At 38.7% G+C, this 144,179-nt stretch overlaps 1 pseudogene; it reads left to right on the forward strand.

Annotated features, from left to right (window-relative positions):
• Positions 1 to 18,130: 18,130 nt before the first annotated feature.
• LOC149258362 (peroxisomal membrane protein 13-like) lies at positions 18,131 to 107,207 on the forward strand (annotated as a pseudogene).
• Positions 107,208 to 144,179: the final 36,972 nt, after the last annotated feature.

Here is a 144,179-nt window from a genome sequence, read left to right on the forward strand (position 1 = left end):
ATATTCCTAAACACTATATTCTAATAGTCGATGCATAGCCATATATTGAGTTTCTTTTATTTGTTTTGCATTATCAAATTAGAAATGAAATAACCCAACAAATATTTAATTGTTGGATCCTATTGACGGTGTTGGATCTGCCAACATGTCAAGGAGATCTCCCTGGTAAGAAGTCCCAATTAGACCTCAAACCATTTGGTGTAGGAGTCACAGCATTGGGTCATAAGATAATTCCTTGACTGCGATGTCACATAGAGGCAAGTAAGATAACTCTGTCAGTAGCAAGGGTGTGACCATTGCAGTGAGTCAAGGAAGGTGAATGAGAGGGTCTAACACATCGGGGGTGAGATGAGTGTGCCCCTTCGCAACCTATAGAAGTTCTCAGCTGAGAAGCGAACATACAAGTGAAGATGCATCACAAGCTAGAAAGTAGATCAGTTAGCAACCCAAAGTGATGGTTAAACCAACAACACATCTGTAACAAGATTCATATAATCACATACGAGGCAGTTCATACACAACTATGTAAGTTAAACAACATACATTGCTAAGAAATTGGAACAATCCAACTACAATAAAAACATATGCATGAAAATGTGTTGGCTCTTAATATATAAAGAAGTGTAAGTCTCAATCATACAATACATCCATGTAAACCTGCTAGCCCTAATAGTGGAACGTTACAGCCACATCCTCCTGCTTCTCCAAAGAGATGAACTAGCTTCGTGCAATGGAGAAGCCAAGGCACGTTGTGGGCATGTTACAATACTATCAAAGCTTTCTCCAAGATAGTCTTATTGGCAGACCAAAAGCCTATAAAATGAGCTATGAGGAACTTTTTATAGCAAAGGGTGGGTTGACCCTTGACATTCCCCTTTGTGACAATTCAACTACCCTCATGGCTCTTCACCTACTCTATGACTATTACATCCAACCATTGACACTTGACTTACACTTGGCATGACAAAATTACAATGAACATGTACTAATATGAGACAACATGGCCTGAGAAAGTGATGCAAGACATCACTTGCACTCAGTCCACTGTGATGAGACCAACTCTTTGACATGCCTATGATGGTGAAGGTGGTGAGCTGATGCCAAGCTTGGTCATCCGTGATGGTGTGCATTCACCTCATGGTGAAATCTTATTGAAACGAACACTTGCCTCTATTGCAACTGGTGCATTAGTTGAGCCCCTTCATCCAACTCATCTTATAGCATGCACATGGTCTTCGTGGCTGTGGCTAAACTGACAACACACTGATGCATAGTGTCAGTGCTGATCTTCAAGTGTGATCCAGGTGGATGTTGGTGGCCACCCACCTATCCCATTTGTACCCCCACAACTGTCTCTTTCAATTTTTCCGTTTCCTTAATTATATCATAGTTTACTATTTTTAGTAGTTTTTCGGGTCCTAAACTTCCGGAGCCATTTTGAGGCCCTAAACGACGTTTTTTGGGAAATCTACAATTAGTGAGATTTCTATCTAAAAATCGTCTTTTCCATTGTAGTCCTCGAAGAGATATTTCCAATGGGCTATCATGCGCGTCAAACGAAGATAATACAACCAATTCACAACCCCAGGAAGTCGATGTACCAACTTACCCAAAAACAGGGCCCACAATTTGGCATTTCATCTTCTAGGGTTAGGTTTTGGAATGTGAAGGGTTTTCCATTGTTTCTCAACAATAAATAGGCGTTTGAGCCTCATTGTAACATAGTTCAGAGGCATGTAGCCACACATCTCTTCTCATAGATAAGATACCATCGCCCTCGCTGGTTTATTTCCATTTCTGGTTGTAAGCATATTTCAGTATTTTCCATTAATGAAATGGAGTATTATTTTCACTGCATCTTTGTGTATATGGTTATCTTTGTAATTTGTTGCGTTCCTGTTTAAATCCAGATCAGTGGTATCAGAGCGGTCTTTTTCTCTGTTTTTCTTTGCATGTCCGCAATGAGGTCGGGATATAAGGAGTTAGGGCTTGAACTGGTCGAACCTTTGCAAGACCAACCTCACAAATCTCGATGACCTCCCATGGCAGATGAGAAGAAAGACGAGGGGGCAGGATATCCTATCAAAATCTTGCTCGAAGAAGCCCTCGAGCGGCAAAGGAACGCGATGATGGATAGCTTTGCGCAGATCCTTCAGCGGCTACCCAAAGGTGACACAACGGCTTCCAATAGCTACTCTGGAAACACCACACCGTTTAGGGTACAAGTTAATTTTGAAATCCCCATCTTTGAGGGTCAAATAGATGTAGATGCTGTAGATAAATGGTTAAATCTGCTAGACGGGTATTTTTCTGTTCATGAATTTTCAAGTCGGGAAAAGATTGTTTTCACTCTTCTCAAAGAAGCCCCCCATGTCAAGGACTGGTGGGAAACCTACTGCGAGAAGAAGGATGAAAGTATAGGCTCACTATTTTCAGCCACACCCACTTGGAATGACTTCCAGGATGCCATCAAGGAGCAGTACTACCCTGTCAAAAGCTACGAGGACAAATACATCAAATGGACCACACTGTGGCAGGGACGAGACAAAGATGTGCCGGATTTCACAAACATTTTTCATACCCTTCGCACACAATTTGGTATCAAAGATTCTGAGCTGCATTTGGTACTCAAATACCACGACTGCCTACACAGATACATCCAGGAAGAGATGGAGTTCTTGAACATCTCCTCACTCGGAACAACATAGCGATACGCTGTCAAAATCGAGCAAAAGTTCAAACAGAAGAAGCGAGACTTTGGATCTGCAAATCCGAAGCCTAAAGGACAAAGCCAAGGCGGGGTGACCAAAGACAACCCCTCGAAGCCACAAGAAAAGAACACCACCACAAAGCCGAAGAAGGACACAGGAAAGTGGTGTGAGTTCCATAAGAGTCCCACTCATAACACAAGTGAGTGTCGGACCAAGCAGTCGCTGGTGGTCGAGTTGAAGGCTTCTGAATTAGATGCATGTTTCGACCCTGAGCCAGAACCTGACAAGGGGAATGGCAAAGGGAAGCAGATCATTGATGCGGAGCCCAGCGCCATTGTTGCCACTGCCAAGATCCAGAAAAATGAGCCAGAAGATCCAGAGGAGGGGGAATGTCTTTTCCACTCACAGATGTGGGTGAAGGGTTCGCTGCTGCAATTCATTGTCGACAGTGGCAGCCAAAAGAATGTTATTTTAGTAGAGGTCATGAAGCGGTTGGGCCTACCAACTACACCACACCCACAGCCGTACAGTATTGGGTGGCTTCACGAAGGACGAGGTCTCAAAGTTCGCCAGCAGTGCCACCTTCCCTACAACATCAAGCCCTTCACAAAGGAGGTATTGTGTGATGTTACACCTCTGGATGTTTGTGATGTACTATTAGGCTAGCCATACTTATGGAGGCGACATGCTGTGTATGAGTCAAGGCCTCGCGCTGTCATTATTTCTTTGGATAATTCATTATACAAGATACTGGAGGTAGCCCCACCTACTGCCACCTCTTTGATCATTGCTAAGAAAGGCAGCAAGCTCATCTCACAGACTAGGAAATTTATTTTCTGTCTAGTTCGCTCCCAAAGTAAGGGGAATATCGTTGCTACATCCATGACCCCCTCGAAGGGTTCCTCCACACAGCAACAACAACAGAGGGATACAGTCATGATAGAACACAGGAAAAACTTCTCCTTACCCAGAGGGGTACCACACAAGTTTCAGGTGGGCAACAAAGTTTAGTTACATTTACAGAGGGAGTGCCTTACCAAAACCCATCAGAAACTCAGACCACTTCGACATGGTCCTTACACCAGTAACAAGGCTACGGGAAACAATGCTTTGAAGCACAGCATTCCTCCATTCCTTCACTTGCACTGAGTGTTCAATGTGGACCGTCACCGACCATGCTCCCCACCATTTCTAGACACATCAGAGATTGCAAAATAGCTCACTAGAGACCCAGCTCAGCAGAAGCTTCCTCATCTCAGGGAGGAACTCAACGCAATGGGGACCATTGCTTCCTAAGGGGGGAGGAATGATCCAGGTGGATGTTGGTGGCCACCAAACTATCCCATTTGGACCCCCACAACTGTCTCTTTCAATTTTTTCGTTTCCTTAATTATAGCAAAGTTTACTATTTTTACCAGTTTTTCGGGCCCTAAACTTCCGGAGCCGTTTTGAGGCCCTAGAAGACGTTTTTTGGGAAATCTACTACTAGCAATTTTTTTGTCTAAAAATCACCTTTTTTGTCGCAGTCCTCGGAGAGATCTTTCCAATGGGCTATCATGCGCATCAAACGGAGATAATATGACCAATTCGTGACCCCGGGAAGTTGATGTACCAACTTGCCCAAAAATGGGGCCCACAATTTGGCGTTTCATCTTCTAGGGTTAGGTTTTGGAATGTGAAGGGTTTTCCATTGTTTCTCAACAATAAATAGGCCTTCGAGCCTCATTGTAACACAGTTAAGAGGCATGTAGCCACACATCTCTTCTCAGAGATAAGCTACCATCGCCCTAGCTAGTTTATTTCCATTTCTGGTTGTAAGCATATTTCAGTATTTTCCATTAATGAAATGAAGTATTATTTCCACTGCATCTTTGTGTATATGGTTATCTCTGTAATTTTTTGCATTCCTGTTTAAATCTGGATCAAAGTGTGTGCTAGTGGTCATGCGCATCAACTTTCCAAAGTACATGTTCGGCTCTAGTTAGACTTGCTTCTTGTCTTCGCCTTGGTGAGTGTGTTGAATGGATTGGATTGCATGCGTGCACACAATGACATGAATGCTGCTAAATCTCTTGCATGTGATCAACAACACTGATCACCAGGTCTACTCTGTGTCAGCTGTTGGGATGGATCTTTAACTTGTACAGGTGTAGTTTCATATGTGAGTGCACGTTGCGCCCACTGTTTTTCTTGTTCCTGCTGCAACTCATTCATCTGTTTGTGTAGCTTCATGTTCTTCCTGAGTTGTTGCTTCAACACATGCAACTCCTTCCTTGTTCCATTCTCTGTCTTTGCGTGATCTTCATGTCATGCCATCACCTCATAGCCCGAGTCTCCAACGATTCTTTCATTATCAGTGGATCTTCTTGATCTTGCAACTTTTTTCTTCCTCTGTGTTGTCAACAACCTTCCTCTTGTATTCATTTCATTCACTGCATTTTTTGCATTCGTTGCATTCACTACGTTCACTGTATTTGTTGTATTCATTGCATTTGTTGCATTCACTGCATTCGCTGTGTTCATTATATTCACTTCATTAACTGCATTCAGTATGTTGCCTTCAGATGTTGTTCATGATGCTTCGTGTTGTGATACCTTGATGTTCTTGTCTACAAACAACTTGATATCTTTGTGAGTAGGTAAGCTCATAGACATTTGATCGACTACATCTCCACATGTGCTCTGAACGTTGTCTTCGACTCTTCCCTTTTAGAAACCATTGTACCTACACTGGTGAGAGGCATATGAACACTTACAATACCTGGAGTCATGGAAACACTCATGGCATGTAATATGTTAGCTGAAAACCAGACTGAACTTGAGAACTGACTTGCAACATACCTGTGTGACTAATCATGAAGGTTGCGCAATTTTGGCTGGGAGGTTAGGAGACTGACTACCAAGACTGCACAAGGCATATTTTGGGATGCTGGGAGACTGACTAACTATTGCCTCTGTGCAATGAATATTCCATTCTAGCTACTGACTTCTAGAATTACGCAATTCAAAATCTCAGCTGGCAATGGTTGTAGGCTTAGTGATTGCATTGCGCAATTTTCTTGGCCAGTAGTCACCGTCCCTCAAGATTGCGCAAAACAGGCTTAGGGAATAATTTTTGGGTAGAAATGTGCATTTCTGGAGAGGAAGGCAAAGCCTTCCCTCTTAGGATTGCGCAATGTTGTCTTGGTGAGCCACCTGGTGAGGCAGAGTCTGGGCCAAGGCTGCCCAGACTCACCGACAAGAAAATGAGAGGAAATGTTAGTGCGAATGCATGGTGACACTGAGTGTAAGCATAAGGGAATGATAATGCATGCAAATGGTGAATGAAAGATTCAGAAAACAGAACACATGCATGTGGGTGAGGTGAGTCGCCAAATCGGCAACTATTCGTGAAAAACAATTCCATGCATGCGACTATAGTGAGATATCAATGAAAACTAAAACAATGCTAGGAAAAGCTAGTATACATGTAAACAACAACAATCATTCAAAGAAATCAAGAAAACAATGCTCACACAAGCGAAAACACAAAAAGTGACAGAAATGGAACACAAGGCATGGAAAGCGGTCTTAGCCCAAAACAACTGAGTTGAATGTGCCGACTGCTCCTAGATTTGATGTGGGATGTCAGAGATGCAAGGTTGATGTGAGGAATGATATCTAAAGTGTCTGGTTCATGAATTTTGATAACATTGAGGTTGTGACGTGCATGCCACAAATCTAGGGAAAGCGACACTTGGTGGGAAGTTTTTGAAACAATCCTTGCATGTAGCCTCCAACTGCTAACCATAGATCCCTGAAACAAGGGATACCTTTTCATGTTGCCTTGGGAGAAGAAACCCATGCATGAAAGTCTGCTTTGATCGCTCCTAGAGGAAAACGGTTAACTTAGCTGCACATGCAACAGGTTGTTCAATTGCTTGAAGGAAATGAACATTTCTGGCTGGGAGCTAGGTTGACTGCCTAGGAGATTTGCATAATTTATGGGTAGAGCAGCTAACTGATACCTAGATTTGAACAAATTCTGGGCTCAGTAGCCCTGGTGGGGAAAATTGTGCAATTCCTGCTCGAAGTGTTGACTCACAAAATTACAAAGTTCTGGAGCCTAGCAGGCTACCAGTTAGGATTGTGTAATTTCTGGAGGGAAGGTTGTTTGCCTTCTAGAATTATGCAATTTCTTGGGGGAGCTTTTCAACCTGCACTTGGACCAAGTCTGGGTGATCATCCTATGAGGAGAATGCATCAAGCTATGATCAACAGGTTGCCTTTGTGTAAGAAAAACATTGAAGCTTGTGTACTTGACGAAGAAATACAAGATGTTGTGAAAGGTTGGTAGGGAGGCTCCAAAACGGGCCAAGGAAAAATTTTGGAGGGTGGTTGTATCCGCTACAACACTTGGTGACACACTAGTAGAACGCCAACTCTTTGAATGGACCTTTTTCGTTAAAAGCAATTCTAACACCTCCGAAAGTATTGTTCAGTTCTCAGCTCATCTTGGCTTCACACTAGCTTGATTGTAAGATGTAGCATCTGCCAAGCCCTTGGTTGATTAAAACACATTCCAAGCCAAGGCAACACAGTTGTTTCGATTGGGGTTGAGGGGTATACAGGTGCATAAGAAGTATAGTCGTTGGCGTCTTAGTTTCATCTCTAGTGTTGCTCCACTACTAGCAGGCTTGGACAATACCCCGATGGAGTCACATAGGAACACAAGCATGGCTCCACTACCAACGAGCTTGGTTAGTAGCCAGTGGAGTTACTTGCATCATCTCCCTGCACAAGAATCCTTTATCCCCTTTCACCTTATTCATTTTTCATTTTGATTTTTTTGAATTTTGATTTTTTTCATTGTTTTTTAATCTATGCATAACACTTATTCATTTTAGAGGCGGAAGAGGGATCCCAACTTATTGAGAGCAGAAGAGGTTGTTCTAGCAGAGAAGTGGTTTATTATATCTCTGACGTGCATGTTTATGTTTTCCCCCTTACCTTACTTTACTTGACTAAGATGACAAGGGTTAACCCAAAAACAACTGACTAGAGAATGTGACACTAGTTGGCGTGCAAGCATCGTGTTTTCACCAAGGTTCGCTTCGAACAGTACGTATTTTCCTTCGACATATCATGGACTAAAAGTAACAAGCTCTTCATGCAAAGAAAAATGACAGATAACCAGGTAGTGATAGTTGTACAAGCCTTCTTGTACTTCACCCATCTCGTTTCAAGAGTCATACATAGTTTCATCCAAAACTAACCTAGGAATGAGACAAACGAACTAGAAAACATCAAAACAAAGCAAAAGTAGAAGCAAAAGTGAAAGAAACTCATGTAAGCAGACAAGAAAGCAGACAAACAAGCAAAGAAAGCGAATAAGCAAACAAGCATGCAAGCAAACTGACTGAAAGCAGACACTACTCCTACTCCTACACTAACAGTGCATGGGCCTGATCACATGAAGTGATACTTCCAATGAAGCCACCAGTGCCTTGGTTGACCCATGTTGGTGAAGGCTTGGTCCTCGAGAAACCCAGTTGTATGAACTAGTAAGCAATAAAGATATAGAAATGAAGACAACCACACTTCATGTTTGACAGTGCCCACAGGACACAAGTGAGTGGAAGTGCATGACAAGTAGTCTGTGGACTTATCATGGTGTTGTGTGCCACTGCATGCAACTTTGAAGCATAAGCACACTCTTGACCGAGACATGCAAGAAAACGAAAGAAACAAAGATAACTTGCGTTGTACATGTGTGCTTACAATGTAAGATTCTTCTAGTGCATGAGCGATAGGATCTTGCAGTTCGAGTGGAGGAAGTATGATCTGTGTGTGAGATGGATCTTCAATGCATACATATGAGTGATGAGGAGCCTTAAGTGATTGAATAGTTTCATGATCGGAAGTGAGACTAACCACAAGAGAGCGAGTATCTGACATAACAATCGGCTCAGGCTGAAGTGCCTCGACAGTCTTGGGTGTTTCAACTCCATCATCAAATAGATCATCATAAACTAGTGGCTTTGAAAGATCAACTGTGATAGAGTCATGACTGTGATCAAATATGGGAGTAAATGGATCACAACAGCCATGATTAGAAAAATCAATGAATTCATCAGCATCCTCATGATTAGATGAATCAAACAGAGGGGTAGATGAAAAGCAGACAAACTCATCCTCTTTGTTTTTACAGAAGACAGATGAAAGATAAAGTGGATTTTCAATGAATAACTTATCCTCTCTATTGTCAAAATATTGGCCAACATCTAATGAATCTTGCGAGTGATCAACAATGGGTGCATCCGTAGATGAAGACACACATGCGAAATCATGGATGGTAGGTTCACCAAAGATGTTAGGAAAGAATGGAGGGGGCTCAGACAGAAGGGAGTCCTCCTTCGCCAAGTGTTGATGCTCCAGCTCCCACTCATACTCTTCATGAATGATAGCACATGTTGGTTGTGCAATACCAACTCTGTCAATGGGTTGTTCCTCGTTCACAACAAGTGACGAGTCTAGAATGGATGAACACAAGACAACATCATCCAGAGGAACATCCAAGTGTGAAGACAGAGGTCATAGAATAGAATGCATATGAGAACTCGAAATACTTACAACCAAATCTGCACGAAAATTAAGTGAAGTGATGTTGGGAGAGTGTGAAATATGAACAGGTGTGTGAGCATGTTGGGAACGAGATCCCCCAAGGACAGTTTTGGGGCTAAAATTCCATGTTTTGGGTTAAGTTTTGTAATAAAGTGTAAATTCTCTGCATTTTGTGGTCTCATAGTGAGAAGCTATCACGAGTCATAAAGGGTTGTACGTCCTTATTTTTTAAAGAAAAGTTGGCTGTAAAGATATACCCATGGTCTGCAGACCATGGGATTGTATAAAAAGAGCCAAGTAAGTAATCTCTAAGGAGGATTTGAAGTCATGAGTTGCAGATGAAGCCTTGAGCGATAAGGAGAAAAGTCTATGTTTCGGGTCATAGTGTAGGTAGAGGCTTTGCAGGTGAGTGCGCAGGCCCCTGCAGCTGTGTGTGCAGGGCGAAGAGAGTCTGTAATCATCTGAAGGTATCAATAAAGAGAAGCATTCTAGAAATTTTATGTCTTTGTTTCTTGTTAATGCGTCTTGTCATATTATGTATGAATTTCATTTATAATTCTTATGTGATGTGTGAATGTATGTAATTACGTTGGATAATTGAACGCAAGTAAGGATATCTATTTACACGGTGCTAACTATGATTGTTTAATAAGAAAAGTAAGACACTTAAGTTAGTTGGGAATCTACATGATACACTACCCTAGGAGAGTGAAGTACCTAAAACATAGGTTAGGGCTACGTAAAGGTTAATTGTACCACTTTGCAAAGGTACCGAAAGGCTGAATAAAGGGCTAGAGAAACATAGCCCTAGAACTTAACAATATGTGAGAAAGCAGGAATAGAAGGAGTAAACCAACATCACGACCATCCCATGGTTCAGAAACTTGGTTCCAACATCCCTCCATACTGCTTCGAGTGAGACTACAGTCTGCACTATGCGGGCTGATGCCGAAAGGGTCAGTGGCGTAGCGATTTGTTTAGCTAACTAACACTGAACCTGGGTCAGGCCCCACACAGCCAACAAATGGTTTTGTTGCCGGGATCGAAATCTCGATAAGAGATGCGTGATGTCGTATCACTAGAATCCAACTAAGAAAGAGATCAAAGACTGGTTGGATAGGAAGATCCATGAATTCGTGGTGTAGGAAAATAGAAACCCGCGACTAGCAAAGGAATAGTTGTTGGATAAGTACCTATATATAGAAATCCATGAGATCTTTTTCTGTTCCGTTCCATTTGAGCTATACGAGTGCATCGCGAAGCTAGCGGATAGCCAAGAAAGGTGGAGACTTGATGGTCCTATTGTCTAGACCCTAGAGCTAGTACAAAGACTGGAAGCCTCTAAGAATAAGATCACATGCGTTGTTGATCATTGCCTCGATCACATCATAGGAGGATTTGTGACTATATTCGCAGTTGATACCTAAGTCTGGTACAGCGAGGCAGAGAAACACTTTTTCAAAGGTCTGCGAGGTAAGTACTTGAAGTCATTGAATACCTAGATTAAGATGTTATTGTGTGAAAAAAGGGTTATGCAGTGACCTTGATGTTCGGAGCTACGCAAAGTGGAAAGACTTACCAGAATGAAGGGAGAAAGGGTCTCAAATATAGTCCATTGCTTTCACCTCCATTGGGTGATGAAGGGGGAGTAACACAAGCTTATTCATGAAGTTCTATTTAGTTAATAACACAAGGATTCCTGTGACTACCACCTCCATCCACACCACCTCCAACTTCACCACCATCACCTGCAACTTCACCCATACCACCACCACCTCCACCGCAGTTTAGCATGGAAAATTTAGTGAAGCTGCCTTTGTTTAAAGGCTTGGGAAATGAGGACCCGAACCAATTTTGGTTCATCGTAAAAGCTGTATTGGAAGCTCAGGGCATTAGAGATGATCACACGAAGAAGGAAACACTGGTTAGTGTGTTGCAGGATCTCGCGCTAACTTGGTACATTAAATACTCTAATGATAAACCAAATGCTAGAGTACTAGACATCCAAACTATGCTGAATAAAGAATTCAGTAGGCCTTAATTTGAGGCACAGTCGATTGTGGGGTTCAAGGAAATCACGATGAAAATAGGTGAGACACCTTGGGAATTAGATCAGAGATTGAAGTGCAAAATCCATGAAGCTAATATGAACTTAACAGATGGAAAACACCGCGAATGGTTCATGGCTTCGCTCCTGCCACACTAGAAGATAACTACTTAGGCAGAGGCCTTGGAGATTTCAATGAGACTACATGAAACACCAATGCAAGATTGGAATCTGGGGGACCAGTAGATCCATGCACAGTTGCAAAACCTTTGCCTTGAAAGGCAAAGTGTAAAGTAGGACAGAACAGTTCGACACGGAGGTGTGCGAAGAGATATGATGCCTGAAATGCAAGGGTTAGGGGCATGCCAAAGACCATTGCTCGGTCTTTGCAAACTACATTGCAAGAGGGGGACCAATGCCCTTGAGGCCAGAAGCTCAAGCAGGACCAAATGCGGGGCCTACGTTGTGGTGTGCTATATGTCAGGTAGTAGGAAAACATATGATGGATAGCTGTGATTTGCTAGAGAAGTTTGTACAAACACCACAACAACTATTCTGAAAATTTTGTAGGTCGGTAGGGCATGATGAGAGAAACTGCAGAAGTTATGAATTGATGATGGATAAAACACCCACCTATAGGGTTCAAGTACAAATGCATCCCCATGACTAAAGCGCATGGATGGTGTGAATAGGTTTTTAGGGGTGCAGACGAGGCCGAGGCAGAGGAGGACCTGGCAGAGGTCGGCGACAACTAATCTACTACAATTGTGGAGCACCAGGACACTAAGCCCATGATTTCACTAATGCAACACATCCGTTGTGCAAATATTGCACTCTGTTTGATCATGAAACAGAGGGCTATCCTACGATTATAGCGACGATATGTGACAAAGGGGTGCTACCACCTCAATTGACTCAGAACTTGCAAATGATGAGGTTTGAGCCTCGTGAAGAGGATCTGAATGTGAATATAGTGCTCCAAAGTGGAATTACAATAGGGGATCATAAAGGGGAAACAACTTGAAGACAACGCATGAGTTCACAAAGCTCCGGTGAAGGAGGTTGAATTTGATTTGGAGTGCGCAAGCGAAACATTCATGGAAGCAAAGAAGAGCTTTACTGAGGCCTCCACCTCAGGGAGCGAGGATAATCCTGATCCAGAAATGGACCCTTCTATGCTTAAGGCCTTTCTAGAAACTTGCATGAAGTTTCTGCACAATAGCAAGGCTGTGAAGGGATTACTAGAACTTATAAATAGATGTGCCGAAAACACTCCAGGTGAACTCCGTGTAGTACGAGATATTGGTAAGCAAAGAATAAGGACAGAATGAGAAATGAGGCTGACCATGTAGATAGGAGAATACGAAATGGATTAGGTTATCTTGGATCTGGGGTCAGACGCGAACGTCCTACTAAAGCAGACATGGGAATGGATGGGAAGACTCATGTTGCAGTGGTCTCTGATTCAATTAAGGATGGAAAATCAGTAGAAGATCATCCCATGGGGTGGTTGCAAGGGGTAATTGTAGATAATGAAGGCAAGAGCCTGCTGGATGACAACAACCCCTACCTTGCGCTCCTTGGCATTGATTTGGCTATTGATATGAACGGGTAATCAACCTAAAGAAGCAAAAAATGATATTTGAGAAGAAATCACTTAGTGTAATAGTGCCCCTAGATCCTGCCGAAGGATCGTGATATACTGAGCTAGTCTGCAATTATGAGAGTGATGATGATTTGGACAATATCTATAAGATAATAACGTGAGACCAAGATTGGGTGAATACAATAGTGGATGGACAAATTACATGGGATTGGGAGAGTTCCTACACCTCAGAATCTCATGAAGAATTAGAGCACCGATAGAATCTATTACATGAAGTAACCACACTGAGCTGTAACATGATGACCCGGTCGCTACACTATGTGTTGTCAGAGATAAGAAATATTCCCACTTATGATGGCCTAAATGATGTCAATATTTTTTGGATGCATTTGAGAGGGAGGTACCAGAAAAATAGCGCTTCCAGGCTTTGGATTGGGCACTGCACGCTACGCCCACATGATGGTGGGGTACACACAAGGGTAGCCTTGATGATTGGTGCGAATGTAGAAGGATGATGAGAACACACTTTGGGAAGCCGAAGGTACTAATGAAAAACAAATATGATGGGAAGGATGATCTATGAGCACACTTGGCCAAATGGGCTTAGGCTTATCGAGGGAAGCCCCAGCCTGAATAGGTGCACTTGTTTTTTCACACCTTGGATGTCATCCCGATGAACTAGTACTTAGAAATGGAGCTCCGCCATGGTACAGGTGAATGTGGTATTCTGGGCAAAGGATTCATAATGACGTTCAATTTTGAAGATGGGTTTGACTATATTGACGAAGAGCTACAAGAAGTGAAAGCAGCAATATTTAGGATACCACAGGATCCTTTGGACTTGATTCAACCTGATTGGACTACTTAGCTGAGTCGCATGCTAGAATGCTATAACGTAACCACTGAAGAAGAAGATGAGGATCCATGAGAGATTAACATCCATGAAACAGAAGGTTACCGCGAGGTTGAAGAACTGCAGATTGAGAATCCTGATATAACCACGCCATTGAAAACGAAATAGGTAAACATTGGTATGGAGGCAGAGCCAAAATTCACAAAGATTGGAGATTACTAGGATGATGCGATGATGGATAAGGTCACTGAATTGCTTCACGACTAATAGGATTTATTCCTTACCAAGTTTACGGATCTAAAAGGGATAATCGGGGACCTAGGTGTTATGAAGATCACATTGAAGCCCGACGTGAAGATGGTTAATCAAAGAACTTACCATCTTAATCCGAAGTATAAGGAGAAGGTCTGCTTGGATCTAGACAAGATGCTCATGGTAGGCATCATTGAGCCCTGTGAAAGAATATGGTTGGGTAATCCCAATGGTTGTACAGGAAAGGAAGAAGAAGCATGAAATAAGGATATGCGTAGATCTCAGGAAGTTGTATGATGTTTGTGTACATGATCCTTTCCCGACTACATTCACTAAAGAAGTATTGGACAATGTAGGTGGCCAGGAAGCATATTCCTTCACTGATGTGTTCTCTAGCTACCATCAGATCAAAATCGCACCGGAGGATAGGAGCAAGACAACCTTCACAACTGAGTGGAGGTGTTTTCAATACACTGTAATGTCTTTCAGATTGAAGAATGCACCTGCGAATTTCTCGCACGTAGTCATTGCAGCGTTCGAGGAATTTATTCATAAATTCCTAGAAGTGTACTTTGATGACTGGACTGTGTTTGGGTTGGTGAAATTCCATGTGGCAAGTTTGTGCGTGATGCTAGATACCTGTCGAATATACCAGATCACGCTCAATCTAAAGAAATTCCAAGTTTTGTGTTCCTTTTGGGACCCTGCTGGGTCATGTAGTTTGTAGATAGGGAATGATGGTAGATCCCGCGAAGATCGCGATGATACTTAATTTAGAAGGATTGAGGAGTGTAAAATAGTTGTGCGCTACCCTAGGACATACAATATATTATAGAAATTTTATCAAAGGTTATGCCTAGATCACCACGCATATGAAGAATTTGTTGAAAAAGGATGTCACATTCTGTTGGAACGAGGACTGTAAGAAAATATTGGATGTATTGAAAGAAAATATGGTCACCGCACCGATTTTAGTCTTCCTGAATTGGAAGGAGTTTCATGTACATGTCGACGCATCATGTATAGCCCTAGGAGAAGTACTGACATAGATTAATGGAGGAGACTTGGACCATCCGATAACATTTGCAAGCAGAACATTATCCAAGGCAGAGAATAACTATTCCACCACCGAGCGCGAAGGGTTAGCCATGGTATACACACCCTAGAAGCTTAGACACTATTTACTAGGTGGCCATTTGAAGATGTATACAGATCATTCCGCGTTGAAATACCTGGTCAATAAGCCTTTGTTGGGGAGGAGAATCTATAGGTGGTTGTTATTGTTCAAGAGAATGATTTTGAAGTTATTGTGAAACCCGAATGACTGAACGCCGGACCAGACCATCTATTGCACATCAAAATAGAGGAAGAGCCCACTAATTTGGATGAGGGATTGCCTGACGTGCAGTTATTTGCAATGCGTGTCACAAACGGTCATTTTGAAGATATCTTACACTTCCTAATGATAGGAACTACCCCGAAAGGTTACACCATCCAGCAGAAGAAGGACTTAGTGGTGCACATGATAGAATTTTTTGTCATTGCCAGGCATCTGTAAAAAATGGGGTTCGATGAGATATTGCGATGATATGTACCAAAGTTTGAAAGGAGAAGTATCCTCATGGATGCTCATGGGGGCACCACAGGAGGGCATTATGCAGGAAGAGAAACCGCGCAGAAGATTCTACACGCACGGTTATGGTGGCCAACCCTCCATTAGGATTCAAAAGCTTACTGCAAAGTGTGTGATGTGCGTCAAAGAACTGGCAGGCCATTGTAGAGGGATGAGCTACCTCTGAATCCGCAGATGACGTTAGAACCCTTTGAAAAATGGGTGATAGATTTTGTAGGACCCATTCATCCCCAAGGAAAGAAGACAAGAGCAAGGTACATTATCACCGCAACGGAGTATTTGACTTGATGGGTGAAGGCACACTCTGTAAAGGATTGTATAGGCACGACTATTGCAAATTTCCTCTTTGAGTATGTACTAACACGACTTGGGTGTCCACATATTTTGATGAGTGATCGCGGTACACACTTTCTGAATGAAACGATCAATGAACTAATGGAGGAATTTCAGGTATATCACTAGAAGAGGATGCCTTATCACCCGCAGGTTAATGAGACGGTGGAAGCATTCAATAAAGTACTGGAGAACACACTAACGAAGGTTTTCAATGCTCATTGAAGTGATTGGGACCTCCGCATACACGCAGTACTATGGGCCTATCGGACGATATGCAAGAAGTTGACTAGACAAACACCCTTTAGGCTTGTCTATGGTGTTGAAGCAGTGGTGCCCATGGAATACATTGTGCCTAGTCTAGGCATAGCACCACTCATGGGTATGATAGATTGCGGAGACATGGAAAGGAGGCTCACACAGCTGGCTAATCTTAAGGAAGAGAGATTTCTAGCTGGATTTCACCAACAAGTCCAAAAGCAATAAGAAAAAGCATGGCATGATCGGCAAATTAAGCTACGCACCTTTAAGGTAAATGACCTGGTCTTGTTATATGATAGAAAGTTTGATAAATTTCCAAGGAAATTCAGAATTCACTGGTTAGGGCCTTATGTCATTAAGGTGATCACTGACGGAGGAGTGGTTTAGTTGGTCAAATTGAATGGAGATCCCTTCCCAGTAAAGGTGAATGGTAGTCGCTTGAAGCCATACATCGGTGGTCTAACCATGTGACTATATGAAGGTAGCATAGTATTAGTTCTCCAAGCAACTAAAAGGAGGTGCGAGACTATAAACTACATTGCCCGGGTTGTGGAGTTGCGCGATTGGAGGATTTTGCAAAGCAAGGAAGTGTCACAGGGTTCACGACAACATGGAGGGAGCTGCACTACATAGGGAGAAATTGGGTAGGTCAGCTGGAAAGTGACCGTTAATGTCACTGTTCATGATTTGACAATAGAAATGCGACCAAATGGAGTGCGCGGCCGACATTTAAGACAAAATTTATGGGTCATATCCTTGAAAATATGCCACCAATCCAACATTAATGAATTGAATTTGGGGGGAATGGTCGAATTTGAATTCAAAATGCCCTATAAATTACAAGTGGCTTCCGAGCAAAAAAAAAACTTCCCATTTTGAGAATTGAGTTGTTGAGCTCTCAAGTGCACATGAACCGAGACTTCTTTGAGGCTCTGATAGTGAGTTCAGCATTTGAGAACATACCAGAGACATCATGAGAATTGTTGATTAGCGTTATGTCAACAACTGCCATAGCTATAAATACCAAAGCAGAGGTGTCGATGCCAAAAATTGTTATGGAGGCTGAAGAAGCTGCTCCAGAGGTCGCTGAAGTATTAGCAGAAGTCCCAAAATCACCAAGGACACCGAGACCAAAGCCCACCCCAACAAAAGAGAGTGCAAAGGATAATAATGGAAAGCAGCCTGCAATACTGGTGCATGCATCGCCGAGAAGAAACCCACCAAAGGACAAGCCCACCACATAGGAAAAGGGCAAAGCCATCAATTTGGAGCTGAAGGAGGAAGAAATCGAAGACATCCTAATGGATGAGGAGGACGTGGGCATAGACATCGAGGAATTCGAAGCCTAGGGTGCTGACCCTATCACTCGGTTACCTGAGTACGTCCCTCCATGCAAAGGCAAGACCAAGGTTCCAAAAGATATCGATGAGAGCAAGGTCCCCTTGCAAACCCCTCTAATGCTAGATGAAATTGTTTTTAAGGACCGCACTTAGGGCGGGTTCCTCTATTAAAACTCGAAGACTGGGACTTGGCTGACCATGAAAAGTTCCCACACTCTGTGACCGAGGAACTAATGCATCGCATTATCGATAAAACCATCGGAATGACTGTATTGGAGCTGTGGAGGTGGCTTAGAGGAGTAGACAAGGCAGGTCTGCTGAACCTACTATGGGTGTTGCACTACAACTGCACCTCGATTATAGTCCTGGTCATCAAGAAGCTGCTATGCTTGGTGCATGATGGGTGTCTATGGCTGGAGGAGCCAATACCCATCATTGACAGATTGATCCACAGGATCACGTGATTACCCTACACAAGAGAAAATCTAGCCATGATGTGCGGCAGAAAAGGTGGTGAGAAGGCCCTCACAGAGGCCATGAAAGAGATGTTTAAGGTAGTAAAGAAACCGCATGGATATGCCATATCTAGAATCTGTGACCCTGCTGTAAAGGTGGCTATGCAAATTTTAGCAGGGACGGTGATGAGGAAGTGTCATGTCGATGAGGTGCCAGTGCCTGTCGTCGCTCGAGTAGCCCAGTGCGCCGAAGGAGTTCAGTTCAATTGGGCAGGCTATCTCCATGGTGAGTCCCTTTCGAATTGCAGTGAATCATAGGAGCTCAGCAAGACGTTCCACTACGCATGGCTTTTGTTGTCTATTGTGCTAATAGCATGGGAGCTACCAGAGGACAGTGAATTCCCTTCAGTCACGCTAGATCTACTAGAAGGAGAAAAGTACGATTTGCTATGGGTGACCAAGTATGTGCAGCGCATCAAGGACAACAAGACATTATGGATCTTGGTGGAGATGAACATCCACATGGCCATCAATCGCAAACCGAAGTTGTCGCCTATGGTGTTTTCCAACCTAGAGGGCTACGTAGAGTTTAAAGCAGATTTTCACCATGTGTCCATCAAGGTGTGGAAGGACCCTGCACATAAATGGTATGACTTGCCTTACTTGGCAATGGATGACACCATTGATGCAGTACTTAATTGATGGCCAGCAGAATGGTGCACCACAAAAAACTTGGCGGTGGGAGGGAGAACGTCTGCCACGCAGAGAAATAAGGAGGAGGCCAAGCGCAAGATGACATAGCTGGTTGAAAAGAGAAAGAAGGAGGCCATTGAAAAGGCCAAGGTGGAGCGTGATGTCACTCAATAGACAAATAAGCAAATAAGTGGAACAGAGTGGGGCTCTGACAAAGGCACGAGGTTGCCTTCACCTGAGACAGAGGAAGAGATGGACGAGAAGACAGAGCAGCATGATGAAAACCCATAGGAAATGTTCGCCTGCATCAAGCACTCAACGGAGCAAGAGAAAGGAGGGTCCAAGAAGAAATCCAAGACTACTAAGACATCACTGGACCCAATCACCCTCACAGAGGGCAATTTGCGTAACATCAGTGACATCGTGCGGGGTGTCACCATAGAGGCCCTACAACAGTTTGAGAAACAACAACAACTAATCTTGGTGGCTATCCAGACATGTCTGTAGGAACTATAGACCTACGCGTCAAATTCTGGCATGGTGTCCACCAACCTTGCTATCGGCACTTCAGAGGCTGCTGAGATGCTACGCGCAAAGGCCTCGAGCATGATAATGCTACCTGATGGAGTACTGAGCATGAAGAATGAAGCTAACAGGCCCACTGTCAGCACCCGCAAGGGAGTAGGGTTGAATCTGGTAGTGCTCCCTAGCCAGGTGGCCCACCTATTGCAGGATGGAGTGATCAGTGAGCAGTGGATTAACAATGAGCAGATGGCACTACAGTAAAACTCTGCCATTGTCGTCGTGACCGAGGTGACCAACCAAAAGAAGCATATAATGCAGGTCATCAAGGAGGCATACCGAATGGTCCTAGAGTTGGCCATTCCTAAGGAAGAACTATTCGAGGTGCTCATCCACAAGCTGGCCATAGGGGTGCGTGATGCTCGTACAGAAATGGTGAGGGTTTAGTTGGAGTTAAACCTACAAATAACTGAGTTACAGTTAAAGGACCAACCTTCAACACTGCTAGAAGTAAAGGAGTAGTGCGCAACCACTGTCACATAATCAATAACAGTGGTTGAGAGTGTAGTAGTAGATTGCATGCAACTTTTTGCACAATCATTTGAGGTCCTAACGAGCTTGCAAGAGGACCCTAATGTACAATGACTGGAGACAAAAGCACGCGAGCTATAGTAGTGCTATGATGAAGTCAAAGTCACAATATGAATCGCTGTGCTCACACAAAGACTAGCAAAGCTGCAGGAGGCCAAGCAGTTGAATGAATAGGTGGATGCAGCATTACACAAGGAAGCAGTGCTAATGGTGTGACTAAAGCCCTGGTTAGATGAGGCTTACATGATCACAGCCTCTATTGAAGGAGATCTTGCAACTTTGCAAGCAACTCAGCAAAAGCTTCAGGTCGACAGTTTAGGAGTAGTGACCAAGTAAACGGTTGAAGACGCGAAGCATGTGGTCGTATAATGCACTAATGAGGTTGTGGTCATACAAGTCAAGCTGGGAGGTCTTCGCGCTAAGATCTCTACACCTGCAGAGTGACTCGAGGGCGAGTCATGATGTTTGTGTTGGGGTCCTGTTGGGAATGGGATCCCACAAGGAAATTTTTGGGGCTAAAATCCCATGTTTTGGGCCAACTTTTGTAATAAAGTGTAAAGTCTCTGCATTTTGTGGTCACAGAACGTGAAGGTGTCATGAGTCATAAAGGGTAGTCCGCCCTTATTTTGTAAATAAAAGTTAGCTATAGAGATCTACCCATGGTTTGTGGACCATGGAATTGTATAAAAAGAGCAAAGTAAGTAAGCTCTAAGGAGCTTTTGAAGTCATGAGTTGTAGATGAAGTCTTGAGCGATAAGGAGAAAAATATAAGTTTCTGGTCGTAGTGTAGGTAGAGGCTTTGCAACTGAGTGCACAGAAGCCTAGTGTATAAGTCCGCAGCTGAGTAAATGCACCCCTGTAGCTGAGAGTGTAGATGTCTAGGGTAGAAGTTTGCAACTGAGTATGCAGACCCCTGCAGCTGTGTGCGTAGGTTGGAGAGAGTCTGTAACCATCTGAAGATATCAATAAAGAGAAGCATTCTACAAATTTTGTGTCTTTGTTTCCTGTTAATGCATCTTGTCATATTATGTATGAATTTCATTTGTAATGCTTATGTGATGCACGAATGTATGTAATTACGTTGGATAATTGAACACAAGTAAGGATATCGATTTACGCGGTGCTAATTTTGATCGTTTAATAAAATAAGTAAGACACTTAATCTAGTTGGGAATCTTCACGATACGCTGCCCTAACAATGAGAAAGTACCTGAACCGTAGGTTAGCGCTACACGAAGGTCAATTGTACCCCTTCATGGAGGTACCAAAGGGTGGAATAAAGGGCTAGACAGACATAGCCCTAGAACTTAACAACCTGCATGAGAGCAGGAACAGAAGGAATAAACCAATATCACAACCATCTCAGGGTGCAGAAACTTGGTTCCATCACCCCCCCATATTGCTTCAAGTGAGACTTAGTTCCATGCTACGCGGGATGATGTAAAAAGGGCCAGTGGTGTAGGGATTTGTTTGGCTAACTAACATTGAACCTGTGTCAGGCCCCATGTAGCCAACAGATCATAATCTTCAACATCACTAGGCATTGGTGGAGCTGTTGAATGAGAGGAAGACAGACAGTCAGTTGAGACAGTGAGCAGATTCACATGAGATTGAGCAACTCCATCAACGAAGAATATTGAGTGAGGCTTGATCTCAAGCTTCTTCTTGGGATGGGCAGATTTCTTAAGGAAATACTTGAACCAATCCTAAAGATAGGAAAATTTCATTTGGGTCCTCGAAACTTGAAATTGCAAGTCATAGAAGCACTGCCAAAAATCAATAACTGATTCATGCAGAGCCTTCCATTTCTGTAACAGTTTCTGGTCATGATGTTCTGGATCAAAATGATAGAAAGTGTCTTCAATAAGATCTTAAAGTGCTCAAGTGAGTGTACACTGTCACCTGGTAGGCTGAGTAGCCATCAACATGGAGATTTGTGAAGTGTGTGTGAAAGAAGCAAGTTGGCCTGTTCGTCAGAATGCCCATATTCCTCATGAAGCATGGAAAGAAAGGCATGTAAGTACTCATGCTAGGCCACTTCGCCTTCACCAACATACGTGAAAGTGGAAAAGAGATCGAAAAATTCCTCCATGATGGAGACATCTTCATGATTTGAAAAAAATCGCGGGGGAAGAAGAGTGCAAGAATCAATGAAAGGTATGAAAAGGTTCAAAACTGGATGAGATGACACAACTTGTCATCTGGCCCTCCTTCTAGCATTAGAAATGTTGACGTGCTAGACCCGCCAACATGTCAAGGGGATCACCACGGTAAGAAGTCCCAATTAGACCTCAAATTTCTTGGTGTAGGAGTCCCAGTAGTGGGTCATAAGGTAATGCCTTGACTGCGATGTCGCACAGAGGCAAGTAAGATAACTCTATTAGTAGCAAGGGTGTGACTACTACAGTTAGTCAAGGAAGGTGAATGAGAGGTTCTAAAACATGCGGGGTGAGATGAGTGCGCCCCTTGGCAACCTGTAGCAATACTCAGCTGAGAAGGAAACACACGAGCAAAGATGCATCACAATCTGGAAGGCAGATCAGTTGGCATTCCAAAGTGATGGTTAAAATAACAACACATCTGCAACAAGATTCATATAATTGCATACGAAGCAGTTCATACACAACTACGTAAGTTGAACAACATGCATTAATAAGAAACTGGAACAATCTAACAACAATAACAACATATGCATGAAAATATGTTGGCTCTTATTATATAAATAAGTGTATGTCTCAATCATAAAATACATCCATGTAAACCTGCTAGCCCCAACAGTGGAACGTTACAGCCACATCTTCCTGCTCCTCCAAAGAGATGAACTAAATCTATGCAGTGGAGAAGCCAAGGCACATTACAATACTATCCAAGCTTTCTCCAAGATAGTCTTATCAGAAACTTGGCTGACCAAAATCCTAGACAATGATTTATGAGGCACTATTTATAGCAAAGGATGGGGTGACTCTTGACATTCCCCTTTGTGACAGTTCAACTACCCTCATGACTCTTCACCTATTCTATCATTGTTACATCTAGCCATTGACACTTGACTTACACTTGACATGACTCAACATTAAAATTCACATGTACTCATATGAGACAACATGGCTTGAGCAACTGATGCAAGACATCGCTGACACTTGGTCCACTGTGATGAGACTAACTCTTTGAAATGCATTTGATGGTGAAGGTGGTGAGCTGATTCCAAGCTTTGTCATCTGTGATGGTGTGCATGCACCTCATGGTGACATCTTGCTGAAGTGAACTCTTGCCTCTGTTGCAACTGGTGCATAAGTTTAGCTCCTTCATCCAACTTGTCTGCTAGCATGTTCATGGTCTTCTTGGGTGCGTTGAACTGGAAGCACACTAATGCATAGTGTTCGCATTGATCTTCCAGTGTGTGTTGGTGGTCACACACATCAACTTGCCAAAGTACATGTTTAGCTCCAGTGGAACTTGCCTCTTGTCTTCGCCTTGGTGAGTGTGTTGAATCAGTTGGATTGCATGCATGCACACAATGACATGCATGTTGGTGAATCTATTGCATGCGATCAACAACACTACTCACCATGTCTGCTTCGTGTTAGCTACTAGGATGGATCTTTAACTTGTATGGGTGCAGTTTCATCCGTGAGTGCATGTTGTGCCCACTGCTGTTCTTGTTCCTGCTGCAACTCATTCATCTGTTTGTGCAGCTTCATGTTCTTCTCTAGTTGTTGCTTCAACACATGCAACTCCTTCCTTGTTCCATTCTCTGACTTCACCTAATCTTCATGTCGCGTTGTCACCACATAGCCTCTATCTGCAAGGTTGCTTTCATTATCAGTGAATTTTCTTGATCTTGCAACTTTGTTCCGCCTCTGTGTTATCGACAATGTTCCTCTTGCATTGATTGCATTCCCTACATTCACTGCGTTCGTTATATTCATTGCATTTGCTGCATTCGTTATATTCGTTGCATTCACTGCGTTTGATATGCTGCCTTCAGCTGTTGTTCATGATGCTACTTCCTGTAATATCTTGATGTTATTGTCTACAAACAACTTGATATCTTTGTGAGTAGGCAAGCTCATAGAAATTTGATCGACTGAATCTCTAGGTGTGCTCTAAACAATTTCTTCGACTCTTCCCTCTTCGAAACTATTGTACCTACACTTCTTAGAGGTAGATGAACACCTGCAATACCTAGAGACATGGCAACCAATTTGTCATTTGAAAACCAAACTAAACTTGAGAAATGACTTGCAACATACCTGTGTGACTGATCATGAAGGTTGCGCAATTTCGGCTGGGAGGTCAGGAGATTGACTTCCAAGAATACATGAGACACAGTCTGGGCTACTAGGAGACTGACTGACTGATGGAACTACACAATGCACATTCCAGTCTGGCTGTTGATTGCTAGAATTGCACAATGCTTATATGGCAATGGCTGCAGGCTCAGTGACTACATTACGCAATTTTCTTCGCTAGCAGTCACTATCCCTCAGGATTTCACAAAGTAGGCCTGGGGAACAACTTCTGGGAAGAAATGTGGATTTTTGGAGGGGAAGCTAGAGCTTTCCCTCTCAGGATTGTGCAATGATATCTTGGTGAGGCTCTTGGTGAGGCAGAGTCCAGGCCAATGCTGCCTAGACTCACTGAGGGGAAACTGAAAGGAAATGTGAGTGTGAATGCATGGTGATATTGAGTGTAAGCATAACTGAATGATCATGCATGCAAGCAGTGAATGATATATTTAGAAAATGGAACACATGCATAAGGGTGAGGCGAGTCGATGAATCAGTAACCATTCATGAAAAATAGTTTCATGCATGCGATAGCAGTGAGATAGCAACGAAAACTGAAACAGTGCTAGGAAAAGCTAGTATACATGCAAATCCAAGCGTTCAAATAATCAATAAAAAAGTACTCACACAAGAAAAAACACAAAAAGCGATAGAAATGCAACACAAGGCATGGAAATCGGGCTTATCCCAAAACAGCTGAGCTGATTGTGCCGACTACTCCTAGATGTGATGTGGGATGTTAGAGATACAAGGATGATGTGAGGAATGAGCTCTGCAAGATATGGTTAATGAGTTTTAATAACATCGAGGTTATGATGCACATGCCACAAATCTAGGGAAAGCAACACTTGGTGGGAGGTTTCTTAAATGATCCTTGGATGTAACCTCCAATTGCTAACCATATGTCCCTTAAACAAGGGATTCCTTTGCATGTTTCCTTGGGAGAAGTAGCCCATGCATACAAGTCTGTTTTGCTCGATCCTGAAGGGAACCGGTCAACTTAGCTACACATGCAAGAGGTTGTTCAACTGCTTGAAGGAAATGCACATTTTTGGCTGGGAACTGGACTGACTACCCAAGAGATTTGCGCAATTTCTCGGCAAAGCAGCTGACTATTGCCTAGATTTGTGTAATTTCTCGGTAGAGCAGCCCCACTAGGGAAATTTACGCAATTCCTACTAGGAGTGTTGACTAGAAGAATTATGCAATTTTGGAGCCCAACAAGCTACCAGTCAAGATTGCACAATTTCTGGAGAGAAGGCTGGTTTCAATCGATAATTATGCAATTTCTTGTGGGAGCTTCTCAGCTTGCAGCTGGACCAAGTCCAGGTGATCAGCCTATGAGGAGAATGCATCGAGCTATGATCGTCAGGTTGCCTTTGTGCAAGAAAAACACTAAAGCTTGTGTACTTGACGAAGCAAGACAAGATTTTGTACAAGGTTGGTGGGGAGGCTCCAAAATAGGCTAAGGCAAAATTTTGGAGGGTGGTTGTAGCCGCTATAATAGATCCATGAAATTAACGACTTGGTTAGTAGTAAATATAGGTTTAATTACTTCTTCCTCTAAATCTATTTCTTCGAGCCATGATAATTGTTTTAATTCATTAAATTATTTAGCAAGGGATATAATGCAATTTGTTTACCTTTTTTTTTCTATATAATACTACCTAAGCACCTAGGGGGATTTGAACCAATGACCTATTGCAAGGAGTGACTTAACAGTACACCCATTCACCATCAATCCAAAGCCCCATGGGCGCAATTTGTTTACTTTGAATTCCCTTTGAAATTTCAATTTTCCTGATCTATGACTATTAAATGCATCAGTTGTATCTAGCCACGATCTTTCGAGGATAAGGGGATGTCCACATAAATTAGTTTTAGGATGTAAAACTAAATATTCTAGTAGATATTCCAAGGAACCTAAGTAGACTATTACATCTTCAATTAAACCTTTTTGTTCTATGCATAATCTATTAGCTAATTCAATAATTGTAGGTGTTGGTTGAATATTTTGTAAATTTAAACATTACATTGTATCCCTTGTTATCACATTAATCATTGCACCTAATTCAATTAGTATATTAAAATTTGAAATATTTTTTAGAATAATTGTAACCATCAGTATTCTAGGATCAACATATTTTTTAGTTTCCATTGATTTGAACATATAGATAACTAAGTTTCGAATAACATGAATTGTAGTTGGATCCTTCTTTCTTATTTTATATTTCTTAAAATACAATTCCTTAATTTTTGTGATTAAATTTGAATTTCTTTAATAGTTTGCAATAAAGAAATTTTAATGAACAAATTATTTTATTGTTTTAAGAAATCATGATGAAGAGAGATCACTACCTTTATCAAAATAAATCACTTTGAGAAAAGGAATTAGTTTAGTTTCTAGTGATTGATCCTATTCAATTTTTGTGTTTTTGTGTGATTCATTTATACCAATTCTGTTATGAATTCCCTCCGTGACTTCTTCTTGTTCTTCTATGATTATAGAAAATTCCTTTTGTAAAATAGTACTTTCTCTTAAGTAGATATTTTAAATAAAGGCACTTGCATAAGTGGGGTCTCTTCCTTCCTCAGTTATGCATACAAGTTTTTCCACTTTGCTATTAGGATTTTCCATGAGGTGGGATGGTAGTTTTGTAGGTTTTGGTTGAGATTGATTAGATGTAATTTGAAGCTACCGAGTTTGAGTTATTTATGGTACATGAAATGGTTGCTAGGCCTAATTATTATATGGCTATTGGAATTGTTAAAAAGGAGGAGGTTGTTGAGGGTATGATGGTTGAAGAGGCTATTGAGTAGAAACGTTTGTTTCCATAGCCTTGTCCTCACCAACATTTTTGATAAGGTTGGTTTGGAAATTTCTAAGGAATCCAAGCCTACGATGGCATAGGAGTATTTCTTGTATACTACACATGATATTGAGGATATTGAATAAATTGTCGAGAGAACTATTGGGGGTCCTAAGACATACCTGTAGTTTGAGGCTTCCAAGGCTTTCTTATTTGTGCATCATAGTAAAGTAACTTTGTTGCTTCACTTCTATATTATAGGTTTTATTTTATTCCAATATTGTTGAAAATTATTTTTAGAATTTTTCTCCACAAAAATTCCACAAATTTCAATATTATCTAAAGAAAATTCATATAAATGGTGTTTCTGCCTATATTTAGGGGAAAATGTTGATACTAATTCATTGTGTTCTTCTTGCCTCTTTCTAGATTTTACTGCATCAATTTGGGATCCAAGAGTATTTAAGAGGCCAGTTTTGAAATTTTATAAAATATTTCCAAATTCCTCCCTTATAACTCCTCCTAAGGCTAATTCAGGTACCTTTCAAAGAGCATGTCATTGTCCCTTACTAAATTGAGCTCTTCCTCTGAAGTATTTCCTGCACAAATTAATAATTTGATCATAAGGTAGTCAATAAATATCACCTAACCCCATAATATTAAGGATGTCTACATAATCATCCATCAATCATTTTAAGAAAATTGTTTAGGAAAACTAAAGACTTAGAATACTTTTTTATTTATTTTTGTAGATTGCATGTGAATCTCTCTAATTAATCTTCTAAACTTCCATACTCTTATTGAATCATCCTAAAAAATTATTATTTATAACTTTGTATCTACAATAAGGTTTATATTTGCTCAAAATTTTCTTTCGCATATCATCCCAATTTAGTATAGTGGATTCTCATTAACCCATAAACTATTTTAATGTAAAAGATTTCAAAGTAGAAAGGAATAAATGAAATTTTTAGGATAACTTGTGAATCCATATGTATCACATAAAATATCAAATTCAAACAAGAAAGTATTAAGGTCTTATTTAGGAATATTGTAGGAGATCAGAAGAACCAAAGGAGGAATCTTCTTTGTTTTTACCTCAATTCCAAAGATTGCAAGTAGATCTAAAATGGACAATCCAAAAGAAGTATCACGAGCTTTCTCTTCTTATTCTTCATATCTAGCACTTCTTCATCCTACATTTGGTCCTATTTCACCATCGTATATCTTGGGTATTATTTCCCTCTTCCATCATTTTTTTCGAATTCTTCTTGTCCTTCTCCTTCTCTTTCAAGATTTCTCATTATCTTTCTCTTTCATGTCTTTTTTTACCTTCTCTTTCTCCACGTTAGTTTTATTTGTCTGTATCTTCCATTTCTCCTTCAAACAAATGTAAATCAATCCAATAAAAAACACCTTCTAATGTATTATCAAGCAAGTTAGGTTGTTTTCTCTTACATGTTTCTAATTCTTTAGGGACTAGTTGAGGAATTGATTTTCTTGTATTTTCTAATAAGGAGGTTTCTAGTTTCAGTTATTTCCTCTTTCCTTGTTAAGCCAATAATTTTTGTCTTTATACTAGTTTCATCATCTTCCTTGTATATTTTTTTGGTTCCAAACGTTCAATAGTTTTTATTCTAACAATGGGTGTATTTTTTCTTCTAATTATTGTTCAGTTTTTTATGTTCCTACTAATTGTGAAGGTTCATTACTAGTGGGGTGGTTTTTGTTTTATGTACCTTCATTTTTTTTTATCTCTAGGTATAGTGTAATAATGCATAAATAAATATAATTAAAAACTAAGGTCTAATTCAATATTACATAGATAAAAATGAATAGGACTTGTGAAAAATAAACTAAAGTGAATGTGTAGGTTATTACCTGATGCAGGGAAAACTACCTAAAGGTAGTTTAGCTTCCTCTTTATAAAATTAATACATGGACCTAGTTATGGCCCACGTTTACATCGGAAGCTCTATAATAGGCAGACTTCCCTTAAAAACCTTCCAATGAATGTCGGTCCCACTCTGAATGCTTTAGATCTAATCTCAAATAAAATTTCCAGTGTTGATAAACCCATCGGGTCCAAAAATGCCATTAACCTCTGCACATGTTCACGCACGATTACCGTCCAATCAGTCCCACAATGAACAGTCTAGATCACCAGATCTCAATGAGGGTTTAAGCCTGTTGAATAAATTCTCATCGTGTCTAATTTCCAAGTTATCGCTCGTGCATGTTTCGACACGATATCCATCCACTGATAAGTTCAACGGACAACTCGAACACCTCTAGACTTCAACTGAATTAAGGTATGGTTCATAACTTCATCGGGTCTATTTTTCAAATCCCGCTTATGGTTTTGAGGCCGCATGAGAATCCGCTTCCGCCTACAAAAACCACTCTTCTGCTGATTAACGCCCATGTTTCTGTGCCATGCGATGACCGCATATCTTTGCCCATCAGACAGCTGTGACGGCTCCTAAACGATACAACGGTTCTCATTCTTTTCTACCTATGTTGTTGATCTACTACATATTTGTGGAATTTTCTTTAAAACACAGTCTATCTCTACCATACTCATTAAAGCACTCACATACTCCATACAACACTCAATATATGATACCATATAAACATTGGATTGCCATCGATCCTTATAGTGATCAATGGTCGATCAAGAAACTCATAACACAGAATTTAACTCACAATAAAGGATATATCTGTAAACATAGACACACAAAATTCACACAATATATCCATTATATATATACATAACTAGATTACAATCTAATGAATTTCATCCTTAGTTACAAGTTCTCCTTTGACTACATTGTATCCAATCTCTCTTTTCTCACAACACAGACTCTTTTTATATAAGAAATTAGAAAAGTCGTGGATCATCTAAGATCCATGATTTCCTCCCACAATCGTTCAATCAAATCCCTAAACCTCTCTATACGCTTACATGGCAGGTAATTAAATTAAGATAATTCTTCTAGAGACTTATCAATTCCATCAAATTAGCTCTGTTTTAACAGAATTTTCCCTATTTTACAATGATGGTCCACATTTCCTCTTTCATAACTCAAAATTTGAATTTTGGTTAAAGGTCATAAGATGCTCCTGCATCAGACTCCTGAGGTACAAAACTTTATGACCTCTTGGTCATATGCTTCTCCTTCATCCCTTACCAATCCTACGCACCTTCTTAGTGTAACTGCCTTCATGATCTTTCTGTGAGCTGCAACAAAACCTTTGCAGTAACAATCTTCTCTTCTACATGATACCTCACCAAGCTTGTCACCTAGCTTAGTCTTTCGGCATCTCTTGTTTCTCTATTCTATGAACCATTAGAGCACTCCATGCTCTAGGTTTCTGCAACTTTCTCACCTTCTTCTAAAGACCACAAACTCACCAACATTCAACATAATTGTACCTCCTTCTTTCGCACACAAAATTGTCTTTCTTCTCATAGGAAACCTTTCCCTACTTTGATACCACTATGATGCGGGGAAAACTACGTAAAGGTAGTTTAGCTTCATCCTTATAAAATTAATACGTGGACCTGTGGGTTATGGCCCATTTTTACATTGGAAGCTCTATAATAGGCGGAATTCTCATAAAAATTAGAAATAAACAAACATCGGAAATCCAAAGAAAATCTGCCAATGAACATCAGTCCCACTCTGAATGCTTTAGATCGGATCTCAAATAAAATTAACCAGTGTTGATAAACCCATTAGGTTCCAAAATTCCATTAACCTCTTCACATGTTTGTGCATGATTACCATCTGATTAGTCCTGCAACGAATGATTTAGATCGTCGGATCTCAACAATGGCTTAAACCCATTGAATAAACACTCATCGCGTTCAATTTCCAAGTTATTGCTTGTGCATGTTTCTATGAAATATCTGTCTGATCACAGGTTCAACGGATGGATTGATCACCTTTGGACTTCAACTGAATTAATTTATGGTTCATAACTTAATTGGGTCCGCTTTTCAAATCCCGCTTACAGTTTTTAGGCCACGCGAGAATTCGCTTCCACCTACGAAAACCACACTTTTGCTGATTAATGCCCATGTTTCTATGCCACACGATGACCGTAGATCTCCACCCATTGGAAGACTGTGACGGCTCCTATGGATTCATCTTCGCCATTAATATCGATCGATCTAAATGATCTGACGGTTCTCATTATTTTCTACCTACGCCGTTGATCTACTGTGTATTTATGGAATTTTATTTAAAACAAAGTTTGTCTCTACCATACTCATTAAAGCACTCACATACACCATACAACACTCAATCTATGATTCCATATAAACATTGGATCACCATCGATCCTTATAATGATCAATGGTCGATAAACAAACTCGTAACATGGTATGTAACTCATAGTAAAGGATATATCTTTAAACATAGACACATGAAATTCATACAATATTTCCATTATATATATACAGAACTAGATTACAGTCTAAGGCATTTCAGCCTTAGGCACAAGTTCTCCTTCGACTACATTGTATCCAATCACGCTTTTCTCACAACACAGACTCTCTTTATATAAGAAATTACAAAAGTCATGGATCATCTAAGATCCACGATTTCCTCCCACAATCGCTCAATCAAATCCCTAAACCTCTCTATATGCTTACATGGCAAATAATCACATTAAGATAAGTCTTCTAGAGACTTATCAATTCCATCAAATTAGCTCTGTTTTAACAGGATTTTCCCTGTTTTATAATGATGGTCCACGTTTACTCTTTCATAGCTCAAAATTTGAATTTCGGTTAAAGGCGGTAAGATGATCCTGCATCATTACCTATCATTTTACCACTTTAACTCCTTCAATTCCTAAATGTTTATATTTTAAAAAATTTAATGAAAATTTCCAAGGAAACTTGTAAGTGTAGTTCTAAATCCAAATGTGATTCCTTGACATCAGCTTTAAAAATGCCAAGGTAATATATGGGCATTAATTAGGACATAATATGAGATCAATCTAGATGTTTGTAAAACTAAAAGCACATTACAATATGTACAAAATTAGGATAGATATGTTATCACCTTAGAAAATAGAAATTAAATTAGGAGTATGTGCTAAATTTATTTATAAGAGAGATTAGCTATTTAGAGTCTAAAAATATAAGTTAAAAAAATCAAGAAAGCAAATTAATGAACCATAAAATGAAACATTGAAACAAAACTAATATAATGACGTTTATTGAAAATAAAACAAACACATACTTAAAATGTTTTGAATGTTGAGACATGCACTAGTGTTCCAGATGTTGTAACTCCCTTGGTTCCAAAGCTACAATGTTGACTCCTAGTCCTTTACACTATCACGTACAATTGATTTCATGTTTTCAAACTAAAATGAAATGCTTGGAAATGGAGATGAAATCAATTGAAAATAATGTGCAAGTAGGTCTAGTTTGATAAAGTTTGCATGTACTAGGGCCTTTTCCAAAATATATGAACAATGGATGGATATTCCTAGTCTTTTCGCCAACCCGAAAATAAGCTTGTTTCTCAAGTCATTGGCTAATATATTAAAACAAGAACTATTCCATTGATCTTAAAAATGATTGCCCTCTAGCACTATGCAATTTTTGATAAATTTGGGTCTTCAAACAGTCACTTAGATCGTAACTTATTCCAAATTGAATAGTTAAGTTTTAATTGAAATTAAAGATGAAACATAATCATATAAAACCCAACATGATGAAAATGAAGAAGAGAACAACCAAGTGCTAATGGATCTTTTGCAGTGTGGATTATGTCTCCAGGCCCTCATCCAATGTTTAGGTCACTTTATTGATCTTAGAAACAAAAGTAGTATATTACAAATATTTAACTCATAGAGTAAACCTCCTTCTAAAGTGACATTGTTTTTCCTTCAAAGAAAAATTCAACTTCAGAGAAATCTCACTCACAATTTGACTCGCTTTAGAAAGGAAATGATGGTGCCAAAAGAAAAGGACTCTCTCAGATCCTCATACTCATTCTGAGATCATGAAGCACAAATCCAACTACTTCATAATGAAGTGTCAAAACAGTATTTTCCCACAATCATATTTAGAATAAACTAAAATTGGCTACTCTAATGAAGAAAAAAATGTTGCAGATGCGTCCGAGAGGCTCAAAAACCGTAGCTAGGATCTTTTCGTGCTAATTTTTTTTTTTTTTTCCATATGGCCTCCAAAAAATCGAAAAACAATCTTTGTTTGCAAGACAAAAGGACTTGACTTTGCTAATTTTTTGGCATACAATGCTCAAATCACAAAAATAATGATGCCATGTCTAGAACACTCAAAAACGCCTGTGTAGGCTCTTCTTGGGCTCAAAAAGGTTGAAAAATGGCCAATATAGGCCTCCTTGAACCTTTCTCTGCTATTTGTCCTACAAATCGACCAATCTAACTAATGAGGAAATGAAACTCACCTTTGGCAGGTCCGTTAGGTGATAAATCCTCGTGAGATCAATGTTGATTTCATCGTAATAAGTGTAAATTATCAGACAATTATTTGTGTGGCGTGGCCCTGTTATCAGGAAATCTAGTGTCTATGCAGAGCTACTACTCCCACTAAGACTGGTAGCTATCTTGGAAACATACAAACTAAAACTACTTTCGTTTTCCTTTATGAGAAGTAGATAAGAGGGGAACAAAGGAGACCAACCTCTGTCTTGTGCTTGGTTCCTTGCTTGATACCTCTCCCTTTTGATAGATCTTTTCCACTCGCTTCCTCATCTACCCAGCTTCAAAGAGCACCTGTGGAATCAAAGTAGCATAACACTATCCAAGAACAGAGATCTACTATCACAAACAATATAGGACCAGATATATATTGACCACACAAGTGCATATATAATCAATCATACAAGAATGTGGAGGAAAACTTGAATAGCTTTATTAATATCAAGAATAGCAAAGAGGATTACAACCAATTATTCTGACCCAGTGTCATCCTCTCAGCAAGAAAGCTCTTCTTCACCTCATGAAAAGCTTAGATCACCCAACACTATGATGTTGCACCAAGAAACCAGCAGCACTTCCTTACAAGATACAAAATTCCAGGCTCTGGATCTCTGGGATGAGGGATCCATATATAGATGATTGCAGGGAGGTGAGTCAGCTTCTGAGATTTGATTAGTGTCCTCTCTCTGATATTTCTTGATTCCACTTGTAGATTAATGATCTCTTACTCATCCCTGGGTGAATTCCGAGAGGCAAGTGTCATAGGAGAAGTTTTTGGAAGATTCCATGTCGAACCACCTTGGAAATTGTCTCTTCCATTTTTCCACTCTCGCTCATTTCACCCTTCAGAAGAGCTATCCAGTATGCATCACACCTTTTACTCTGGGTAGGTGGGATGTATCGCACCTTCTGCATTGGGCAGTCTATATGGTCTAGATTTTACCAGTTCTAAGCAGTTTTCTGTGGAGAACTTCTAGGAGATGATGTAATCAGCTGACCTTGTTCCTTTAGGGTGTGAAACAACACTTTTAGGGACTTAGGAGCCCTTGGTCTATGGACATATATGATTGGGGTTGTAGTGCCCAAAAATGTCTATAACAGGCCCCAACTACTACCCCTTTTAACGGTCATATTGATGCCATGTGGCTAGGGGCACGAGCTAGAGGCCATGCACCTGCTAAAACTCTGCCCTTGCTTGAGTTATTTTCCATCTAGCTGCGGGCTAAGGCCATGTGCTAGTCCCGACAGTGAGCCATATAGTTATAGTTAAGGTTGAGTGTATGGGACTAGGGATCAGGCTAACCACCCACCTCGCCACCTCGACACTTGGTCATATTTAGTGTCGTGTAACCAAGGGATGAGTTCATGTTCCCTGCCCCCTCCACCAATTCCAAAATACATCGTATTCAAATATAATTAGTGGTCTCACTATAATAAGGAGCTTCATGCAACCCGGTTGGTTGGTCCCTCGTTCTGTGTTTGGGAGTTCATGGGGTCAAAACCCACTTAGTTAGTTGGTCCATTGACCAAATTTTTGTGCCATCATCGATGCCACATGACATCCTTTCATTGGGCTACATGGCACCCTCTTATTAGCCCACATGGTGGCCCAGGATTGACCCAATTCAAATCACCTTAAACTAATCATGTCAAGCCATGTGTCAATCCTGGATTGGCTTGTTCAACCTTCATACCACCCAGTTAGACTACTGACATCAACATGACGTCATTGTATGGCCTACCTAGTCAGCAACCTAGTTAACCTTGCAAGTTGTCTTTTTAGTTGTTTTCCACAAACTTAAAAATGCAATAACTTTCACATAGGGTGCCCGATTGAGACGATTAAAGCATCATTGGAACCAAAACAATGAGATCTACAATTTGTCACTAGTTTTGAGTGATTTTGAGCACTTTGATTTTTGAGAATATTTTGATCCTCTTGGTCAGTCCTCCTTAATGGAAGCTTTTGGACCACCAAAAGATTGTTTTTACTCAGCAAGTAAGTGGGGGTACAACTCCTTTACTTTCATGATCTTATTCCACCTTCCTTGACTTATATTGGTACCTTTGGGTTCTGGTCAAAGATACTTCACATTGCCTATGTGTGAAGTCCTGATGCATCTCTCAAGAATTGAGTTTTCCTGCAACTCATCTAAATATTCAAGAGCAAAATATTCAATAGATGGAATCTGAACATTCTCTTCATAATCATGAACCATTGGTGGCTCATACAATCTCAAGTTTTCCACATTCACAATTGAATAAATTTGCATATAAATTGGAAAATCTAATAAGAAGTTTTATTATCAATCTTCTCCAAAATTTTGAAAGGACCATATCTGATTGCCTTGAGATTTTTACCTTCACCTTGAAGTATTTCCTTACTCGTATACAACAAAAATTGATCTCCCACTTGGAAATCAAGCTTAACTCAATGCTTGTCATGCCTTTATTTGTACTTGTCTTTTCTTTTATCAGGTTTCTCTTTTACTCCATGATGCAATGGTTGCATTTGTTCAATGAAATGATTGGATTTATCCACATCACTATGTCCATTTACTGCAATAACTTTACCAAAGATGAAATCTGAAGGATACTTTGGAAAATAACCCAAACAAGATTCAAATGGAGATACTTGTGTAGATGAATGCTTGGCATGATTGTAGGGATGTCAGATGTAATGCAAATTCTGATCCAAAAGTTTAGGATGCTTACTGCAATATCCATGAAGGGGATGCATTTTTCACAATATGTAATAAGTTTCACTCTTCAAATTCCAATACAAATTGACACATCAACAAGCCAGAATAGCATAAAATTCCAAATAAAACACTATTGCATATAAGTGATTTATGCATAGCCTCACTTTTACAAAAATACACAGGTGTGGTGATATGGAACATGTGGAATACAAAATAAAAGTGGTATTTAGCTAGGCAAATAGTCAAACAATTTCTTACCCAATGAGGCCAGGGAGTATTCCTACTTCATTTCACTTTCTTCAAGAGATAATTCAAGGATGGTTATGGTGTGCCTCGCATTTTATTCTTCCTTTTATTTCTTAAGTGATTCCATAACTGGTTTTTCCTTCTTTGGATGAGTATGTGGATGTAGCTTCAAACATTTCTCGATCCAATGCCCACTTATATTGGAATGAGTACAAAACATTTTTTGAGCATTTCTTGGAACATATGTCTTTGAACTTGGAAAAGTATCTTCCTTCCTGGTCTCACTTCTAATTGACATATTCATTTTCTGGACCAGTACTTTCATTTTTTGGAACTTAGCTACACAATGGTTGGGTGCATCAAAAAATGCGCAATGAAACACATTCCACAAAATTTTATTCAAATTATCATGTTGCTTGTAATCATAGAAGGCTTTGGAATAATTAATACATTTATACCTTTTATGATTTTTCTTGGATAATGAGTCTCAAAAGGAGAACTTGATTGAAAAGGAGAACTTGAGTTAGTTCTTTCTTTGAAGCTCTCATCTCACTTTGGAGATGTTTTCCCATCAACGTCATCATCATGATATTATACTCCTTCAACTTGCAAGAGTATTTTATTCACGAATTTCACACTTGAAGAATTTCTTGACTTTGCTATTTTGGAGCATGCTACAAATTCTTCTTGAACATCTCCCAATCCTCCATGTCGAGGTTGTGTTATCACCTCAATAGGATTAATGATAATGTGTCTATGAATTCCAAGAGCCTTACCATTGTATCCCATTTTTGTCAACAATTTCATACTAGTACCCTTGCTTTGTTTCTCAAATGATGGAATAGATGAATTATCATTGTTAAGAGAATGAATTGAACATCAAGTATCTTTCACTTCCTTTTTCTTCTTATGACTCTTGGTCCTCTTCTTGAATCTTAGCCATCCAATCCTTCTTCTCTTTTGTTGACGAAGTGGTAGATGATGATTCAAGAACACTACTCTTTTTATTTAACATATAAGTAGTTTTCTTCAACTGACAAAGGTACAAACATTAGTTATCCTATTACCACAAACTTGTCGAGCCTTGGGGGAAGCTTTAGTAGTTGAACATTACCCATTTTCCTCTTCAATGACATTCCTCAACATCAAGCACAACTTCTTCTTCTCATCCTCTATTGGTTCGAGCAATATTCTTAGTTGCATGTTCTCCACTTAAAGATAGGAATCCATATTTTCTAGTTCTAGGAGCCTTATATGCTACAAACTTTCACCCATGCTTGTTGTAACAGCCTTGGTGAACATTTCATGTCATAAAAGTTAATAAAGGTAAAATAAGACCACGGTTAAGGGACATTTATTCCAAGTTTAATTTTGGGCGAAGATATCCTAGTGGGAATCACTGGATGTCCTTATGGCTAAAGGAAATTGGCAAAGGAAAAGAAAAAGGCTTTGGAAAGGAAAAGAGGCATTTTGGCACATTTATTTATGAAAATAAGTGAAATTAGGAGAAAAGGGAGGTAAATGGTCAGAGGTTGCATGTAAGGAGGAAAATGAAGGAAAATAACATAAATTTAAGAAAATAGAGACCTCATTAATAAAAAGGCTTCTGAGGATCAGTGGACATGCTTGGTCAGTAAAGTCAGTGTAAGCTTGGCCTATTTAACCATTGGTCAGTTTAGTTTTGGAGTTCTCTCATTATTCTCTCTTTCTGTCTCTCACTCTTGGAAACTTAGAGTTTTGTTGGAGCACTATAGCTTTAGATAAATTAACGAAAATCAAGAAAAGGAAAGGAAAGAAAGAAAGGATCAAGCAAGGAAGATCAGGATCAAGCAGCTTCAGCAGGAATACTTGCAGGTAACATATTTCATGTGTGATTTCCTACTTAGTATTGAAATGCATGGATTTGCATGTTGGTGTATGTTTCTCTTACTGTCGATGGCATGGATTTGTTGGGTTATGACAGTGGTTTTCATCCTAGCCTTGCATTTTTTTGGATTCCATGGTGTGTTGGGATGTTGATCTTAGTCTTAAGCTTTGAAATTTCATGATGGATTTTGGAATCCAAGGTGGAGGTGGTCTCAAGGTTCAATCCCAAAGGCTTAGGAATCCCTTGACTGGTTTTGGTGGGATACACGATAAAGCCTGAGGAAGGTGTCCTACTTTAGGGCCTACTGATCTACAATTAGATTGCGGTAAAGGTTGAGATAAAGGGAGACAGAAAATTCCTCAAGGATAGTGATGGATTTCAGATGGCATTCCAAGTTCGGTTCAGTTTTGTGATCGAAGCATTGATTTTGGTGTGATCACATTTTAGTGAGGGTGGAGGTGGTCTATGTTATAGACATTTTTGTGCCTTACAGCTATAAGCATGAAATGTCCATAATTCAAGGGATCCAAAGTCCCTAGAGATGTTGTTACAACTCCTAAAGGAACAAGGTCAACCAATGACAGCTTCTCCCAGAAGTTCTCCACCAAAAAACCACTCAGAAACAGTCAATTCAGGATCAATTTAGAAGCTCTTCTAGCTACCTGCGTTGTAGTGCACCCCAGTACACTAGCTGGGTGCGTTGCAATGCACCTAAAAGCACTACCAGGGTGCGCTGAGCGGGAAATGACAAATGGTAAACTCATTGAACGAGGTGGAAAGACCCTGGAAGCTTCCAGAATATTCTCCAATGACACTTGCCTCAATGAATTCAACTAGTGATGAGTAAGAGGCTCTCAACCTCCAAGTGGAAACAGGAACTGACAGAGAGAAGCCACAAGTCAAAACATAAGCTGACTCATCCTCTCTGCTTACATCTATATATGGATCTCTCACCCAGAGGTTCAGGAGGCTGGAATTTTGTACTTTGCAGAGAATTGCTGTTGGTTTGAGATTGAGACTAGTACATTGGGTGATTTATGCTTTGTTGGAGGAGAGGAAAGGATTCCTTTGCTGGGAGGTAGATGCTGGATCAGAACTCACTTGTTGTATCTCCTCTTGGACTTTCTTATTCTATCAATAAACTGTTTGAGTTTCTCCTACATGCTGTGTACCAATGATGTTTTGTTATGCTTACATGTTTAGATTAATCTTGAGCTTTTTATGAATGTATATCTATATCTTCGTGTAGTTTCTCTCTCTTGTGATCTTGTAGGAATTCGGTGAAGCTGGGCCGGTGAAGGAGCAAGGAGCTGAGAGTCACTGAAGAGAGGAGTGATTGGATTGACAAACTAGTGGAAGACACAGGTTAGTTACATTTTTTCTCCTCAGTTACATTTCATAAAGAAGAAATACTCAATTAGTTTTTCTTGTTTGTTGGTAAGGCACTATCACACTTTAGAGTGGGATAGGGGCATTCCAAATTGGATACTTTTCCCAACAGAAAATTGGCGACTCCGCTGGGGATCGTATCTTGTTAGTTTATTTGTGTTTCTATTGTTGTTCTTCTCATAAACTCAGGAGTGCCGAATCGAAATGCATTTGCCATTTTCAAATGCAAAGTAGAGATCTGCCACTCTAGTCCACTCACTGGGCCTGTGTTTATGATCTGAACAACTGATCCACAAGTGCTCTAACAGCCCTTTGTGATAGATCTTAGTCCTCCTTTAAATCATCCTCCTAATTGTACCTAATTGATAGCTTTTATCCGGCCAAAAACTGTAGATTAAACTGCAAACCATAACCCAGAACCCAGAGACAATTTTCATTTCTGCTTCAGCACAGACTCTGTGAAGAGGTTCTGCATTTCAACGTAGGTCCCGTGAAGGATACCTGCGCTGAAGTTCAGTTTCTCTGTGCTGAGGGTGCGCTGATCAGCCTTTGCCTTGTGCAGCTGTGGTTCCCTGCTTCCTTTTGCTCAGTTTTATCTTTGTTTTTTGCAGCCTGTTATCAATTAGTGTACCTATCTGAAACCCCTTTTCTTTGCCTCAATTCTGCCTCAGTTGTATAAAGAAACTATATTTGTTCTTTGTGTATTTGTTACATCATTTGCAGTTTCCCATTACAAAAGTAAACTAGTCATACTGTCGCCCTTAGATCTAGACCTGTCGTAAGTGTCGTTTTGATCTTAGGAGTGAGTTTGTTTGCTGTTCACAGTTGATTAAGCTTTTAATTTTGTCATTTGGTTTGAATTTATGCATTTCTAGTGTCGAAACAAGTAAATCATAAAGTGTCGTAATCGTCTTTTTGATTTCGAAAAAGGAGCTTGTTTATGTTTTTCACTTGAAATCGAATTCAAATTTGTACAACAGCTTTCTTTTTAGGCATCAATATTAAGAAAGCGAAAACAAATACATGCATTTGTGCATTCGCATATTGACAGTTTGTATGTTGATTTAGGAAAAGTGCATTTACAGTGTGCTCTATGATCTTTGAGAAAAGATTGTGTCTTTCTTTTCCCCTTGTAGCTAGGATTTTCATTGTTGAAAAGATATAAAAGCTTGCTTATCATCTTTAGACTGCATTTAGGAATTGTATCATACATCTCGTGGTGATCCAAAAAGGCAAACTTCTAAGAAAGATCAACCTAAAATAAATTGAAGGAACTTAACAACGCTTTGTAACTTAACGCACAACATAGAGGTCTAGGCTAGAGACGTGTTCCGGCGTCGTAAAACCTGGTGACTGTCGATCTCGCTGATGGTTGGGTGGTTCCTCCTGAGAGATGATAGCGCCAGTGCGGATTGTGCTCCCACGTACTGTCGAGTATATATTGGGAGACCCCTATAGGAATAAAACCTTTATCCATAGGAAACCGTGTCGGCCGCCCTACTGATCACAATGCACTGAACACAACATTCGGGAAGATTGACTGCTCGTACCTTAAAAAGTATTATGCGGTTTTGCGAAAAGTTTGGCACACCCTCTACCTAGAACTCCAGAGCAGTTCCTTTTGGCCTTTTCAGACTCTATAACAGAAAAAGTCCATCCGAGCATTTGTCACTTCGGGCTCGTTAAAACATCGAAGGAGACTAGAGTCATCTTTTGCTTTTTCTCGACTCTTTAAAATTGAAAAAGCAAGTTGTGTCTAAAAGCGTCTAAAATTCATTTAATTCGGAAACACATTTCCCCTTTTGTATTTTAGTTGATCGAGTAATCCACAATCGTGGAAGAAAGTCAATTGAAACCCCATCGTTCGCGGAGGTTTATGAGTCAACCGTCTTTGTCTCCAGAATCGAAAATAGTACGGACAAAGCGAACTCGTTTAACCAGTTCAAAATCTCCTATTAAAGTTAGAACAAGTGTTCCAACAACATCCGAGATTCCGGTTACTGCAAACATTTCTGGAAATCCTACCTCTATAGAAGAAGTTCAATAGCCACAGAGGGACAGTGATACTGATCCTATTCTGAGAGCAAACACTTGTGTTACTGAACCAGTTCCATCTGCAACCGGTTCGGAGAGTCTTGCTCCTCAAACATCTGTCGCTATCGATTCAACCCCTTCTTCGGCACCAGAAATATTTTACGGACCTGACGGTCTTCCCCTTCCACCTGGTTTGATTGTGATAGAGGAAATTGTAGAAGATTCGCAAGCAAGTACTCCAACACATTTTGGAGTCGGGGTCACTCTATTTCCTTCGACATCAAAAGTTAGTCTACCACCAGTGGAAGTTCCTGTAGAATCACTAGGTAATCTTTTGGATAGACTCCAAATGTCTGAACAACCATCGACATCCAGGACTGTGTCGTCCGACATAGCAGTGGCACAGCCTCCTACTGCTACTCCAACGATGTTCAATGGTATACCATCTGTCCCGGCAAGTTATCAACAACAAGCCGGAGTCCCATCAGGGACTGCTTCGACGACATGGTTAGTTCCTATTCTTCATCCGGATTATCATCTGGTATTTCTTATGTTGAAACTCAACAAATTGATCCAATGTGTCTTCAAAGGCCAATCTACCCTTTAAGTACTGGATTGCCACCATATGGAGGGCAGTATGCCTTTTCATCGTTCCCTCCCAGAGAACAACCATATGGGAGTTTACAACAAAGTTCAGGTCAAACTGGAATTACATCCAGCGGTTGGGTACCAATACTGCCTCAACAACCAAGGGTTTCATATTCAATGCAGCCAGTTCACCCTGTGTCGAATATTCCCACTATACCTGGTATGGTGATTGCGTCGCAAGTACAAGCGCTACCTGTTGTATGTCAACCCCAAGTTTCTCAGGTTGCAATACAACAACCTCTTGTCTCGACAACTCAATCACAACCTCAGGTTAGTGCCTCCTTATCTAGAGCGACTCAGGCTCAAACAAGTACTATGACTCCTCATCTTGGTCAATCATCCAGTATTGGACAACAGCAAATGGTCCAACAACCAGGGCTGGTTCAATCTCAACAACCGCAATTCCAGCAATCATATCAAGGACCTGAGCAACAAGTCTTTGTAAGTAATGGGCAACTGCATTTCCAAAGCGGTTATCAACAACCATACTATAATGGTTATGCCCATCAACCTTGTCAAAGTTGCCAGCATCAAATACATTATGCTGGTATGCAAAGACCCACTGCTCAGGCGATTCCATCTTATCCTGGGTATGCTTCGCCTAACCTGAATCAACAGTTGCCCTTTGTAGCAACTCTAGAATTACCAGATCTAAACCAGCTGACGAATGATCCAATTGCTTATGCCCCTTGGTGGCCAGCGATTCCACATAAACTTCCATCAGATATTCCTAAATTTAATGGAAATCCGGGTGAAGATCTGTCGAATCATGTGATGACATTTCATTTGTGGTGTTCATCAAACACCCTGAATGATGATTTGATAAGACTTCGCCTTTTTCAGAGGACGTTAACTGGTCCGGCGGCAAAATGGTACATCGAATTGCCTAGAGCTTCATTCGACAACTTCAGTACCTTAGCCACGACTTTCTTAACCCATTTTCAATTACCGATAAGGTATGAAATGGGAACGGAACTCCTAACCAACTTCAAACAGACAACGACCACTCACATATCTGATCATATACATGAGTGGCGACGTCGTCGTAGGATGGTAAAAACGTATGTTCCCGATCAGCTATTAGCTGAATGGTTTATCAAGTCGTTACTTCCTGCCATAACGGAAGATGTGGCAAAGTGCGGAGTTGTAATGGAAGAGCAAGTTATCGCTCGTGCGCAATATCTAGACTTGGTATATACTCAGTCTGGCACACTCTACGACAAAATACCTGACGCCCCTAGACCGGAATTCTCAATTCCTCCTCCTCCTAAATCAAACAATGACTCTCATGCCGGCGATGGCGTGATTGGCACGACAAACGCGAAATCGACAAAGGCTACGTCCAAGAAAACCCGTAAGATTTCAGATCAAAATGCAAAAGACGAACTTCTCGCCTCGGAAGTAAATGCCGACAAGGGCAAACAACTGAAACAACCAGGGGGCAAGAAGAGAAAGAAAGGGAGAAACAAGAAGCACGATAAAGCTTCTACAAACCCTTCTAGGAAAAGGAAACCCCCTTTGGGGTGTCATATATGCGATGAGGATCATTGGACGAGAGATTGTCCACATAACGCTGAAGTTAAGAAACTCTTTAAGAGTTCAAAAACCTCAACAATATTAACTGATCCGTTTCCAAACCCGGGAACCAAACTAGTTGCTAGTCAAAATGCTTCTTGATCCCAAGTTCTTATGTTGTCTATCTCAGAGCAGCAAAATGATGCTTTGATAAGGAATAAAGATTACGGGAATCCACAGCTGTCGAATAACAAGGCTAATGAACAACCTGGTAGTTCGACAACAACTTTGACTGAAGTTGTGCCACCCATCATTCCTGAACCAATGATAAAGTCACCAAAGGGAGTAGTACACAAATCGACATTTAATCCTAGTGCAAAAGTAGCACAGAATTATAATATAGTAGAGGACTTGGCCCAATCGCCATCCGTATGTTGATACTTGAGGTACCGCAAAATTGCCCCTCCCAAAAGCAAACTTTATTATCAGCAATAGGTGGGATTGGCCCAATGGATTCCAATCTTTTGGCCTTTTATCATAAAGGATATGACCCTCAATTACCAGCTCAACTAGCTTTCCTTATTCAAGTGAAATCCCTCAACAAAACTGTTCATCGAACAATTATTGATGAGGGGGCATCCACATGTATTATGTCGATGAGTTGTTGGAAACATTTAGGCTCACCACCCTTGTCGCGATCTTCAACAATGATAAAAGCATTTGATGGACGATCATACACTCCATACGGGATTTTAAGTAACTTGAAACTTGAACTAGGGGGCAAAACAGTAGAAGTTGATGTTGAAGTAATCGACAGAAACCTCGATTACAACATCCTACTGGGAAGGCCCTAGATATATGCCATGGCCACAGTTGTGTTGACCTACTTCAGGAAGATTGCATTTCCCTTTCAAGGAAGAATTACAATCATCGACCAACAAACATTTCTCCCCAACAGTTCACAAGTTACGGGAATCATTCCAATGATCCATGGAAGCGATCATTCGCTTCAAAATATTGGAGTAGGCCTCCTAAAAGACCCTGCCTTAATGGGTACTTTTGCCCTACCGCCTCCAAGTAATCTGGCGGAAGTGGCCACAGTGGAAACCTACAATATGAAATCTTCTATATCTAATGGATTTGGAAGATTCCTAAACATTTTGTCAGCATGGATCATCGCCCTAATAGAAATATTGTAGCAATCAATTTTCTTGGCCTGGGGGGCAAACCAAAATCAACACTCATCGAGTGTTTGGATAGATAGGTCTAAGGAATATGGCACCTCTTCAAATCCTTCGTCACTTGTACATTCTACAAACGAAGGAATCATTCAATCAATGGTAATTGACGGGGCGCCATGGAATGATTCCCACCATCGTTCCCTTCTCCCGGATTGTGGAGAAGATACTAAAGATGACCTTTATCATCCTTCAGTTTTTGATTTTCTATCAAATACTGTAAATACAGTGGGCTCCGAGGACGGTTCTTATCTCATGTCAACCTCGTTAAAAAATGAAACAAGGAGTCATGAGGATAGTTCTTTTACTGTGTCAACCTCATTAAAAAATGAAACAATCCCCTTTCCAAATCTTAAAGGTAAACCTTCATTCCAACCACCAATTTGAATGCAATGAAGCTTGGGGGGCATGCACCTTGATTTGCATTATTATGCTGGGGGCATGCAAACTTATCACGAGCAGTGTTACTGTAGGGTTCAAGCTCGTTAAAAAATAAACCCGCCATGAGCAGTGTTACCGCAGGGTTCAAGCTCGTTAAAAAATAAACCCGCATCGAGCAGTTTTAGCGCATAGTTCATGCTCGTTAAAAAATAAACATAAGATCGAGCAGTTTTAGCACATTGTTCATGCTCGTTAAAAAATAAACATAAGATCGAGCAGTTTTAGCACATAGTTCATTCTCGTTAAAAAATAAACATAAGACCGAGCAGTGTTTTTCCGTGTTTAAGCTTGTTAAAAAATGAACTACCCTCCGGTAAATAACCACCGTGAATGTAACATTATCAGCCATTAAAGCCTTGGTCATGTTTGCACCCTCACCTCCACTTTTCCATTGGCCGATCATTCACCTCCATTTGATTGTTTACCCATTTTGAGGAACAGCTGCGAAGAGTGATTTCACTAGCCATCCTTGTGACACTGTCGTGCTTGGAAAATTCCAACCCGTACCTGGAATCAGCTGCTAGCCATTTTATCACTCGTTCCTCAAAAGACGAGTCTTCTTTAACCTCTTTTCATCTGACTCGTAAAATATGAAAAGAATGCTGAGTTTTGGCCTTCTAGCTCGTTAAAGCGACGGGAAGAGCTATCCCTCCTCTATATTTTAATCTTTTTGGATCTGAAGGATTATTGCACAAAAAGATCGAGCGCTTGTTTTGTTCGGCTCGTTAAAACTATCGAAAATTCATCCCTTCTGTATTGTTTTATACTTTTTCTGACTTAAGGGATTAGATGACGAAAAAGGACTTCCGAGTTAACTTTACGTACCTTTTCAGACTCTCTAAAAATGAAAAGGACCGAGTTATCTTTGTCGTTAGACTCGTTAAAAACATTAATAGCGACAAACTTGTCTTTAGATGAGAACGAGTTTCACTGTCGCTAGGCTCGTTAAAACATAGCGATGGGTTTTCCCGAAGGGCAAATTATAGAACAAGCATATGTTATCCTCCTCAAGCTTGACAAAAATAAAGAGGTACTGGTCAGCAATGACTGGGGAAAAATTGGGAAGAAACTCAAAAAACCTTTATTGGTAGCAAGTCGCTCTTGAACATGACGCTTCCAGTCCGTGCCTAAGTCGGGTTGGGTTGTTTCATTCACCGGTCACATCACCATGGTCTCGCCATACCATCCACCTTTGGGGTAAATGCTACCAATCCATCACATAAGTGTCGCCGATATGTTCAAGAGAAGTCATCCAGAGAAGTCAACCGTGTCCCATCCACTACCATACATTATCCTTCATTCTTTCGTGACCGCCACCCTGAACCATATATCATCAGATCGTTTTCACCTCCATCAAAATCATTTGATCCGTTCTGTGTCACTGATGTGGGATACATCAAGGCCCTCCTTTGACGGATCGCTTCTTGTCGAAATCAGCTCATTATCCAAGAAGTTGATCTAGGAACAACCCCTTCAGTACTTTGAAACTTGCATGCCTCAATGGCAAGTTTCTCACTTCCGGCGATAGGTATACATCAATGACCTTCGACCGAAAGATTTTGCGTGGTGTTCGACGCCAAGTCCTCTATTCACACCACGTGAATTATACTGCAGTACCTTGAGGGTCATTATCATTATCGGTGATTCCTCTCGCGCTTGTTAACAATTTACATCATTGACTGGTAATCAAGCGATGTCTTTCCATGTTCGACTTCAAAACATTTCTCACATGGATCGACTTGTACTTAGAGTGAATATCGGACGAGATTGAAGACCCCGGATCTAGTTTCATCCATCCGGGCTGCGATATATATTCAGGAAAAATAAAGACATTGACATGTACAGCATTGCAGCACAGATAATCATCCTACCAAAAGGATGATGATTTCATCAAAATCATCAGTCTACCATCAGACGATTATCTGTCCTATGTACAGAAAAATGAATTTATAAAGCTGAGCATGGGAATGCTCGCCTCAACTAGATCATGAAAGCAGTATGAAAAATAATGTATTGTATTGTATCTTATTACAGGTCTCCTCCCAGCATTGAATGAACTTCAGATCCTCCTAATAAAGCATTTCACCCGATAAACGGCCTCATACTTTAGGGGGCAACTGTTATAGACATTTTTGTGCCTTACAGCTATAAGCATGAAATGTCCATAATTCAAGGGATCCAAAGTCCCTAGAGATGTTGTTACATCTCCTAAAGGAACAAGGTCAACCAATGACAGCTTCTCCCAGAAGTTCTCCACCAAAAAACCACTCAGAAACAGTCAATTCAGGATCAATTCAGAAGCTCTTCTAGCTACCTGCGTTGCAGTGCACCCCAGTACACTAGTTGGGTGCGTTGAAACGCACCTAAAAGCACTACCAGGGTGCGCTGAGCGGGAAATGACAAATGGCAAACTCATTCAACGAGGTAGAAAGACCCTGGAAGCTTCCAGAATCTTCTCCAATGACACTTGCCTCAATGAATTCGACTAGTGATGAGTAAGAGGCTCTCAACCTCCAAGTGGAAACAAGAACTGACAGAGAGAAGCCACAAGTCAAAACATAAGCTGACTCATCCTCTCTGCTTACATCTATATATGGATCTCTCACCCAGAGGATCAGGAGGCTGGAATTTTGTACTTTGCAGAGAATTGCTATTGGTTTGAGATTGAGATTAATACATTGGGTGATTTATGCTTTGTTGGAGGAGAGGAAGGGATTCCTTTGCTGGGAGGTAGATGCTGGATCGGAACTCACTTGGTTGTATCTCCTCTTGGACTTTCTTATTCTATCAATAAACTATTTGAGTTTCTCCTAAATGCTGTGTACCAATGATGTTTTGTTATGCTTACATGTTTAGCTTAATCTGATCTTGAGCTTTTTATGAATGTATATCTATATCTTCGTGTAGTTTCTCTCTCTTGTGATCTTGCAGGAATTTGGTGAAGCTGGGTCGGTGAAGGAGCAAGGAGCTGAGAGTCACTGAAGAGAGGAGTGATTGGATTGACAAACTAGCGGAAGACACAGATTAGTTACATTATTTCTCCTCATTTACATTTCATAAAGAAGAAATACTCAATTAGCTTTTCTTGTTTGTTGCTAAGGCACTATCACACCTTAGAGTGGGATAGGGGCATTCTGAATTGGATACTTTTCCCAACAACAGTCTAGCCTCTAGATTCCCTTGGTTGTTTTTGGATCGGTTTATCCATGATATCCCACATTCATGCTTGGAATATGGCACAGGGGTGACTGATTGAAAGAAAGAATTGGTTTAGCCATGTCTATAGTTGGGTGCTACGAAAAAGTCCCTAACCTGGCCGAATTTTCCTATGTCTAATAAAAGCTAATTTCTCTTGATTTTTTACTTATTTATATGTGGATTTAATGGTTTTTATCTCACTATTATTTTCATGGTTTTATGCTTTTTATAAGCATGGTTAAGTGGTTGGTTCATGTCATGGTTATTTCGTGCATTTACTTGTAATTCATAAAATGATGGATGCAAGAAACAATTGACGGCATAACATTTCAAAGGAGAAGGTGATGATATTTATTTTCATGTCTCATAAGAGTTTTTAGTCATTCATGATTTTCCTTGTATCCTAGACATGTCGACATAGAAAATTTTAGGGCCGAATCTTAGCTCATGGGAAAAATTTAAGGGGTTTTATATTTTGGAGGTGTGAATTTTTAATATTAGACCCCTTTTCTATAGTTTGCCCAAACATTATTTCAAAAATAAATAAATACTATATTTTAGCCACCAATATTATAAAAAATAAGTGAGATAAAAGACCATTTCTCCTCTCCAACTTTCATTTGAAGCTCCTGATTCGCCTTGAAAATATGTTTGTAGATGGCATTGCTCCCAATCACCCCCAATTTCTAGCAACGGAACTGGTGAGGGGCTATCTCTACCATCAATGTTTAAGGGAAGAAATAGAAGATCACTTGTCATTAAACATGATACAAAAACCCTACTCCCAAGAATGAATAGGATGGCATACTTCAACCCATAAGTGAAAAAAACAAAGACTCAGATAGAGAGACACAACGAGAAGATCCAGGCATCAGAAAGTCAAGACAACAAGTTAGTGCCAAGTTCATCATAGATAAGAGAACATACTAGTTTCACTTTTGGTTGTGTAAGAAGATGCTTAGTCAGGAACCATAGGTAGGAAGGACCTTCATTACAGGCCCTATTATTTTCTTCTAATAACGTATAATATATAATTTCTATACTAGTGACAGTAAAAAATTTCATTTCAAGCTCCAGATTCACCTTGAAAATATGGTTTCAGGTGTGATTTCTCCCAAACACCCCCGATTTCCAGCAACGACCCTAATAAGGGGATATCTCTACCATTGGATCCTAAGAAAAGTAATAGAATATAAAACACTAGGGGAATTACCAACACAATGAATGTAGGCATAGCAGTACAATCATATTGGGATAACTGGGAGTTCTACTCTTCCTTGGCTTTCAATGGTTCTCAATGTTTGTCGTATTTTCAAATTTATTCTACAATTTGATTTGTGTGTTTTTATTATTATATCGCTTTTTTGGCTCTGAAAATTTGGGGATTTTTTTTATTCTACATTTGGCTTGTTGGAAATAATACTAAGAGGGGGGGTGAATTAGTATTAGTAATTTAACAATCTTTCATTTCCATAAACAAATTTATATATGCTACTTATGTTAAAGAAACTTGCGTGTATACACAACTGTGTTTAGAGCAACCAACATATACCTTGCAAACTTATAATTTAGTTAGTTGATATTTAATCTACGTAATAGAACGATATAACCAGTAATCAGATGCATTAAACAGAACAGGCAATCACACACATGAACACAAGATATAAGCTGGAAACCCAATGTGGGTGAAAACCACTTGCTGCAATCGTCTCTATCATTCTTTAATAAGAAACTTCTTTTTACAAATTTTGTACTGGTGCAGCCTTATATCACTATGCAAGCTTCTACCTGTAGAACGCTACAACCTTCTCTCGTTCTCCAGCTTTTCTTGGAAGGGAGCTAAAACCCCCTTAGCTCCTGTACTAGCTGATGTGTTTACTAGTATGTAGGTGCTGACCTACAGAAGGCTACAACCTTCTCTTTCTTCCAGGGACCACTTTTCATAAATTTTCAGACTGGATCCATCAATAACATCAATCAAACATCAAATATATCTGCATCAACCAATCTCCTTTGTACCAACCAAAACTGAATAAAATAATCACTTTTCTGAATGCTGTAACTAGAATATAGTAACAGTAACTAGAACCCAATACAGAACCTAGAACACTGCAACAATAAATAGAAGTAGCTAAAACATATTTTATGAGATGTACTTTACTTCAATGTGTCGAACCTGTGTTCATACATTGTTATATGAAGGGAAACCTACATATATTCTATTTTGAAATGCCGAACCAATGTGTATATGCACCTTTGCTATATTGAACCTACATACAGATCTATAAAAGATGATTTAACCTTTACACTTATTCAGACATCAGTTATACCCAGATCATCAGATTTACAGATTACGACATGCACCAATTATAACATATCAAAACCACACAAAGATACTTCTCTTCAAGCGTTAAGATCTTGACCCATCAATAGAGCTTATCCTTCTTCAAGCACTCGGATTCCACCTTGATTCAGATCCAACTGTGCACCATAACCCAATGACCAATATTCTAGTTCTTGCTCTTCATTAGATATTCAATACTTGAGTGCCTTTGCCTAATGATCTCCTCCTCCTTTTATAGTCTTAGGCGTTACTCAATACCATGGTCCAAAACCACTTAGAACCAATACCTTGGACCAAATACCTGGGGTCAACACGTCGGGCAATATACCTTGGATCAACACCATGGATCACAATACCATGGACCAAATACGACAGACCAAAACCAAGTTCTCCAACATGTACGTGCCTTTTCTTGCGTGAAAGTGCGTGTATACGCATAGACGCCTTTTGGTCGGTGAACCCACGTGTATACATAGCCTGGTCAAGGGGAACCTGCATATATCTCTTTTTCCTTCATTCTCAGAGCCTGAACTATGATCTGTCATCTGAGTGAGTTGCCATCAAGGACAACACCTGTGTCATAATGCCAACAATCTCCCCCTTTGGACTTTATGGCAACCCCAAGTCACTCTCCCCCTGTTTCATCAAGGGCAAACGGTTATGCTCCCCCTGAGTACATGCTGAAATCTATGATATGCTGAAGTGTGTTGTTCATGCTCCCCCTGACTATAAGCAAGGTCTGAAAAAAGGTGTTCTACAAGAAGAACATGACTCTATACATCATAAATGAACTTCCTATCACCGAAGACTCATACATATGTCCATCTCCCAACCAAGTGAGGATATACCAAGAATGACTCATCCACCCAACCAAGTGGGGATACACCAAAAGTTTATACATGATAAAGCAATAACATTACATCATCCATCCCAGGAATAGTAGGGAAATAAAATAGGTCATTACATGACCTTGATAATAAAAGATATATGTAACATAGAGACAAAATATCTAAAACAAGACTATGATAGTCATCAACAACTATCACCGGCAGTATCTGTCAATCACCATCGAGACTAGCAACCATGATCTCCCTCTGCACCTGTTCCACCTAAATAAAAAACAACTCTGAAATTGTACCAAGATCTTCTAAGATAATGCCAACAATTAGAAGTATATGCTCCCCGTGAACCTGTGCCAGATGATCACTATCAGACCCATATCAGACTCTTTTCATCATGAGTCTGGCCCACTGATATTCTTCAAACCAACATATCCATAGAAACCTGCATATGTATGCAGATACGCTTCATGAAACTCGTGTACAACCACTATTCTATGAAACAGATAAATGTCAATGGAAAGATGATGCATCAACTACTCCCAAATTCTTTCTAAGGTATTCAAATGTCTCTCTGGGCAGTGGTTTGGTGAATATATCAGCAACTTGTTCCTTGGAGGGAACATACTCCAATTTGACCTTTTGTTCAAGCACTTGTTCCCGGAGAAAATGATATTTGATAGGTATCTTCTTGGTCTTGGAATGCATGAATGGATTCTTTGAAATACTGATTGCACTTGTATTATGAAATAGAATAGAGATGGGTGGAGTACATGTGATTTGAATGTCTTGCAATGTTTGCATCATCCAAAGGATTTGTGTGCATCAAGATGCAATAGCCACATATTCTGCTTCAGCTGTAGATAATGCAATTCAACTTTGTTTCTTGTTGAACCAAGACACTAATCTAAAACCCATATAGAATTCACCACCACTAGTTCTTTTTCTGTCATCCACGCTTCCTGCCCAATCTGAATCTATATATGCATGAAGTGTAAGATTTGTGTCTCTAGGATACCATAAACCAAAGTTTTGCGTTCCTTGAAGATATCTGAAAATCATTTTGACTGCCTGAAGGTGTGCTTCCTTTGTATTTGCTTGGAATCTTCCAACTATTCCCACCGCATGCATGATGTCTGGTTGGGTACCTGTTAGATAGAGCAGACTACCAATCATGGATCGGTAGGTTGGTTGATGTACTACTGCTGATTCATCATTTGTGCTGAGGCTGCATCTTGTTACAATAGGGGTACACACTGGTTTAGAATCTTCCATGCCATATTTCTTCAAGATCTGCTTGAAGTACTTGTTTTGTGATAGAAAAATACCATCTTTGTTTTGTTGAACTTGTAAACCAAGAAAACATGAGAGTTCACTAAGCAGGAACATTTCAAATTCTTTCTGCATTACCAAAGCAAAGTTTTGACTCATGGCTTCTTCATTGCCCCCAAAAATGATATCATCAACATACACAACAAGTATTGGTAATCTATCATTATCAATTTTTATATATAGATTGCTATCAGCTGATCCTTTTGAAAAACCTTGTCGATGAAGGTATTTGTCAAGATGATAATACCAGGCCCTTGGAGCTTGTTTTAGACCATAGAGAGCCTTTCTGAGTCTGCATACAAGTTTTGGATCATTTCCAAGGAAGAATTCGTCTGGTTGCTCAATATATACTTCTTCTTCTAGGTCTCAATTAAGAAAGGCAGATTTCACATCCATTTGATATACTTTGAACTTCTAAAAGCTAGAAAGAGCAAGGAACATTCTTATGGCTTCATGTCTAGCAACAGGTGCAAAAGTTTCTTCAAAATATATACCTTCTTGTTGAGCATACCCTTTACAAACAAGTCTAGCCTTGCTTCTAATAACTTCTCGATTTTCATTCAGCTTGTTTTTGAATATCCATTTGGTTCCTATGACGTTCTTATCATTAGGTCTAGGAATCAATTCCCAAGTATTATTCTTTTCAATCTACTCAAGTTCTTCATTCATGGCCTTGACCCAACACTCATCTTTGCATGCTTCATTTACATTTTTCGGTTCGACGGAGGAATGCAATGCTAGATAGCTTGAAGCTTCTATCATAGTTCTTCTTGTTTGCACACCTGCCTTTTTTTGCCCCAAAATTTGAGTCTCTGGATGATTCTTCTAAACATACCCGGATGGAGTCTTTTCTTCTACCCCTATCTATTCTTCTAGTGCCTCATTGGTTTCTTCTTCAGAATTAGTCTGATTTGATGTGGACGGATAGTCCTCATCTTGTTCATAATCTTCGATTTTTATTTGGTTTGGATTTTTTCCTTCTTCATCAACCATAACATCAATACTTTCAACAATTTTCCCAAGTATTTTATTATAACACTTATATCCTTTACCTCGAGAAGAGTAACGAAGGAGAATGCCTTCATCTACTCTAGGTTCAAACTTGCCAGGTTTTTCATCTGTCCTTTTGATGTAACAAATGCTTCCAAAAAATTTGAAGTATTTTACAGTAGGAGTCTTACCATACCAAAGTTCATGTGGAGTTTGAGTGTTGTTTACCTGGACGTTTGTTTTGTTGAAAATAGTGACGACAACAAATGCAGCTTCACCCCAGAAGGTTGCAGAAGTTCCAGACTCATCTAGCATAGCACAAGCCATTTTTTGAACAGTTTTGTTCATCCTTTCTACCACTCCATTTTGCTAAGGAGTTCTTGTAGTAGAGAATTCCCTTCTTATTCCATGTTCTTCACAGAAGTTGAAGAATTCATCTGACGTAAATTCCCCTCCTCGATCAGACCTGAGGCATTTGATTTTGCGATCTGATTCATTTTCAACCAAGGCTTTGAAGGCTTTGAACTTTTGGAAAGCTTCATCTTTATGCTTTAGAATATTGGACACAGATTGGCATTCATGTCAATATGGCAATATTCGAGGAGAAAACAGAGCCAAGAGGAGCCAAAAGGAGTAGAACTCAAATATGCCAAAATAGAGCTATTGGAGCTACAGAGGAGCCATATATGTATATGGCATATATATATGCCAAAGAAGAGGAGCACACAGAGCAAACAGAGGAAGCAAGGAAACAGGGTCATCGAAGAGCTTATATGCATGCAATTAACAGGGTCATCGTGAGCCATTAGAGGAGCAATGGAGGAGAAATGAAGGAAGCAGATGGATGCAAGATGTGTATATATATATGTATTTACCCATTGGAAAAACCATATGTATATGCATCTAACATAAACGGAGGCAGAAAGACTTGGGTATATATGCTTTAACACTATCGGCGAGCAAAACTATGCATATACAAGCAAATACACTATCGGAGGTGGATTGCGGACTTGAAACCTTATACATAGGAGTGCTGAGACATATCGGGTCTAGTACCTCATATCACATCACTATAAAGGAGTGGTCTACATTAAGGTCTAGACCTGGACCTTTCTGATGTGCGATCATCAATAGTGATATCGCATCGGATCTCCACCAAGGGCTACCCTCGATTGTGATGAACGCATGCGGACCTGCCACTACATTACAATATGACTTAACCTGCATCACATTTGTCGTAGATGATACGCCAAGAAGCCTTGCTACATGAAAGCACAGATTACGATAAGGTTGTGGACCCGACGGGCATATAAACCACGGTTTAATACCACATCGCATCCAGTTCATCGGAGCAGTGGAGGATTGGCCGTTGGCCATCGACGGAGTCATGGGTCTGATATATAAAGGACCCCTGGGAGTCACAAATCACCGATTACGATTTAAGTGCAAACCTAATACAGGAATAGGTGTGATTGTAATATTTCTTGAAGTCTACTTTTTTAGTCTGTTTGACTATTTTTTCTCATATTCTCTGTGTAATGGAATGTCTAGCTTGTGAGGGGTGTTTTAAGCCGAAAGGCTTACAATGGTTGTTCTGACGTTTCAGAAGGTTGAATGTCAGTGAAAAGGGGTTAATCATGGCAATTATTATTGCGATCGGGACAAAACATCTCCATTTAATTGAAATAACTCTTTGTATGTCGCAATCACTGAGATAAGGAGCATTGTTACGGTAAACCGGGAGGATGTGTTCTCCATGGATCGTTTGGACCAGTCTAATGAATCTATGTATCCCCAAAAAGTTAGTGAACTTTCACAGCATAGAGGATGCTGCAACAATCGAGGAGGAAGCCTAAGTGGCGGTGTAAGCGGAAGCAAATGGACAGAGGCATGGGAATGTATAAAATAGTAAAAACAGAGAACTGTTTGTGTTGTTGTTGTGGTGAAGAACCAGAGTGTGAGGTAGCAGAAGCAGCAGAGGCAGAAGAGGTAGTAAAAGCAGCAGATGCTATAGAGGTAGTAGAAGTAGAAGAGGCAGGAGAGTAGGAATGAGAGAACCTCAGCTGAATAGAGTGTAGCAGCATACTAGTTTATACAAAGGTTGGGTTGGAGCCCAAGAAGTGGGAGCCTCACTAAAGTCCAAGTTGGAGCTTGGCAACTATTCACAATCAGATATATACTTATATTGTATTTATTTCATTTCACTGTCTTGAGTTTTAAGAAAATCATTAATTCCAACTGTTGATTTTTGTGTTCTATGTATACATATACATATCTATATATGCTTTTGGAAATCACTTGAACAATTTAAAAAAAATAAAAAATACTGATTCACCCCCCCTCTCAGTGTTTCCAACAATTGATATCGGAGCCAACTTCTTCATACTAGCCTAACAACTTGAAGAAGGATCCACAACCATGATGAGAAATCATGAACCATCAGGAAGACCTCCTCTGTTCGATGGCACTAACTTTGGTTTCTGGAGAAAGAGAATGACCTACTACTTAATGTCCCTTGGACCTAAAGTCTGGCATTTTGTTCAAAATGAGTATCATATGCCTACCACTCTTCCAGCAGATCAAGATGAGAGGAAATCCTACATTGCAAATGCAAAGGCCTTAAACTCCATCACTAGTGGAATCATTGATTCCAAGTTCACGAAATTCATGAACTATGACTCTGCCAAAGAAATGTGGGACAAGCTAGTTGGCTTATATGATGGAGACTCAAAAGTCAAGAAGGAAAAGCTTCAAACTCATAGAAGACAATTTGAAAGCCTGAGGATGGAAGATGAATATGATATTCTAGCATACCTCCTCTGAGTAGCTGAAGTGGTCAACCCCCTTAAAGGATTGAACGAAAAAATTGAAGAAAGTACCATTGTTCAAAAAGTATTGAGATCTCTTCCAGACATATTTGACTCCAAAATAAGAGCCATAGAAGAAGCAAAGGATCTATATGCCCTCAAGATGGATGAACTCCATGGAATCCTCATTGCCTATGAGATGAGGAAAGGTGGCCCTAGCCCCAAAGATGCAGCATTCAAGGCTTCAAAGTTAAAGAAGGGGAAAGAAAGGAATGACTATAGTGATGAGTCCGATGTGGAATCCGAATTGGCTCAATTTGTACGAAAGCTTAAGAAATGATCTAAGCTTAAAGGCAAGTACCCTCTTATCTGTTTTAAGTGTGGAAAAATAGGTCATTATGCAGCAAACTGTCCTCATAAACATGATAGTGATGATGAAAGAAATTCTAAAATAATGGCACACAAAAAGAAAGGGTTCAATAAGAAGAACTTATTCTCTAAGCAAGATGAGTCCGATGAGGATGAGTTTATGGTCATCAAAAAGAAATTAGATGTGGAAAGTGACCATGATGAAAGCCAAGAAACATTATTCATGGCATTCACAAATGATGATGACTTAGGGCTAGAAGGAAATATAGATGAATTTTTAATTAGTGCCATTGAAGAAAATGAGAAACTACGGAATAAAATCATCTCTCTCAAGGTGGAAAACAAGGAAACAAAAAGGAGAGAAGATCTCTGGAAGCAAAGCTAAAAGAAAAAGAAGAAACTTGTGAAGAACGTGAGGCCAAAATAGTGTCTCTAAGAAAGGAGTTGGAGAAAAATAAAAAGGGTTGTAAAAGCTCTCAAATAGTTGAGACTATTCTAAAAAGTCAAAAACCCCAAGATGACAAGTCTGGAATAGTTTTCAAAGGAGACTCCTCAAGCACTAAGAATAGTGCGAAAAGCTATGCTGATGTACTTTCCTGCAATCCAAAAGAAGAAAAAGTATGTTACCAAAAGCCCATCCCAGATCTGAAGAATGAAGAGAGAATTACTCCAAAGAAGAATGTGGAGTCAAATCATGGATACTACATCAAATACAAACCTGTACTCCACCAAGGGCCCATCTCAAACCCAAAGAATGAGGCAAGAGTAATTCCTAGGAAGAAAATCGACTCAAACCATGGTTGCATCAACAGGTACAAAACCATCTTTCTTGGACATTGTTTTCACTGTAAAAAACTTTGGTCATCAAGCTAGACATTGCATGGCCCGCATAAGTGAAATGCCTAAGCTAAAGGACCGAATAATCAATTCACATGCCCCCAAAAGGCAGGGAAAAATCAAAACTTTCACTTTATTTGATCCCTTGACCAAATTCGATCTGATTTTCTCATTTTGCTACAATAATGGACACTATGAACAAAACTACCCACTCAAAGGAAGAAAGACGAGTAGTAAGAATTCCAACATGGATAAATGCTGTCTAGCTCTATATGCTGAAAATAATGGAAATCATTGGTTTGTGGATAGCGGGTGTTCCATACACATGACAGGAGACAAAAGGAAGTTTGTCTCATTGAGCAAAAAGGAAGGAAATGTGTCCTTTGGAAGTGGATCTGCCAGAATTGCGGGAAAAGGAACTGTTACTCTAATCAATGGAAAAGGAAAATCTAAAGATGATCTGCTAGTAGATGGGCTCAAAGACAATCTCTTGAGTGTCAGCCAAATCTGTGATCAAGGACATAAGGTTGTCTTCAGCACCAAAGTCTATTAAATAATTAACTCTTCCTTAGGGGAAATTGTAGTGAAAGGGGTTAGAACACGAGACAGCGTTTACATTCTGAACAGGATTCAAGAAAATAAATGCTACTTGAGTTAGACAGATGAAAGTTGGTTGTGGCACAAGTGACTTGGACATACAAGCTTCAAAAATCTGGTCAATATCAGCAAGATTAGATCTGTACGAGACATCCCAGGGCTGTTCAAACCAAATCAAGGAGTATGTGGTCCATGTCAACATGGAAAGCAAACTAGAACCAGCCACAAGACAAAGGAGCTCTCTACATCAAAGCCCTTGGAGATCATCCATGCTGATCTATGTGGACCAACTAGAAATCAGGCACTCAAAGGAGAAAGTTACTTTGTGTTATGTGTTGATGACGATACTAGAATGATGTGGATATATTTTATAAAGTATAAATCTGAAACTTTTGAATGTTTTAAGAATCTAAAAGCCTTTGTAGAAAATGAAAAAGATTCAAAAATTAAGTGCCTCAGAATAGACAGAGGGGGAGAATTCACGTCAAACAAGTTTAGTAAGTTTAGTAATATTCATGGAATTAAAAGGGAATTCTCTGCTGCCAAAACACCTCAGCAAAATGGGGTAGTTGAAAGAAGAAACTGAACAGTGCAAGAAATGGCAAGAACAATGTTACTAGCAGCAAACTTGCAGTCAAAATTTTGGAGAGAAGTAGTAGGGATGACTGTCTATACATTAAATCGAACTCAATTGAGACCAAACTGTGAAAAAACACCTTATGAGTTATGGAAAGGAATACCAACTTCAGTAAAGTACTTCAAGATCTTTGGAAGCAAGTGCTTCATAAAAATCAATGATGGCTCACCAAGAAAGTTTGATTCTCGGGTTGATGAAGGGATATTTCTTGGATACTCTACAAGGAGCAAGGCTTACAAGCGCTATAATTTTTTACTGAAGAAAATAGTGGAAATCATTGATGTAAAGGTTGATGAAGGACTTCCAGAAAAAGAAATTGAAGAATATGAAGATTATTTTTTCATTGAAGAATAAGGACCTAAAGAAGAAGAACCTGAAGAAGAAGAAATAGATGAGGAAGAAGAAGAGGAGAAAGAACCACCTCATACCCCTTTAAAGATGAAGCTTGTCCAAAAATATCATCCAGAAGAGTAGATTATTGGCGACAGAGATGAAGGTGTGTAGACCTGAAGAAGGATAACAATTACACCCAAGAGAAAAGTCATTGCCCTTCTATCTATGATAGAACCAAAAACATTTGCAAAAGCAAGTAAGGATCCTCATTGGGTAAAAGCCATGGAAGAAGAAATGTCCCAAATTGAGAAGAAAAGGACATGGGAGTTGGTACCTCATCCAAAGGACAAAAATATAATAGGAACTAAATGGGTGTTTAAAAATAAAATGAATGAGGAAGGATAGGTTATCAGAAACAAGGCAAGGCTTATTTGCAAAGGCTATTCACAAATTGAAGGAATTGATTTTGAAGAGACATTTGCACCAGTAGCCCGTATGGAAGCTATCAAGATGTTCTTGGCATTTGCTTGCTCAAAAGGATTCAAAATCTTTCAAATGGACGTGAAATTAGCATTTCTAAATGGAGAACTCAAGGAATAAGTCTACATGGAGCAGCCAGAAGGTTTTGATCTAACGGAAGGAAAGAACTTAGTTTGTAAGTTGAAAAAGGATTTATATGGGTTGAAACAAGCTCCTAGAGCTTGGTATGCAAGATTGGATCACTATCTACAACAACAAGGCTTCAAAAGGGAGTGGCTAGAAGTAATCTATACATAAAGACAGATGAAGGTAAGTTATTATTTACTCTTTTTTATGTTGATGATCTGATCTTTGCTAGCAATAATGATGAAATGAGCCATGAATTTTCTCAAAACATGTCAAAAGGGTTTGAGATGTCAATGATAGGAGAGCTGTCTCACTTCCTTGAACTTCAAGTATCTCAACCAGAGCAGGATTGTATATATCTCAAACCAAATATCTAAAAGACATGCTCAAAAGATATGGAATGGAGGATTGTGCACCCATGAGCACACCTATGACCACAAACTGCAAATTGAGCAAGGATGATGACTCCCCTCTAGTAGATGCAATGCATTACAGGTCAATGATTAGAGCCCTTTTATACTTAATAGCTACAAGAACAGACATAATGCAGGCAGTACGAATGGTGGGAAGATTTCAATATGCTCCCAAACAATCCCATTTATTAGCTGTAAAAAGAGTTCTCAGATATCTGAAATGAACTTCTGATTTCGGTCTTTGGTACCCAAAGAGCTCAACACTGATTGTAACTGCATACATCGATGTTGATTGGGCTAGAAGTATAGATGATTGGAAAAGTACTAGTGGAAATGTGTTCTTCCTAGGAGACTGTTTAGTATCCTGGCTCAGCAAAAAACAATCATCCATATCATTATCCACAGTCGAAGCCGAGTATATTGCTGCAACAGATTGTTGTACTCAGATACTATGGATGAAGGAATCTCTAAAAGATGTCGACATATGTACAGATCAACCGATTACCATCTATTGCGACAACACAAGTGCTATCAGTCTCAGCAAAAATCCAGTGTTGCACTCAAGTACCAAACACATACCAATTAAGTATCATTTCCTCCGTGAGCAAGTAGCTGAACAAAACATCATCCTGGAATATACCAGTACTAAGGAACAGATGGCTAATATTTTCACAAAACCTCTTCCTCAAGAAGCATTTGAACATCTACGTCAAAAGATGGGGATTATCTCTTTATCATCCCTCAAGTTCATTCATAAAGATGTAGCAGGACAAGGGGAGCCGTTTGACAGGGGGAGTCCATATGCATTCCTTTGCCATTGATTTCAAAGGGGGAGAGTAGAAGAATATTGCCATCAATAACAAAGGGGAAGATTATTGGACATAGATTGTCATTGATGTCAATATGGCAATATTCGAGGAGCAAATAGAGCCAAGAGGAGCCAAGAGGAGTAGAACTGAAATATATGCCAAAATAGATCTATCGAAGCTACAGAGGAGCCATATATGTATATGTCATATATATATGCCAAAGAGGAGGAGCACACAGAGAAATCAGAGGAATTAGAGAAACAGGGTCATCGGAGAGCTTATATGCATGCAATTAACAGGGTCATCGGGAGCCATCGGAGGAGCAATAGAGGAGAAATGAAGGAAGCAGATGGATGCAATACGTGTATATATATATGTACTTACCCATTGGAAAACCCATATGTATATGCATCTAACGCAAATGGAGGCAGAAAGACTTGGGTATATATACTTTAACACTATCGGTGGGCAAAACTATGCATATACAGGCAAATACACTATTAGAAGCGGATTGCGGACTTGAAACCTTATACACGGGAGTGCTGAGACATATCAGGTCTGGTACCTCATATCACATCGCTATAAAGGAGATGTCTATGTTAAGGTCTATACCTAGACCTTTGAGATATGCGATCACTGATAGCGATATTACATCGGACCTCCACCAAGGGCAACCATCAATTGCAATGAAGGCATGCAGACCTGATGCTACATTACAATATGAATTAACCTTCATCGTATCCATTTCATATCACATGCTGAGAAGCCTTGCTGCATGAAAGCGCCGATTACGATAAGGCTGTGGAACTGATGGGCATCTAAACCATGGTTTAATACCACATTGCATTCATTTCATCAGAGCAATGGAGGTCGGCTATCAACCATCGGCAGAGTCATGGGTCTGATATATAAAGGACCCCCTGGAGTCACAAATCATCGATTGTGATTTAAGCGCGGCTTGATATAGGAATAGGTGCAATTGTAATATTTCCTGAAGTCCAATTTTTTAGTTTGTTTGACTCTTTTTCTCATATTCTCTGTGTAATGGAATGTCTGGCTTGCGCGGGGTGTTTTAAGACGAAAGTATTATGATGGTTGTTCCGATGGTTTAGAAGGTTGAACGTTAGTGAAAAGGGCTGAATCAAGGAAATTATGATTGCGATCAGGACAAAACATCTCTGTTTAATTGAAAGAACTTTGTGTATGCTGCAATCATTGCCAAAAGGAGCACTGTTACGGTAAACCGGGAGGATGTGTTCTCCATGGATCATTTGGACCAATCTAATGAATCTATGTTTCCCTAGAAACTCAATGAACTTGCACAGTGCAGAGGAAGCTGGAGTGACCGAGTAGGAAGCCTAATATGCGGTGTAAGTAGAAATGAATGGATAGAGGCATGGGAATGTATAAAATAGTAAAAACATAGAATTGTTTGTGCTATTGTTGTGGTGAAGAACCAGATTGTGAGGTAGAAGAAGTAGCAGAGGTAGAAGAGGCAGTAGAAGCAGTGGAGGCTGTAGAGGCAGCAGAAGCAGTAGAGGCAAGAGAGTAGGAGTGAGAGAATCTCCGCTGAATAGAGTGTAGCAGCATACCAGTTTATACCAAGGTTGGGTTGGAGCCTAAGAGGTTGGAGCCTCAGAACTGAATAGGACTGAAGTCATTGGGGGTAGGTGCTCCTAAGTGCAAAACCACTACAAAACAAAGTTGGTGCTCTAGAGGTTGGAGCCTCACTAAAGTCCAAGTTGGAGCTTGGCAACTATTCACAATCAGATATATACTTATAGTGTATTTATTTCATTGCCTTATCTTGAGTTTTAATAAAAGCATTAATTCTAGCTATTGATTTTTGTGTTCCATGTATACATATACATATCTATATACACTTTTGGCAGTCACTAGAACAATTAAAAAAAAAAAGAAATATTGATTCACCTCCCCTCTCAGTATTTCCAACATAGAAGTCCTATGCAACACATTCTAGAAAGGTCATCAATGAACAATATAAAGTATTCTTCTCCATGAGGTGACTTTTTCCTAGATGGACCACATAAATCAGTGTGAACAAGTTCAAGAGGCTTACTAGCTGATCCTTTCTTCTCAAGGAAATGTGCTCTGGTTTTCTTACCAAATTCACATGATTTGCATATTGTATTTTCTGCAATGCGGATATCCGGAAGATCATGAACTACCTAGTATCTACATGCTTTTCTTATTTGAGAGAATCTTAGATGCCCTAGTCTTCTGTGCCATAGCTAGTGTTCATCATTTTTACTTAGATAACATTGTTGTTGTCCTCCCTTGAGTATGTACAAGTTGCTTGGAGTTCTTACACCTTTGATCATTGTTTCTCTTATATCAAGCTCACAAACAACACATCCATTTGATCGAAATACTACTTCATTTCCTTGATCACAAATTTGATTGACACTTAATAGGTTATGCTTATGACCTTAAACATACATAACATTTATAGCTTTAACCTTTTCTTCTAATATCATAGAGCCTTTACCTTTTATGACAGCAAGAGTGTCATCTCCAAAAGAGACCTTCTTTTCTTTTTCTAAGGCATTATATGACTGAAGTTTCTCTTGTCACATGTCATGTGTTTTGAGCATCCACTGTCAATATACCACTGGTTTTCTTGTCCTTCTGCATACAAGGCTATTCCACATCTTTCTATTTGTGGTTCCTTCTTTCTCCATGTTTTGGGGCCCAATGAAGATTGCTCCTTCTGAGATGTTTTTCGAAATTTACTCCTGCATTCAGAATCTTCATGACCGAAGTTGTTACAGATAGAGAATTCTATTTCATTTTCAAGAGCATAAAATTTATTGTAGGTCCTTTTCATGATCCCAGTCACATTCCTTTGATTTTTTGCTTCTCTAGTCAAGATGGTCATGTAAGCAACATATTGAGCAGCTTTGTGTCCAAAGTTATGACATGAGAAACATTGACCATTAAAGAAATTCCTATGATTATCAAATCTACTGACCTGATGATTGTATTTTCCATTGACATTCATTATTGAAGAAAATTGAGACTGATTTACCTGTGGTTGGTTATAGCTTCTATTTGTCCTTGAAGTAGATTGAACCCAATTTACTTGATGATTTGCTTTATGCCTTTGCTGACGATTATCAACATGTTCACTTCTTCTTGCTACATCAAGATAACTTTTGGAGGTTGATGGCTTCTGTGCTTGAGATGCTTCTTCAGTATATCCAAGACCCATCTTTATCAAAGGAGAACACTGCACTTTGATAATTTCATCTAAAGTTTCTCTTCCTTTCACAAATCTAAGATTGAAAGCTTTTGTTTTCTCAATATCTTTTCTTAGACCCACAATTTCACATTCTAACTTTTCATTGTATTTTTCCCTTTCAGCAAGTTGGAATTTCAAAGTATCTATAATCATACTCTTTTCTTCTAAACAGATTTTAAGTTTAGAAATTTCTTCATAGAGACCATCTTCATCTAAAGCATCCAAGAAATCATCATCTTCAAAAGCCATCAAAAGTCTATAATCATTACCATATTCATCTTCATCACTATTTGATAAGCCATCGCTATCTTCATGCGTATAATAGCTCTTCTTACCTACATTCTCTTTTCTATTCCATTTTGCCGGTTCCTTACCTTTATCAAGCTTATCTTTATGAGGACATTTGGCTGCATAATGACCGACTCTTCCACAAGCAAAGCATTTGAAGGTAGTTTACCTCTGAATCTTTCAAAACCTCATTGAAGGTTTTTGACAAATTTTGCTTCTTCCTCTCCTTCTGAAATGTGTCTTGATTCATTGAGCTCTTCTCTTCCTGAAGCCTTGAATGTAGCTTCTCTCATATCTGATGGACCTCCCTTCCTCATTTCAACATCAGTTAGGATTTTGTGCAACTGTGTCATAGTCATACTCTAAAGATCCTGCTTTTCTTATATGGCAGAAACTTTTGATTCAAACTTAGAAGAGAAGGATCTTAAAACCTTTTAAACTAAAGTAAACTCTTTTATCTCTTCACCCAAGTTTTTCATGCGATTAGCAATCTCATCTATACGTAGGAATTAATGAGCTATACTTTCATCATTGCGCATTTTGAGAGTTTCATATTGAATTCTGAGAGATTATAGTTTTGCACGTTTTACCTTATTGTCTCCATAGCTTAGAACGATCTTCTCCCATATTTCTTTGGCAATTTTGAGTTGCATAACCTTGACAAATTCTGATTGTGACAGACTCCCGAATAGTGTATCAACTGCCTTGGCATTTATTTCATACTGCTTTTTACCTACCGTATCTGTAGGAATTGTTGATGGAAATGTATATCCTCCTTCCACGATTTCCCAAACATATGTTCCAAGAGATTCAAGATAGGTTGTAGTTCTTACCTTCCAATAGACAAAGTTGCTCCCGTCAAAGATTGGTGGTCTAATGGATCCCTCTCTTTCATAGCTGCCCATGATGATAGATCTTCCTTCAAGCGATCAAGCTTCTTCTAAAGGACCTTCTCTGATACCAATTGTTGGAAATAATACTGAGAGGGGGGTTGAATCAGTATTAGAAAGTTAACAATATTTCATTTCCATAAACAAATTTATATATGCTACTTCTGTTAAAGAAACTTGCGTGTATACACAATCGTGTTTAGAGCAACCAGTGTATACCTTTCAAACTTATAATTTAGTTAGTTGATCTTTAATCTATGTAACAAAACCATATAACCAGTAATCAAATGTAGTAAACAGAACAAGAAATCACACACATGAACAAAAGATATAAGGTGGAAACCCAATGTGGGTGAAAACCACCTGTTGCAATCATCTCTATCTTTCTTTAATAAGAAACTTCTTTTTACAAATTTTGTACTGGTGTAGCCTTATACCAGTACGCAAGCTTCTACCTGCAGAAGGCTACAACCTTCTCTCGTTCTCCATCTTTTCCTAGAAGGGAGCTACAACCCCCTTAGCTCTTGCACTAGCTAATGTGTTTACTAGTACATAGGTGCTGACCTACAGAAGGCTACAACCTTATCTTTTCTTCTAGGGACCACGCTTCATAAATTTTCAAACCAGATCCACCAATAACATCAATCAAACATGAAATATATCTGCATCAACCAATCTTCTTTATAACAACCAAAACTGAATCAATCAATCACTTTTCTGAATGTTGTAACGAGAATACAGTAACAGTAACCAGAACCCAATACAGAACCCAGAACACTGCAGCAGAAAACTGAAGTAGCTAAAACATATTTTATGAGACGTACGCTACTTCAATGTGTCTAACTTGCATTCATATGCTATTATATGAAGGCAAACCTATGCATACACTGTTTTGAAATGCTGAACCTGCGTGTATATGTGCCTTTGCTATACTAAACCTGGGTATAGATCTATAAAAGATGATTTAACCTTTACACTTATTCAGACATCAGTTATACCCAGATCATCAGATTTATAGATTACGACATGCGCCAATTATAACAAATCAGAACCACACAAAGATACTTCTCTTCAAGCCTTAAGATCTTGACCCATCAATAGAACCTATCCTTCTTCAAGCGCTCGGATTCCTCCTTGATTCAGATCCAGCTACACACCATAACCCAATGACCAGTATTCTAGTTCTTCCTCTTCATTAAATATTCAATACTTGAGTGCCTTTGCATAATGATCTCCTCCTCCTTTTATAGTGTTAGGCCTTACTCAATTCCGTGTTCCAAAACCACTTAGAACCAATACCTTGGACCAAATACCTGGGGTCAACACGTCGAACAAGATACCAATACCATGGATCACAATACCATGGACCAAATACCATGGAACAAAACCAAGTTCTCCAACATGTACGCAACTTTTCTTGCGTGTAAGTGCGTGTATACACATACGCGCCTTTTGGTCAGAAAACTCGCGTGTATACGTGGCCTGGTCAAGGGGAACCTGCGTATATCTCTTTTTCCTTCATTTTGAGAGCTTGAACTATGATATATCATCTGAGTGAGTTGCCATCAAGGACAACACCTATGTCATAGCGCCAAACCTATGTCATAATGCCAACATTGCTTAGAATGGATTTGGGTTTCATATCTTTAGTATTAAATGTACTAATAAATTTTATCTATGAAGAAAATTATGCAATGGATCTGTAGAAATCCCATGTACTGTAAATACAAAAACCTATAGTTTTCCAATGAAAGGTAATACTTTTAAATAGTCCCATCTTTGTCTTAGTTTATATATGGCAGCTTTCTATGATGATCTCCACTATGGTCCTCCATCTCTTAGTTTCAAGAACTAACACATACCCATCTAGACTTCCCTTTTATGCACCTCAAGGACGTGGAGTTCTTGATTACAGATGTCTTGAATTTCAATATATTATATATTTATCATTTTTTGAACTGAGATGTGCATTATGTAGATGGAAAGTGCACAAACTCAATATGTATATCACACACTGGTTTAGATGGGTATGTATTAGTGTTCATATTCAATTCACACAATTCATCATGTAGATTCACTAAATCATTTCACATACAAACACATAATGTGTTGATATATCCCCTGCCCTATCCTAGAATGTTGAGTATTTCTATCTAGCTTAGTGATCACTGCAACATTGGCAAGAACTTAGTTTTCAATAGAGAAGAAGAATTCATATCACAAAGAAAAACATGCCCACGAAAACCAGGAACTTTCATCATTCATAAAATAATTTTATTAACATGTCAATTCTCCTGGAATTTTCTCTATATGAAATCTTAAACAATAGGAAACGCATGGGAAGAATCCAACTTTTGTTCAATGTCATAGAATTTCAGGCAATGGTAACAACCTTTTTCAAATTTGGAGGATCCTAGAACTCACCAATTGTTGATCCAGACCATGTAATCTATGAATCAGTGGGCAATGGATTCATAAGCACCCCATGCCTTGTTGCAATAAGAGAATAAGAATGGAAATGGGCACACAATGCAATAAACAATAATATACTCTACAATAAATGCCTTAGGGAAAACAGGGTAGAACAATACCCAACACTACTAATCATAAGGGTTTCATATAAATAGTCTCACCTTTGTTTTTCAATAACAAGGGTTTCATATAAATAGGTTCTCCTTCATTTTTCCAACACTAAGATATGAGAAGAAAAAATGCATTTGGAATTGTTAGATATACAATAGTTTTTCTTTTGTTTGTAGTGTAATTTCATGGCAGAAGGTTATTTGATATTTATATGTTATCCAGAGGCCTCAACTAAAAGAAAGTTAGTAGCACTGAATTACAAACTGAGTACAATGGAGGGTCATCTAGAACTACCTGAAGCCAAGGTGAACATTGCATCAGGTACTTCGGGGTTAGCTTGATCCATGCCCTTTTCCTGTTGGAGACGAGGCAAGAGAAAAAATTTATACCATAATGATAAACCTAACACGTCGGGACATGAGGCATAGCATCCTTGAGCATGATATGGCATTGCACTAAAATATGGGAGTAACTAACAATGCCTTACCACATATAGTTATATATATGAAATATATTCACTAGTGAAGTATTGATACGCAAAATTTGTTTCTACACCATTTTATGCAAAATCAAGGGATGATATCATGATATCTTGATAAATTTGGAATCCCTGTAGGTGATGTTTTTACTCCCAAACTTTTAATATGTGTTCTTATACTAATTTCATCTAACCAGAGATGAATTTTAATGAAATTGTGACGTATTAGGAAAGTTGAGGTTTTCATGTAGGCTGATGTGTGTAAAGCTAAAGTTATTTGTACTAAAAGACAAGGCAAGGTTTCCCAGGATGTCATATCAGTAACTACTGCAATAGTGATTCTTTTTTTGTTTTGTTTTCTCATGGTACCATTATTCATCCATTTAGTCTTTCCACTTTGTTTTATTTTTCATGCTTTCATTTTTTATCCATTCCATAATTTTAATTTTATATGTGAAGCCTTAATTATACCAGAAAATCCATTAGGTTATCACCCAAAAGCCTACCCAGTTCCCAACATGAAGAATAAGTCCTGGTAATGTCAACTATCCTTCGTTCTCTACATATTTTTCATCTCAGTCAACCCAATAAGCACCCAATCATCTTCTTTAGAACTATCATTACTATATGTCCTACTTGGTCCATCTACAACGTCAGGGTCATTCCTCTAAGCGAAGGTGTGAGTCGTGACTATGATTGTCAATCCAAGAAAGCTAGTCTTTACTAAGGAAAACCAGAAACTGAGCTACAAAGTGTTATGAAACCAGCTCACAAAAGATATAAAAGAGAGATCAATGCCTTAGAATTCAGCCTCTTCGAGGGGCAACCTCCTTTACATTACACAAATGAGCAATTCTTCGATGATACAAATGAAAAGACCTCCTTTCTATATATAGGAGTCTAAGGGGTCATAACATAATCAGAGCCGACATAACAATAATAATGTAAGGGCACAATAATAACAATAGTGGGCTTCTATGTGGCACAATAGTAAAAAAATGGGCACTACATGGGTACATCAATATAATAAGTGGGTTGTACTAATAACAATAAGGGGTTACACTGGTAGCATAGGGGCCTAACACAAAGTCACTCTAGCCACAAAGCATATGAACCTTCTCCCCAGTAACACGAACACACCCTTTGGATTCCTTTCCTGGACACATGGGAAGTCGATTTTGTAGAGACCAATTGTTGTAACTAGATATGAACCTTATTAGATATTATTTTGTCCAAGTATTATACACATTGAAGCTCTAATGGTCACCAACAAAAATGGAGCTTTTCTTCCCCTTTTGTGATATACCTACAGAAGTTGGAAGCAGATCAATGTAAGTGTGTAGTAAACAATTATCCACACGTAGTTTCTCAATCAATTTGGTTTTTCAATCAATAGGGTAGTGCTATGCATTTATTTTGAGAGTCACCACAATTATTGAGAGGATTCAACATTGGATGACAGTGGTTCGTGAGTGTGTGTAATGGGTATTTTTAGCATAGTATGATATATATATGATAAATATTTCCATGGATTCTATATGTTCGATGTAGAGTTGTGTATACTTATTAAGGTTTTTATTTTTTTGCTAACATTTTGATAGCCTAAAATACATTGCTTTGGGGTTAGGTGGATCTACTGCCTCTACTTTTCCTTAATGTGATTATATTCGATTGTCATTCATAATATGACACAATGATTTTGTAGGGCTTCTAGAGCACGTACGTGTCAAGCCGTGGGTAACCTCTCATTCAGAGATGGCAAATATAATAAGAAATTTCAGGTTTATACTATTACCTTCCTTTATGGTAGAATTACATTGCTTGATTAATTTCCATTAATTCAGAAGTAGACGGCCTTACTGCATTAAAATATTCATTTTTTTTTTAGAATTTTCACTAATGGTTGTTAGGTCTTACAACTCAAGGCATGTTGGGAATGATGTGAATTGAATTGATTTGGGTACTCCCAACTCGTGTTTTACAATCATGGAAGGGAAGGTTAGTTGTTTATGCTTTAGTGTTAAAGTACTTATTGTTTTCTTTAGGATGGGCTCACAAAATAATTAGTGTTTTGGCTTTCATGCGTCTTCTCATTAGACTATTTTTTCAGCATATTTACAACGCAAAAGTAATTTAAAACTTTGGAGGGGCCATGACAACACCATATATTGTCAATTTGAATGAAAAGGGAGAGATACATGTAGGTATTCATGCCAAGGTCTTTTCATAGGATATTCAGATGGGTTTTCATTGCATTTTTCCCAGGGTCCCATGAATTTGGTGCAATTACTTGAGTTGATGATATAATGGCATTTATATTTTAGCACTCTACATTTGGATAAAATTCTTCAGATTTCCATTGACATCTATTTTACAAAAAAAGGGGTGGTGAGGCAACCACCACAAGATAGAACTATAAGGAAAAAGGTGTAACAACATTGGTTAAAAACTCATGTAAAAAACTTAAAAAGGCCACAGTGATGGGACATGTATTCCAAGCTTAATGGTGGGGGAAACATCCTAATGGGTGTTGATTCAGTTTACTATGGTTAAAGGAAAAATCAAAGGCAATGGATAAGGATTTGGAAAGGAATGAGGCATTAATTGAGATTTATTTATGAAAATAATGGAAATTAAAAGAAAAGGAAGGTGAAATGTCACAAGCTGCACGTGAGAAGGAAAATAAAGGAAGGTAATGGAAAATGAAGAAAATAGAGGCCTCATTAATAAAAAGGCTTTTGAGGATTAATGGATGAGACTTGGCCAATTTAGTGTTGGAGCTATCTCTCATTATTCTCTCTCTCATACTCTTGGAGACTTAGATTTTTCTTGGAGCACTCTTGGAGGGGGTGGCATATTTGGGTTCTTGGAGCAAGAAGGAAAAGGAAGAGTAGTAAAGCATAAGAAGGCATCAACATCAACAATTACATCAAATTTTCTTGCAGGTACTGAGTTGCATCTATGATTTCTTCACTCATTTTGGCATGCATGGCACATGCATGTGGTCTCTTGGTTGTGATCTGTCATTACCATGGAGGATTGCCGGGATTGATAGTGGATTTCCTAGCCTTTCCATTTCGTAGATAGCCATGGAGATGGTGGATTTATTTCCTTGTTTTTTTTTGTTGGTTCTCATGTTTTCTTAGCTTGAGTTGAGTTATTAGTTCTTGGAAGCCTTGGATTGATCAACACTCTGGAAGCCCTGTAATGGCTTGGGTTGAATTACTAGTCCCGTAGCCTTATTTGGACAAACGCTTTGGAAGCCTTGTAACAATTTGGGTTGAGTTACTAGTCCCAAAAGCCTTGGTTGGAGAAAAGCTCTGGAAGCCCTTGGTGGGTTAAGTTACTAGTCTCAGAAGCTTAGTTGGACAAACGCTCTAGAAGCTGGGTAAAATTTGTGGGTTGAGTTACTATTCATGAAATCCTTGGTTGGAAAAACACTCCGAAGCCTAACAGTAGTCATGGGTTGAGTTACTAGTCCTAGGAGCCAGGTTGGAACAAATGATCTACAAATCTAGAAGGCTAGGATAGAGACCGATCTTATGTTTTTTTCTTGATGTTTGACCATGAGGTGGAATCAATATTTGATGGGTTGAGGTGGATGGCCTCTAGAAGCCCTAGATGAGTTTTGATTGATGTGTTCTATGAGATCCCACATTCATGGTTGGAATATGGCACGAGGGTGAATGACTAAAGAGATATTTGGCTCAACCATTCTATGGTCGGGTAGAATGTGGAAGTCTTGTCCCAGGTTTTGATTTTGGACTAGTAATGAAAGGTTATTTCTCCTTGTATCCTTCTAAGTCTTATACTAGATTATATATGGTTTATATGGCTATGATTTCATTGGGATATTTGTCCCTATTATCCTAGTTACATGTATATTTTATAACATTAGTTATGTATGGCTCTCAACATGTTTTTACTTGTACATGAATGGATAATGTGTCTATAATCTAATAGATGATAATGTTGCAAATGGCATGAGGGAAAAATGGTTCATAGAGTTTCTCATATAAGTATGAGATACCTACACTTAATTCTATTCTTTATACCTGTAGGCTACATGTCAATGATATGTTTGACGAAATGCCTGTCATGGCTAGTAGGGGTATGGTTAAGGTCTTCTTGGGCTTATTTATTTTGCTTCATTTTTTCCCTATAATTTTCTTGATTTCAAGCTATCGTTCCATTATGGGTAGTGGTTTGGGCTTTTAGCCTAAAAAAGTGGCATAATTCCTAGTTTCACTGGCACAAAACTGGAAATTATGGTCCACAGTCGTTGGCATGCAGGCCTATGAGAGCGAATTTGGGTATCTCCCTTGCCAATAGCATGAGAGAGACTATTCCTACGAGGTCCAGAATAACAATGGGAACTAGGGACAGGTTGTCTGAGTAGCTGAATTATCTCTTGAGGGTCATGTTGATAGTTTTATATGACTATATGTGATGTTTCATTGATTTCATTTCCTTAAGGTCACTTAGGAGGTTGAATCATATCATAGTAGCCTCTCTTTGCATGTTTACCCCGACTGGTCAGTTGCTTCGGTAGATGTGGGAAGAGGGTGTTACAGAGTGGTATTAGAGAACGATTGTGCTCTCCTTGGGCTTTTTGTTGGTCATGCATTCATATTGGTTGCATATGTCTTCATTATGCATGTATTCCACGTGCTTGTTGCATTTTCATGGTGTTGAGCATGGTTGTAGTGATCTTGCCACGTGAAGGTTGAAGGTGTTGTCATGGAGTATGTCATGATGTGTGTATGGATGAATTATGCATCATTATGCATGTTAGTGTTCACGTGTTATCAAATTCATGTGAGGTGGTTGTTGTTGTCATGAATGAGGCCGCGGTTTGTGTAGTTGATGTGGTCATGCGTTGATGACTGGACTCTAGCTAGAATGAAGAGTGTATGGTTTGATACTCATTTGTTATATGTCTATATACAATTGTTATGCATGTATGGTCTTGGTTATAGTTTGAATAGTAGGTGAAACATGCCTTTTGAAATCATTGTATGCAATTTAGGTTATCATGGCACTCTTGGTTGTCATGATGCTAATGTGTTGGCTAAGATAGAGCAGGACATGCAGATCATCATAATGAGGTTGCAGCATTGGACCTTGGGGTAAGAGCATATCTTGATATAGGTATTGTATGTTTGGCATGCAGGTATGTATGTTAAGGATTGTCATATGCAATAGTACTATGTGCATTTATTTTGATGTTATGGTTGCATATATGCTAGATGCTAGTTAATTAGAGTAGTCTTATGCCCATGTGTCAAATAGTCATCAATGATAGTAACCTGTGGTTTTATGCATTACTATTTTTGTTTATGTTAGATAACTTGATGATCATGCTATATGTTGTTGATGAGTATGATATAGGTTAACTTGTTGTTATTATATGTTAGTTAAATTGAGGATTAGGGTTATAACATGAATATCTTGATGTTATATGTATCATGCTAAAGTGGATTGACCTATGCAGATGGTTATGATTATGATATTCATGTATGAGTCGACATATTTGCAATATGGTGTCATATTAATCTATACTGATTCTACATATGTGATTGTTATGCATGAATGATAAATGCTTATGAGTTTATGATGTGAACATCTTAGTTAGTTGGTGTTATGGATATTGTGATCTAATTTATGTTTGAGTTGACATGTTGTAAAGTTATATCTTGCTAACTAGATTGATTTGGGCATATAATATAGCCTCCTATGAGACACATTAAGGTATGAAACATGTTTATGTCATTTATTTTTTGCTTGAATGTTAATTAGGTCATCTATTTGGTGATTGAGTGTTGGGTGTCTATTTTTTTGTCTAGTTGATTGATTTAACATGGTATGTTTGCAAGTTGGTTGAATTTTTGATGAATTTCATAATATGAGTATGCATGCCAATGGTCTTTCTTTAAGATGTTTTTACTAACACATATGTATTGATATAGTTCATATGTAATTGAGTGTAGTAGTTTATAGTTGTAGTATTATGTCTAATGGTTATGAGTTGACTATAGACTATGGCATGATTGTTTGTAAAAGTTGATCTCAAATGGATAGATATGATTGTCTTGATAATTGAAACATGTGGTTGACATGTTTGAGTAGTTGCAGGAAACATGCGTGGTATTAATGTGACAAGGTAATGCTTGATGTGTTTATATAACTAAAAATTGGTTGATGTGACAGTACATAGTAAGCCTTGATAGCAGCAAAGTAAAAAGGATAAAAGAAAGGAATTGGACAAGAATTCCTTTGGCTATGTTCAGAAATGCTAATTCCAAACGAATGACTGCCTTGCATAAAGAGAGTCTTCTTAACCTTGATTTTGACTTACATTACGTGGATATGTGCTACAGTCATGAACATGTACTTGACAGGTATATTAGCCAGTCTTTAGTTGTAGGTGGATCTATCAAGGGAATTCGAGTCCCTTGAGAGATGGTGTGGATGTGTTCAGTTACAAGAAATGTGCTTGGCATAATAATGTAAGGTAACCAATGTTTTGCTATATTTATTTATGCACTGACAGTTATGTGTATATGGAAGTATGATGCAGGGGATTGCATGGTGAAGAGATTGCCACAAAATTTTTAAGAAGGCTCGAGTTGAGCTTCCCTTGTGAACCATGGGGATTGATTCATGGCGTTTTTTGCTAGTCTTGTGCTTTTGGTCTTTTAGTGCTTTGTTGTGCTTGTTTGTGATTTTGTTTTTGTCTGGTGCAAGGCCTTGCCACTTTGTTGTGGTGTCATATTGTTATTGACTGTCATGGTTTTCTTCTTAGTTGTCTCTTGTCTTGCCTTTTATGTTTTGGGCATTGGGAATTGTTTGGGAAAGAGGAAAGTTGATGGAGATCAGGAGAGTTTTGTGCTACCCACAAGGTAATGTAATATTTAGATGAAGATATGTGCATGAGTAAGCGCAGCAGAAGGTAAGATTATGATAGTCATTTCAACTGGTTGGGCCCATTGCAGTAAATGGATGGTGGCAGTACAATCATGAGAAAGGTAACTAGAAAAGGTAAGTAAATGGACTTGAGGTGTTAGTTTCCTTTCATATATTGGGAATGATTGTTCTAAATGTTGTGTATGAATAAAGGAAGTTATCTTAACCTTGACCTTGATATCTAGTCATTATGTTATGATCATGATTATGTTGATTTTTATACATGTAGGTGTGTATGTATGTCATGTCTGACAAGGTGATCATGAATCATGATTATTTCATGTTAATGCTTATATGTACATATGTATCAATGTATTAAGTTAACTAACGAGATCATTATTATTTTAGGCTGTATGTATCTATACCTGTATCTATGTCATTGTCTGACAGGGTCATTAGGAATCATTCTTGTGGAGGAATGATTGATTATGCGGTGAATGACATGAAGAGGTTCTTGGTTTATGAGGGATCAAGTGGAATAATAGTCGTGATGAATATATGAGGTCAGTATCATGTGGTTATGAGTTGATATTATGTGATTATATTATGTTTATGTTATAAACAGGCTATACCGAGCGATAAATCACTGAAATGAAAGAAGTGTGGTATGCGACATGTTGGGAAAACCATGGACAATACAATGGAAGCAAGGTTACTTGGTATAGGTAGTGTGGTTTTAGATGCACGGTATTATTGTTGTGCATATGTTGTATATGTTTCATATGTGATGATTATGCACATGCAATATTATTCATATGTAGTGTGTGTACATGTTGTTTATGTAATATTATGTGCAAGGTGTTAGTACAGATATTGTTGTATGAATGTTGCATATTCAGTGTTGGGTATAGACAGTACTATGTACAATATGCAGTAATTTGTACATATTGTATTGTGTGCATGATGGATATGAGTTGTTGTGTGCATATCCTGTCGTGCGCATGTTGGATATGCAATGGCATGTATAGATGATGCTATTTACATGTTGGAAATTAAGTGATATGTACAAGTGGTGTTGTCTGCATGTTGTACATATGGTGCTATGTACATATAGTGTGGTGTGCATGATTGTACAAGTGGTGATGCGTGCATGTGGTGTTGTGTACATGTTGTACAAGTGGCGGCGTGTGCAGGTGGTGTTGTGTACATGTCTTGCATGTGGCCTTGTGTACATGTGGTGTTGCGTACATGTTGTGCATGTGGTACTATGTACATGTGGTATTGTGTACACGTTGTGAAAGTGGTGTAGTGTACATGTGGAATTATGTACATGTTGTGCAGGTGGTTTCGTGTACATGTGATGTTGTGCACACATTGTGTAGGTGGTGTAGTGTACATTTTGTACTGTGTACATGTTGTACATATGGTATTGGTGCATGTGGGGTATTGTGTGCATGTCATACATGTTGTGTTGCGTGTATGTGGTACTATGTATGTGCATTGTGTAGGTGGTTGTGTGGTGTGGTATGTTGGGTATAGATGTATTGTGTTGTGTTAAACGCCAGGTGCAGGTGTATGTATTATGTTATGCATTGGATGTAGGTGTATGTATTGTATTATATGCAGTGGGTGTAGGTGTATGTGTTGTATGTTAGGTGTAGGTGCATGTATTGCATGGAGTTATATGTCATGTGTGGTTGTATGTGTGTGATGCACACTATGTATATGTGCACTTGGTTTAGAAGAATGAGTTGGGTGTTTGTCGAGAGTGCAACCGATCCAGTGTGTGTATGAAATAATAACAAAGGAAAAAGTAAGATCGATCAAAGGATAAGTTTCGATATATTATTAATTCTTATTATGCATGTGATTTATGATTTTGGTAAATGATGATTACATGCGAATTATGATTATGGTTTATGATGGTTACATGTGATTTATAATTTTTATCTATGATGGTTATGTTTTGAGCTAACTTGATGAGATATTTTTATACATGATGGTAGTTTGACTTGTCGTGATAGGAAGTAAATAGGATTGCAAGGGTACCTTATTGACGAGCTACCAATGAGCTACGATTTGAAGTTATTTCAATTTATTTTTAAATCTAATGAAAGTTATTTGATTGGTATAGGAATGCATGAACATCTCTCGTTGGGTGGTTAAAATCGACGGCAAGAATTAGCATTAGCAACAAAGGAATTAAAACAGGCAGCAATACGTTAGTAAAGCCTTCAGGAGCATGGTCATTGTGGGACACTAGTGCCCACTAGTGTCCATTGATTTCCATGAACATGCTATGACCGGTATGATAGTTTTAAGGCAGGGATATACCTTGGTTGTTGTATCTTCTAATGCAAGGAAGCCTTGCCAAGGGATGGACTTCCCGGGATGGGGGTACCAGCGAAACTTGGAAGGTGAGTGACTGCATAGAATGGGTGACCAGATTTTCTGAGGGACTCTGTAGAAGAGAAGGGAAGGTCATGAATGGATTTGTTTTGGTCATTAGAATTTCCATATGGAATCAGATGCACATTGGGAGTGCACCCTAGAACAATGAGCTGGTAACTATTGACTGAGAAGACAAGTGGCACTAGATTGCAGTGCTAGATATTGGATGCAGCTTTGACTGTGGTAGTAGATTTTGGACTTACTAGGAATGAGGTGAATCATGGTACTAGTTTGAGGGTGGAGGCATGAGCCTCTAGATTCCTTTGTTGATTGATCTAGGCATCATATTCTCTTATTTGTTGGTTTATCATATGTGTATATGTGGTTATTGCAAATACCATAATGAGTTGCGTTATAAGGCTCCACTATGCGGTGTGTTGTCATGTTGTCATAATGCTTTGTTTTAGCAGATGGTCATTGTAAATATTGCAATGGGCTATGTTATAAAGCTCTATCGGCAATATGTTTTGTTTTTAGTAGTATTGTTTTTTATAGGTGTCATTGAACACTAAGGACGGTGTTCCCCCGAGGGGGAGGGTTCTGTAATAGCCCTGGTTAAAAATTCATGTAAAAAAAATATAAAAGGTCACATGATGGGACACATATTCCGAGATGAGAATGGTGGGGAAAACATCCTAATGGGTGTTGATTCAGTTTATTATGGATAAAGGAAACTAGAAAATGAAATTGCTAAGGCTTTGGAAAGGCATGAGACATTAATTGGCATTTATTTATGAAAATCATGGAAATTCAGAGAAAAGGAAGTGAAAGGTCACAAGTTGCACGTGAGGGGGAAAATGAAGGAAAATAATGAAAAATGAAGAAAATAGAGGTCTCATTAATAAAAAGGCTTTTGAGGATCAGTGGGAAAGACTTGGTCAATTCAATCTTAGAGCTCTCTCTCATTATTCTCTCTCTCCTACTTTTGGAGACTTAGAATTTTCTTGGAGCACTCCTGGAGGGGGTGGCATATTTGGATTCTTAGAGAAATAATCTAAAGGAAGAGTAGGAAAGTGGAAGATGGAATCGACATCAACAGCTACATCATATTTTCTTGTGGGTACTGAGTTGCATGTATGATTTCTTCACTAGTTTTGGCATGCATGGCACATGCATGTGGTTTCTTGGTAATGATCGCTCATTGGCATGGAGGATTCTAGATTGGCAGTGGATTGCCTAGACTAGCCATTTCCTAGATAGCCATGGAGATGATACATTTATTTCCTTGTTTTGTTTTGGTTGGTTCATATGTTTCCTTAGCTTGGGTTGAGTTATTAGTTCTATGAAGCCTTGGTTGGAAAAAGAATCTAGAAGCCCTGTAATGACTTGGGTTGAGTTACTAGTCCCGTAGCCTTGGTTGGAAAAATGCTATGGAAGCCCTGTAATAGCTTGGATTAAGTTACTAGTCCTAGAAGCCTTGGTTAAACAAACACTCTGGAAGCCCTTGGTGGGTTCAGTTATTAGTCTTGGAATCCCTGGTTGGACAAACACTTTGGAAACATTGTAAAAGTTATGGCTTGAGTTACTTGTCCTTGAAGCCTTGTTTGGACAAACGCTCTGGAGCCCGGCAACGGTTGTCAGTTGAGTTACTATTCCTGGGAGTTGGGTTGGAAAAAATACTCTGGAGCCCTGGAAGGCTGGGATAAAGACAAATATGATGTTGGTTTTGTGATGTCCAATTGTGAGGTGGAATCACAAATTGATGGGTTGAGGTGGATGGCCTTTGGAAGCCTTGGACGAGTTTTGATTGATGTGTTCTATGAGATCCCACATTCATGCTTGGAATATGGCACGAGGTTGAATGGATGAAGAAACATTTGGATCAACCATTCTATGGTCGGGTGGAACATGGAAGTCACATCCCAAGTTTGGATTTTGCATCAGTAATGAAAGGTTATTTCTCCTCATATCCTTTTGAGTATTATACTATATTATATATTGTTTATATGCTTGTTATTTCATTTGTAATTTTGTCCCTATTATGTTTATTATATGTATATTTTATGATAACAACTATGTATGGATCTCAACATGTTTTTACTTGTATATGAATGGATAATTGGTCAATGACATAATAGATTACACAGCAACAAATGGCATGAGGGAGAAATGGTTTACAGCGATTCTCAGATAAGTATGAGATCCCTACACTTAATTATGTTGCTTACACCTATATGTTACATGTCAATGATGTGTTTGACGAAATGCCTGGGGTCTGGTTAAGGTCTTGTTGGGACTATTCTTTTGCTTCATTGTTTCCCTGTACATTTCTTGATTTCAACTTATAATTCCATTCTGGGCAGTGGCCTGGGCTCTCACACTGAAAAAGCGGCTTAATTCTTGGGGTCGTTGGCACAGAACTGGAAATTTTGGTCCACATTCACTGGTATGTAGGCCTATGAGAGAGAACATGGATCTTTGGTCACTCCTTTTCCCATAGCATGAGAGCGAATATGGCCTAAGAGGTCCAAAACAACAGTGGTTCCTAGAGATAGGTTGTCTGTGTGGCTGACTTGTCTACTGAGGCTCCTGTTGATGGTGTTAGATGACTATATGTGATGTTTCATTGATTCTTTTTCCTTAAGGTCACCTACGAGGTTGAATCATATCATAGTAGCCTCTCGTCGCATGTTTACCCCGGTTGGTTGGTTTCTTGGGTAGATGTTGGAGGAGGGTGTTACAAAAGGCCTTTCTAGTTAAAATAGACCATCTAAGGTCTCCAAAACTAAAGTTCCATAAAGCCCAAATCATAAAGAAACAAACATATAAACAACCAGTGCATCGAGCAAGAGTCACTGGATAGACCATGATGTTGCAATAATTAAACCCATTCTTGGAGGAGAGTCGTAATCCTTGGATGGAGGCCCCAAACCTTCATTTATGGGCCTAGGATCAACTATCCATCATTGCCATGTGTGGGTTAGTCATGATGGCCAGAGAAATAGTTAGAAAGTTGTCAAAGTTACAGACTACTTTGGGGCTCTTGTTGGCGGTCAATTCCTTTCCTTCTCTTGACATTCTCTTGCAACTCGACTTAATTTATATTGATGTCATTGCTTGAAGGTTGAGAGTGGGTAGAGTGGAAAAGATAATATCCTTGAGGTGACACTTTATTCATTATGAATTGTCTAGTAGCCCATTAGCTCACGTATTTGGATTATTTCCATCTCCCTCTCCACATTTGCACTTGGATATGCAGATTCAAATCTACACAAATGAGAGAACCCTCTTGCAGAGTACATTGGAACCACACTATGAACTAGTTGATACACATATGTTTCTTCTATTACATAGATTATATAATATGCCAACTACAATCTAGTATTGTGTTGCGTGAAAATCTATGGCCGAGGGGGGAGAATATTCCAATAGGGAAATCTTCTAAGAAATATTAGATGAGAGCAAGGAGGGACAAAGTTTAAAATGAGAATATTTTCAAAACTAAAACAAGTGCTTCAAGTTTTCATTATTGCTACATAGTTGACTTTCAAGGTGTAGAATTACTAAGTGTTCAAGCATTTCCCGATGACTAATTCATCATGTGTTAACAACCAATCGAAGTAGGGATTTTCTGGTTGTAACTACAAATTTTAGATGGATCTAATACCAATTGAAGTAAGGATTTTTGGGATGTAAGTGCCAGTTTTAGATGGATTTCAAATATTAAAGACAAATCTTTTCCTTAGATTTGATTCTCTATATGCTTCCCTTTTGCTTAGGTCAATGCCAAATCCATTTGTAACCATCACCTCAATTGTAGTTTAGAAAATGTTTTCTTTGGTTCCATCTCCAATCTTTCCACCAAGTTAGCAACTGTAGAAGGCCAAGATTAAGAAAAAGTTGTTTTAATATTGAGATCTAAACATTTCTAGCGTAATTCTATTTGTAAAACTAAGCTTTAATTTTGTTATAAGGTTTGTTAGAAAATTATATATTATAGAGCAATGGAACACATAAAATATTGCAGAAATATAAATACAGAAAACACACAAAACAAGAGAGACAGAGATATACGTGGTTCACCTAGTTTGGGCTACGTCCACCCCGAACAGCCAGTCCTTCCTTTCTATTATCCAACAAAATGAAGAGACACAACCTACAGCACATCCGCTGTAATATCCTCTGTTTTCTCTCACAGTCTCACCTCTCTGTTTCTTGCTCATAGAATACACATCTATTTCACAGCCTCAAATACAATACCCTCATACAAAGAGAGGGGTTGCCTTCTAGGGCAAAAAACCCTAAACTAAACATAAGTTCTACCGTCAGATCATCCGCCTAATGAACGGCCCAGATTGACTAGAAATTACTATACTTTTACAAGGTAATTTTACATTTGTTTTTAGCTTCGGGGGCGCTACCCCCGAGCCCCCGCCGGGGGACCGCTGGCCCCCAGACCCCCCAGCTGGGGGGGATCGGCCCCCCCGGACCCCTGCGGGGGGGACAAGTCCCCCCCGCACCCCCCAGCGTGGAGGGGTGTACAAGACTTCCTGGGGTATACATCCAGCTGAAACAAAGACCTTTGAACAATCATGCTCCACACACAACAATCTCCCACTTGGAGAATGATTGTAGCAACTCCACTACTGCTTCACTTGCTGGACAATGACTCCTCTTTGGACCTGGCTGTTTTTCATCTTCATCGTCATCCTTGAAGACCAATTGAAACTGAGCATGTTCTCAGTTTCTCCCTGGTTACAACTTTTGTTAGCATATCTGCAGGATTCTTGCTAGTGTGTATCTTTTCCAGCATCAACTCTCCATCTTCCAACACTGATCGTATGAAATGGTACTTGAGATGTATGTGTTTAGTCCTGGAATGAGATGCTGAGTTCTTTATAAGATGAATGGCACTTTGACTATCACTGTATAACGTGCCCATATCATGCTCCTTACCCAATTCACCCATAAACCTTTGTAACCAAATCATTTCTTTACTAGCCTCTGTAGCAGCAACATACTCTGCTTCTGTTGTTGAAAGTGAAACAACACTTTGGATTTTTAAAACCCAACTGACAGCTGTTCCTCCAACAGTAAATACATATCTTGTAGTGCTCCTCCTGTTATCCCTGTCACCTGCCATATCTGCATCAACATATCCCTGTAGAGAAATGTTTTCACCACCAAAGCATAATGCTTGATTTGTGGTACCTTTCAAATATCTGAGAATCCATTTCACTGCCATCCAATGTTCCTTTCCTGGATTGTTCATGTACCTGCTTACAACTCCCACTGCATGTGCAATATCAGGCCTTGTGCAGACCATTGCATACATTAAGCTTCCAACTACTGATGCCTATGGAACTTTAGACATATAATCCATGTCTTCTTGGGTCTTTGGGCACATTTCCTTACTAAGTTTGAAATGGCTAGCAAGAGGTGTACTAACTGGTTTTGCATTGTGCATATTAAATCTTTTCAACACCTTTTGTATGTACTCATTCTGAGACAATGTTAATTTGTGATTTTCCTGTCTCTAGTGATTCTCATACCAAGGACTTGTTTTGCAGCTCCCAAATCCTTCATTGCAAATGAATTTTCCAATTTTCTTTTGAGTACATTTATTTCCTGCATGTTAGATCCTGCAACAAGCATGTCATCCACATACAATAACAATATAATATAGCTGCCATCATTTTGCTTTTTCAAATAAACATAATGATCAGAGTGACATCTAGTATAACCTTGTTCAGACATAAACTTGTCAAATTTTAGATACCACTGCCTTGGAGCCTGTTTTAAGCCATCCAAGCTCTTCTTCAACCTGCAAACTAGTTTCTCCTTCCCTTTCACCTCATATCCTTGTGGCTGCTGCATATATATCTCTTCCTCCAAGTCCCCATGGAGAAAGGTTGTCTTTACATCTAACTGCTCAAGATGCAAATCTTTAGCTGCTACAAGACTTAGAATAGTTCTTACTGAAGTCATTTTAACAACAGGAGAAAATATTTCATCAAAATCAATACCTTTCTTCTGTGCAAACCCCTTCACCACAAGTCTAGCTTTGTACCTCTGTTTTCCTCCATCTTCTTCCTTCATCCTGTAAACCCATTTATTCTTCAATGTAGTTTTTCCTGCAGGCAACCTGACTAAATCCCAAGTCTGGTTATGCATTAAGGAGTCCATCTCTTCTTCCATGGCTACCTCCCACTTCTTCCTGCTTTCAACCTGCATTGCTTCTTCATAACATTCGGGTTCACTAGAACCAGTCAACAATAAATAAGATAATGAAGGAGAGTATCGTTCAGGGGGTCTACTTATCCTGGTAGATCTTCTAACACCACTTTCAGGTGTTTGGGGTGCCTGTTGTTGTTGTGGTGGTTGCTATTGTTATGGTTGTTGATTATTATTATTTTCAGGCACCTTTCCTTTTTCAGTGATTTCATCAAGAACTGCGTATTCCTTGTTTTCCTTTTCCTGTTTCTTTTCCTGCAACTGATTCTTATACAAGACCTTTTCATTGAATATTACATCTCTGCTCCTAATGATTTTGTGATTTTCGTAATCATATAAGCGATAACCAAAATCATTAACACCATATCCAATAAAGGTACATTTCTTTGACTTTGCCTCAAGCTTTGTTCTATTTTCTTTATCAATATGGACAAAGGCCTCACAACCAAAAGGCTTTAAAATAGAGTAGTTTACCTTTTTACCTGTCCATGCTTCCTCTGGAACACCACCATCCAAGGAACTTGAAGGCCCTCTGTTTATTAGATAAATAGCATTATCCACAGCATCTACCCAAAACTGTAAAGGCAATCCTGCATGCAATCTCATGCACCTTGCACGCTCCATGATTGTTCTGTTCATCCTTTCTGACACACCATTTTCTTGTGGTGTTCTTGGAACTGTCTTCTCTCTGCGAATTCCATGCTCTGAATAGTACCTATCAAACTCTTTGCTGCAATATTCACCTCCATTGTCTGATCTAAGACACTTCAATTTCTTTCCTGTCTCAATCTCAACCAAAGCTTTCCATTTCTTGAAAGTATCAAATACATCAGATTTATTCTTAATACAATAAATCCAAGTTTTTCTAGTTGCATCATCAATAAAAGTAACATAATAACGAGAGCCACCGAGAGATGATACCTGAGCAGGTCCCCATACATCTGTATGCACAAGCTCTAATTTTTCATTCTTCTTTTCTTTCCCAACTCTGAGAAATCTGACTCTCTTCTGTCTTCCATAAATGCAATTATCACAGAAGTCCAAATCAACATTCTTCAAACCCGACAACAGATTCCTTGAGTGTAGAATCTTCATCCCCTTTTCACTCATGTGTCCAAGCCTATGATGCCATAATGCTGCATCTGCTCCTTTGGAAGTTAAAGCATTAACAGAGTTAGAAATACCATTGCATAAATACAATGTACCAACCTTTTCGCCTTTTGCTATTACCAGGGCTCCTTTGGTGACCTTCCAAGCTTTATCTGTGAAAATTGTCACACAACCTTCACCGCCTAACTGCCCTGTTGAAATCAGATTTTTCTTTAGATCTGGAACATGCCTTACCTCCTTTAATAGCCATTGGTTTCCATTCTGCTGTTTTACAAGAACCTTACCCATTCCAACGATTTTACAGGGTTTATCATCACCCAGACGAACTTGTCCAAAATCTCCTTGAACATAGTCATGAAAGTATTTCTTATCAGGTGTGGCATGGAATGAAGCCCCTGAATCCACCACCCAGGAATCAGTAATATTTTCGAAAGAAAGAATCAAAGCATCTTGTAACACCTCACCTGTCACATTTGCTTCATGATTGTTTTCTTACTGTGCATCTCCTTCTTTTCCCTTCCGAGATCTACAGTCTTTTTTTAGGTGTCATTTCTTTCCACATTTCCAGCACACTATCCCTGATCTGGACTTGGATCTGCCTTTTGATTTACTGTGATATCTTGAGCTCTTTCCTCTTTCCATTTTTCTTCCTCTAGACTCTGCACTCAAAGCATTTCCCGATGTGTCACCGGAGCTTTTCCGTCGCATTTCCTCGCTAAGGATAGCACCGACAACATCATCAAACTTTAAAGTACTAGATCCAGAAACAGAGTTACTAATGGCCATTACAAAGCCATTCCAACTTTCTGGTAATGAGCACAAGAATAACAGAGCTCTAACTTCATCATCAAAGTTTACCCCTACAGAACTTAACTGACTTGTAACTATATTAAAATCATTTAAATGGTTTGAAACAGATCCACCTTCCGACATATTCATATTAAATAACTGTTTCATAAGAAATACCTTGTTTGAGGCCGAGGGTTTTTCATATAGTTTCGACAACGTCTGCATCAAACCTCTGTCGTGGTTTCCTTTGAAATGTTGAAGGCGACTGATGCAGCAAGGCACAACCGTATTGTTCCGAGTGCCTTTCTATCGAGAAGGTTCCATTCTTCATCTTTCATACCCGTCAGCATCTTTGTTTTTCCGCCCAATGGTAGGTATAGGTCTTTCTGATACAGATAATCTTCCATCTGCATCTTCCACAGCGAGAAGTTTTGGCCATTAAATTTCTCGACCCTAAACTTACCATCTTCCGCCATTTCTCCCACTCAAACCAGGAACCCTTCTTTCCTGCGAGTTTATCAGCCAAATAGAACTTCGGCTCTGATACCAGTTGTTAGAAAATTATATATTACGGAGCAATGGAACACATAAAATATTGCAGAAATATAAATGCAGAAAACGCACAAAACAAGAGAGACACAGATATACGTGGTTCACCCAGTTTGGGCTACGTCCACCCCGAACAGCCAGTCCTTCCTTTCTATTATCCAGCAAAATGAAGAGACACAACCTACAGTAAATCCGCTGTAATATCCTCTGTTTTCTCTCACTGTCTCACCTCTTTGTTTCTCGCTCACAGAATACACATCTATTTCATAGCCTCAAATACAATACCCTCATACAAAGAGATGGGTTGCCTTCGAGGGCAAAAAACCCTAAACTAAACATAAGTTCTACCATCAGATCATCCGCCTAATGAACGGCCTAGATTGACTAGAAATTACTATACTTTTACAAGGAAATTTTACATTTGTTTTTAGCTTTGGGGGCGTTGCCCCCGAGCCCCCGCCAGGGGACCGCTAGCCCCCGGACGCCCCAACTGAGGGGGATCGGCCCCCCCGGACCCCCACGGGGGGAACAAGTCCCCCCCGCACCTCCCCGCGTGGAGGGGTGTACAAGACTTCCTGGGGTATACATCCGGCTGAAACAAAGACCTTTGAACAATCATGCTCCACACACAACAAGGTTTTCCAATCCTTCCAATCTCTAAAATTTTTGTTATAGAATTGACCAGGACCCAAATGCCTTTCTTATCCAGTCTCTTGGTTGAGAACCATGAGATGTTCATAAGAATATTTCCTTATCGAAGAACTACCTATAAGCATTATACAATGATCCTTGAAATAAATCTTGTCTTTAAGGAAGTTACTTTTCCACTTTTCCACACCAATTGACATCCCAAGCTTTCTGAGAGATTTTGGCTACAAAGGTCTCATCAGTTGGCTAGATGTTGGGGTGGTCAATAGCTTGTGAATGTTTATAACTTTATATTACTCCATATTTTTCACCAGAGTAAAGCCCTTGAGGTGATTGATTCCCGAGTAGTCTCTTCCATGCCTCCTTCCCTTCCACTACTCCATTGGTCCATTTGGCTTAAAATGCCTAAGATTTAATTTGGGTGGCTAGAGCACCCAATCCTCCTTTATCCTTAGGGGTGTAATAGTGGTTGTAGCCAACTATATGAAAACCCTCATCTCCACTAGCCTTAGTAGAAAGAAAATTTTTGAAAAGATTTTATATATTGGCATAAGTTTTGGGAGAAGGGACTTAATGTGTTGAATAATAAATGTGGGTAGCAACCGAATTTTGGATACAAATTTGAATTTTCCTATGAGGAGTAGAGCCTTCTAGATCCATTTATTGATATTGATTCTTATAGTTCTTGTAGCAAGGGTTCAAAAGAAAAGGGAATACAAAGGAATTTAACACTTGGCCAGATCCCAACCAATCAATTAGGGGCATCCTTTTGACTATGTCGATGGCATTTCATTTTTCCATTTATAACTTCCACCAAGAAGCCTCACATAAGATTTGTAAGAAATCCATATTGTTGTTTAAATTTTGATTCTCTTCAATGATTTTTATAAAATAATCATTTCTGAAGTGACTATTTGTTCATTTATTTCCATAAACAATAGAGAGAAGAGAGCTTTGATGAAGCGATGTGCTATTCTACTATGAAGAAGAGAGCCATTGGATCTAGTAGACATTACATAGAGGGTTAAGTTGAGTGGGAAACCTTACCTGATCAACTAGAAGAGCCCTATCTTATTAGACTTGGTATGATTGATAGAAGGACAAGTTGTGCATGTGAAAATAAAGTTTCTACCACTTTAATAGAATATAGGCCAAATCCAAGTGCTCTAAGCATGGTGAAGATTAATGGCTATTCCACTTTTTTGTAGGATTTTATAAAATCTATTTTAATGAATAGGGTCTTGAGGGTTTTTTCTTGGTTTTCCCTAGAAGTGAAGAATTTGAATTCTGTGATGAAAGTATGAAAGATAATTATTTAATAACCTTCCTATAGGCTAATGGTTCCTCAACAAAACTAGACAAATTGATATTAAGTAGTTAGAATGGTTTAAAATCAATCACAATAATATAAGTACTAATAAGTATTTATTGTGACTGGTTGGGAAAGTACAATATGTAGAGTTATTTTCTATAGAATTGCATTATTATGTGCATTCACATTCTTGGTTTGGAAGTTTGTTTGCATCCATATTGAGGGACATGGACTGCGAATATCTTTATCTCTATTGCAAATTCTACCCAACAAACACCCACTTACTATTGCAGATTCTACCCACCAAACACCCACTTGTTGGTCATTAGGTTTCTTTCTATTTGGGTCTTAATCTACGCGATATACTCTCCATGGTATGCAAGAACTTGTGCCAACAAAGCTGGGGAAGACATGAAAACCAATCTTAGTTTCCCAACTGGGAGTAATTTCATGTAAACGAGATATTGTCATATCGAATCAGGGAAACTTCCTCCACTAAGTAGGCTAACTCATCACATCACTTCTCCCCATCTCAAGACCCCCTCCTTGTTGCTTCATCTCGAGGCTTCTTTCCCTTCCTTGGTCTCGCTTCATCGTCCTACTTGAACGGCAACTGGTGGGGACTAAGAACCTCCTGGGACGGGGTATTGCAACTGGTGTTCACGTACACAATATCCTGGAGTAGCTCTATGTGCTCTTCTACGTTGTAGCTCGCTGTAGAGTAGGCGGCACAGGACACTTCTATTTATTCCCCTCGCGGGAGAACCTTACGGATACATCTGAGAATGAATATCCAGATGCCAATCTTAAAGCACTTATCAAGAACAATATTTTAAAAATTTATCTTGAATATAAAATCTTCAAAGGCTATCTAATTCAACGGGAAGTTTAGGATTATTATTGTGAGTTATTTATTTGTGGAAGTTGGTCCTCACTTATCTTTTCTTTTGCGTTTATAAAATAAATAGATAGTGTTCCTCCACCTAAGCCTTGGAAATGTGTTGTGTTAGGCTCTTAACCTATGAGAAGATGCCAAAATATCAAATAAACGAAGAAACATAACCCAAAACACAGAACAAAATGAGAAATAATAACATGTATTTTATTATTCATAGATGAAAACAATGTTCACTTGCCTCTTTGAGGGGGCAACCTCCAATAGAGTAGGGCTCGATTACAAAATAAGACACGACACTCCTCAATGGGGAGTCTCTATCCTATTCATACATGTAATACCATGGGTCAGTACCATGGTTCTCTTAATACCATGGCCCATTTGTAACTAACTGTGGTCCCTTTCTTTAAATGCAGGTCAACTACTTACAATTATCAATATGGGCTTTATTGACTTTTTAACTACTTTAACTATGATTCTACCCTATTACATAAATAAGTGGGTTAGGGTTGGACCCTAGCATGCCCTCCCCCATAAAAACAAACTTTTCCTCAAGGCTGAAGCTGCGGAAACTACTGAAGAATACTGGATGGTTCCTAGGTAGCATCTTCTGGAGAGGTGTCTTTCCACATGACAAGGACTTCCTTGATTGTGTGGTCATGCAGATGTTGTTATCACATGTCAAGGACCTGTTAAGGTTGGAACCATATTGAACCTTCTTCATCCAATTTAGGTAGACTGGTTTGAATTCTACAATTGTTCCCCACCATCTTCTTGAGGCATGATACATGGAAGACGGGATGGATTTTTGCAGTGGGTGGAAAGGCTAGCTTGTAGGATACTTCTCCAATGCACTGAATTATTTGATAAGGTCTGTAGAATTTTGGAGATAATTTTTGACGGCCCTTGTTATTGACTGATGTTTGCTTGTATGGTTGCAGCCTCAAGAATACCTAATCCCGTTCTTGAAATGTGCGCACCGAACGATGTTGGTCTGCTTGTTGCTTCATGCGGTTTGAGATTGATGGAGATTATCTTTGAGACAAGCTAGAATGGTTGTATGGCTCTATAGGAGTTGATCCACTGCGTGCACCTTAGAGCATCCAAGGATATAAGAAGTAGGTGAAAGGGGGAGTTGACCAAAAACTGCTTCATATGGAGTCATCTTGGTGGCGGCATGATAGTTAGTATTATACCACCATTCAGCTAAAGGTAACCACTGTACCCATTGATGCTGCTTTTCTAAAGTGAAGCACCTGAGGTAGGTCACCAGACATTTTTTGACTGCTTCAGTTTGACCATCAGTTTGGGGATGATAGGAAGTACTTAGTTGGAGTTGGGTTCCTTGTAGCATGAAAAGTTCTTGCCAAAAGTTACTAGTGAAGATCGAGTCACGATCAAACACAATGGAAGTGGGCATGCCATGCAGTTTGAAGATTTGGTCCATGAAAGATTGAGCCACCAAAGTGGGGGTAAATGGGTGAGGTAGGGTGAAAAAATGAGCATACTTAGAAAGTCTGTCCACAACCACCATAATGACTGACTTGTTTCCTGACTTCGGAAGACCAATGATGAAATCCGTAGAAACATCCATCCAGATTGAGGCAGGGATGGGCAATGGTTGTAAAGTGCCTAGGGACTTGACCGTTTCTCCTTTGTGGCATTGACACACATCACATTTAGCTACAAAAGTAACAATGTCATTTTTCATGCCTGTCCAAAACAAGGAAGAATGAGTGCGAGCATAAGTCTTCTGAAAGCCCCCATGGCCTACAGTGGGAGATGAGTACAACTCTGACAAAATGTGTGGTGTGAGGGTGGATGTCAGTGATATCACTACTCTATCCTTGTAGCGAAGAATCTCAGCCTTCCAAGAGTAGCCCGCTATGGAATTAGAATCTGCTCGCAAGTTATTAACAAGTTGGGAGAGAGAAGGATGTGAAAACCATTCCTTGTGGGCTTCTTCAATCCAATATGGAATGGGAAGAGATATTGATAGCAGGTGTTGTCCTCCTCAAATTGGCGTGATAAAGCATCCACTATGACATTTTTGCGTCGTTTATTGTAAATTATCTCATAATCATATCCCAACATTTTGGCTAGCCATTTATTTTGTTGTGGCGAGGATAGTTGTTGCTCTAAGAAATATTTAAGGCTTTGATGGTCTTTGCAGATTTGGAAACATCTCCCCAATAAGTATGGTTGCCAGGTATCCACTGCATGTAAGATATCCATCATCTCCTTCTCATAGGTAGATTGTCCCAGATGTTTCCCACTTAGTTGTTGGCTGGTGAAGGCCAAGGGTTGACCTTCCCGCATTAAGACAACCCCAATACCCATACTTGGAGCATCACATTCAATCACGAAAGATTTGGTGAATTTGGGTAGTGCCAATACACAAGTGGAAAAAATGGCCTGTTTGAGAGCTATAAATGCCTGTTGTGCTTCATCAGTCCAGAGGAATGAATTTTTCTTGAGAAGGTGAGTGAGGGGTCTAGAAATGAGACCATAATTGGGGAAAAATTTGCGATAGTAGCTAGTGAGACCCAAGAATCCTCTCAAACTCTTCAAGGTCTTTGGTTGGGGTGAATCTCGAATTGCCAGGATCTTTTTTGGATCCACCGTGACACCTTCACGTCCCGCAATGTGACCCAAATACTCGACTTCTTCCATGCCAAAAGAGCACTTGGACAATTTGACAAATAATTTATGCTTCCAGAGTAGTTGCAAGAGTAGGTCTACATGCTGAAGATGTTTTTCCCAGGTGAGGCTGTAGATGAGAATGTCATCAAAGAAAATGAGGACAAATTTTCTGAGATATGGTTTGAGCAGGTGATTCATGAGGCTCTGAAAAGTGGATGGGGCATTACAAAGACCAAATGGCATGACTAGGATTTCATAATGGCCTTCATGAGTTCAGAAAGAAGTCCTGGGAATGTGTACTTCTTTCATGCATATTTGGTGATAGCCCGAGCGAAGATCTAGCTTAGTAAATAATTGAGCACCATTTAGTTCATCCAGTAAATCATCAAAAACTGGGATGGGGAATTTATCTTTGACTATATGTTTGTTGAGGGTCCTGAAGTCTGGACACATGCGGCATTCCCCATCTTTCTTGAGCAGCATGACCACAGGTGATGAATAAGAACTAATGCTAGGATGAATGACACTTACTTCCAGGAGTTCCTTGATGATTTTTTCAATTTCATTCTTTTGGGCGAAAGGGTATCTATATGGGTGCATATTCGGTGGTTGTGCCCCTAGGACCAAAGTGGTGCTATGATCATGTCCCCCTCTAGAGGGTGGAAGCTCATGAGGTTTGTCAAATACATGTGGGTGGTTGTTTAAGACTTGTTGCATCTCAGGATGGATATGAAGAGTAGTGGGCTCGATGTCCTGGATGGCATTAAATTGGGTGATAACTCCATGATGGCCCTTTTTTAACAAATTTTCCATTCGATGTGAGTTGATGATAGAACGAGTACCTACCTGTAGTCCACAAGGGGTATGCATGTGGTCCTTCTACTTAAAGCTCATATATAACTCCTTGAAATCCATTGTGATTGGGCCTAGTGTGCGGAGCCATTCAACACCCAAGACAATGTCACAACCGCCAATATTGATAGCAGACATATGGGTCTTTAGGTGGTAATCTCCGATATGAAGTTTGACATTTTCACAGCGGCCTTCACATTTCATTGTCCCCCCATCAGCAATATGGACCTAGAAATTAGAGACTGCTCTGACAAAACAATGAACATCTTCTGCAACTCTCTGATGTATAAAGTTATGCATGTTGCCACTATCAATCAATACTACTACAGAGCGATGTTTAATAAAACCTCTGATTTTGAGATTTTGGGGATAAGAAATGCCGGCCAAAGCATGGAGTGAGATAACTAGTTCTTCTAGTGTAGTTGGTAGCTCATTGTCCTGCTGGTTGTCCTCATCTTCCTCCTCTGGTCCCTCAAAGGGTGAGGCTTCCTCATGTTAGTGTTAGTATTTGCATCCTACCATCAATTATCAAAATTCCTCTTTTCATATCATTTTAAGGGTCTGATTCAACAATTTTTTATCATTCCACTAGATCATGCAAAAAATTAGTCATTGATGGTAGTCTTAGTCCAAAAACACCAATCTTCCTTAAATGTGATTACTTGCTGGAATAGTTTCATATCTTGTTGACTGTACATCATCCATAAAGTTATTTTTATCATGCCATTTGTATCAGTCATAAGGTCATTATGTCATCTTGAAATTCAGTCCTTCAAGGTCTCATTAGGTCTTTAGGGTTTTTCAAGGTTTCATTAGGTCACTAGGGTTGCCAAGGTTCCATTCCATTGCATAAGACCAACAAGTAAAGGGTGATAAAATAACATCCCTTCACCATGTGAAGATGATTTGTAAAGAGAAATGCTTATTTCATTATGTAATTTTATGTCTTTCAAATGTAATAATTTCACCATCCCAAGCTATTAACTCAGTGTTCCAAAGATGCCAGACCATCAAAAGATCAATTTTTCAAAGGAAATAGACAAGTGAAAGGATAAAGTTTCAAAGGGTTAAGTGCATGCCAAAGGGAGTTGTTTTTTCCAAGGGTGTCCAAATCATCATTTTCTACAAGCACTAAACCCTAATTTCCTCACCCATTGAGCTAGGGTTGGCTATGGAATCAGATACATCTACGTATATGAATCATTAGGGATGTTATTTCAGTGAGTATGAGGCCATTCCAACTCATACACATCATGTCTCCATCATTTTTCAATAAGTCATTCCAAGGGGATAATCATTTGCCACACATAGGGCTGGTTTTTCTTCAAACTATGTTTTAGAACAAACAGGGAAGAATTTGGAAAATGTGAGAGAGGTTTTTGTCCAAAATAGGCCAGGGAAGAAAAAACTCCTTCACTTTTTACACAGGTGTCATGGTTTTAGGGAAATGTCAAAAAGACAGTTTCATCAGGAGAGTTGATGCACTTCTGGAGTGACCTTGGGAAAATCACGCATTTCCAATGAGCTATCATGAGCTCAATTTGGATTTGAGGAAGACCTCCCAAAGTTTACTGAAACAACACTCTGCATTTTGGTAGCCTCATTCTACACATTTTGACTAGTGTTGGGAGATTGATCATTTGACAGGGAAACTGAGCTCCAAATTGAAAAATTCAAGATGTTTGGATTGTATACTTGAAGAAATTTTCAATGAGCTATCATGTGCACAATTTTGATTCCATGAAGGCCTTAAAAAGGGACCTGAAAGTGGCACTATGCTTTTGGCCAATGGTGCTGTGCTTTTGGCAGTTTTGCTCAGGGTTGCTATTTTTCCAGGGTTTTGACTGTAATCATGGATTCTCTCTCATGGTGGATGATTTAATATTGTAAATGATTACTTGGCATGTAATTATGATAGATAAATAGTGATAGAGGGTAGATTAATTGCTTTAGAAGTTAGTTTGAGCTCAAGCGAATCAGTTTTTCACTTTTAGAGGCAAGTTGTTGATGACACCTATATTCCTGTTTCTTGTTCAATATCAGTTATATTAGCTCCTCATCTTAGGGATTGAACCCATGATGATGGGAGGAGGTTGAAAACTTCTCTATATCTTCTTATTCTTTCTCATTGTAAAGGGTTGGACTCAGCTAGATGCTCAGACCTTGATTGTACACCTTTTGTAAGCAGTTTGGCAGGAGATTAATAAGAATTGAAGATATTTTTATGGGATCCATGTGGTATGAGTTTTAGTATAGTTTCTCCTTATGCAATCATACGTTAATGTGTTTTTTATGCTTCTTTAATCATTTTCTTTGCTTCTAGTTGAATTTTTTCAAGTTTGATAGGCGGAATTCATTGAATCAGTGCTCTACCTTGGGAAACCATTCGCCATTTCATGTTTTCTGCAGTCTAGGAAGGATCCATGGTTTTTTTTGACACCTAATCATTAGGATTGGGTAAATAACTGATATTGATGTAAATAAATGATAGAGAATATGAATAGTCACCAAGAGATGAAATGAGCAGTCTCTCCCTCATGTATATAATAAACGCCAACCTAAATGAAATCAAAGAATTTTTTTGAGGAGTTGCTGCCTGGTCTGACATGGTATCAGAGTCAGCTCCTGAAATTAGTTTTTTTGTAACTCCTAGTGTCAGTTTCCTACCTATATTCTGCCTAGTTTCCTAAAGCTTGCTCCAGGCAGTGTCATATACATTTTTCAAATCTGAGCCCTCTGTCAAGTCTGTGCCCTCTATCAAGAGACCTGGTGTGTGAACGTTGAACACTGGTGCGTGAAAGTTGAACACTGCTGCTCTTCATTTTCATTTTTGGTGTAGAAAAACATAACCGTGACTAGTAGTCCAAGTTTATGGTGAGCCACAAAACCTTTGGTACCACCCTCGTGCTTCTTCTCTAATTTCAACACAAGGATGGATGGCAGGGACTTGATAGAGGTGTTGAATATGGTGGCAACTACCCTATCTGCATTAGTCCTCAGAGCTTGATACGAATAGATCTCCTCCTCTAAAATTACTTCTTCACCATCCATATTTATTTTCACAAGAATTTTGTTTTAATGTTGTCTTATATTTGACCTTTGATTCGAGCTGCGTTGAACTGTGGTAACATTCCCACAGAAAACCGTAATGGGCCAATGTATGGCAGGAGTTACAGTACACAGATTTTACTGCGTAGACCTTACTACCTTGGAGCGAGAGGCATTGTGATTGAAGGTGCATCGCTAACAAACAAGGTGCGGAGGTGCTCACGGTCTTGCGCAACAGAAGCATGGTGGAAGCCATCTCATTTTGGTGCGGTTCCTCCATTTTTTGACATGCTAATGCCATAGTATTTTTGGTATATATAACATTGATATATATTTAAAGCCACTGTTTTGATATATATAACACTAATATATATTTAAAGGTTTTATATTTGAATAAGTGTATGCAATCGTGGTTTGTGGATTTTGGATTCTCTTAATACACTTTTTTTAATACATCATTTTAATACATGCGCGCTGCATCTCCACTGGTAGCCATACTGTTTTCCCACACCGCCTCACTAGTTGTGTGAGTTTTTTGGAGAATGCCAAATGTTGCTGCAATAACCATATGGGTTGAGCTCTTGTAAAAACCGATTAATGTGTTGGTTGGGATATAAAAGGTTATTTATAATTTGATGATCATGTGCACAAGAACCTGACCTATGATTTTTTTTACATCAAAAGCACATTTTTCCAGTACAAGTATTTTTTTAAAACAGTACAGACTTTACAGTACACAGATTTTTTTGCCAGCAGAAGTTTTTTTTTACAGTATGCATTCAATCATATCTATTGTGGGAATAGTTCTTACTGGCAAAGAGAATTATCCTAAGTGGTCCCGCATGATAAAACACACCCTCATTTTCAATGTGTTGTGGAAAGGTGTGTGTATTGGAGACGGAGACAAAGAGCGAGAACAACCTACCTCAAACAAAGAGCTCGCCATTTGGGAAAATAAGAACAACAAAGCTTATGCATTAATTGTAGCATTTTTATGTGAAGAGGTGAGTTGCCATATTTCTCCATTTTCAATTGCTTTTGAAGCCTTACAAAAGCTGAAAGAACACTATGAATGACATTCTACACTTGAAGTTGTTCAACTCATGATTAAAGTCTTCACTCTTGAATTGCAAAATAATGATCCTCTTGCTCTTGCATCCAAAGTAAAGTCTATAATGCATGATATCAAAGCCACTAACATCGATTTGGATATTCCTCTTCTCGCTTTTCTCAAGGCACTTTATCCTACTTACTCCAATTATCTTGAGTCATTGCAAGCAAACGGAAATCTCAAAGATATTACCTTTGACTCTCTTGTGAAAAAATTTGCTAAAAGAGAGAAAGCTTTTGGAAAGAAGATAGCCCCTGAATCTTCTGAAGAGGCTGTGTGCCTTGCTGATAAATAAAAGAATCCTGCTCAAGATTCTTCGAGAGGAAGAAGTGGTCGAAGAGGAAGAGGAAGATATTTCAGAGGCAGGGGGGCATACATTCTCAAGGAGAAAATTCAGATTTGCACTGCATACGCTACAAAAGAAATGGACAAAATTGAGCAGCAAAGAAACCAACAGAAAGGTAAAAATAGTGACACAGACAAAGGTAAAGCACCTAAATCTGCTCATTATGTTGTGGAACAATGTAATATTGGAGTAAATGAAGCTTTATTTAATGCTTCACTTGCTTCTTGGAAAAATGATTGGTTGCTTGATTCAGGGGCAGCTTGCCACATGACTCATAGAAAATATTTTTTTGAAGAATTTATTGACAATGTTGATGGAGCAGTATACTTTGTAGACCAATAAAAAATCAAGCCATCAAGGCTTGGTACAATCAGGCTTAAATTGCCTGGTCTTCCAGACATTCTTCTGCATCATGTTTTATATCTCCCACATCTGAAGAGAAAATTTTTGTCCTTGGTCCACATCCGCCAGCAAGGTCACTCCATTCATATGTTTGATGGCAAGCTTGAGGTGAGAAAAGCATCTGACCAATCGTCATGAGGGGAATAGAAGAAGAAAGGCTTCTCAAGCTGCAAGGTACCTTTGCTCCTGCACAACATTTCTCATACAATTCTCATTATGAAGAAGGTACACTTCCATCAAGTTTATTATGGCATGCTAGATTTGGACATTTGAACTATGAAAGCCTCCACTTGTTGAAGAAAAATGGTGTTGTTGGTTTGCCTACAATTCCTAGGAAATTTAAGCAATGCGATGCTTGCATTCTAGGAAAGCATAGCAAATAGTGTTTTCATGATTCACATTCAAGAGCACATAGAAAACTTGAACTCATTCATTCAGATTTATGTGGTCCAATCCCTGTTCCTTCTGCAAATGGAAATAAATATATCATGACATTTATTGATGACTACACCAGAATGTGTTGGGTTTATTTATTGAAGAACAAATCTGATGCTTTTCAAACATTCATGAACTTTCATAAATGGATTGAAAATGATGCACAATCTCATATTGGGTCTATTCGCACTAATAATGGAAAATAATACACATCAAATGAATTTGAAAACTATCTTCCCAAACATGGGATCAAACATCAAACAACTGTGCCTTATAATCCCCAACAGAATGGTGTAACTCAAACAATGAATAGGACAATATTAAATATGGTACGCTCCATGCTCTTCTTCAAAAATGTAAAAATAATGTTTTGGGCTGATGATGTTCTATGTGCTGCATATATAAAGAATAGATGTCAATCTAATGCTATTAGAAACAAGACTCCATATGAAATGTGGTATTGGCATGTTCCTTCGGTAAAGCATCTCAGGGTCTTTGGTTCCACCTATTACGCCTTCATACCAAAGGTACATAGAAATAAACTTGGTGCAAGAAGTCGTAAGTGTATCTTCCTGGGGTATTCAAACACATCCAAAGCATACCGTCTCTATGATGAAGTCAATAAAAAGTTTGTTGTATCTAGAGATGTGATTTTTATTGAATCATCCAAAACTGACAATGTTGTTGAGCGACAACTTGATCACTTCGATAGATTCGCAAATGCAAAATCATTTCAAGAATTTGATAATAAGATTCCACATCTTGAAGTGGGGATTCCTATACTAGATCAACATGTGGAATCTTCTTCTGAAGAACTCGCTCCCCCACATGAAACTCCAACAATGGATGATGCTTTAAGTGATGTGATTGATAGAATTGGGAGACTCAATATTGATTCAGTCCCAACTCAATAAACGGAGCAGCCTGGGCCATCTGAGAAAGGTCCTCCAAAGTGGTTGATAAAGACACTTGAAAATGTTCATCCTAATGAAGTTGGAAAGACAGGAACTAGAAATTCAAATCAGCAAAATGGAGGTGATGTAGATGACTCTAATTCACCTATTGATATGGATGCTTCTTATGATTGTGAATTGAATTTGTCTATAGATTTTGAACCAACTTCCTTCAAAGAAGCTGCTTCTCATGATGAATGGAAATAATTGATGCAAAAGGAGTATGATGCCCTCATAAAGAATGGCACTTGGAAGCTGGTTGATCCTCCATTAGGAGCCAAACGAATTGGCTGCAAGTGGGTCTACAAGAACAAGTATAAAGCTGATGGCTCACTTGACAAGCACAAAGCCAAGCTTGTGGCAAAAGGTTTTTCACAGAAGGAAGGGGTCGATTATGAGGAGACTTTTTCCCCCACAACAAAATGGGCTACCATCCGGACACTCTTTGCCCTAGCAACTCAGAACGGTTGGAAAGTCCATCAAATGGATGTAAAAATTGCTTTCTTGAATGGAGATCTAAAAGAAAAAGTTTTTATGTCTTAGCCTGAAGGATTTGCTGTGAAAGGACATGAATATAAAGTATGCAAACTTGTGAAATCCTTGTATGGCCTCAAACAAGCATCGTGAGCTTGGTATGAAAAACTAATTGAGCATCTTCTAAAACTCAATTTCAAGCATTATGATCTTGACGATGCAACTTTATTTGTCAATAAAGTTGGAAAAACAGTTGTATATCTTGTGGTATATGTAGATGATCTTTTGATGACAGGGAACAATGAAAGCTACATTGCATCCACAAAGAAGGAATTAGGGAAAAGTTTTGAAATGACTGATTTGGGCTATGTTCATTACTATCTTGGTATTGAAGTAACTCAACATCCGATGTCCATATTTCTTTCTCAAAAGAAGTACATTGGAGATCTGTTGAACAGGTTTGGCATGAAAGAATGCAATCCTCTTACTACTCCGATGGAACAAAACTTAAAGCTCACAGCTATTGAAGGAAAAGAATTTGAGGATGCAACAAAGCATAGACAGCTTGTAGGAAGTCTCAACTACCTAACTACTACCAGACCAGACATTTTGTTTGCTATTGTAATCCTCTATAGGTTTATGCAAAAGCCTTATGAGGGACATTGGTTTGCTGCAAAAAGAGTTCTAAGGTACTTGAAGGGAACTCGAGACTTTGGAATCAAGTATACACAGGTGGACGACTTCAGCTCGATTGGATACTCTGATTCAAACTTCGATGGAGACAAAGAAACTGGGGTATCTACTTCAGGATATGCTATGAGTCTTGGATCAGGAGCTGTCTCCTGGAGATCACGTAAACAATCAATTCTAGCAGATTCCACAATAGAAGCAGAATACGTGGCAGCAGTAGAGGCAGCAAAATAAATTGTGTGGCTCAGGAAAATTCTTGAAGATTTGCAGGTAAAACAAGTACAATCAACTCCACTCATGATTGACAATACCTCTGCAATAAAGTTGGCTAAGAACCCAAAGTTCCATGATCGAATGAAGCACATCAATACTAAATATCATCTAATTTGACATCATGTTGAGGCCAAAACAATCCATCTCCGCCATTCTTCCACGAACGAGCAAATTGTAGACATCTTCAACAAAGCACTTGGAAGAGAAAAGCTTGAAAGATTTAGAGTGATTCTTGGACTCACAAACATTCCTTCAGATTAAGGGGGGGAATGTTGACACCTAATTATCAGGATTGGGTGAATAACTGAAATTGATGTAAATAAATAATAGAGAATATGAATAGTCACTGGGAGATGAAACGAACAGTCTCTCCCTCATGTATATAATAAAAACCAACCTAAATGAAATCAATGAATTGTTTTGAGGAGTTACTGCCTGGTTTGATATTTTCACATGCCCTTCTTAGCTTCTCACCAGTCCAAAACATCTCATCCCATTAAGCCCTTGAGTGCTAAAGCCTATGCCTACCTTTCCCCATTGAACACCCTGCAATTCTAACCTAATTCCCTAGACCTGAATTGTCCAGCTCCTCCTGATCCGACAAAACCCCTTCAAAATCCAATCAAAACTTTTGTACTACTATACCTAGCCTAAATTCCTTGACCTAATCCAGTGATCTTGGCTGAGATCCTTATGGAGAAATCCCTCTCCCGACCTAGTAGGGCTAGCTACTTGGCTAAGCGTGGTCTGTGGTTACCCTGGCATTTCCTTCCTTTAACCTGAGGTTCAATCCAGGTGATAACACCTTAGATGAACTGTGATCAATTGCATCAATTTGAAAGAATTTGGTTTCCTTTCATTTATGCCCCAGGGATTATTTGTCATCACAGTAGTAACACAATCCTTGCTTTCTTCTTTCAACCATTTCTGCAAGGGACACCTTTTGAACCTTAAGTGTTTGGGTAGTGCCTTGAGCCTAAGTGGGGCATCCCTTGGCTATGAAATTTGGACGAGGCAATTGGGTTGCTAAAGAATGTTCCACTTTGACAGCATTTGTGCAAGCTTCCATCCATGTGTATGGGTGGTGCATCGAGACATGGGCTTGGATGGCTTCTTTGAGACCACTCATAAAACATTCCAAGTAGAATTCATCTCCCAGACCTACTGTGCAGAAGGCCAATGTCTCAAAGGTTGTAATATCGTCATTTACTGTGCCCGTCTATCTGAGCTTAGTAAGACAACCCAAAAAATTAGATTCATGGTCAAAGCAGTCACAAATGGATTTTGTGAACACCTGCCAAGTAATTGTCCTTAGACAGAATTTCTGATGCCACAACCACCATTTCCATGTTTCTAGGTCCAAGTAAATTCCTCCCACACATAGTTTAGTTTCATCATCTACGATGTTATTTAGAGTGAAATATTGGCCCATTTGTGCCACCCATATTGCCAAATTAGAGTCATCAAATTTGTACATGTCCAGCTTGGGTGGTCGAGGGTGGGAATGTTGGTGATTTCCATGAAAGTGAAGATGATGGCTAGATTCTCCTTCAAGCTCTTCATTAAAACCATATGCCTCTGGTTGTAATGTCGACTTACACTTTGTGACTGTGTATGTTAATGTCTTTATTTGGTCCATTAAAAAAGCCAATTTTTTTTCAATGTTCTCGATCTTCTCGTTGGCCATGGCTTGAGCTCTGGTTTCTACCATACACAAATCCGGGTGACTTGTCTTCACTTTGGACAAATTTGGGACCACCCAAAAATTGAAGTTGACAAGTGAATGGTACCACCTCATCATCCTGATTCTTATGGGCTAAGTCTCTTATAAACGTCCTGGGAGGGCCTCAGACTCAATTTTTTTTTCTACTTCGAGAGGAGTTTTACCCCTCGCTTATCAATACTACAGTGGCCAATTTCCATAAAACTTAATCCTGCCCAATGTACTGCGAGAATTGCCCCAGGGTATAGGACCCACAAGCCTCCCCACATAAATGGTCAGATTTGTTTGCGAAACCCTCAATTGTTGAATGTAAGCTAGACTGTGGTGGCGACAGAACCCCAACTGCTAGATTTGAATGGTACTATGGCGGTAGACCCTGAGCTGGTTGGTCTGATTGTTGCGGTGGTGATAGAACCACAACTGCTAGATATAATCTGGTAAAGAAGATAATGGGCAATCTTCAGAGAGACGAGGGCACTATGGTATCAAGGAGTGTCAGGTGCTACAGATCGCAATATACATAAGGGTCTAACATTAGTAATCGGCCCAATCTTTCAGGGAACTAACTAAGGAGATTCAATTGTACTCTTAGTCGTACTACTCGGCTACCCTATCGTATGTGCAAGTAATCTCCTTGAATGCTGTTCTTGGCGTATTGTAGCAGCAAGATAGTCGATGGTTTATCTACGGTGAGGTTTCGACATTTGTTTGTTTTATTTACAAAGTCAAGGGTTGGTGAGGGTTTTTGGTTTTCAGGCAGATGATGTTAGTAGGGAATGAAGTGATGTTTTTTTTTGTATGCAGGAAACTGATAAGTGGTTTCGTATCGCACCGCTTTTGGAGATGAGCGGTAACTAGTCGAGAGCGAGCCATTCCATAGGATGTGTGTCGTGTGGCGGAGGTACAGGGAGAAAACTTCTTAGTGATCACGTGCTAATGTCTGGTCACAAAGGGGTGCACAATATTCATTAAGGCCGTCAGATCTGGAGGACCTGATTGGACGGTCGACGGGGAGGTGAAGTGGTAGAAGGTTAGAGGAGGGTGGGCCCGATATAAATTAAAGGATTTAATCATATCAAGGGTGATGCGATTGGTTATTAGAGTTATTAATTTGTCCAAATGACATAATTAATCCTCATTAAATGGTGGCAGAGTTGGGCTCTTAATTAACTACGGATTAGTTAATTAATCCCATTTTATTGTTTGATTTACGGTTATATTTAACCATCGGGGCGGGATATGTAATTTTTCGGGATTTTGTATAATAATATAATACGGGCGTGGGTAATTTTATAAGGGATTTATATAAAATAAGTTATAAATTAATATGGTAATGTAATGAAAAGCGCCAAGTAAAAAACATTAGAATTGTGTATTTAACTTAGGCTTGAATGAAAAAAGGGTTTTTATGGGGTATTGTGTAATTTTCCTAAGTAAAATAGGATTTTACTTAGGAAAAGACTTATGAAAGTAAATGAATGAATTATGGATGGTTTTAAGTGCTTAGGCTTTTAAATTATTGGGCCGAGGGTCTGTCCTTCTAGAAGTTAGAGAAATGCTCTAAGCCCCTCTAATTTTAGCAAATGCCTTAGTACTTAGGGGGAATTAGTGAAAATTTAGGGAAAGATGAGAAGGGGAGTTAATTATTTGACCTTGCCTTGCTTGAAATGCTTCCAGTGTAATGTCTACCTTGCACTTGTGATGAAAGTAAAAATTAACACATTTAGAGTCATTATCCATCACATGTAATTCTGCAACATCATCTACCTACCCTACCTACTTTAACCTAACATTTTTTCTTCTTTATTTGGGTGCACTTAAACTAGAAAACCCTTATCAAACTTTTCTTTTCTTTTACATGGAGAAATCTATCTAAATCTAGCCTTATTACATCCAAGGGCTCAGGTTAAACTATTGAGCTCCTTTTATTCACTCTACCTATCTACTTATCTGCCAAGATTAAACTATTTGGTCAGATTTTATTCTCTATCTCTAAAACATAAAATTCAAATATGAACTAGCCAAGCTTAAGTTGTTTGACTGTTCATCAATTGTAGCATAAGTTACAAGCTGCACACAATTGTTTATTGCATAAGAGTAAAAAGTAGTGGCATTTAGACTTGCACACTTTCCTTGGTCTTTATTTTGGTGGGGTTCATTTTCTTTCACTTTTTTGACCATCTTATTCTTTTCACCCTTTGATTTTTCTTTTAGGGTATACCCTCTTTACATTTTTTTAAATTTTTTGATCTTTTGAAAATATGGAAAACCTTTGCAACAAGGAAAGGTATGAACATACTCATAGCTCATCAAGTCAATCATGAAATATGACACCTATTGGTATAGGAGCATAACAAGTACCATGGCCTGTTTGTAACTAACTGTGGTCCCTTACTTTAAATGTGGGTCAACCACTTAAAATTATTAATATGGTCTTTATTGACTCTTTAACTACTATAACTATGACTCGACCCTATTACATAAATAAGGGGGTTAGGGTTGGACCCTAACATGTTGGAAGTTCATTTGGGCCTTTTTCATTTAGGACTCCTTCAACTAGATCCACAAGTACTATGGTTGAGTCATTCAGAGTAGCAAAAATAGGAGAGAGACATGATATTGAACGAAATGTACCACTTGCTAATAGAAGCACTATTGGTAGACCTATGCCACTAATACCATGGGAGCAGGGTAGCTACGGAAGTAACTATGGAGGTAAATGTGTTGTAGTATATCCTATTTAACTAATGTAGCCTAGATTCTTTTGAGTTTTATCTTGATTATTTACGAAGATTATTATTCATGATCAGTACAAGCTTGTAGTATTGTTACATCTTGCTTGTTAAATTGTAATTGTGTTATTAAGAAGTTCTGCACCTGACAACCTTTTCTTTTGATAAATTCAGGCTATGGTTCTATGAAAAACTATATAATTCAAGCTATGGTTCCATGATAAATTACAATTCAGGCTATGGTTCTGGCCTTTATGGATCCAAAAATTTATATGGGGGAATGGGAGGAGGATATGGGGTGATGTCAGGATCATATGGTGTTGGTCTTTATGGCAACAATATGTACAAAGGAGGATATGGTGGATCAAATATGTTTGGTGGAATGTATAATAATGGGAGGGGGGGACCAATGGGTGGATATGGAATGGGACCTGGAGGTCCTTATGACAATGGAAATGGTAATCCAAATGATCCATTTGGTGACCTATTTCACCCCCAAACTTTTGGCAGTCTATGCTTCGTGTGGTGACTGTATTCTTGCTTTATTTTCTTATGTCTTCTTTTTCTTGTGTTTCAACATAAGATAGTACAAATTATTGTTGATCTTGAAATGAATGAAAAAATGCACTGAGTCAAATATATTTTTCTTTATTTTTGTCTTTGTGCATGTTCCTGATACATGTGTGCACACACAGAGTCTGGCATTACCTTACATTTTGGACCATGAATGGGGGTTGTTGGGAGGTTTCATTTTTCTAGTTGAGGGTCACAGTAGCTCCTTATTGTCATAACATGTGCTAAAACCATGTTGATCATGAATTATTTTAAAATTTTCCATTTCTTTATCTAGGGATTAGATTTCCCTTCTCTTTTGGAGTTGGATGGAACTAAAGAAGTAAAACAGTGACTTGTTTGGAACATTTCATTGTTGGACATAGATGGATGCGTAAAAATTTGGATATTTCTCCAGACCATAGTTGCATCGGTATTTTGTACCTCTGCAGCCATACCTGTACTTGTTATACCCATATGATCTTGATGTACCTAAATCATGATGAACTTCTCCTTTAGAAAGGAAAGGTGCCATTTCTTAACACCCATAGCTTAAAATATCTTCATCGTTTGTTATCCCTGCAGCTGGACCCAACTACACACATGGTTTATATGATTAATCTATTAAATGCTAATTATGGTCTCTTGTCTTTAAAATAATGCACACTTAAATGTATTTAGTTAATGCCTCATTATTGTGATTATTATGGCAATGTACATAGTGACAAAATGCATGTTGTTGGATCGTATAACACATTCACTTTAACTTGAACTTGAGAAGGATGCAAATCTTCCTTGAATAGTATGAAGGTTTTGACATGGGATGAACATCACAATTTTATGCATTTTGACCTTTCTAACTTGTCTTAAATATTTTGAAAGTACAGATGCATGGTTTTATGACATTTTTTGGTCGAATTTCCATCCTTGTTGATCAAAATACTCAAGCATTTTGTTAACACTCCAAGATTTACATGGCTGAGGGAGGAAACCCCAGAGGTAACGTACAAACCATTTTAAGGTATAGAAGCTAGCCTTCTAGACTCAGAGGGGGATCCATCTTGAATAATTAATCTCTAAAAAGATTTATTTTCTATTTAGGAACAGTGGCTAGATCTTTGGTAAATGGAATTTTTATGAAAATGGTGGCAAAGTTGAGGAGAAAGTATCCATTGGGAAATGAGTTTATACAGTCTCGAAAATAGATAAGATGATCAATAGATGGTGAATGAAGAATCAGGTGTCAAAGCTGAGGTAGATAGTGTCCTTTTAGTCACAAATTTTCATTGTAGTATACTAGAAGACTAAATAAGACCAATTTTCACATTAGAGCACTGGCTTCAAGATGAATTCTAATGTGGTTTTAGAAGAATAAAAATGAGGTATTTAAAATAGTGAGATGAGAAAGAAAAAATATACATAAAAGATAAAAATAGACTTGAGAACACTATCACATGAATCTTTGGCACTGAAAAATATGTACTTATGTATTAAACATCTTCTATTGAAACATTGATAGTAAAGTACAATACACTAAGACCTTTCTCTCCCCCTCCTTAATCCAGATCCCAAAACACCCTCTTCCCGTAATCAAATATATAAAAAATACATCATCTAAGCCTAAGGAGGTCGAAATCCTTCCTTTTCCAAAGATAGGAAGAAGTTACAATTCTTTAGGGATAAAATATTTGCAAATTTGCCCATATCCTACTATCTAGGGTTTGGTTTCTCACTAACTAAAAATGTGATAAATGAAGAGCTAATCATGGGATATGATATAAAAATCCTCAAAATTAATTATCCAAATATATTTTATGTCAACCAAACATGTTTTATGTCAACCATGCCAAGTTGGAGGTCCACCAAGTCGAATTTCAAAACGTTCTAGAACCCTGTCATAAATTCTGGACTGGTGAAATTGTGAAAAATGGGTCTCAAAGTGCCACTGGTAACTCCAAGAAAATAACTCTTGTGTAAAACCTGAGAGGTATTTTGTTTTTGAATATTTCTATGATAAAAACCTCTCTTGGTTTTTAGAAGTTCGCTTCGAGCTGTTAGGAAAACGCGCCAAGAAAACATGGCTAAAACAGAAGAAACAAAGTGTTCTTCTTTTTCTTTTTTTCTTTTTAACTAGGCCTCTACAATGATTATATACATCCAAAACCATAAATTATATTCTAAAACAGAGTGAGGTTATTGTTTCTGGGTATGTTTTGAACAAAAACCTCCTCCATTTTTCAAAACCACGTTTCCATTTGTTCAAAATCCAAGCTTGAAGTTGGTCACTAAATGCAGCAGATTCGCTGCATTTTTGCCTCCTTTAGAAAAGACGTAGCACAGAAAAACAAAGCCCCTCTGTTTTGGATTTTAATCACTTTCCTTGAATTTTTCTGATTTAGAATGACAAATTGATGTTGTCACATGATTTGCAGGTGCTGGTGAAGGCTAAAAATTCATGAAAACTCCCTTCACAACCTCAAAATGTGATCTAGGAAGAAGTGCAACGAAAGTATTCCAAACTTGTATAACACTGCTATGAAGTCCTGATGATATGGCAAGAATAATTCTTATATATTCTTGGATACCTGTGCCAAATCCCTTCCAACAAAGATTTCCCCATGTTTTTTCGATAGGAAGTGTTACATCTCTATGTGATGCAGATGTACTTTGATTCTCTTTGAAATACTTTATTTTCCTAATTGCTGACTCCCATAATGAAACTTTTTGATGACCATAATGGATGAAAAGACTCCCTTTTTCATAATGATGAACATCATATGCATATTCTATACCATGATTTAGAATTTTAGCTCTCAAAGTATGCATTTTTATGATTCTATGACCTAAACGATGACCAACGAACTCAATTGATGACTTATAATAGGAAATGATGAAAATGACCATGATGGATGATTTGTGACCTTGAATAATTAGAGGGAGTAGCAATGACACCTTGAAAATGACTTAGAACCCTTTGAGAATCAATAGACATGTCAAATTTAATTTGAAAATATTATAATTTGACCTAAGACTCAAACAATAGTGAAAAGAGTAATTTTGATCACTATGATTATAGGACTCTAACATTCTCTCCAATGGGGATGGAAGCTCCTTAAGGTGGTGTCAAGAACATTGTAGACCATGTAGCCTTATTTATTGGGCAGTAGAGTCAAAAATTAAAAACAAAAACTTAATTGACAGACTAAAAATTGACTTCTAACTGAACTTATTTATGCTAGCAGACCATAGAGATCTTAGGGCCTTCGCCTCGAGCTTAAAATCTTGATGATAGCTACCAACCAGCTAAAGATATATATAATATCATGTGATATGATCCTTCCATTGTAGCTTATCAAGCAAATGACTATCTGACTTATGCTTCTATTTAGCTACACTAGACATAAAGGAAAATTCTGAAAATGGAAACTCAAAGTGTTCACTGAACATGTGCTCATGATCGATAAATATAAGAAAATTCATCTTCCTAGGTGGCTGCAACAAATTGACAATAGGGTATTCAATAATCTGGAAAATTACCATGTGAATGTCAATAGAAATACAAGCACACCGTTCAGTTTCCGATGCAATGTTGTTGTCACGATGAAAGAAGAAAATATGTTCATCAAGTTTTTAACTTGCATCGCGAGTAAGGGAAGTTTGTCCTTGAAAATATGTGTTTGAAGCATCCATATTATCAAAAGAAAAAATATGCACACACATAGGATCTAGGACAAACTGATTTTCTTCAACAATCTCTTCATTTTCTGAGCTCTCTTCTTCATTAGAATTTTCCTTTTCATATCCTAGAGGTAGGTCTTCATGTGCAAGAGGCTCTAAACCAACCTCTTCATTTTCACTACTTTGCTAAAAGTTATGATGGTCAAATTGAAGTCTAACATCCTTAAAATCTGGATCTACATGCATATCACCATGACGAAATGGATTCATGGGTAATCCTTCATGTGAATCTATTGAGAGTGTCTAGAGCAACAGATTCATCAGATATTTGTAAAATATTATCTTCAATCAGCTCTTCCACAAATGGAATAGTAAGATGCAATTCTATGTGACAAACCTTTTTAATGCCATCCTCTGGGTCTACATTATCATGTTGTTGAAAACAATAATCACTGACCTAGAAGATAAAAAAAATAATGGACTATCTATTTCCTTATGTTGTTTGAAAGAGTTCTCATACTCTTGATCATGAAAATATGGACAACGCTGCTGCAAATTATCATCAAATTCAAAATCTAAATCATAAATGTCATCATTAAAGTCTTGCTTGATTTCATTTTCATCCAAGAGAAAACATATTTTCTTCTTGGTGATGAAAAGGGTTCTCGTGCAAAGCTTCAAGGATCTCTTCATCCATAAACTCTTCATCACCATAATAACTTTCTAGAGTTTGAATGAAATAATCAAAATGTTCACAACAGTTCTCAACTAAACACAAAGAAGTATGAGATTCTTTGTGTTGGAAATAATACTGAGAGGGAGGGTGAATCAGTATTATCAAGTCACTTATTTTCTTTTTCAAAGCCAGATCATATACGCTACTTCAGTTAGATAAAACCACGTATATACGCAACTGCAAAGAAGGAAACCCGCGTATGCAATGCAGACTTATAATCTAATTTATTTTACTGATGTTGATCATTAATCTGTGTATTAGGATCAAATAAACAGTAACCAGAAACAGTAAAATAGATCTGAAGACAATCACACACACAAGAACACAAGATATAACGTGGAAACCCAATGTGGTTGAAAACCACCAGCTGCAATTCGTCTCTATCTTCTTTCAATTAGAAACTTCTTTTTACAATGTACTGGTGCAGTCCTTTACCAGTACGCAGGCTGCAACCTACAGAGAGCTACAACCCTCTCTCATTCTCCAGCTTCTCCTGGAAGGGAGCTACAACCCCCTTAGCTCTTGCACTAGCCAAGATACTAGTACGTAGGTACTGGCCTACAGAAGGCTACAACCTTCTCTTTCTTCCAAGGACCACGTTTCATAAATTTTCAGAATGGATCCATGAACATCAATCAATCATCAAGAATTTATCAAAAAATCTCCTTTTCACCAATTAGAACTGAATCAAGTAGATACTTCTCTGACAGCTGTACCCAAAACATAGTAACAGTAACCACACACTAAATTCTGAACCCAGACCACTGCAACAATAAACAAAAGTAGCTAGATCACAACTCAAAAGATATACGCCACTTCAATAACCTGAAACCTGCGTGCATACACTTCTGTGTCTAGATCAACCTGTGTATACTTTGTTTTTATTCAATGAACCAGCGTGTATACGTGTCTTCGCTTCACTGAACCTGCGTACAGATCTATAAAGGATAATTCACTCTTTCAAATATTCAGACACTAATTAACCCAGATTATCAGATTTATAGATCAAGTATGCGCCACATATAACAGATCAAAATCATACAAAGATACTATCATTCAAGCCTAAAGATTATGACCCATCAATATAACTTATCCTTCTTTCAGATCCAGATCTGCACCATAACCCCAATCACCAATATTTCAAATCTAGCACTTATTAGATATTCAATTTATTCAGATGATCCTTTGCTAAATGATCTCCTTCCTCTTTTATAGTCTTAGGCCTTTCACAATACCACGGTCCAAAACCATAATAGAACAATACCATGGGCCCAATACTTGGGATCAACACTTCTGACGAGATACCATGGTCCAAAACCATAGGTTCAAATACCAAGGACTAACTACCATGGACCAAAAGTAAGTTCTCCAACATATACGCGCTTTTCCTTGCGTGAAAGTGCGTGTATATGCATATGCATCTTTGTAACATATAAACCGCGTGTATACGCGCCTTCATCTAGGTGAACCTATGTATATATCTTTTTCTTTCATTCTGAGAGCCTGTACTGAGATCTGTCACCAAAGTGAGTTTCCATCAAGGAAAACACCTGTGCCATAGCTCTAAATCAGTGCCACAATGCCAACAATATCCCCCTTTGGACTTGATGGCAACCCCAAGATCCTCAAAGTCATTCTCCCCCTTTGTCATCAAGGGCAAAGGGTTGTGATCCCCTTGGGTACATGTTGAAATCTCTGCCCTGCTGTGCTGACCATGCTCCCCCTGACTGTAGGCAAGATCTGCAAAAAGATGTTCAAGAAAAACCATGACTTATACATCATAAAAGACCTTCCTATCACCAAAAGACTCAATACATACATCCATCACCCAACCAAGTGGGGATCATCCACCCAACCAAGTGGGGATACATCAGACATTTACATATGTCAACCAAGTACATTACATATTCATCCCAGGCATAGTGGGGAAACTAAAATAGGCCGTTACATGACCTTGACACCATAAAAGAGATACATGACATAGAGACGAAATATCTAGAGAAAGACTTATGAAAGTCACTAATAACTGATAGCAGCATCTGTTAATCACCATTCAGATCAGCAACCATGTTTTCCTTCTATTTTCCTTCTGCATTTGTTCCACCTGAAACCAACAACAATTGTGAACTTGAACCAAAAGCTTCTAAGATAATGTCAACAATGCATCATTAGAAGTTGATATGCTCCCCTTGAACCTGTGCCAGATGGTCTCTGTCAGACCCATATCAGACTATCTTCATCTAGAGCCTGTCCCTACTAATATCCATCAAGCCTTCATATACGCATCTGTCTCTGCATAAACCGGTGTATGTACGCGGATCCTCCTCAGCAACTCGCGTACACCCATTTTTCTCTGAAATAGACAAGTTTTAACAGCAAAATGATGCATCAACTACTCCCAACTTCTATCTGAGGTATTCAAAAGTTTCCCTGGGCAGTGGTTTGGTGAGAATATCAGCAACTTGTTCCTTAGAGGGAACATACTCCAATTTGACCTTTTGTTCCAACACTTGTTGCCGATGAAAATGATACTTGATCGGTATGTGCTTAGTCTTTGAATGCATGATAGGATTCTTTGAGATACTGATAGCACTTGTATTATCACATAAGATGGAGATAGGTGGAGTACAAGTGATTTGAAAATCCTGCAAAGTTTGCATCATCCAAAGGAGTTGTGTGCAACAAGATGCGGCAGCCACATATTCTGCTTCAGCTGTAGATAGAGCAATCAAACTCTATTTCTTGTTGAACCAAGATACTAATCTGGAACCCATAAATAATGCACCACCACTTGTGCTCTTTCTGTCATCCATGCTTCCAACCCAATCTGCATCTGTATAAGCATGAAGAGTGAGATCTATATCTCTAGGATACCATAAGCCATAGTTTTGAGTTCCTTGAAGATACTTGAAAATTCTCTTCACTGCCTGAAGATGAGTTTCCTTTGGATTTGCCTGAAATCTTCCAACTATTCCCACTACATGCATGATGTCTGGTCAGGTACTTGTCAAATAAAGTAGACTTCCAATCATAGATCTATAGGTTGGTTGATGCACTACTGCTGATTCATCATTTGCACTGACGCTACATCCTGTAACCATAGGGGTACATACAGGTTTTGCGTCTTCCATGCCATATTTCTTCAAGATCTGCTTGAGATACTTGGTTTGAGACAAAAAGATACCGCCTTCATTTTGTTGGATTTGCAATCCAAGAAAATATGTCAGTTCTCCAAGCAAAGACATTTCAAATTCTTTTTGCATCACCAAGGAAAAGCTTTGACTCATAGCTTCTTCATTGCTGCCAAAGATAATATCATCTACATACACAACAAGTATTAGAAATTTGTTATTTTCAATTTTTATATAAAGATTGCTATCTGCTGATCCTTTTGAAAAACCTTGTTGATGAAGATATTTTTCCAAACGGTAGTACCAAGCCCTTGGAGCCTGTTTAAGACCATAGAGAGCCTTTTTTAGTCTGCATACAAGATCTGGATCATTCCCAAGAATGAAACCATTCGGTTGCTCATTGTACACTTCTTCTTTTAAGTCTCCATTCAGAAAGGCTGATTTCACATCCATTTGAAATACTTTGAACTTCTGAAAGCTAGAGAGAGCAAGGAACATTCTGATGGCCTCAAGTCTAGTAACTAGAGAAAATTTTTCTTCAAAGTCTATTCCTTCTTGTTGAGCATACCCTTTACAGACAAGTCTAGCCTTGTTTCTAATCACTTCCCCATTTTCATTCAACTTGTTTTTGAAGATCCATTTTGTCCCTATGACATTCTTATCTTTTGGTCTAGGAACCAACTCCCAAGTGTTATTCTTTTTTATTTGCTCAAGTTCTTCATCCATTGCCTTGACCCAGCATTCATCCTTGCATGCCTCTTTTACATTTTGTGGTTCAGTGGAGGAGAGCAAGGCCAAATAGCTTGAGGCTTCTGCAATTGTTCTTCTTGTTTGTATACCTACCTCTTTTTGCCCCAAAATTTGAGATTCTGGTTGATTCTTCTGAATGTACCTGGATGGAGTCTTCTCTTCTATTCTTATCTGTTCTTCTGGTACCTCTTGAGCTTCTTCTTCATCACAGTTCTGATTTGATGTTGAAGGATAGTCCTCATCATCTTCGAAATCTTCGGAATTCACTTGCCTAGGAATGTTTCCTTCTTCATTAACCACTACATCAATGTTGTCAACAATTTTTCCAAGTATTTTGTTGTAACACTTATATGCTTTGCTATGAGGAGAATAACCAAGGAGAACGCCTTCATCTGCTCTAGGTTCAAACTTGCCAAGATTTTCATAATTATTCTTAATATAGCATTTTCTTCCAAAAATTTTGAAATATTTTACCGAAGGAGTCTCACCATACCAGAGCTCATGAGGAGTTTGAGTGCTGTTCACCCGGACATTTGTCTTGTTGAGAATAACAACTGCAGCAAATGCGGCTTCACCCCAGAAAGTTGCGGGAGTTCCAGATTCATCAAGCATTGCACGAGCCATTTGTTGAACCGTTCTGTTCATCCTTTCCACTACTCCATTTTGCTAAGGAGTCCTGGTTGTAGAGAATTCCCTTCTTATTCCATGTTCTTCACAAAAATCGAAAAATTCATTTGAGGTCAATTCTCCTCCTCGATTAGACCTGAGGCATTTGATTCTGAGATCAGATTCGTTCTCCACCAAGGCTTTGAATGATTTGAACTTTTCAAAGGCTTCGTCTTTGTTCTTCATAAGTCCTATCCAAAACATCCTGGAATAGTCATCAATGAATAACATAAAGTATTATTCTCCTCGAGGTGACCTTTTCCTAGTTGGACCACATACATCAGTATGGACAAGTTCAAGTGGCCTGCTGGCTGATCCTTCCTTCTCAGGGAAGTTAGTTCTGGTTTTCTTACCAAACTGACATGATTTGCATATTGTATTGTCTGGGATTCTGATGTCTGGAAGACCACGAACTGCCTGGTATTTGCATGCTTTCCTTATCTGTGAGAAACTAAGATGCCCCAATCTTCTGTGCCATAGCCAGTGTTCATCATTCTTGCTCAGATAGCATTGATGTTGTCCTTCTTTGAATATGTATAAATTATTTGGAGTCCTTATGCCTTTGATCACTGTTTTTCCTGTATCAAGATCACGAACACTACATCCATTTGATCGAAATATTACCTCAGTTCCTTGATCACACATCTGGCTGACACTTAATAGATTATGCTTTAAGCCATCAACATACATGACATTTCTAGCTTTGACCCTTTCTTTCAACTGAACAGAACCTTTACCTTTTATGAGAGCAGGGGTGTCATTTCCAAAAGAAACCTTCTTCTCCTTCTCTAAGGCACTATATGACTGAAGTTTTTCTTTATCACCTGTCATATGTTTTGAACATCCACTGTCGATGTACCATTGATTTTCTTGCCCTTCCGCATATAAGGCTATACCACATCTTTCTGGTTGGGGTTCTTTGATTCTCCATGATTTGGCACTTGAGGCTTGCTCCTTCTAAGTTGTCTGCCAAAACCTGCTCCTGCATTCAGAATCTTCATGACCGAAATTGTTACAAATAGAACATTCTATTTCATTTTCAAGAGCAGAGAAGTTGTTGTAGGTCCTTTTCATGATCCCAGTCATACTCCTCTGTTTATGAGCTTCTCTAGTAATGATTGTATTATAGGCAACACATTGAGCTTCTTTGTGACCAAAGTTATGACATGAAAAACATTGGCCATTGAAGAAACTCCTGTGATTATCAAATCTACCAGCCAAATGATTTTAGTTCCTATTGACATCCATTCTTGAGGCAAATTGAGAAGGTTTCACCTGTGGCTGGTTGTAGCTTCTGTTGTCCTTAAAGTAGATTGCCCTCGATTTACCTGGTAGTCTTTGTTCATTCTTGAGGTAAATTGTCCCTGATTTACCTGGTGATTTCCATTGGGTCTTTGTTCACTTCTCCTTGCAGCATCAAGATAACTCTTGGAGGTAGATGGTTTTTGCGCTTGAGTTTTTTCTTCATTATATCCCAGACCTGTCTTGATTAGTGGAGAGCGTTGCACTTTGATAATCTCATCTAATGTGTCAGATCCTTTAACAAATCTAAGATTAAGAGCTTTTGTTTTCTCAATCTCTTTTCTTAGTCCCACAATTTCACATTCTAATTTTTCATGATGTTTTTCCTTTTCAGCAAGTTGGAGTTGTAGAGTATCTATGATCACATTCTTCTCTTCTAAACAAATTTTGAGTCTAGAAATCTCTTCATAAAGACTTTATTCATCTATAGCATCCACAAACTCATCATATTCAAAATCCATTAAAAGTTTATATTTGTTACCTTGTTCATCTTCGTCACTATTTGAAAGTCCATCACTATCTTCATGAGTGTAATAACTTTTCTTATTTACATTATGTTTCTTGTTCCATCTAACAGGTTCCTTCCCCTTGTCAATCTTATCCTTATGAGGACATTTGGCAGCATAGGGACCGACTCTTCCACAAGCAAAGCATTTGAAAGGTAACTTACCTCGGAATCTTCCAACACCCCATTAAAGGTTCTTGACAAAGTTTGATTCTTCTTCTTCTTCTGACACATGTCCTGACTCATAGTAATCTCCTTTGCCTGAAGCCTTGAAGGCAGCTTCTCTCCTGTCTAATGGTCCTCCTTTCCTCATTTCATAAGCAGTCAGAATTCCGTGCAGCTGTGACATGGTAAGGTTTCGTAGATTCTCTTTTTCTTCTATTGCAGAAACTTTAGATTCAAACCTAGGGGACAAAGATCTTAGAACCTTTTCAACCACAACAGCCTCTTTTGTTTCTTCACCCAAGTTTTTCATACAATTAACAATCTCATCTACATGAAGGAAATAGTTAGCCACACTATCATCATTGTGCATTCTGAGATTTTCATACTGAATTCTAAGGATTTGAAGTTTTTCTCGTTTTACCTGTTCATCTCCTTCATAGCTCAGAACAATCTTGTCCCATATTTCTTTTGGGGATTTACACTACATAACCTTGACGAATTCTGATTGAGATAGACATCCTAATAGAGTATTGACAGCCTTTGCATTTGTTTCATATTGCTTCTTACCTGCCGGATCTATAGGAGTTGCTGAAGGAAAAGTGTACCCTGTATCTATGATATCGCAGACTTCAGTACCAAGAGCTTGAAGATAGTCTGTAACTCTTACCTTGCAATAGATGAAGTTGGTCCCATCAAAAATTGGTGGCCTGATTGATGCTTCTCTCTCATAGTTGCTCATGATGATGGATCTTCCTTCAAGCGATCAAGCTTCTTCAGAAGGACCTGCTCTGATACCAATTGTTGGAAATAATACTAAGAGGGGGGGTGAATCAGTATTATCAAGTCACTTATTTTCTTTTTCAAACCCAGATCATATATGCTACTTCAGTCAGATAAAACCGCGTATATACGCAACTGCAGAGAAGGAAACCTGCGTATGCAATGCAGACTTATAATTTAATTTATCTTACTGATGTTGATCATTAATCTGTGTATTAGGATCAAATAAACAGTAACCAGAAATAGTAAAACAGATCTGAAGATAATCACACACACAAGAAAACAAGATATAAGGTGGAAACCCAATGTGGGTGAAAACCACCTGCTACAATTCATCTCTATCTTCTTTCAATTAGAAACTTCTTTTTACAATGTACTGGTGCAGTCCTTTACCAGTACGCGGGCTACAACATGTAGAGAGCTACAACCCTCTCTCGTTCTCCAGCTTCTCCTGGAAGGGAGCTACAACCCCCTTAGCTCTTGCACTAGCCAAGATACTAGTACGTAAGTGCTGGCCTACAGAAGGCTACAACATTCTCTTTCTTCCAGGTACCACGTTTCATAAATTTTTAGACTGGATCCATGAACATCAATCAATCATAAAGAGTTTTTGCATCAAACAATCTCCTTTTCACCAATTACAATTGAATCAAGTACATACATCTATGACAGCTATACCCAAAACACAGTAACAGTAACCACACACCAAATTCTGAACCCAGATCACTGCAGCAATAAACAGAAGCAGCTAGATCACAAATCAAAAGATATACACCACTTCAATAACCTGAAACCTGCATGCATACACTTCTGTGTCTGGATCAACCTGCGTATATGCTATTTTTATTCAATGAACCAGTTTGTATACGCATCTTTGCTTCACTGAACCTGCATACAGATCTATAAAGGATAATTCACTCTTTCAAATATTCAGACACTAATTAACCCAGATTATCAGATTTAAAGATCAAGCATGTGCCACATATAACAGATCAAAATCATACAAAGATACTATCATTCAAGCCTAAATATTATGACCCATCAATAGAACTTATCCTTCTCTTTGCGCTAAGGTTCCTCCTTCATTCAGATCTAGATCTGCACCATAACCCCAATCACCAATATTTCAGATCTAGAACTTATTAGATATTCAATTTATTCAGATGATCCTTTGCCAAATGATCTCCTTCCTCTTTTATAGTCTTAGGCCTTTCACAATACCACGGTCCAAAACCATAATAGAACAATACCATGGGCCCAATACTTGGGATCAACACTTCTGACGAGATACCATGGTCCAAAACCATAGGTTCAAATACCAAGGACTAACTACCACGGACTAAAAGTAAGTTCTCCAACATATACGCGCTTTTCCTTGCGTGAAAGTGCGTGTATGCCCATATGCGTCTTTGTAACGTATAAACGGCGTGTATACGCGCCTTCGTCTAGGTGAACCTACGTATATATATTTTTCTTTCATTCTGAGAGCCTGTACTGAGATCTGTCACCAAAGTGAGTTGCCATCGAGGACAACACCTGTGCCATAGCTCTAAATCAGTGCCACAATGCCAACACTTTGTATTTTTCAAAAAATGTTAAATGAAAATTTTTAACTGAATAAATACTAACAAATGGCAGTTCCTCATACAAATATCTTTCTTTTCCTTCCAAGCTAGCCATAAACATATTCATGAGACAATATTCATGAAAAGAAACATTTAGCTTATGCACGTTCATGTGAAATTTAACCAAGTGAAGAGCAACATCTTCTCCCTTTCCATCTTGGAATATTGGGAGGTAATTTGATCAATCAACATAAGGCATGGAATTAGGAAAACTAGGAATATGCTATCTATTCATAGGTGCATACCTAGTATCCATTCTTGTAGAATCCATTTTGAAAACAATCAATGATAATTTTTTAAATTACTGCCCCTTGGCCAATGGAGTCATGTGAAATTTCAATATATTGGATCCTTTGAACTCAGAGTCACCAGGTGAATGATTCAGCCTATCTGATGTTTGTTTTTATTTCATCATCAAAAATTACATCTGGACTATGATGATATTTCCCAAGGAATATGAAAACGTTGGTTCCCTTACAACAATGCTAAAATGTTAACACTCCAACATTTCCTTGGCTGAGGGAGGTAGGTAACCCGAGAGGTAACGTACAAACCACTTTAAAGTATAGAAGCTAGCCCTTCTAGACTTAGAGGGGAATCCCTCTTGAATACTTAATATCTGAAAATATTTATTTTCTATTTAGGAACAATGGCTAGATCTTTGGTAAATGGAAGTTTTATGGAAATGGTGGCAGAGTTGAGGAGAAAGTGTCCATTGGGCAAGGAGTCTATAAAGTCTAGAAAATAGATAAGATGATCAATAGATGATGAATGAAGAATCAGGTGTGAAAGAAAAGGTAGATAGCGTCCTTTAAGTAAAAAAAATTCATTGCAGTATGGTAGAAGTCTAAATAATACCAACTGTCACATCACAACAATGACTTCAAGATGAATTTTAATGTGGTTTTAGAAGAATACAAATGAAGTATTTAATTGTCATAATTCAGAGCATATAGAATGAATTATGAATCATACTTTTCAATCAAATACTGAAGAATAACATTTAAAATGGTGAGCTGAGAAAGAAAACATACACATAAAAGATAAACACAGACTTGAGAACACTATCACATGAATCTTTGGCACTAAAAAATATGTACTTCTCTATTAAACATATTTTGTTAAAACACATAAAGTAAAGTACAATACACCAAGACCTTTCTCTCCCCCTCCTTAATCTCAATCCAAAACCACCTCTTCTAGTCATCAAATATATACAAAATACAACATCTAAGCCTAAGGAGGTTGGAATCCTTCCTTTTCCAAAGATAGGAATAAGTTACAATGCTTTAGGGATAAAATATTTGCAAAATTTGCCCATATCTTACTATCTAGGGTTTTGTTTTTGACTAACCAAAAATGTGATAACTGAAGAGAAAATCATGGGATATGATACAAAAATCCTCAAACTTCATTATCCAAATATATTTTATGTCAACCATGCCAAGTTGGAGGTCCACCAACTCAAATTTAAAAAATTTCTAGAACCCTTTCAGCAATTATAGGCTCGCGAAATTATGAAAAATGGGTCTGAAAGTGCCACTTGTAACTCCAAGACAGTATCTCTTGTGTAAAAAATGAGAGAGCTTTTTCGTTTTGAATATTTCCTTGATAAAAACGTCTCTTGGTTTTCAAAACTTCATTTCCAGCTGTTAGGAAAAAGCTCCAAGGAAACATGACTAAAACAGGAGAAACAAAGTGTTTAATTTTTTTTAAAAAGAATAGGCCTCTAAGATGATTGAATATATCTAAAACCATAAAGTATATTAAAACATAGAGAAAGGTTATTTTTTTGGGTATGTTATGAACAAAAACTCCTCCATTTTTCAAAACTACTTTCCCATTTGTTCATAATCCAAGTTTGATGTTGGTCACTTAACGTAGAGGATTCACTGCATTTTTGCCTCCTTCCGAAAAACGCAGCGCAGAAGCACAAAGCCCCTATATTTTGGATTTTAATCACTTTCCTTGACTTTTTCTCATGTGAAATGACAATTTTATGTTGTCACATGCTCTGCAGGTGCTGTTGAAGGCTCAAGAATTCATGAAAATGCCCTCTACAACCTCAAAATGTGAACTAGGAAGAAGCAGAACGAAAGTATTCCAACCTTGTATAATCCTACTATGAAGTCCCAATGATATGGCATGATGGGAAATGATGAAAATGTCCTGAGTAATGTTGATATATCCTTGGATACCTATGCCAACTCCCTGCCAACAATTATTTGTCCATGTTTCTTCAATAGGAACTATTACATCTCCATGTGATGTAGATGTACTTTGATTCTCTTTGAAACACTTTATTTCCTAATTGTTAACTCCCATAATGAAACTTTTTGATGACCATAATGGATGAGAAGATTCCCTTTTTCATAATGATGACTAAGATAATGATGAACATCATATGCATATTTTAGACCATGATTTAGAATTTTAGCTCTCAAAGTATGCATTTTTATGATTCTATGACCTAAATGATGACCAATGAACTCAATTGATGACTTATTACAGGAAATGATGATAGTGACCATGATGGATGATTTTTGTCCTTGAATAAGTGGAGTGAGTATCAATGACACCTTGAAAATGACTTAGAACCATTTGACAATCAAGAGACATGCCAAATTTAATTTGAAAATACTATAATTTGACCTAAGACACAAACAACAATGAAAAGAGTAATTTTGATCACTATGACTATAGGACTCTAACATTGGCTCCAATGGGGATGGAAGCTCCTTAAGGAGGTTTCAATAACATCATAGATGAAGTAGCCTATTTATTGGGAAATGGAGTAAAAAATTAAAAACTAAAACCTAACTAACAGACTGAAAATTTCCTATTGATTGAAATTATTTATTGTAGTATACCATCAAGCTCTTAAGGCCTTCACCTCAGGCTTAAAATCTTGATGATAACCACCCAACTGCTGAAGATATATATATATACAATCATGTTAAAATATCCTTCCAGTGTATCCAATCAAGAAAATGACTGCCTGACATGTGCTTGTATTTAGTTGCACCAGAGATAAAGGAAAATTTTGAAACTGGCAACTCAAAGTGTTCACTAAACATGTGCTCATTATCCATAAATACAAGAAAATTCATCTTCCCAGATGGTTGCAACAATTTTGAAATAGGGTCGTAAATAATCTGGAACATTACCATGTCTTCGAAGTCAATAGAAATATAAGCACACCCTTCATTTTCAAATGCAAAATTTTTATTAGGATGAAACAAGAAAATATGTTCATCAAGTTTTTCACTTGCATCAGGAGAAAGGGAAGCTTGTTCTTGAAAAAAAAAATTGAGGGAGTGATATTATCAATATAAAAAATGTGCACACCCATAGGATCCAGGTAAAACTGCTCTTGTTCAACACACTCTTCATTTTCTGAGCTCTCTTCTTCATTATAATTTTCCTTTTCAAAACCTGGAGGCAGATCTTCATGTGCAAGAGGCTCTAAAACAACCTCTTTTTTTCACTGCTTTCCTGCAACTTATGATGGTCAAATTGAAGTCTAACATCCTCAAAATCTTAAGCTACATGCATATTTCCATGAAGAAATGGATTCATGAGTAATCCTTCATGTGAATCTGAATTGAGAGTTTCTAGAGAAACATATTCATCATATATTTGGAAAATATTACCTTCAATCAACTCTTCCACAAATGGAGCAGTAAGATGCAATTCTATGTCACATACCTTTCTAATCTCGTCCTCTCGGTGTTGTTGAAAACAATAATTATCAAAAATATTTGTAATATGTTGGGTCCCTATAATACTAGTGATTACCCCATTACTATTGTAGTTATACCCCTTATTTATATTTTTGTGCCCCTATTACCCCCATATTGTTATTTCTGTGCCCCATAGAATCCCTCTATTGTTATTTTTGTGGCTTTATATTATTATTGTTAGGTCGGCTGGATTATATTGTGACTCCTTAGACTCCTATATATAGAAAGGAGGTTTTGTCATTTGTATCATCCAAGAATTGTTCATTTATGTAATGTAAAGGAGGTTTCCCCCTCGAAGAGGCTGAATTCTAAGGCGTTGATCTATCTTTTCTTGAGCTGGTTTCATAACATTTGGTATCAGAGCTTTGGATTCTAGGGTTTCGCTGCTCCAAACAGGTCATCGTGGAATTTTCGCTATAACTTTTTTCTGTGACGTTTCAGAAGTCGCAAAAAAAACCCATTTGAGAAGAATTGGCGCTGAACCTTGGGTCCGAATTTCAGAGCTTTTCGCGCGATATTTTCGGAGATATGATCTGAGGAAGTTGGTCTTTTTGCAGACTCCTGAATTACATTCAAAACAGGTGACCTGGGGAAAATCATCATAACTTCTCTTGAGGATCGGATTGAAATTTCGTAAAAAGGTACAAAAGAGGACGGACTGTAGTTTCTTGTATGTGTGTTTCAGATTCAAAGGTTGAAACAGTGACTCGTGGCACGTCGTACAAGTTCGCTCTACTGAACCAGTCTAAAAGCAAGTCACTGTGGGAGATTTCACATAACTCTTCCTTGGAGAATCCAATTTGGCTCAGACTTGTGGCATTGGAAAGAGGACACAGAAGGCTACTACAGGTAGCAATTTCAGAACTGGATGATCCGAAATACAGAGATACATCAGATTCAATATCAGGCTTCTATAAAGTGAAAAAAGGTGTGTAGTTTTTTTTAATTTTTTGTGTAAGCTTGGTTTAACGGAATTCAAAGGGCATAGTAAAGCATTATTATCGGTAACTGATGCCCCGAGGAAAGAAAATGCAAACACCTAGTAAGGAACCTGAAAGCTCTAGCATGACTCATGAAGAAGAGGAAGAAATGCTACATGATATATCAAAATTACAAGAACAAGTGCAACAAATGTCACGCTCACAAAAGCTAACAGAAGCTAAGATAAGTGGCGTGGAATCTAAGATAAATGGCGTGGAATCTAAGATAAATGGCGAGGAATCTAAGATAAAGGGAATGGAAGCTAAGATGGAGGATTCGATGGTAAATTTGAAGATAGATTTGAAGACAGACATGGAAGAATTGAAGAACTTGCTACAAGAAAGGGTCACTAATGGTGAAAAGGTAGTAAAGGAAACTCATGATGAGAACAAAAGAAATGTTAATCATGATTCCATAGACTCTAATGTTGGATCGAAGACTCACCATATTCCAAAAATCGATATGAGGAAGTTTGATGGCAAGGATCCCGCCACATGGATATTACAGATGGAGCAATTCTTCGATCTCAATAATGTGCAAAACACACAAAAGGTACGTATGGCAACTTTATATTTGGAACCAAATCAGTTTGTATGGTATCAATGGCTTTGTTCTCGTAAACAATTTATCACTTGGGCAATTTTTACGGAAGAATTGATAGCACATTATGAGGATACAAAAAGCAACACTTTTTTTAGCCAATTGATAAGTCTCAAACAAAAGGGTTCAATAATGGAGCACATTGAGGAGTTCCAAAAATTGAACATAAGGGTAAAAGATATTCCAGAGGAGCATAGGATTGATGTGTTCATAGGGTCTTTAAAGGATAATATCCAACATGATGTTCGCCTTTGGGAACCTGATTCATTAGAGAAGGCATTCAGGTTAGCAAGAAAAATGGAAAGCAAAATTATGGCAACTAGGAAGCATACCACTCACAACTATAAAGACGGAAGTGTTGTTGCCCATAGTCTTCCACAACCTACAAGGTTGACACCACAACAATTGGAAGAAAAAAGAGCAAAAGGGCTTTGTTACAATTGTGATAGCAAATACACAAAAGGTCATAAGTGTGCTGAGAAGAAATTATTCTACATAGATTGTGAAGAGGAAGAAGAAAAGGAGCAAGAAAGGTCAAAAGAAGAGGATATAAGCCTAGATGATGAACAAATAAATCCGACCATATCTTGTAATGCATTGGCGGGAATTACCACTCCTCAAACCATCAAGATAGAAGGACAAATCAAGAAGAAAAAGGTAATAGTGTTGATTGATTCAGGAAGCACCCACAATTTTATTCATTGTAGGGTAGCAAAAGAATTGAATTGCTTCCTATATCCAGCACCAGAGTGTCAAGTGATGATTGCAAATGGAGGAACAATAAATTGCTCTGGAAAGTGCCATAATATCAAGCTATCCATGGGAGAATATGTATTGACTAGCCCAATGCTTTCCATTCCAATGGGAGGTGCTGATGTTGTACTAGGAGTCCAATGGCTACAATCCTTGGGTACAATAGCTTTTAATTTTCAAGAACTTTTCATCAAATTTTCTTGGAAGGAAAGGAAGTTGAATTAAGGGGTATTGCAGGGAAACCAGGAAAGATAATCAGCTCTAATGGTATGACAAAGCTTCTAAAAAAGGAGCAAAGAGGTGTAATTGCACAATTATGTTCGCTAGATGTTTCCACATTGGAATCATCTATTTCTCCAGATCTCCAAAAAGTCCTGGACAATCATTCCAAGGTATTTGAGACTCCCAAAGGTCTCCCACCTATGCGTGATCATGATCATGCTATTCATCTGATTCCAGGAAGTGTTCCTCCAAACATCAGGCCGTACAGATATCCCTATGTCCAAAAAAGTGAAATTGAACGTATGGTTGCAGAAATGCTAGAGGCTGGTATAATTCAACCGAGTCAAAGTTCTTTCTCAGCTCCAGTAGTATTGGTGCACAAGAAGGATGGATCATGGCGCATGTGTCCAGATTATAGGGAGCTCAACAAGCTCACTATTAAAGATAAGTTCCCCATTCCTGTCATTGATGAATTACTGGATGAATTGCATGGATCAATTTACTTCACCAAGTTGGATCTTCGTTCGGGATATCATCAAATCAGAATGAAGATTGAAGACATTCCAAAAACGGCATTTAGAACTCATGAGGGTCATTATGAATTTTTGGTCATGCCTTTTGGCCTTACCAATGCACCTTCAACATTTCAAGGTTTGATGAATTCAATTTTCAAACCATTCCTTAGAAAATTTGTGTTAGTATTTTTTGATGATATACTAATCTACAGCAAGTCTTGGAAGGATCATGTTGAACATGTTGACAGGGTGCTACAACTATTGGAGGAGAAACAATTATATGCAAAAAGATCCAAATGTTTCTTTGGAGTCCAGGAGGTGGAATATTTGGGTCATATTGTATCTCATGAAGGAGTTAAGGTAGACCCTAGCAAAATTAAAGCCATTAAGGAATGGAAAATCCCCACATCCATAAAGCATCTGCGAGGATTTCTTGGGTTGACAGGGTATTATCGCAAGTTTGTTAAGAATTATGGGAGAATAGCAGCACCTCTAACAACATTATTGAAGAAAGATTCATTTTCATGGACTCCGGAAGCAACAAAGGCCTTTGAACATCTTAAAGAGGCAATGTGCCAAGCACCGGTCTTAGCTACACCGGACTTCACAAAAACCTTTATTGTGGAATGTGATGCTTCAGGAAATGGAATTGGTGCTGTTCTAATGCAAGATGAAAGACCCATTGCTTTTGAAAGTCGTCCAATCAAGGGAAAGTTTTTAAGCAAAGCTATTTATGAGAAGGAAATGTTGGCAATACTCCATGCACTTAAGAAATGGCGACCCTACCTAATGGGAAGACACTTCAAGGTAAAAACGGATCATGATAGCCTTAAATACTTTTTAGAACAAAGATTATCCTCTGAAGAGCAACAAAAGTGGGTCACAAAGATGTTGGGTTATGACTTTGAAATCATCTACAAAAAAGGGAAGCAAAATGTGGTGGCAGATGCACTCTCAAGAAAGGATGAGGATGTGGAAGCATTGTTGTGTGCCATTTCTATTATCCAACCAGATTGGATAAACGAAGCAAGGGAGGAATGGAAGAATGACGAAGAAGTGTGGGCACTTATTCGAAAGCTACAACAAGATTCCAGTACTTCTGATACATTTAGCTGGCAAAATGATTCGTTATGGTACAAAGATCGCTTATACCTCTGTAAGAATTCCCAGCTAAAACAAAAGATTCTTATGGAATTGCACACTTCTCCCTTAGGAGGGCACTCAGGATTTTTAAAAACTTACCACAGGGTTAAGAAGGAATTTTTTTGGGATGGCCTTAAATCAGATATTCAAAAGTTTGTGGCGGAATGTTTGGTTTGCCAACAAAATAAAGTTGAAACAATTAAGACACCGGGTCTATTACAACCTTTATCCATTCCAAGCCAACGTTGGGAGGAGGTTTCAATGGATTTTATCACAGGTTTACCCAAGTCTGAGGGAAAGAGTGTCATCATGGTGGTAGTTGACAGACTTACCAAGTATGCACACTTTTGTGCATTATCACATCCATTTAAAGCCAGTACAGTTTCTACTGCATTTATGGAAACAGTTCAAAAGCTACATGGAAACCCAAAGATTATTGTAAGTGACAGAGATCCCATTTTCACTGGAAATTTTTGGACAGAATTATTTTCTTGTCTTGGTACTCAGTTAGCTCATAGCTCATCTTATCATCCTCAATCTGATGGGCAAACTGAGATAGTAAACAAATGTTTGGAAGGATATCTTCGTTGCTTTGTATCTGATAAACAGACACAATGGGTCAAATGGTTGCCTCTGGCTGAATGGTGGTATAACACTTCCTTCCATACAGCAACAAAAATGACCCCATTTATGGCACTTTATGGGTATCAACCACCATCCATCACATCATATTTAAGAGAAAATTCTAAGGTTCAGGCAGTGGAACATCACATCGAACATCAACAACAAGTCCTCCAACTCTTAAAGGATAACCTCGTGTTGGCACAAAATAGAATGAAACAACAGGCAGATCAACATCGCAGTGAAAGAAGTTTTGATGTAGGTGATTGGGTATTCCTACGGCTACAACCATATAAGCAAATGTCCCTAAAGCAAGCTAAGAAGGATAATAAATTATCACCAAAGTATTATGGTCCGTACAAGGTGTTGCAAAAGATTGGTACTATGGCATACAAATTGGAGCTTCCTGCAGCTTCTCGATTGCACCCAGTTTTCCATGTTTCATGTTTAAAGAAGGTTATAGGTGACAAGCTCCCAATTCAAACAATATTGCCAGAACTTGACGAGGAAGGAAAAATTATATTGGAACCGGAAGCAGTCACAGAAACAAGAACTCGACAGCTACGAAATCGATCAATTTCAGAGTATCTTATCAAGTGGAAGAACTTATCCGCTGAAGATTCCACATGGGAGGATGAGAATTTTATGCAGAAGTATCCAGAACTACTCAAGCGTTGAGGACAACACTTTTTTGAAGGAGAGGGGCATGTTGGGTCCCTATAATACTAGTGATTACCCCATTACTATTGTAGTTATACCCCTTATTTATATTGTTGTGCCCCTATTACCCCCATATTGTTATTTCTGTGCCCCATAGAATCCCTCTATTGTTATTTTTGTGGCTTTATATTATTATTGTTAGGTCGGCTGGATTATATTGTGACTCCTTAGACTCCTATATATAGAAAGGAGGTTTTGTCATTTGTATCATCCAAGAATTGTTCATTTATGTAATGTAAAGGAGGTTGCCCCCTCGAAGAGGCTGAATTCTAAGGCGTTGATCTATCTTTTCTTGAGCTGGTTTCATAACATAATATGATTTTCCTTAATCACTGACCTAGAAGATAAAAAGACAGTAATAAAATTGTCATCCTCCTATGTGTAATCTTCAGTGGGTATGTTCTTCCACTTGATGAGATACTCTGAAATTAACCAATTTCAGAGCTTTTGATTTCTTGATTCTATGACTACTTCCAGTTCCAATATGATTTTTTCCTTCCTCTTCAAGTTATCTAAATATTGTTTGAACTGGGAGCTTGTCACCTATAACCTTCTTTAAGGATGAAACATGGAAAACTAGGTGTACTCGGCAAGCTCTACGAAGCTCCAATTTGTATGCCATAGTATCAATCTTTTGCAAAACCTTGCATGGAACATAATACTTTGGTGATAAATTATTATCTTTCTTAGCTTGCTTGAGAGACTATTGTTTGTATGTTTGTAGCCGTAGAAATACCCAGTCACCTACATCAAAACTTCTTTCACTGTGATGTTGATCTACCTATTGTTTCATTCTATTCTATGCCAAAGTGAGGTTATCCTTTAAGATTTGGAGAACTTGTTGTTGATGCTCGATGTGATCTTCCACTTCTTGAACCTTAGAATTTTCTCTTAAATATGATGTGATGGACGGTGGATGATATCCATAAAGTGCCATAAATGGGGTCATTTTTGCTGCAGTATGGAAGGAAGTGTTATACCACCATTCAGCCAGAGGCAACCATTTGACCCATTATGTATGTTTATCAAATACAAAGCAATGAAGATATCCTTCCAAACATTTTTTCACTATCTCAGTTTTCCCATCAAATTGAGGATCATAAGATGAGAAATGAGCTAGTTGAGTAGGCAGAAAAGAAAATAATTTTTTCCAAAAACTTCTAGTGAAAATGTGATCTCTGTCACTTACAATAATATTTGGGTTTCGATGTAGCTTTTAATTTGTTTCCATAAATGTTGTTAGAGGTGCTGCTATTCTCCCATAATTCTTAATAAACTTGTGATAATACCCTACCAACCTAAGAAATTTTTAGAGATGCTTTATGAATGTGGGGATTTTCCATTCCTTAATGGCTTTAATTTTTATATGGTCTACCTTAACAAATTCATGAGATACAATATGACCCAAATATTCCACCTCTTGTACTCCAAAGAAACATTTGGAGTTTTTTTCATATAATTGTTTCTCCTCCAATAGTTTGAGCACTCTATCAACATGTTGAACATGATCCTTCCAAGACTTGTTGTAGATTAGTAGAAGGTGCATCGGTAAGGCGAAAAGGCATGACCAAAAATTCATAATGACCCTCATGAGTTCTAAATGTTGTTTTCAGAATTTCTTCATTCTTCATTATGATTTGATGATATCCTGAATGAAGGTCCACTTCGTGAAGTAAATTGCTCCATGCAATTCATCTAATAATTCATCAATAAGAGGAATGGTAAATTTATATTTAATAATGAGGTTGTTGAGCTCCCTATAATGCATACACATGCATCATTACCCATCCTTCTTGTGCACCAATACTACTGGAGCAGAGAAATAACTTTGATTGGGTTGAATTATACCATCCTCTAACATTTCTGCAACCATAAGTTCTATTTCACTCTTTTGGGCATAGGGATATCTGTAAGACCTAATGTTTGTAGGAACACTTCCTCGAATGAAATGAATAGCAAGATCATGATCATGAATAGATGCACTAATCTCAATCTCAAAACCAACATCAATTCTCTGCAAAGTACAAAATTCTAGCCTTTGGATCTCTGGGATGAGGGATCCATATATAGATGTAAGCAGAGAGGATGGGTCAGCTTATGTTTTGACTTGTGGCTTCTCTCTATTAGTTCTTGCTTCCACTTGGAGACTAAGAGCCTCTTACTCATCACTGGTCGAATTCAGTGAGGCAAGTGTCATTGGAGAAGATTCTGGAAGCTTCCATTGTCTCTCCACCTCGTTGAATGACTCTGCCACTTGTCATTTCCCGCTCAGTGTACCTGGGTAGTGCATTCAAGTGCGTTGCAACGCACCTAGCCAATGTATTTGGGTGCTTTGCAACGCAGCGAGCTAGTGGAGCATCTGAATTGATCCTGATTTGACTAGTTCTGAGTAGTTTCTGGTGGAAAACTTCTGGGAGAAGTTGCCATTGGTTGACCTTGTTCCTTTAGGGGCAGGAACAACACTTTTAGGTACTTTGGATCCCTTGGATTATGGACATTTCATGCTTAGAGCTGTAAGGCACAAAAATATCTATAACAGTTGCCCCCTAAAGTATGAGGCCGTTTATCGGGTGAAATGCTTTATTAGGAGGATCCGAAGTTCATTCAATGCTGGGAGGAGACCTGTAATAAGATACAATACAATACATTATTTTTCATACTGTTTTCATGATCTAGCTGAGGCGGGCATTCCCATGCTCAGCTTTATAAATTCATTTTTATGTACATAGGACAGACAATCGTCTGATGGTAGACTGATGATTTTGATGAAGTCATCATCCTTTCGGTAGGATGATTATCTGTGTTGCAATGCTGTACATGTCAATGTCTTTATTTTTCCTGAATATATATCGCAGCCTGGATGGATGAAACTAGATCCGAGGTCTTCAATCTCGTCTGATCTTCACTCGAAGTACAAGTCGATCCATGTGAAAAATGTTTTGACGTCGAACATGGGAAGACATCGCTTGATTACCAGTCAATGATGTAAACTGTTAACAAGCGCGAGAGGAATCACCGATAAGGATGATGACCCTCAAGGTACTGCAGTACAATTCACGTGGTGTGAATAAAGGACTTGGCGTCGAACACCACGCAAAATATTTCGGTCGAAGGTCATTGATGTATACCTGTTGCCGGAAGTGAGAAACTTGCCATTGAGGCATGCAAGCTTCAAAGTACTGAATGGGGTGTTCGTAGATCAACTTCTTGGATAATGAGCTGATGTCGACAAGAAGTGATTCGTCAAAGGAGGGCCTTAATGAATCCCACATCAATGACATGGAACGGAGCAAATGATTTTGATGGAGGTGAAAACAATCTGATGATATATGGTTTAGGGTGGCGGTCATGAAAGAATGAAGTATAATGTATGGCAGTGGATGGGACACGGGTGACTTATCTGGATGACGTCTCTTGAACATGTCGGCGACACTTATGTGATGGATCGGTAGCATTTACCCCAAATGTGGATGGTATGGCGAAACCATGGTGATGTGACCGGTGAATGAAACAACCCAACCTGACTCAGGCACAGAGTGGAAGTGTCATGTTCAAGAGCGACTTGCTACCAATAAAGATTCTTTGAGTTTCTTCCCAATTTTTCCCCAGTCATTGCTGACCAGTACCTCTTTATTTTTGTCAAGCTTGAGGAGGATAACATATGCTTGTTCTATAATTTTCCCTTCGGGCAAACCCATCGCTATGTTATAACGAGCCTAGCGATAGTGAAACTCGTTCTCGTCTACAGACAAGTTTGTCGCTATTAATCTTTTTAACGAGTCTAACGACAAAGATAACTCGGTCCTTTTCATTTTTAGAGAGTCTGAAAAGCTACGTAAAGTTAACTCCGGAGTTCCTTTTTCGTTATCTAATCCCTTAAGTCCGAAAAAGTATAAAACAATACAGAAGGGATGAATTTTCGATAGTTTTAACGAGCTGAACAACACAAGCGCTCGATCTTTTTGTGCAATAATCCCTCAGCTCCAAAAAGATTAAAATCTAGAGGAGGGATAGCACTTCCGGTCGCTTTAACAAGCTGGAAGGCCAAAACTCGGCAATCTTTTCATGTTTTACGAGTCAGATGAAAAGAGCTTAAAGAAGACTCGTCTTTTGAGGAACGAGTGATAAAATGGGTAGCAGCTGATTCCAGGTAAGGGTTGGAATTTTCCAATCACGGCAGTGTCACAAGGATGGCTAGTGAAATCACTCTTCGCAGTTGTTCCTCAAAATGGGTAAACAATCAAATGGAGGTGAATGATCAGCTAATGGAAAAGTGGAGGTGATGGTGCAAACACGACCAAGGCTTTAATGGCTGATAATGTTACATTCACGGTGGTTATTTACCAGAGGATAGTTCATTTTTTAATGAGCTTAAACGCGGATTGAAACACTTGCTCGGTCTTATGTTTATTTTTTAACGAGCATGAACTATGTGCTAAAACTGCTCGATAATCCAGTCATATGATAAGAAAGTCTCATATAAAACGGCAACATTTAGATTTTTGCCCCACATCCTTTCTTTATGCAAGTTAGGAAACGACTAATCCTACGAGTTTAAAGGGTTAGCCTATGGGTTTAAAGGGAGGACCTAAAAATTTAAAAAATAAATAGCCGCCCCTTGCTTGCACTCCAAAAGGTTTGCATGCCCCCAGGTATAAAGTATGGTTTCAAGGTTACCCCTTCTTTAGTCCAATAAAACATTTGTTTTACCGGGAGAGGCCTACCTCTTACAGGTCACCCAAAGATTGCTCGATTCGCAGTGCAAACAAAACACTTCTTCGGCGGTGTCTACCGAGATAAACAAAGGTGAGTGACAACGAGCGCCACACACATAACTTTGACAAGAGAATCTTATTCCAGAATAACCCCTATCTCAATCATGGACGGGGTATAGACTAGTCATATTCTCCGGCGGAAACCTACCCTATACCCGAAGTTTTCCTGCCGAAGCAGGCCAGGACGCATGCCCCCTGGGTTCCAGTCATATCCCTCCGAATTACTTGCGCTCATCGGGAGGACGGACCGTGGGTTGAGACATTTCTTGCGTGAAAAGACCATTTAGGGATGGTATATGACTATTTGCGATGCGTGATCCGGGAAATGAAAGCTGGTCCATGAGCTTGACCACTCTTCCTTCGTGCGGAAAACACATTACTCTAAAGAGTGAGGAGACGATGGCTCCCATGCAATAAATATAGTCTCGTCCAAGGAGTAGGTTATAATCCAAGGGTCCTTGAACGACCATTATGTTCATTTGAATGGTCTTCCCTTTCAATGTTATGGGCACATTGGGGAGGATCCCTAAAGGTCGACTGGTTCCTTTATCAAAGCCTGTCAGATTTCTCATCTCAGGCAAAAGCGATGGTGAACCAAGCGCTTTCCAAGTAGTAAAGGAAAGGATACTCACAGAAGCCCCCTCATCTATGATGGTACCAGCCATGACCATTCTATATATTTGGACGATAATTCTGAATGGTATGCTTGCTGGTAAACGGGGTCTACCTAGTTGATTCTAGTCGAAGGAGACAACTATGTTGCTTGGAGGTGGGACCGAGTAGACGGCCGGGTACGGCTCTGACGAACTTCCCTCCTGCGGTAAGGGAATGGGTAGATTTCCCCCGTGTTCGTCGGAGTCTGTGTTGATGAAGAGAATTTGGACGGTGTCATCCTTGTTCTCTTCAGTGACTGTGTCATTTGAAGATAAAACCTCTGAAGGCAAGACTGGGTCAACTGCCGCCTCGACCTTTTGACTTTCGTCGGGTATGGATTCAGCTGGTTCATCTTCAATGACAAGCGCTTCAGCTGACCACTTGAGCGGGCCAGCTGGATTCTCAACTAACGAAGGACTCGGCAAGAGTTTTTTATATCCAGGAGGAAGTTGTAATGGTGAAACCGGACGATCATCCAAAACTCTTTTAGCTTCGTCTAAGAAGGGACAACGGTGGATGGCGTGATGACCTTCACACAGTTTACAAGGAGATCTAGCTCTCCCTTTTTGTCCTGGGACTTCACTTTCGCTAGTTGACGATGTACAGTCAACATGATCACCAGAGGTTGACGACACCGGATTGTGCAAACGGGGAGACCAGTCCCTTAGTATCCGGGGGATACAAGGACAAACTCTGTGAAAGTGGTCTCCCTTGCAAATGACACATGGCAATTTAGGCCTGGTCAGTGGAGTGTGTGGATTTTCATTAGACGACACTCGTTTGCCCCCATTCGCTTTTGGCTCCTTCTTCTTCTTCTCTTTCTTCTTATTTTCCTTCTTCTCCTTAGGAACTTGACTTTTGGCTTTGCCAGCCCCATCAAGGGAAGAGGAAGGAGGAGAGGAAGAATTAGAGGAAGTAGAAGGTTGGTGGGTAACTCTGAACTGGTCTAACTGCTGATTCGATTGTTCAGGAATAGTGGTGTTCTGAACGACATTGGTTGAGAAGAGCCAGACTGGCAAGCCAATTGTCAATCCTAGAAGCGATAATGTGGCCATATGGGGTGCACCAACATCTCCCCAAGAGGAGAAGGGACTAGGATTTCCACCAAGGGGAATTCCTTGGTTGGTAGACTCGATTTTCTCAACCTAAGATCAACGTAGGGAAAGGGTATGAATATTCCGTTTAAAATAAATTTTACGATGCTTGGACACAACTTGTTTTTTCAATTTTAAAGAGTCGAGAAAAAACAAAAGATGACTCTAGTCTCCTTCGATTTTTAATGAGCCTGAAGTGACAAGTGCTCAGATGGAACTTTTCCGTTAAGGAGTCTGAAAAGGAACGAAAGGGACTGCTCTGGAGATCTAGGTAGAGGGTGTGCCAAACCAATCACAAAACTGCAGAATACGTTTTATGGTACGGCAGCCAATCTTCCCGAATGCTGTGTTCGGTGCATTGCGATCAGTAGGGTGGCCGACACGGCTTCCTATGGATAAAAGGTTTTAAGCCTATAGGGGTCTCCCAATATATACTCGACGGTACGTGGGAGCACAATCCGTACTGGCACTTATCGTCTCACAGTGGAGGAATCACCCAACCATCAGTGAGGACAACAGTTACCAGGCTTTACGACGCCGAAACACGTCTCTAGCCTAGACCTCTATGTTGTGCGTTAAGTTCCAATGCGTTGTTAGATTCATTCAATTTATTTTAAGTTGATCTTTCTTAGAAGTTTGCCTTTTTGGATCACCATGAGATGTAGATGTAATTCCTAAATGCAATCTAAAGATGATAAGCAAGCTTTTATCTCTTTTCAACAATGAAAATCCTAGCTACAAGGGGAAAAGAAAGACACAATCTTTTCTCAAAGAGCAAAGAGCACACTGTAGATGCACTTTTCCTAAATCAAACCATACAAACTATCAATATGCAAATGCACATATGCATGTATTTGTTTTCACTTTCTTAATATTGATGCCTAAAAAGAAAGTTGATGTACAAATTTGAATTTGCTTTCAAGTGAAAAACACAAACAAGCTTCTTTTTCGAAATCAAAAAGGTAGAGAAGATTACGACACTTTATGATTTTGAAATAAACACTCGTTTCAACACTAGAAAGAGACAAATTCAAACCAAAGGAAAAGTAAAAGGTATAATCAACTGTCAACAGCAAGCAAACTTTCTCCTAAGATTAAAATCGACACTTACGACAGATCTAAATCTAAGGACGACAGTATGACTATTTTACTTTCCAATGGAAAACTGTAAATCATGTAACAAATACAGAAAGAACACCTACAGTCTTTTTGTACAAAGGAGGTGGAATTAAGGCAGAGAAAAGGGGTTTTCAGATAGGTACACACACTGATAACAGGCTGCAAAAATCAGAGATAAAACTGAACAAAATGAAGCAAAGAACCTCAGCTGCACAGGGCAAGGGCTGATCAGCGCACCTGTTGCACAGAGAAACTGAATTGCAGCACAAGTAGCCCTCTCGGGACCTGCGTTGAAATGCAGAACCTCTTCACAGAGCCTGCGCTGGGGCAGAAACAAGACTTCTATCCGGGTTCTGGGTCACGGTTTGTAGTTTAATCTATGGATTTTGGCCGAGTAAAAGCAATCAGTAAGGTACAATCAGAGGGATGATTTAAAGGAGGACTAAGAGCTATCACAAAGGGCTATTAGAGCATTTGTGGATCAGCTGTTCAAATCATAAACAAATCCAGTGAGTGGATTTGAAGTAGCAGCTACTTTGCATTTGATAATGGCAAATGCAGTTCGATTGCTACTTCCGTGTTTATGAGACAAACAACAATGGAAACACAAACAAACTAACTAGACACGATCCCTAGCGGAGTCGCCATTTTGTTGTTGGGAAAAGTATCTACTCAAAACGCCCCTATCCCACTCTAAGGTGTGACAGTGCCTTAGCAACAAACAAGGAAAACTACTTTCGTATTCTTCTTTATGAAATGTAAACGAAGAGGAAGGATTAACTAACCTGTGTCTTGCGCTAGTTTGTTGATCCAATCGCTCTCCTCTTTGATGGCTTCCAGCTACCTGCTCTCTCGCTTGCCCAGCTTCACCAAGTTCCTGCAAGATTACAGAAGAGGAAAACTACACAAAGATATAGATTTACATTCATAACTAGCTTAGGATCAGATTTAAGCTAAACATGCAAATATAACAAAGCATCATTGATATACAAACATGTAGGAGAAACTCAAATAGTTTTATTGATATAACAAGAAGATCCAGGAGGAGATACAACCAAGTGAGTCCCGATCTAGCATCTACCTCCCAGCAAAGGAATCCCTTTCTCACCTCCAACAAAGCATAAATCACCCAATGCACTAATCTCAATCTCAAAACCAACAGATTTTCTCTGCAAAGTACAAAATTCCAACCTTTGGATCTCTGGGATGAGGGATCCATATATAGATGTAAGCAGAGAGGATGAGTTAGCTTATGTTTTGACTTGTGGCTTCTCTCTGTCAGTTCTTGCTTCCACTTGGAGACTGAGAGCCTCTCACTCATCACTGGTCGAATTCAGTGAGGCAAGTGTCATTGGAGAAGATTCCGGAAGCTTCCATTGTCTCTCCACCTCGTTGAATGACTCTGCCACTTGTCATTTCCCGCTCAGTGCACCTGGGTAGTGCATTCAAGTGCGTTGCAACGCACCTAGCCATTGTATTTGGGTGCTTTGCAACGCAGCCAGCTAGTGGAGCATCTGAATTGATCCTGATTTGACTAGTTCTGAGTAGTTTCTGGTGGAGAAATTCTAGGAGAAGCTGTCATTGGTTGACCTTGTTCCTTTAGGGGCAGGAACAACACTTTTAGGGACTTTGGATCCCTTGGATTATGGACATTTCATGCTTAGAGCTGTAAGGCACAAAAATGTCTATAACACCATTGGAATGGAAGTCATTGGACTATTCAAAAGATATTCTCCCATGGATAGCTTGATATCATAGCACTTTCTAGAGCAATTTATGGTTCTTCCATTTGCAACCATCACTTGACACTTTGGTGTTGGGTATAGGAAGCAATTCAATTCCTTCACTATCTTACAATGGATAAAATTATGGGTGCTGCCCGAATCAATCAACACTATTAAATTATTCTTCTTGATATTTCCTTCTATATTAATACTTTGAGGAGTGGTTATTCCAACCAATTCATTACAAGATATGGTTAGATTCATTTCTTCTTTCTCTAGGATTTTTTCATGGTGTGTATCATCTTCTTTTGATGTTTCTTGTTCCTTTTCTTCTCCCTCTTCACAATCTATGTAAATAATTTATTCTCAGCACATTTATGACCTGAGTCATGCTAGAGCTTTCAGGTTTGTTACTAGGTGTTTCCATTTTATTTCCTTGGGGCATCAATTAATGATAATTATGCTTCACTATGTCCTTTGAATTCCTTCAAACCAATTTTCAAAGAAAATGTATGTAAAATTTTAAAAATACTACACACCTTTTTTAACTTTATAGGAGCTCGATATTGAATCTATTGTATCTCTACAATTCTAGATCTCCATGGTTTGAAAATTCGACTTGTGGTAGCCCTCTGAGTCCTCATTCCAACCCTGCAATTCTGATCAAGATTTGATTTTCTAAGAAAGCGTTATTCCAAATATCCCACGAAGACATGAGTATAGACTATTTCAATAGAGCGAACTTGTACAAAATGCCATGTCTCACTATTTTGACCTTCAGACCTGAAACCGATACACAAGAAATGAAATTATGTCCTCTTTCTATACCTTTTTACGAAATTTCCATCTGATTCTCAGAGATAAAGTTATGATGCTTTTCCCTAGGTCACCTATTTGAGATATAATTTGGGATCCTACAAAAACCCTAACTTCCTTGGATCCTATCACTGACAATATAGTGAGACAAGATCAAAATCTTTTTCCCTAGGTTCATCAAGATTTTAGATCAAATGGGTTTTATATTTAGCTTCTGAAACATCGTAGAAACAAAGTTATAGTGAAACAGACATGATGTCCGATTTGAAGCAGCGAAAGCCTAGAATCCGAAGCTCTAATACCAATTGTTATGCAAGGAGCTCACAAAATAGAAGAAAAGATAGATCAAGGACTTCAAATCAACCTCTTCGAGGGGGAGTCCTCCTTTACATTACACAAATGAACAATTCTTGGATGATAAATATGACATGACTTCCTTTATATAGGAGTCTAAGGGGTCACAATCTAGTCAAAGCCGACATAACAATAATAATGTAAGGGCACAACAAAAACAATAGTGGGATTTTAACAATATGGGGGCAACATGGGCACAACAATAACAATAAGGGGATACAATGACAATAATGATAAGGGAATACACTAACATTATAGGGACCTAATAGTCTATCTATTTCATTATGTTGTTTGAAAGAGTTCTCATACTCTTGATCATGAAAATATGGACAAGGCTGCTGCAAATTATCATCAAATTTAGAAGCTAAATCATAAAGTTCATCATTAAAGTCTTGTTTTATTTCATTTTCATCGAAGAGAGAAAAAAAAATTTCTTCTTGGTGATGAAAAGGGTTCTCATGCAAAGCTTCAAGGATATATTCATCCATAAACCCTTCATCACCATAAGAATTTTCCAGATTTTGAATGAAATCCTCAAAATGTTCACAACAGTTCTCAACCAAACACAAAGAAGTATGAGATTCTCTGTATTTTTCAAAAAATGTTGAATGAAAATCTTTAAGTGAATAAATACTAGCAAATGGCAGTCCCTCATACCAAGATCTTTCTTTTCCTTCCAAGCTAGCCATGAACATCTTCATGAGACAATATTCATGAAAAGAAACCTTTAGCTTATGCACATGCATGTGAAATTTAACCAAGTGAAGAGCAACATCTTCTCCCTTTCCATCTCTAAATATTGGGAGGTAAGTTGACCAATCAACATGAGCCATGGAATTCGTAAAACCAGGAATATGAGATCTATTCATAGGTGCATACCTAGCATTCGTTCTTGCAGAACCCATTTTGAAAACAATCAACAATAATTTTTTAAATTACTGACCCTTGACCAATGGAGTCACCATGAAATTTCAATCTCCTAGATCTTTTGAACTTGGAGTCACCAAGTGAATGATTCAGCCTATCTGATGTCTATTTGTTGTTCACAATCAACAAGAATATCTGAACTACGATGATCTTTCCCAAGGAATATGAAAACGTTCATTCCCTGGAAAAAACACCAAAATGTCAACACTCCAAGATCTCCTCAGTTGAGGGATGAAACCCTAGAGGTAACCTACAAACCACTTTAAAGTCTAGAAGCTAGCCCTTATAGACTCAGAGGGGTATCCCTCTTTAATACTTAATCTATGCAAATATTTATTTTATATTTAGGAATAGAGGCTACATCTTTGGTAAATTTTAGTTTTATGAAAATGGTGGCAGAGTTGAGAAGAAAGTGTCCATTGGCAAGAAGTCTATATAGTCTGGAAAATAGACAAGATGATCAATAGTTGGTGAATGAATAAGTAGGTGTCAAAGGCAAGGTAGATAGCGTCCTTTTAGTCACAAATTTTCGTTGCAATATGGTAGAAGACTAAAGAAGACCAATTTTCACATCAAAGCATTGAATTTAAGATTAATTCCAATGTGGTTTTAGAAGAATACAAATGAAGTATTTAACTGTCACAATTCAGAGCACATAGAATGAATTCTGAATCATAACTTTCAATCAAATATTGAAGAGTAACATTTAAAATGGTCAGCTGAGAAAGAAAACATACACATAAAAGATAAGAATAGAATTTAGAACACTATGACATGAATCTTTGGCACTAAAAAATTGTACTTTTGTATTAAATATCTTCTGTTGAAACACATAGAGTAAAGTAGAATACACCAAGACCTTTCTCTCCCCCTCCTTAATTAAGATCGAAAAACCCCTATTATAGTCATCAAATACATACAAAATACATCATCTAAGCATAAGGATGTCGAAATCCTTCCTTTTCCAAAGATTGAAAGAAGTTACAATGCTTTAGGGATAAACTATTTGCAAAATTTACCCATATCCTACTATCTAGGGTTTGGTTTTTAACTAACTAAAAATGTGATAAATGAAGATATAATCATGGGATAGGATATAAAATTCCTCAAACTTCATTATCAAAATATATATGAGGTCAACTATGCCAAGTTGGATGTCCACCAAGTGGAATTTCAAAAAGTTCTAGAACCCTATCAGCAATTTTGGCCTTGCGAAATTATGAAAAATGGGTCTCAAAGTGCCACCTGTAACTCCAAGATAATAAATTGTGTTTAAAAACTGAGATATTTCTTCGTTTTTGAATATGTTTTCAATAAAAAAACTCTCTTGGTTTTAAGAACTTCACTTCCAACTGTTAGGAAAACACGCCAAGAAAACATGACTAAAACAGGGGAAACAAAGTGTTCAAAGATTTTTTAAATAAACGTCTAAGATGATTGATTATATTTGAAACCATAAAGTATATTAAAAAATGGAGCAAGGTTATTTTTTTGGGTATGTTATGAACATAAACCTCCTCCAGTTTTGAAAAATACTTTCACATTAGAATCCAAGTTTGGAGTTGGTCGCTAAATGTAGCAGATTCGCTCTGTTTTTGCTTCCTTCAGGAAAAAAGCAGTGTAGAAGCATAAAGCCCCTCATATTTTTATTTTAATCACCTTTCTTAACTTTTTCTGATGTTGAATGACATTTTTATGTTGTCACATGCTCTGTAGATGTTGGTGAAGGCTCAAGAAGTCATGAAAACTCCCTTCACAACCTCAAAATGTGAACTAGGAAGAAGCACAGCATGAAAGCGCAACGAAAGTATTCCAACCTTGTATAAGCCTGCTATGAAGTCCTGATGATATGGCATGATGGGAAATGATGAAAATGTCTTGAATAATGTTGATGTATGCTTCGATACTTGTGCCAACTCCCTTCCAACAATGATTTCCCGTGTTCCTTCAATAGGAAGTGTTACATCTCCATGTGATGCAGATGTACTTTGATTCTCTTTGAAATACTTTATTTTCCTAATTGCTAACTTCCATAATGAAAATTTTTGACAACCATAATGGATGAAAAGGCTCCCTTTTTCAAAATGATGACTGAGATAATGGTGAACATCATATGCATATTAAAGACCATGATTTAGAATTTTAGCTCTCAAAGTATGCATTTTTATGATTCTATGACCCAAATGATGACCAATGAACTCAATTGATGACTTATAATAGGAAATGATGACAATGACCATGATGGATGATTTGTGACCTTGAATAATTAGAGGGAGTAGCAATGACACCTTGAAAATGACTTAGAACCCTTTGAAAATCAAGAGACATGTCAAATTTAATTTTAAAATATTATAATTTGACCTAAGACTCAAACAACAGTAAAAAGAGTAGTATTGATCACTATGACTATAGGACTAATACATTCCATTTTTATTATTTCTGGGCTTCTCTAGGTAAAACTTGCACATAACTATGTTCATTTTCACATATTTCATCTATTTCTCACTGTATGTATCGATCTGACCATTAGATTCTAGTTTGGTTTTTCCTACTTCTACTGTGATCTATAGTTGTTTGACTAAATTGGGGTATTTTACAAGGAACTTTCTTGTTTCATGTTGATTTGATAATGTGAGCTAAGACAATGTTTAATGTATTATAGACTCATGTGCATGGATATGCATATGTTATTTTGTGCAATGGATCGATAAGATTGTTAAATACACAGGCAATGAAGCAGTAAAGAAGCATAATAGACAACACACTTAAGCACAACAAGTTTAATATGGAGTTCACCCAAAACTCTTGGGCTACATCTCCTAATCTAGCCTTTAGTGGTGGCATCTCTATTATGTCTCCAGAATAGAGTTTACAAAGTGTGAGCTCAATTTGAGTGTCAACACATAATAGATACAACAGTAAGAGTTTTGCTTGAACCCCTCAAGCCTCCCTGAGTACACAAACTCCTTTATCACTCTCTGTCTCTGTCTTTTCTCTCTCTCAGCACTACCTGCTCTGTTTGTTCTCTGTATGTGGCTTTAAATCCAATTTGCACTGACTATTCATTTCCTCTTCTCGGGCTTTTTGGCTCCTAGCCTTTGTCCACTCGAATCCCCCTTCTGGGCATTTAGATAATCATTGCTAACATTTTTAGGGGAGGTGGACACCTATTCCACAATAGATGAGTGCATCGAGCCTTTGAAATCCCTGAAACAACCATTCTATGTTTACAGAGAGAAATATAGTCAAAACTATGAAAATCCACCAAAAATACTACTTATTAGACCTTAAAATTCCTCAAATCCGCTCTATACTTCTATTGGGTCTGCCCTCAATCACTGTCACAAGTCACAATTGCCCATTCAATGGTTTCCCTTCTGTATTTAAAAATACACTAAAATACTCAAAAATCCCTTGAAAATGACTTTAAACGGATCTCAAATCTTATGCAATAACGTTTATATATCCATTAGGTCCGGCTAATCGCATTGCATATATATATATATATATATATATATATATATATATATATATATATATATATAGATATATATATATATATATATATATATATATATATATATATATATATATATATATATATAAGCCTCGCTCCATTGAGTTTTCCGATTGCGATATCGCGATGCGATTGATCGCAATCGCATATTGCAATAACCTGAGGCCATTTGGGGAGCACTCTATTGTATTTTCCAAATGTGATTCTGTGATGCAACGTGGGCCATTGATCTGCACGCTCGATCAATGGTCCTCTTTGACTCCACCGATCGCCATCGCAAGTTCCACAAGGTCTTCGCCGATAACCTTCGATAGC

The sequence above is a fragment of the Pinus tabuliformis genome, chromosome 6 (genome assembly GCF_031772625.1).
Source record: "Pinus tabuliformis cultivar Carrire ecotype Pingquan chromosome 6, CPIR1, whole genome shotgun sequence".
Taxonomy (NCBI): domain Eukaryota; kingdom Viridiplantae; phylum Streptophyta; class Pinopsida; order Pinales; family Pinaceae; genus Pinus; species Pinus tabuliformis.